The following is a 110826-nucleotide window of genomic DNA, read 5'->3' as shown; positions in this document are numbered from 1 at the left end:
TGAGCTGTACTGAAAGTCCAGCCCTGCTTATCTGACCTTTGTCACCACACGAACCCAGGGCCTCACAGTCACTAATGGATACTCCCCTCCCCACACCCCCTCCAGGCAGGGACATGCTATCCCCATCGCAGGGGGTGGGGAATGGAGGCCCAGGCTCAGGGAAATGAATTGCCCGAGGTCCCACAGGAAACCTGGGGCCCAGAGGGGAATTGAACCCAGCCTCCCGAGTCCCCACCCCGTGCCCTGCTTCCCGGGGCCATTCTTATAGGCCTGACACCTGAGTCCCCATCCTGTGCCCTGCCCCCCAGGCCATTCTTACAGTCCTGGTGCCCACCTCAGTTCTGAGCCTTGAAAGTTTGGCCGCACCTGTTCACTGTTGTAATTAGCCAAAGGCCGCTGGGCACAGAGCAGCACTGGAAGGGTGGTTGAAGGGAGGGGCCTGTTCTTCTCTCCCTGCACCCTGTGCTAGAGGAACAAGCCCTGAGTCTGAGCCTGTGGGTCCAGGACCACTCCGGTTTCCTTTTGTAGGACAAAAGGACACCCAGCTGCACCAAAATCCAGCCAAACTCTCACCGGGGGAGGCTGGAGTTGGCCTTTGGACCACAGACAACACCAGCTGGGCATCAGCTGTTCCAAGCAGGTGGGCTCAGCCATGCCCCCCAAGCAGCAGAGCCATGCACAGGACCTTGCCACGCTAGCCCGAGAGCATTAACTCATTCCTGGCTCCTGGAAATGGCTTAGCCTGGAATGTCGGTTACTAGAATCAGGGTGGGAAAGGAGGGACCCTCCCCCACTAACTCCTCTTCCAAATCCGCTCAGCCAGGAGTAGGAGCTTGGGGAGGGGACTGAGCCCGGGACCTGTGGAGTCCCTGCTCCCACCCCCTGAGCCTCCAACCCCCTGAGTGGTGGGGCTCTGATGGGCAATGGGGCAGGAACAGAGCCAGACAGTTATCCCAGCTGAGCAGGTACTGTGGTCTCCATGGTATTCGTGAGCACACTAGGTGGGGACAGGCGCTGAAGTGTCTCCTAGGAGGAGGCACTCAGGGTAATTTTAATGGAGAGCTAGAGGCAGATTTAAGCTGACACTTTCAGATCATAAATCCATGAAGGCCAGTAGGTTTGGATAGGTTTCAGAGTAGCAGCCGTGTTAGGCTGTACTCCTGCCTTCCCCCAGTGACAAGGAACAGAAAGCAGCAGGGCTGAGTCAGAGAGGGAAGGCACAGCAGTTAACCATAGCTCCAGGGCGGAACAGGAACACATGGGGTGCTGCTGACCTCACCTTTATCCAGTGGCAGCTAGTTCCCTGGCAGCACCACACATACACCCCCAAGAGTAGCAACATGGGGCTCCGGGGAAACAAAGCCCCATTCTAAATGCAGCTCCCTGCTGCATACCCTGCCTCTCCCAAGGAGGCTCCTGAAGGGGAATAAAAGTGTTTTCCAAAGTGCTCAGGGGTCTGACCTCCTGGCCCCCTTGCTCATTAACAGCATTCACAGCAGCATTCCAGGCAATACAGGGGTCACCCCTGCTCCAGCCTGCCCCAGGGAGGAGCTTCTCATGGGAGAGTCTGGGATACAGCTAAAGGGGTCACCTCCTTCCTCGCCCATTCACTAGCGGGAACATCCCCTTCAGGAAGGCAGAAGTTGCCTCAGTCTGCTCAGTGCTCTTCATTTATTCTGCAAGGATGGCAGAGTCACTTAGCAGCTCGGGCAGGGGCTGGCTGCAGTTGGGGCCTACAAGAAAAGATCCCCGAGTAAAGCAGGTGAAAGCTGGGGTAGCAGCTGCCGCACTCAACCCCACCAGCAGCACAGGATCTACGGCTGCTGGAAGAGGAAAGCCAAGGTTAGAACTTGTTGCCTGATTGTAGAGGTTAGTATAATATAGGCTCCCCCATCAATCTGACCAGAAGATAAGGTTCTTGTCCTGGAATCAGGCTACACAGATGTAGCAAGTTCAGTGTCTTGTACAGACCCTCAGGGTGTTTGGCAAGGACACTCGCATTGGAGAACAAAACAGCCTTAGAGACTTTTATTAAAGTTAATGAAAAGGCTACAAAAACTCCTGACCACACAGTATAGCATTGGGGGAGCCTGTGGTATCATTCCTTACCATGCTCCTAGATTAGCACACTCACACCCTTCCTGGGGTACCTGGTGGTAAGAGATAGAGGACCAGCCTCGCTTCTGGCATGCCAAGTGAGCCCAATGGTCCAGTTTCCTCAATGATGGTGAATAATAGAGCTTGAAGAGTCAAATGCTGAGTAGCTAAAGTTAGACAGCTATGAAATTTTAAAGCTAAAGGAAGAGGAAGAAACAACAGAATAAGAAAGACTAATTCCACAGGGTGGTTTGCCCTTTGTATAGGGCCTGAGCAATATAATGAATGTTCATGCTAATCTAACTTCCTCAGCCACATAATATTAGGGTGCACTTATTTTATAGGCTAAAATAGCTATACATCTTAACACCAATTAGCTCATTCTCAAACCTGCCACTCCATGCCTGAACTGGTTTATGGTGAGTATCCACGTTTCTGCAGTGTTCCCTGTGGTCACCCTCTACCATCAAGCTCTGTCTCCTACTTTTAGGTAAACATGTTTAGTTTCCCAAAATCTAAAAAAAAGGGTGACCGTTAGGGCATTTATCTATGCCAAAGGTCACTAGCCTACTTCATCACACTTATGCTAACTTGCTTAAGCTACTCATACAGGCCTTCTACAGCTTTATAATTCCAGCTGTTGATCATAGACCACAGCTCAGTGCATCAGCCTAGCCACCAAGGCTCTTCACAGCCTAGCTGTGATGGACTGGAGTAGGTATTCAGTGGAGAACCCTCCCCCATTGACTCTGGTTTTGCTACTTCCCTCTTCAACCCCCATTGTTATGAATAATTCCCTCCACCCTGCCCCAGGATGAGCGATGCAGGAAGAATTCCAGGACAGATTATGGTTCTGTGCTGAGGATAATGAACTAGGGCCCGGGGAAAGGGATCTATGTCATCTCAGACAGATTTCCTGTGGGACAAATCACTTAAACAAGGATTTGTCGTGCTGGCACCTCAGTTTCATCTTAACCTCCAGGATGCTCTATTCCCCCTTTGTGAAACAGGGAGAGGGAGCCTTCTCTACCTCACACAGCTGTCCTAGAGATAAATTCAGTTGTATTCTTGGAGGTGGAAATGAATCATCCTGCAGGGAAGGGAGTCAGTAACTGGGAGCTCTCAGTTGAGGAAGAAACAGGTGGAGGACCTAGATGTATATCAGGAAGCAAGGGGGAGGTTTGAAACTGTATGGGTAGGGTAGGCTGGATCTCTGCCACAGGGACTGATGAGGCAGATACAGCTAGTTTTGCTTTTCTGAGGTTTGTCTCTAAAACCCCCTGAAAGGAGGGGTTCAAGCCCTGCCTTGGGCCTCAGAACACCAGCTTTCTCTTGCCCTCACTGAGGCACTTCCCCTGTGACCCTCCACAGGGCCAGGTCAACTAATAGCCCATAAGGGGCATGACTTTGGCCATTGCTGTGAACTAAAGCAACCCCCACTCAGCTAAGCTGTTGAGAGACTCTTGTGCCCCTAGATGTAGCCTAGAGCAGTGCTTCTCAAGCTATCTGATGTGGGGGACTGGCAATTCCTTCCCCCCCCCCCCCCCATGTGTGCACAGTCCAGCAGCCGATGGCTTGTGGACCAGCACTGGTCTGCAGACTGCCACTTTGTGTAGCACTGGTCTAGAGGGCTTTGTAAAGCAACCCTGCCAAAGTCAGCCAGCCTTGAAAGCTATTTCATGCAGAGAACTGGTGGCTGGGAGAGGGAGAACACCCAAGTTGTAGGCACCTGAAGAACTCTGACTTGCACCTTGGAGGGAGGAAAGAAGGGGGATTGTTTGCGATGAAGGAAGGGGAGGTTATGGCCACTACACATGCCATTTTACAAGTCTTCCCCCCAAGTTTGCCAGATATAATCTAAATCTCATCCCATCTCATGTTCTACATGGGGACAGATCTACACCCCTCCCTGTTTTTCTAAAAAGTGATGGGGCTGCAGGAGGAGGCTCATTTAATATCTAAACAGAATTGTCCCTTGACAAAACAAATAAGGTGACAGGCCCCTGCACCCACTCAGAGGTAGTGAGCATCACCTTGGAGCCTCCTCATCTTTTCGTTTGTGTGCCCATTGTGCTGAAAGGCTGTCCGTTACCGCGTCAGTACAGACCAGCCTCAGATTCCAGTGGATTTTATTTGTCATTATACAGAAGGTAAAGCTCCCACAACAGCTCCCACAATGAAACTGCGGCCATTTGATATGGAGGAGGACGCCTATTAGTAGGTAAAAACCCTACACAGTCACCATGGTTAGCCTCAGCCAAGCCTTCTCTCCTGCCCCTGAGAGAGAGAGATACAGGTAGTTAAATTCCTTGTCCTGATTCTATCTACCTCCATTGCCTTGTCAAGTCCACCAAGATGACTTGGCCAATTCACAGAATGCAGCAGTTTGGAAGCATTCTGTGTGCTCCATTGAACTAACGCTGTTGTTATCCATACCCAACTGAAGTTTGGGCCTGCATGACAATGCAGGCACCTCTGTTGTAAATCCCTAAATCAACCTCCACTTCTTAGACCACCAGTGGGTGCTTCAACCGAGTACTGCAGTTATGGCAGACCAAGACAGCCAGCCGAAACACATACTTTAAGCTAGAAAATAAGATACCCTCTGATGCCATCTTCTGTCGGAGGCTGCCTTTCCCACTTCCACTGGATCTGCTAGAATATCCCTGGATCCTTTATAGGCATCCATGATGAATAGGGGTCCTACTACAACTTCAGCTTCTGCTTCCCTCCTAGAAAGGGAGCCTGTATGGGGGAAGAGGCATAAGCAAGAACCCATTAAGTTGTCAGTTAGTCTCACTTTGGGATGAGAGTACCCAAAGACCAGTCAGTTTGAGCAAGCTAGACATCTTTCCAGGTGGAGTGGCTGAAATAGAACTTACCGCGTCTGGAAACCACATCTCTTTGGAAGTTCTCTCCTGGCCATCTATTCAAATGCTTTGCTCTCCTGGACTGTCTTCCAAGCAATCCACAGTTCCCAGTCTCACAGCACCTGCAGATGTCTCTGGTGCCTTCCACTGGAGACCAGCTGGAACAGAACAGGAACAGTCATCTACAGTGAAGAGTTCTCTATTCTAGGCTGCCTTTCCCCAGTCACTCCCCTGATGGGGTTCTAGTCTACTCACATGTTGCCTGCTTTGTTGAAGGAACAAGCCTTGTTCAAGGGATCTGGGGCTTGCTCAGCTGCAGTGACTTTCAGATGGCAGGTGATGTAGATCTAGAAGGGAAGTGGGAAGAGGGATCAGGACCATCCCAGGGGACACTAACAGCTGCTTAGCCTGGGGAAAGAGACTTGGAGCAGAAATCAGGGAGCTCACCAAGTTCCTGGCATCTCCTGCAAACCTGAACACGTCCACCATGAACTGCAGCGTGTCCTGCCGGGGCCTGGGGGATATGAAGGCTGAGGTGGTGTCATCTGATCTCCCATCCACCAGGCACCTACACACAAGAACTCTGTTTAGTAATATCCCCACAGACTTGAGAGATTCTAGACTAGAAAGGGCTCCCAGCTCTTACCCATTGAAGTCAATGACAGCATAGCGGGGAGAGGAGTCCCTGTCTGGGGTCAGGGTGGCCACACAGTTGTCCACAAAGAGCCTCAGAGCCACATGGTTCCCAGTGCTGACATCAGCTTGGATATGCATGACCTCCCCCAGCTGGAATCCACTGGAGGATCTCTCAGCACTCCAGTCATCTGCAAGGCAAGTTCACAGTGAGCAGGACAGACAGGCAGGGCTCAGCTCCCCTGAAGGGACCTCCCACCTACCATTCATCAGGCGCAGGGAGAAATCCAGCTTCTCCTCAGCAGACAGGGTAGAGCTGAAGGGAACCCATGTTGGCTTGATGGCTTTACTGCTCACATTGTCCTTCCTGGGAGAGGAACAAACCTCAGTCACTGAGCTAGATCCCAGACCAGGGACTGAATGGGAGGGAGGGATCTGAGCATCTCAGACTCTCACCTGGGGTAGTGACACCCAATAGGAATCACGGCTGGATTGGTTCTCAGGATCACAGAGTTGCTGGCAGGGGTGGGGTTATAGTTCAGGCTTGTGCTGTAAACCAGGGAGTCTGGGGTCATCTGGGAAGAACCAGACATGGAAGGGTTAACACTAGCACACAAAGCATTTGTAAAGTCATTCAGATGAGCCTAAGAACAAGCCTCAGACAGATGGAAAACTTGTCTTTCTGACAAGCACGCAGTCAACTGGGAACTTCAGAGCTCAGTTTGCTAGAGCAGCTATCAGAATGCTAGATCCACAGTAGTGCCATTTTGTACAACTACTCACTAGTTTTCTCTGTGCACATTGTGAAAGAATCAGACAGTAATCTCCCCCCACCCCCACCCCAGATGTAACTTGTTAACTGCATTCAGGTGAGTTTTATCAATGTTTCAGGAAGACAGGTGTTTATCCCTCTCTCCCCCCTACAGCCTATGTAGAGCTCTGCCACATACTAATCAGTGCATTCAGTTCAGTGGTCTTGTCTGTAGAGCTTCCAGATAGTCTTTGGACAGGGGTGTCTAGAAGCAAAGTCTGTCTGAGCCACCAGAGCACCCTCTTCAGGCTCCACTTATGAGCCTGTTCCAGGAGCAGAGCAGGGCAGAATTCTAGTGCATGAAATTGGAGGCTAGGAAGAAGCACCCAGGAAAAACAGGGAGCTTGTCAATGACAGGAACAAAATTCCACCCACTGTTCCCTCCCACCCTGCATTTTTAACCCCATCAGACAAGACAGGGGCAGTGATGCTAGGAATCAATAGGGGCTCCTGGCTTGCATGAATCCTTACCTGTAAGGTGCTGCCACATTCATGGAGCCCAGCTACAAAGATCACTGTACTCTGTGCAGCATTAAGGGACGTGTACCGACAAGCAGCTGGGCCAAGGCTCAGGTCAGCAGCTTTGATCAGTCGCCCCGTCCTAAACAGATCCCTGTGCACAGTGATCACCATCTGAGCCTCTTGACACTGCAGCATGACAGGCTGCAGCGGGGACACAGCCCAGGGGTAGGGCAGGGCAAGAGAGGGCACATGGGCATTTCTGAGAGGGGGCTCAGCTCTGGGGGTGGGTCTCCAGATGGCCAAGTCACTCCTAGAGAAATCCCAAGGATTGTAACTGGTTACCCCACTAACCACCCAGCACAGAAGAGCAAAGCCTAAGCTGTCTCTATACCCCATCCTGCCTGCTTACAGCAAACCCAGTATGAAGGGATACTGTTGCTCTGGGGCTTTATACCCTGCACCTAAAGCTTGTTCAGAGCTGCCCCAGGTAGTTAACACCCTCTGCTAATTTTCAGGCAGCTGGGGCCCAATTACACCCACTGCCCACACCCTGGAGCAAGGAAATGGGAGGGCCAATGGGAATCAGCTCCACCTGTTGGTCTATTCATCATCTGCAGTTAGGAAATTCCTGCCCTGTTTCGTTCAATAGAAAGCTAAGGGTGGGCTCCACCACAAAGGGACCCAGCCCCTCAATCCCAGATTTAGGCCTGTAAATCCTGTATTTGGCTCCACTGTGATCCACAAATCACACAGCCAACTCTGTAGGCACCTAAATTCACTCAGCAGCATCTAAGTTATTACAGTGGTTTTGAGATGTGGTCCCCTCATCTCAAAAAAGATATACTGGCATTAGTAAAGGTTCAGAAAAGGGCAACTAAACTGATTAGGGGTTTGGAACTGGTCCCATATGAGAAGAGATTAAAGAGGCTAGGACTTTTCAGCTTGGAAAAGAGGAAACTAAGAGGGGATATGATAGAGATAGGGATATGATAGATAGATATAAAATCATGAGTGGTGTGGAGAAAGTGAATAAGGAAAAGTTATTTACTTGTTCCTATAATATAAGAACTAGGGGCCACTAAATGAAAGTAATGGGCAGTAGGTTTAAAACAAATAAAAGGAAGTTCTTCTTCACACAGCGCACAGTCAACCTGTGGAACTCCTTGCTTGAGGAGGTTGTGAAGGCTAGGACTATAACAGGGTTTAAAAGAGAACTGGATAAATTCATGGAGATTAAGTCCATTAATGGCTATTAGCCAGGCTGGGTAAGGAATGGTGTCCCTAGCCTCTGTTTGTCAGAGGGTGGAGATGGATGGCAGGAGAGAGATCACTTGATCATTACCTGTTAGGTTCATTCCCTCTGGGGCACCTGGCATTGGCTACTGTCAATAGACAGGATACTGGGCTGAATGGACCTTTGGTCTGACCCAGTATGGCCATTCTTATGTTCTTATGTTCTTAAGTATAAAGTTCCCAAGGTGCCCGTGTTTCAGACTCTGGGCACGTGCACAGCTGCCTCCCTCTAGGAGTCCAGACACCTATCTCTTACCTAAGCCTACTTGGTGCAGTTCACTTCTGTCCCTGAAGCCTGTCCCTGTAGTGGCGTGAGGGAGACCCTGGCACATGCATACCTTCAGTACGCCAGGCTGAAGGTCCTCTTCCGACTCCTCCAGAACCTCTTATTAAGGTTCTGGCTGCACTTTTCCCTACACTTTTTTATTTACATAAATCCGATCCGAGGCCCCATGAAGTCGTGGGACCACCTCGTCAGGCTCCCCCTGGCCATGACCAATGTGGCCATTCGTACCACCAGGGAGAGGAGGTTGGCGGATGAGGGCCCTGCGACTGTGGGGCTGTCTTTCGTTCTTTTATTCGTTCACATATCTGGGAAGAGTTCCTCTGGGCAGCATCTGCCAGCTCTCTCAATGCCTTTGAGGAGCAGTAGGCACTGTCCGGGCTCTCTGCTCAATGTCCCTTTCTGGTTCCCTAGTTTTGGCCCTTTGACCCCCATGCCTGTTCCCGTTATTGCCTTTGTTGTCCCCTGAACTTGGTTGGGTTCTCCGTTCAGTAGCTCCTCCCTAGGCTGAGGGAGGGGCTTTTAGCAGTGGATGAGCTAGCTCCTGCCCACATCCTTGCACTCAAAAGGACCTAAGCCCAGAGCTACCCATGAGCCAGGGTAAGTTAGGCATTTGGCTGCCTAAATCGCATGTTGGCCCCAATTTTCTGGGTGTGCTGCTTACTGGCTTGGTCCCCATTCACAATTCTACTGGAGAAGGACGTGGTGTCCATCTCAGAACTTTTAGCCCAGTTGTTAGAGCGTTCACCTGGAATGTGGGAGACCCAGGTTTCATTCCTCCTCTCTGCTGCGGGGGAGAGAAAGGATGTGAATAGGGGTCTCCCATCTCTCAGAAGAATGCTTGAACCACTGAGCAAGGGGACATTCTGATGATGGGCTTCCCCCTTCTCTCCCATTCAAGCTGTTCTGTTGTGGATAAATAATGAAAGAGGGCCCAGACCCCAGTGCTTCCACCTCCCACAGGGCTACAGCAGCATTCCTGGTCACTTGCTCACTCAGTCTGGCCCAATGTCTGTTCCACTGTGGATAAGTGCGAAACTGAATTCTGTTCAAGGGGAAATTTGTGTCCTCTCTAATATCCGCATAACTCGTCAGATGAGTTCCAAAACTGGTGTTCTCGTTCCAGAGTTGGGGTGGAGTTTGCAGGGTTGAGTTGTTTTCCCCAACATGTTCCCCACATGCGCCCCCATTTCTCCCCTCCCCCAGAACGGTTTGTTTCTTAAAGCCAAGAGAGGGCCTGGGCAAGCCATGCTCACCTTGCTTCCCAAGAAGGGGGACCTCCGCAACCTTCGGAATTGTTGTCCTGTCTCACTCCTCAGCATGAACTACAAGGTCATAGTGATGGCCATCTCACTGCGGCTGGGATCCGTGCTGGTGGATGTGGTCCACCGCGACCTGACCTACACCATCCCGGGCCACTCCATCTTCGACAACCTGTATTTGGTCCGGGATCTCCTTGAGCTTGGGTGTAGGGATGGTCTGTTGTTTGCCCTCCTGTCTCTAGATCAGGTAGAAGGTGTTTGACTGGATGGAGCACGGGTATCTCCTGGGTACTCTGCGAGCATTTGGTTTCGTGCCCTATGTCGCTGTTAGCAGGCTGGCTTGCAGCACAACTGAGACAGTTGCTGGTAAAAGCATTTTATTTCTGATTATACAGTCATATATACGATAGTTGTTTATCCTTTTTACAATTCATTATCCAATGTCCTTATCTCAGTGTTTCATTATTCTGCTGTGCTGGAAACTAGAAGTCGCTTCTCATGCTATTAGCTTTGTACTGTAGCCAAATTCCCAACCTGTATAATCTTGTTTACTTCGTTACTCATGACCCGTGGGGTAGCTTTATGCTCTGCCAAATTCTGATATCTTCCATTGACAAATTCTTCCTTAGAACATTTGATAGTCTCCATCTCCCACAGCCCTAGTTTGTGGGGTTTCTCTAGGTGCTGTATGCTTCCGCGGAGTGTCTGGTAAAGCTCAACTGGACCCTGACCGAGCTGATCAGCTTTGGGCGAGGGGTGCCTGCTGTCAGGCCAGCTGTATGCGCTGGTGATTGAGCCTTTCCTTTGTCTCCTCCGTCGGAAGTTGATGGGGTTCGTGCTGCGAGAGCCGGAGTTGCGGCTGGTCCTGTCAGTGGACACCAACAACGTGCTCCTCACTGTCCAAGACCCAGGCGACCTGGTGCAGGAGGAGGCTTGCCAGGCTGTCTACTCGGTAGCCTCCTCTGATCAGGTCAACTGGGTCAAGAGCTCTGGTCTTGTGGTCGGGGATGGGTGGCAGGCGAGCTCCCTCCCACCTGCGCTTCAGGCCATCCAGTGGAGAGCAGGTCCGCTGCTCTGTTTCGACATTTACCTTTCTGCCACACATCTGTCTCCACTGGAGAACTAGCAAGATTTAGAGGGTACGGTGTCAGAGTGGCTCTGGAGATGGGCAGGACTACTCTGGTGCCTCTCCCTCCGAGGGAGGACACTGGTACTGAACCAGCTAGTTCTGTCCATGCTCTGGCACTGGCTCAACACTCTAGACCCGGCCCTGAGTTTCCTGGCCAACCTCTGGAAGCTGGTTCTGGAGTTCTCCCTTAAAACCTTCAAGGAGCAGTGGGCGCTGTCCGGGGTTCTCAGCTCGGTGTCCCCGTCAGGTTCCCTTCGTTTAGCCCTGTGACCTCACACCTGTCCCTGTTATAGCTTTAGTTGTCCCCTGTAATTACTTGAGATCCTGGACCTTGTGGATCCTCCCCTTAGGCTGTCTCCAGTATGAGAGAGCCTTGCCTATGCCAGCTGGGTGTTAACTCCCCAATGCAACCAGCCCATCAGCCCCTCAAGCATTCTTCTCTGGGCTATCCAGCCCTGTCTTTTGCCTTGCAGGTTGACAATCAATGCACCCCAGACTTCAAGTCCCTTCAAAGCGGCCCCCTGTGGGGTCCAGCTCCAACCACTGGAAATCCACAGAAATCCGAAATCCTCTGTTTCCAGAGGAACAGAATGCCCCTATATACCAGTTTGGCCTTAGCTCACCACTCTTGAATCACAAACAACACTTCAGCTCAATTCTAAAGCAAAAGGAGATTTATTTAAGACAGAATAGAGAGTCAAATAAAACCAGTGTGAGAGCTGGAAATAAATGGCTAGCTATGAAACAAAATCATAACTCGCATTCTAGAGCCTACACTTAACTAACAAGTTATCCTCCAGTCTAGAAAAGTGTCCTTCACCCAAATTCCCTCCAGCGTTTTCAGCCAAGCCTGGCTGAGACCCCTTATTCACAACACCAACTCGCTGTCAGTTTACTTCCTGGGCACCTGATGTCGGGATGTCTTTTTGTCCCTCAAATATACCAGAATGCATCTCTAGCTAGGGTTCCCCCTCCAATGTTGACTTTTTCCTGTTCATTTCTTTTTGAAGTCTCTGCCAACTTCTCATTAGCAGTTGACTTAGACATTGTATGACATACAATACACAATGGTCCACCATGGAGATAAGCACGCCCACCCCCCCTGTCTGCAGGACTTTGCCTCAAGACCCACTACCTTTGAGAGGCCTGCTTTAGCTACAAGGCCTACAGAACCTAATTTTCAGTGCTCCTTGCCTACTTCCCATACCTACATCTCACAGTGGTTATGATGACCTGTGTGACCAGGGGTTGCATTAGAGACCTTACATGACATTCTTTTGCTGAACATAGGGGGTCCCTGTGCCCTTGTGTCTCCCAGTACTCTCTGTTAGTTGGTATCATGAGGTTCTTGGGGCACAGGTACTCCTGTGGGAATCTAGTGGCCTGCACTAAGGGCAAGCTCCAAAAGCTAGTCCATATGAAGTTATTCAGATTTATCTCTGGTTTGATGGAGCAAGCAATGGGACTTCTGCAAGCCCTACATGGAATGACAGCGTGCCCAGAGAGAGACAGACACTTGTTCTCAACACCATACCTGCGGGGAGCCCATGGGATGACATGAAACTGGTCCTTTCCACTGATGGCTCTTAATACCTACTTTTAGCTACATTGCTAATAACTGATTAAGGCTTCATAGCCCTATACTAGGGCAAGGCATCTCTCATGCTCCGGCATCTTAGAACTAAGCTAACTGAGAGGTTACATCATGTTCCTCCTGGGTAAGCTAGGAATAAAATCCAGGGCTCTCCAGATGATCCCAGTCACAGCCGTGCTGCTGTCTGAAATGAATGCATGGAGTGAATGTGGTCGGTTACCCTCCCTGTGCTAAGCACCAGACCACAGTGTCCTCCCACAGCTGGGTCGAGAACCCAGGAATCCTGATTCTCTGCCAAGCAGCTGTGAAGCCCACTGACAGAAAGGTTAGGTCAAGGGGCGGAGGACCGTGTCCAAAGCAGGTGAGTCTCAGGGGTGTAATTTTGGCTCCACGTGACGGAATTGCTCTTTTCCCAGTTTAGTGAAGGTTGTAGCGAAATTTCTATTTAAAAACCAAATTTTGCACCCCCTCTTCAAGGCACCCAAGAAAGCTAGAAAATTGGCAGGTCAGGGGTCTGACTGCTCTACCAGCTGCAGTACCTCCAGGCATTGAATCCACGCCCCTCATGCAGCACCACCAACGCTTAGTTTGGGAACTGGCCACTAATTTAGGTTTAGCGGCACTGAACCTCACAGTCTCCTCTATGAAATGAGGACAGGAATGATTCCTGCTGTTTATCTAGATACAGCCAACAACATTTGAGAGGGAGAGAAACAAGCTGAGTGCAGAGAAAGAAGGTGGATTCGAGGGATGTCAGGGTCTTGGAGCTTCCCAACTAGAGGACCCAGATTTTGGGGGAAGGACTGGACTTATGCCAGAGACGGGGGAAAACGTACCTACAGCATGGGGGCTGGATTTCGGCTAGTCAGAGGGGACAAGAACAAAGGGACTATGGGAATATGGGCTGAAAAGCATTGAGAGTAATGGTCTGATGGTTGAGACACCCCCTTAGCATGCAATAGACCAAGGATACGTTCCACACTGTGTCAAAGCCTTTCTGGCAATCTCACTTAATCTTCCTGTGTCTTAGTCTTTTCCTGCCTTGTGTGAAAGGTGGTCAGCACTCCCCTAGCACCCAGGGGTGCTGTTAGGGGCATTTTTATACCGTGTGCTAGGTGCTGACATTAGACAGTCCCCATCACTACCTTTGTAGCTTAGAGACCCTTCCAAGTCTAGGTTCACAGGAAGCCTACGAAGGCCATTGCTCTGAAAGTGCTACATTTGTTTGAGGAAAAAGGGGCTGCTACTTCCCCACTATCTTGCCTACCAGCTTCAGTGCCCCACTGCAGCCTCACAAGGCTGAATAACCACTCCTGCAGAGAGCGCTTGTTCTGGGAACATACACCATGCTGCTCCCTATACCCTCCCTGGGTTTGCTGACAGCACATCTTGTTTGTGCAGCCCTGGGCGAAATCTGCTCCCCACGCAGCGGTAGGAGAGAGGTTGTTTGAACAAATGACGCCCTGTCACAGAGCAGGGTTGGCTGTGTTCTCTACAGCGGTAGAGAGATCAAGATAGCAGAGCCCTTCAGACTGAGTCAAGCCTGCTCTAGGGGCATGATCACTGATCTGCAGGTCATGGCCCAGAGCATGAGCAGAAATTGGAAGATTTTCTTAGAGCGGGGTGGGCAAACAAAGGCCTGTGGGCTGCATCCGGCCCATCAGACCTTTTAATCCAGGCCTTGAGCTGCTGCTGGGGAGCAGGGTCAGGGGCTCGTCCTGCTCCGCCCAGCTCCCACCTCACAATTCCTTGATGAGCACCATTTTCCTACAAGCAGAGTCACATTGCAGAGGCGCGACTGGCATTACCACCCAGACTTCACTGGGCTGTTTCCAGGATCGGACCCTGCCCCTACATGGCCGTGCCCCCTATCCCCACAGCGCCAGCCTCCTCCCAAGCTAGCCAATGGTTAAGGCCAGCAGCATGTGAGCCTCCGGGCTCTCACAACCATCCCAGCTAGGGGGCCTGGTATGGTCACTACCAGCAGGGCCGCTAAGAGTTGCTGTTACTGCCCTGTAGAGCTCCCCCTCCCCCGTACCACACCCCATGAGTCCCCTTCCCCCCAGCTCAGGAATGCTCACAATTTCCATACCCAGCTGTGGCCCTCAGACCAAAAAGTTGGCCCACCCCTCTTAGGCTCCTTTTGCCTGGTGGCACAGGGCAATGAAGGGGGCTGGCCTGCACACTCACATCTAGCCCTAACCCCAACATCTCACACCATTGGTGATTTCAGTCCATGGTGAGAAGAACTTGGCAAGCCTGCTCACCTTGGACACAAGGATCGGGGGAAGCGTTCCTAGAACAGCAGTTCTCAAACTGGGGGTCATGACCCCATTTTAATAGGGTTCCTAGGGCTGTCTTAGACTGGCTGGGGCTAAAGCTACAGACTGAGCCCCACTGCCCAGGGTCAGAGCCCACGGGCTCCAGGGCTCACGCCCTTGAGGGTTGATGCCCTGGGCCATGACAGTAATTGTTGGCCGAAAGGGAGCGTGGTGAAATGAAGTTTGAGAACCCCTGTCCTAGAGCATCACCTGAAGCCACAGTCAGAGTCAGCGTCAGCAGGAACTCCCTCATTTCACTCAGAGGGCACAGTGGCTGGGGGATTTGTGTTCTCTCTGCTGCTAGAGCCCTGTAATGGTTACAGGTGCCCAATGGACAGTTCAGAAGGCGGGAAATTCCCCTGCCATTTGCCTATGGAGAGATACCAGCCATTTGACTCTGGGAACCTGAAGGCAGCCATCTCTCCTTTGAAGCCCATTGGAGAGTCCATGATGTGGTTTGTGCACAAGCCACACCATTTCCCCCCCTCCTTCCTTCTCCCTTGCCCATTAAGAACAAGTCCTAGACCAGACTCTAGTCATTGGATTTATTTACATTAGACAGAAGGTACAAGGCACGTGACTGCTCAGGCACTAGAACGGCTGCATCTTCTGCGTACAAGTATCCCCAGAGTAACGAAGGCCAGTGCAATGGCAGCTGCCACTGAGATCAGCCCAGCTGCAGAAGAGAATCCTACAAGAGGAAGAACACATGGTTAAAACTGCAGCTAGTTGCTTTTCCAGCAACCTCTCCAGAAATCCACCATGGACTTGCTGGGTACATGAGTGAAGGCCACACAGTTAATAAAATGGGGGATTTTACTTGAGCTCTATTGTAGGGCCGTCTTTTTTAGCGATGCCAGTTGGAGTTTGTCTACTAGAAGTGGCCAGAACAGGAGATCAGCACCCATTTATAGATCCCACTAGGCAATAGGTTGCAGGTCTCAGGCCACACGACTGGTGTCCCAGCAGATAAGCCCAGGCTACAGTGGCTGATGGTCCAACCAGAGCCAGTCAATGTTGGACTATCTCAGCGAGGAGCCCTCCTTGAGCCAAGGTTACTTGTTACCAACAACCCCTTTGGGTCTAAGGGATTCTTACAGCTGATCTTGCAAGACCCATTTCTTCCATCCATCCTTTAGATCAACTTTTCCAAGCCACCCTAATGTAGATTAATAAGTGACAGTAGAGGCACCATGAGACTTGTTCTGAGTAGTACTAGTTACCCTCTGATGCTGCCTTCTCTGCTTCCATTTGATCAACTGAGAGATCCCTTGATCCTTGATCAGCATCAAAGATGATTACAGGTCCTACCACAACATCAGCCTCAGCTTCCTTCACCAAGGGCTCACCTGTATTGAGGAGAGAAGCACTATTAGAGAACCAAAACATGTCAGGTTAGTCTCATCCATCCCATTTTGGGTGGAAGATCCCCCAGGAACAGTCTGTTGGAGTAAGCCAGACATCTTCCCAGGTGAAGTGGGCACAGATCCTACCATGCCCAGAGGCCACATCTCTCTGGAAGCGCCTCCCTGGCCATCTGTCCAGAGGGCTGCCTCTCCCAGACTGTCCTCCAAGCAATGCACAGTTCCCAGTCTCACAGCACCTGCAGATGTCTCTGGTGCCTTCCACCGGAGACCAGCTGGAACAGAACAGGAACAGTCATCTACAGTGAAGAGTTCTCTATTCTAGGCTGCCTTTCCCCAGTCACTCCCCTGATGGGGTTCTAGTCTACTCACATGTTGCCTGCTTTGTTGAAGGAACAAGCCTTGTTCAAGGGATCTGGGGCTTGCTCAGCTGCAGTGACTTTCAGATGGCAGGTGATGTAGATCTAGAAGGGAAGTGGGAAGAGGGATCAGGACCATCCCAGGGGACACTAACAGCTGCTTAGCCTGGGGAAAGAGACTTGGAGCAGAAATCAGGGAGCTCACCAAGTTCCTGGCATCTCCTGCAAACCTGAACACGTCCACCATGAACTGCAGCGTGTCCTGCCGGGGCCTGGGGGATATGAAGGCTGAGGTGGTGTCATCTGATCTCCCATCCACCAGGCACCTACACACAAGAACTCTGTTTAGTAATATCCCCACAGACTTGAGAGATTCTAGACTAGAAAGGGCTCCCAGCTCTTACCCATTGAAGTCAATGACAGCATAGCGGGGAGAGGAGTCCCTGTCTGGGCTCAGGGTGGCCACACAGCTGTCCACAAAGAGCCTCAGAGCCACATGGTTCCCAGTGCTGACATCAGCTTGGATATGCATGACCTCCCCCAGCTGGAATCCATTGGAGGGTCTCTCAGCACTCCAGTCATCTGCAAGGCAAGTTCACAGTGAGCAGGACAGACAGGGCAGGGCTCAGCTCCCCTGAAGGGACCTCCCACCTACCATTCATCAGGTGCAGGGAGAAATCCAGCCTCTCCTCAGCAGACAGGGTGGAGCTGAAGGGAACCCATGTTGGCTTGATGGCTTTACTGCTCACATTGTCCTTCCTGGGAAAGGAGCAAACCTCAGTCACTGAGCCAGATCCCAGACCAGGGACTGATGGGGAGGGAGGAGATCTGAGCAGCTCAGACTCACCTGGGGTAGTGACACTCAATGGGAATCACAGCTGGATTGGTTCTCAGGATCACTGGGTTGCTGGCAGGGGTGGGGTTATAGTTCAGGCTTGTGCTGTAAACTAAGGAGTCTGGGGTCATCTGGGAAGAACCAGACATGGAAGGGTTAACACTAGTACCCAGAGCATGTGTAAAGTCATTCAGATGAGCCTAGGAACAGGCCTCAGCCAGATGGAAACAAGAGCTCAAGTTTTCCAACAAGTGCCCAGTGAAGTGGCAACTGCCTTCGGAAGGCCTGGCCACTAGAAGCAGGGGATTTCAGAGCTCAGTCTGCTAGAGCAGCCATAGGAAGACTAGCGTCACAGTAGTGCCATTTTACACAACTCTACTCACTGGTTTCCTCTGTGCAGATTGTGAAGGATTCTCAGACAGTAAAACCCCCAGGGTTAACCCATTAGCTGCTTTCAGGTGAATTTTGACCAGGGATTAAGGAAGCCAATAGTCCGTCCCTTTCCCTCCTACAGGCTATGCAGAGCTCAGGCTAACACCAATCAGTGTATTCAGTTGAGGAGTCTGCAGAATGACTTTGGACAGGGGTGTCTAGAAGTAAAATCTGTCTGAACCCCCAGAGCACCCTCTTCAGGCTCCACTTGTGAGCCTGCTCCAGGAGCTCAGCAGGGTAGAGTTCTTTGCCTGGTGCATGAGATTAGAAGCTAGGCAGAAGCACCCAGGAAAAACCAGGGAGCTGGTCAATGACCTGGACAAAATCCCACCCCCTGTTCTCTCCCACTGCCCCATTTTTAACCCCATCAGACAAGGCAGGGGCAGTGATGCTAGGGATCAGTAGGGGCTCCTGGTTTGCATGAATCCTTACCTGCAAGGTGCTGCCACATTCATGGAGCCCAGCCAGAAAGATCACTGTGTTCTCTGCAGCATTAAGGGATGTGTACTGGCAGGCAGCTGGGCCAAGGCTCAGGTCAGCAGCTTTGATCAGTCTCCCCATCCCAAACAGATCCCTGTGCACAGTGATCACCATCTGAGCCTCCTCACACTGCACCATGACAGGCTGCAGCAGGGACACAGCCGTGACCTGCGAAGCATCAACCCGAGCCCAAGGGTAAGGCTGGGCAAGAGAAGGCACATGGGCTTGTCGTCGAGGGGGCTCAGCCCTGGGGGTGGGTCTCCAGATAGCTGAGTCAATCCTAGAGAAATCCCAGGGATTGTAGCAGGTCACCCCACTGACCACCCAGCACAGAAAAGCAAAGCCCAGGTTGTTTCTGTGCCCCATCCTGCCTGCTTCCAGCAACCCCAGCATGGAGGGAAACTGCTGCTCTGGGGCTTTATACCGTGACCCAGAGCCAGGTGACAGCTGTCGCAGGTAATTAACACTCTCCCCCAATCTGCAGGTAACCGGGGCCCAATCATACCCAGTGCCCACGCCCTGAACCTGGGAAATAGGAGGGTCAATGGGAATCAGCGCCACCTGTTGCTCAGTTCACCAGCTGCGGTTTGGGAAATTCCTGCCCTGTTTCGTTCAATGGAAGGCTAAGGGTGGGCTCCACCACAAAGGGACCCAGGGCCCTCAATCCCCAATTTAGGCCTGTAAATCCTGGGTTTGGCTCCACTGGGATCCACAGACCGCACAGCGGCATAGAGTCCTGTGGCACCTTATAGACTAACAGAGGTATTGGAGCATAAGCTTTCGTGGATGAATACCCACTTTGTCGGATTCTACCCCTCTGATACAAACCGTACAGCGAACTCTGTAGGTGCCCAAATTCACTCAGCAGCACCGAAGTTTTTACAGTATAAAGTTCCCTAGGTGCCCGTGTCTCAGCCTCCGGGCACGTGCCCAGCTGCTTCCCTCTCGGCATCTGAGCACCTATCTCCCACCTAAGCCCAGAGCCATCCATGAGCCAGGGGAAGTTAGGCATTTAGTTGCCTACGTCGTATGCGGAGCCCAAGTCACTAGCTGTGCTGCTTGCCCATGTTGACCCCATTCACAATTCCACTGGAGCAGGACGTGGTGTCCTCCTCAGATCTTTCATTCAGTGGTTGGAGCGTTCACCTGGAATGTGGGAGACCCAGGTTTCATTCCCCCTCTCTGCTGAGGGGAGAGAAAAGATGTGAACAGGGGTCTCCCATCTCTCAGAAGAATGCTTGAACCACTGAGCTAGGGGACATTCTGATGATGGGCTTCCCCCTTCTCTCCCATTCAAGCTGTTCTGTTGTGGATAAATGATGAAAGAGGGACCAGCCCCCAGTGCTTCCACCTCCCAGCGGGCTACAGCCGCATTTCTGGTCACTTGCTCTCTCAGTCTGGCCCACCAGCTGTTCCACTGTGGATAAGTGTGAAACTAAAATCTGTTCAAGGGGAAATTGGTGTCCTCTCCAATATCCGCATAACCCGTCCCCAGATGAGTTCCAAAACTGGTGTTCTCGTTCCAGGGTTGGGGTGGAGTTTGCGGGGTTGAGTTGTTTTCCCCAACGTGTTCCCCGCATCCGTCCCCATATCTCCCCTCCCCCAGAATGGTTTCTTTTTCAAAGCCAAGAGAGGGCCTGTCCTGGGGGGAGGATCCATGAGAAACTGAGTTTCCTGGGATAGAGACTGTGACACTTCTCAGGGCAGCCAGGGCTGTGCAGCACCCTAGTTGCCACCAGCCTCCAGTATGAAGGAGCCTTGCCTGTGCCAGCTGGGTGTTAGCTCCCCAATGCAACCAGCCCATCAGCGCCTCAAGCGTTCTTCTCTGGGATAGCCCAGCCCTGCCTTTTGCCTGGCAGGTTGACTATCAGTGCACCCCAGGCTTCAAGTCCCTTCAAAGTGGGATCCAGCCCTGATCACTGGAGATCCACAGAAATCCCAGACCTTCTGTTTCTAAAGGAACAGGGCGTCCCCCTTTACCAGTTTGGTGTTAGCTCACCGCTCTTGTATCACGCACAACGCTTCAGCTCAATTCTAAAGCAAAAGGAGATTTATTTAAGACAGAATGGAGAGTCATATAAAAATGGTATCATATAAACAAGAGCTGGAAACAAACGGCTAGCTGTGAAACAAAATCATAACTCGCGTTCTGGAGCCTACACATAACTAACAAGTTTATCCTCCAGTCCAGAAAAGTGTCTCTCATTGAAGTTCTCTCCAGCATTTTCAGCTAAGCCTGGCTGAGACTCCTTTTTCATGAGGCCAACTCGCTGTCAGTTTACTTCCTAGGCATCTGATGTCGGGGTGTCTTTTTGCTCCTCAAAAACACCAGACTGCATCTTTGATGTTTACCTCTAGCGAGGGTTCCCCCTCCAGTGTTGACTTCTTCTTGTTAGTTTCTTTCTGAAGTCTCTGCCAGCTCCTCATTAGCTGGCTGGAGGACTTTGTCTCAAGACCCACTACCTTTGAGAGGCCTGCTTTAGCTACAAGGCCTACAGAACCTAATTTTCAGTGCTCCTTGCCTACTCCCCATACCTACATCTCACAATGGTTATGATGACCTATGTGACCCAGGGTTGCATTAGAGACCTTACATGATATTCTTTTGGTGAACCCAGAGGGTCCCTGTGCCCTTGTGTCTCCCAGTACTCTCTGTTAGTTGGTATCATGAGGTTCTTGGGGCACAGGTACTCCTGTGGGAATCTAGTGGCCTGCACTAAGGGCAAGCTCCAAAAGCTAGTCCATATGAAGTTATTCAGATTTATCTCTGGTTTGATGGAGCAAGCAATGGGACTTCTGCGAGCCCTACATGGAATGACAGCGTGCCCAGAGAGAGACAGACACTTGTTCTCAACACCATACCTGCGGGGAGCCCATGGGATGACATGAAACTGGTCCTTTCCACTGATGGCTCTTAATACCTACTTTTAGCTACATCGCTAATAACTGATTAAGGCTTCATAGCCCTATACTAGGGCAAGGCATCTCTCATGCTCCGGCATCTTAGAACTAAGCTAACTGAGAGGTTACATCATGTTCCTCCTGGGTAAGCTAGGAATAAAATCCAGGGCTCTCCAGATGATCCCAGTCACAGCCGTGCTGCTGTCTGAAATGAATGCATGGAGTGAATGTGGTCGGTTACCCTCCCTGTGCTAAGCACCAGACCACAGTGTCCTCCCACAGCTGGGTCGAGAACCCAGGAATCCTGATTCTCTGCCAAGCAGCTGTGAAGCCCACTGACAGAAAGGTTAGGTCAAGGGGCGGAGGACCGTGTCCAAAGCAGGTGAGTCTCAGGGGTGTAATTTTGGCTCCACGTGACGGAATTGCTCTTTTCCCAGTTTAGTGAAGGTTGTAGCGAAATTTCTATTTAAAAACCAAATTTTGCATCCCCTCTTCAAGGCACCCGAGAAAGCTAGAAAATTGGCAGGTCAGGGGTCTGACTGCTCTACCAGCTGCAGTACCTCCAGGCATTGAATCCTCGCCCCTCATGCAGCACCACCAACGCTTAGTTTGGGAACTGGCCACTAATTTAGGTTTAGCGGCACTGAACCTCACAGTCTCCTCTATGAAATGAGGACAGGAATGATTCCTGCTGTTTGTCTAGATACAGCCAACAACATTTGAGAGGGAGAGAAACAAGCTGAGTGCAGAGAAAGAAGGTGGATTCGAGGGATGTCAGGGTCTTGGAGCTTCCCAACTAGAGGACCCAGATTTTGGGGGAAGGACTGGACTTATGCCAGAGACGGGGGAAAATGTACCTACAGCATGGGGGCTGGATTTCGGCTAGTCAGAGGGGACAAGAACAAAGGGACTATGGGAATATGGGCTGAAAAGCATTGAGAGTAATGGTCTGATGGTTGAGACACCCCCTTAGCATGCAATAGACCAAGGATACGTTCCACACTGTGTCAAAGCCTTTCTGGCAATCTCACTTAATCTTCCTGTGTCTTAGTCTTTTCCTGCCTTGTGTGAAAGGTGGTCAGCACTCCCCTAGCACCCAGGGATGCTGTTAGGGGCATTTTTATACCGTGTGCTAGGTGCTGACATTAGACAGTCCCCATCACTACCTTTGTAGCTTAGAGTCCCTTCCAAGTCTAGGTTCACAGGAAGCCTACAAAGGCCATTGCTCTGAAAGTGCTACATTTGTTTGAGGAAAAAGGGGCTGCTACTTCCCCACTATCTTGCCTACCAGCTTCAGTGCCCCACTGCAGCCTCACAAGGCTGAATAACCACTCCTGCAGAGAGCACTTGTTCTGGGAACATACACCATGCTGCTCCCTATACCCTCCCTGGGTTTGCTGACAGCACATCTTGTTTGTGCAGCCCTGGGCGAAATCTGCTCCCCACGCAGCGGTAGGAGAGAGGTTGTTTGAACAAATGACGCCCTGTCACAGAGCAGGGTTGGCTGTGTTCTCTACAGCGGTAGAGAGATCAAGATAGCAGAGCCCTTCAGACTGAGTCAAGCCTGCTCTAGGGGCACGATCACTGATCTGCAGGTCATGGCCCAGAGCATGAGCAGAAATTGGAAGATTTTCTTAGAGCGGGGTGGGCAAACAAAGGCCTGTGGGCTGCATCCGGCCCATCAGACCTTTTAATCCAGGCCTTGAGCTGCTGCTGGGGAGCAGGGTCAGGGGCTCGTCCTGCTCCGCCCAGCTCCCACCTCACAATTCCTTGATGAGCACCATTTTCCTACAAGCAGAGTCACATTGCAGAGGCGCGACTGGCATTACCACCCAGACTTCACTGGGCTGTTTCCAGGATCGGACCCTGCCCCTACATGGCCGTGCCCCCTATCCCCACAGCGCCAGCCTCCTCCCAAGCTAGCCAATGGTTAAGGCCAGCAGCATGTGAGCCTCCGGGCTCTCACAACCATCCCAGCTAGGGGGCCTGGTATGGTCACTACCAGCAGGGCCGCTAAGAGTTGCTGTTACTGCCCTGTAGAGCTCCCCCTCCCCCGTACCACACCCCATGAGTCCCCTTCCCCCCAGCTCAGGAATGCTCACAATTTCCATACCCAGCTGTGGCCCTCAGACCAAAAAGTTGGCCCACCCCTCTTAGGCTCCTTTTGCCTGGTGGCACAGGGCAATGAAGGGGGCTGGCCTGCACACTCACATCTAGCCCTAACCCCAACATCTCACACCATTGGTGATTTCAGTCCATGGTGAGAAGAACTTGGCAAGCCTGCTCACCTTGGACACAAGGATCGGGGGAAGCGTTCCTAGAACAGCAGTTCTCAAACTGGGGGTCATGACCCCATTTTAATAGGGTTCCTAGGGCTGTCTTAGACTGGCTGGGGCTAAAGCTACAGACTGAGCCCCACTGCCCAGGGTCAGAGCCCACGGGCTCCAGGGCTCACGCCCTTGAGGGTTGATGCCCTGGGCCATGACAGTAATTGTTGGCCGAAAGGGAGCGTGGTGAAATGAAGTTTGAGAACCCCTGTCCTAGAGCATCACCTGAAGCCACAGTCAGAGTCAGCGTCAGCAGGAACTCCCTCATTTCACTCAGAGGGCACAGTGGCTGGGGGATTTGTGTTCTCTCTGCTGCTAGAGCCCTGTAATGGTTACAGGTGCCCAATGGACAGTTCAGAAGGCGGGAAATTCCCCTGCCATTTGCCTATGGAGAGATACCAGCCATTTGACTCTGGGAACCTGAAGGCAGCCATCTCTCCTTCGAAGCCCATTGGAGAGTCCATGATGTGGTTTGTGCACAAGCCACACCATTTCCCCCCCTCCTTCCTTCTCCCTTGCCCATTAAGAACAAGTCCTAGACCAGACTCTAGTCATTGGATTTATTTACATTAGACAGAAGGTACAAGGCACGTGACTGCTCAGGCACTAGAACGGCTGCATCTTCTGCGTACAAGTATCCCCAGAGTAACGAAGGCCAGTGCAATGGCAGCTGCCACTGAGATCAGCCCAGCTGCAGAAGAGAATCCTACAAGAGGAAGAACACATGGTTAAAACTGCAGCTAGTTGCTTTTCCAGCAACCTCTCCAGAAATCCACCATGGACTTGCTGGGTACATGAGTGAAGGCCACACAGTTAATAAAATGGGGGATTTTACTTGAGCTCTATTGTAGGGCCGTCTTTTTTAGCGATGCCAGTTGGAGTTTGTCTACTAGAAGTGGCCAGAACAGGAGATCAGCACCCATTTATAGATCCCACTAGGCAATAGGTTGCAGGTCTCAGGCCACACGACTGGTGTCCCAGCAGATAAGCCCAGGCTACAGTGGCTGATGGTCCAACCAGAGCCAGTCAATGTTGGACTATCTCAGCGAGGAGCCCTCCTTGAGCCAAGGTTACTTGTTACCAACAACCCCTTTGGGTCTAAGGGATTCTTACAGCTGATCTTGCAAGACCCATTTCTTCCATCCATCCTTTAGATCAACTTTTCCAAGCCACCCTAATGTAGATTAATAAGTGACAGTAGAGGCACCATGAGACTTGTTCTGAGTAGTACTAGTTACCCTCTGATGCTGCCTTCTCTGCTTCCATTTGATCAACTGAGAGATCCCTTGATCCTTGATCAGCATCAAAGATGATTACAGGTCCTACCACAACATCAGCCTCAGCTTCCTTCACCAAGGGCTCACCTGTATTGAGGAGAGAAGCACTATTAGAGAACCAAAACATGTCAGGTTAGTCTCATCCATCCCATTTTGGGTGGAAGATCCCCCAGGAACAGTCTGTTGGAGTAAGCCAGACATCTTCCCAGGTGAAGTGGGCACAGATCCTACCATGCCCAGAGGCCACATCTCTCTGGAAGCGCCTCCCTGGCCATCTGTCCAGAGGGCTGCCTCTCCCAGACTGTCCTCCAAGCAATGCACAGTTCCCAGTCTCACAGCACCTGCAGATGTCTCTGGTGCCTTCCACCGGAGACCAGCTGGAACAGAACAGGAACAGTCATCTACAGTGAAGAGTTCTCTATTCTAGGCTGCCTTTCCCCAGTCACTCCCCTGATGGGGTTCTAGTCTACTCACATGTTGCCTGCTTTGTTGAAGGAACAAGCCTTGTTCAAGGGATCTGGGGCTTGCTCAGCTGCAGTGACTTTCAGATGGCAGGTGATGTAGATCTAGAAGGGAAGTGGGAAGAGGGATCAGGACCATCCCAGGGGACACTAACAGCTGCTTAGCCTGGGGAAAGAGACTTGGAGCAGAAATCAGGGAGCTCACCAAGTTCCTGGCATCTCCTGCAAACCTGAACACGTCCACCATGAACTGCAGCGTGTCCTGCCGGGGCCTGGGGGATATGAAGGCTGAGGTGGTGTCATCTGATCTCCCATCCACCAGGCACCTACACACAAGAACTCTGTTTAGTAATATCCCCACAGACTTGAGAGATTCTAGACTAGAAAGGGCTCCCAGCTCTTACCCATTGAAGTCAATGACAGCATAGCGGGGAGAGGAGTCCCTGTCTGGGCTCAGGGTGGCCACACAGCTGTCCACAAAGAGCCTCAGAGCCACATGGTTCCCAGTGCTGACATCAGCTTGGATATGCATGACCTCCCCCAGCTGGAATCCATTGGAGGGTCTCTCAGCACTCCAGTCATCTGCAAGGCAAGTTCACAGTGAGCAGGACAGACAGGGCAGGGCTCAGCTCCCCTGAAGGGACCTCCCACCTACCATTCATCAGGTGCAGGGAGAAATCCAGCCTCTCCTCAGCAGACAGGGTGGAGCTGAAGGGAACCCATGTTGGCTTGATGGCTTTACTGCTCACATTGTCCTTCCTGGGAAAGGAGCAAACCTCAGTCACTGAGCCAGATCCCAGACCAGGGACTGATGGGGAGGGAGGAGATCTGAGCAGCTCAGACTCACCTGGGGTAGTGACACTCAATGGGAATCACAGCTGGATTGGTTCTCAGGATCACTGGGTTGCTGGCAGGGGTGGGGTTATAGTTCAGGCTTGTGCTGTAAACTAAGGAGTCTGGGGTCATCTGGGAAGAACCAGACATGGAAGGGTTAACACTAGTACCCAGAGCATGTGTAAAGTCATTCAGATGAGCCTAGGAACAGGCCTCAGCCAGATGGAAACAAGAGCTCAAGTTTTCCAACAAGTGCCCAGTGAAGTGGCAACTGCCTTCGGAAGGCCTGGCCACTAGAAGCAGGGGATTTCAGAGCTCAGTCTGCTAGAGCAGCCATAGGAAGACTAGCGTCACAGTAGTGCCATTTTACACAACTCTACTCACTGGTTTCCTCTGTGCAGATTGTGAAGGATTCTCAGACAGTAAAACCCCCAGGGTTAACCCATTAGCTGCTTTCAGGTGAATTTTGACCAGGGATTAAGGAAGCCAATAGTCCGTCCCTTTCCCTCCTACAGGCTATGCAGAGCTCAGGCTAACACCAATCAGTTTATTCAGTTGAGGAGTCTGCAGAATGACTTTGGACAGGGGTGTCTAGAAGTAAAATCTGTCTGAACCCCCAGAGCACCCTCTTCAGGCTCCACTTGTGAGCCTGCTCCAGGAGCTCAGCAGGGTAGAGTTCTTTGCCTGGTGCATGAGATTAGAAGCTAGGCAGAAGCACCCAGGAAAAACCAGGGAGCTGGTCAATGACCTGGACAAAATCCCACCCCCTGTTCTCTCCCACTGCCCCATTTTTAACCCCATCAGACAAGGCAGGGGCAGTGATGCTAGGGATCAGTAGGGGCTCCTGGTTTGCATGAATCCTTACCTGCAAGGTGCTGCCACATTCATGGAGCCCAGCCAGAAAGATCACTGTGTTCTCTGCAGCATTAAGGGATGTGTACTGGCAGGCAGCTGGGCCAAGGCTCAGGTCAGCAGCTTTGATCAGTCTCCCCATCCCAAACAGATCCCTGTGCACAGTGATCACCATCTGAGCCTCCTCACACTGCACCATGACAGGCTGCAGCAGGGACACAGCCGTGACCTGCGAAGCATCAACCCGAGCCCAAGGGTAAGGCTGGGCAAGAGAAGGCACATGGGCTTGTCGTCGAGGGGGCTCAGCCCTGGGGGTGGGTCTCCAGATAGCTGAGTCAATCCTAGAGAAATCCCAGGGATTGTAGCAGGTCACCCCACTGACCACCCAGCACAGAAAAGCAAAGCCCAGGTTGTTTCTGTGCCCCATCCTGCCTGCTTCCAGCAACCCCAGCATGGAGGGAAACTGCTGCTCTGGGGCTTTATACCGTGACCCAGAGCCAGGTGACAGCTGTCGCAGGTAATTAACACTCTCCCCCAATCTGCAGGTAACCGGGGCCCAATCATACCCAGTGCCCACACCCTGAACCTGGGAAATAGGAGGGTCAATGGGAATCAGCGCCACCTGTTGCTCAGTTCACCAGCTGCGGTTTGGGAAATTCCTGCCCTGTTTCGTTCAATGGAAGGCTAAGGGTGGGCTCCACCACAAAGGGACCCAGGGCCCTCAATCCCCAATTTAGGCCTGTAAATCCTGGGTTTGGCTCCACTGGGATCCACAGACCGCACAGCGGCATAGAGTCCTGTGGCACCTTATAGACTAACAGAGGTATTGGAGCATAAGCTTTCGTGGATGAATACCCACTTTGTCGGATTCTACCCCTCTGATACAAACCGTACAGCGAACTCTGTAGGTGCCCAAATTCACTCAGCAGCACCGAAGTTTTTACAGTATAAAGTTCCCTAGGTGCCCGTGTCTCAGCCTCCGGGCACGTGCCCAGCTGCTTCCCTCTCGGCATCTGAGCACCTATCTCCCACCTAAGCCCAGAGCCATCCATGAGCCAGGGGAAGTTAGGCATTTAGTTGCCTACGTCGTATGCGGAGCCCAAGTCACTAGCTGTGCTGCTTGCCCATGTTGACCCCATTCACAATTCCACTGGAGCAGGACGTGGTGTCCTCCTCAGATCTTTCATTCAGTGGTTAGAGCGTTCACCTGGAATGTGGGAGACCCAGGTTTCATTCCCCCTCTCTGCTGAGGGGAGAGAAAAGATGTGAACAGGGGTCTCCCATCTCTCAGAAGAATGCTTGAACCACTGAGCTAGGGGACATTCTGATGATGGGCTTCCCCCTTCTCTCCCATTCAAGCTGTTCTGTTGTGGATAAATGATGAAAGAGGGACCAGCCCCCAGTGCTTCCACCTCCCAGCGGGCTACAGCCGCATTTCTGGTCACTTGCTCTCTCAGTCTGGCCCACCAGCTGTTCCACTGTGGATAAGTGTGAAACTAAAATCTGTTCAAGGGGAAATTGGTGTCCTCTCCAATATCCGCATAACCCGTCCCCAGATGAGTTCCAAAACTGGTGTTCTCGTTCCAGGGTTGGGGTGGAGTTTGCGGGGTTGAGTTGTTTTCCCCAACGTGTTCCCCGCATCCGTCCCCATATCTCCCCTCCCCCAGAATGGTTTCTTTTTCAAAGCCAAGAGAGGGCCTGTCCTGGGGGGAGGATCCATGAGAAACTGAGTTTCCTGGGATAGAGACTGTGACACTTCTCAGGGCAGCCAGGGCTGTGCAGCACCCTAGTTGCCACCAGCCTCCAGTATGAAGGAGCCTTGCCTGTGCCAGCTGGGTGTTAGCTCCCCAATGCAACCAGCCCATCAGCGCCTCAAGCGTTCTTCTCTGGGATAGCCCAGCCCTGCCTTTTGCCTGGCAGGTTGACTATCAGTGCACCCCAGGCTTCAAGTCCCTTCAAAGTGGGATCCAGCCCTGATCACTGGAGATCCACAGAAATCCCAGACCTTCTGTTTCTAAAGGAACAGGGCGTCCCCCTTTACCAGTTTGGTGTTAGCTCACCGCTCTTGTATCACGCACAACGCTTCAGCTCAATTCTAAAGCAAAAGGAGATTTATTTAAGACAGAATGGAGAGTCATATAAAAATGGTATCATATAAACAAGAGCTGGAAACAAACGGCTAGCTGTGAAACAAAATCATAACTCGCGTTCTGGAGCCTACACATAACTAACAAGTTTATCCTCCAGTCCAGAAAAGTGTCTCTCATTGAAGTTCTCTCCAGCATTTTCAGCTAAGCCTGGCTGAGACTCCTTTTTCATGAGGCCAACTCGCTGTCAGTTTACTTCCTAGGCATCTGATGTCGGGGTGTCTTTTTGCTCCTCAAAAACACCAGACTGCATCTTTGATGTTTACCTCTAGCGAGGGTTCCCCCTCCAGTGTTGACTTCTTCTTGTTAGTTTCTTTCTGAAGTCTCTGCCAGCTCCTCATTAGCTGGCTGGAGGACTTTGTCTCAAGACCCACTACCTTTGAGAGGCCTGCTTTAGCTACAAGGCCTACAGAACCTAATTTTCAGTGCTCCTTGCCTACTCCCCATACCTACATCTCACAATGGTTATGATGACCTATGTGACCCAGGGTTGCATTAGAGACCTTACATGATATTCTTTTGGTGAACCCAGAGGGTCCCTGTGCCCTTGTGTCTCCCAGTACTCTCTGTTAGTTGGTATCATGAGGTTCTTGGGGCACAGGTACTCCTGTGGGAATCTAGTGGCCTGCACTAAGGGCAAGCTCCAAAAGCTAGTCCATATGAAGTTATTCAGATTTATCTCTGGTTTGATGGAGCAAGCAATGGGACTTCTGCGAGCCCTACATGGAATGACAGCGTGCCCAGAGAGAGACAGACACTTGTTCTCAACACCATACCTGCGGGGAGCCCATGGGATGACATGAAACTGGTCCTTTCCACTGATGGCTCTTAATACCTACTTTTAGCTACATCGCTAATAACTGATTAAGGCTTCATAGCCCTATACTAGGGCAAGGCATCTCTCATGCTCCGGCATCTTAGAACTAAGCTAACTGAGAGGTTACATCATGTTCCTCCTGGGTAAGCTAGGAATAAAATCCAGGGCTCTCCAGATGATCCCAGTCACAGCCGTGCTGCTGTCTGAAATGAATGCATGGAGTGAATGTGGTCGGTTACCCTCCCTGTGCTAAGCACCAGACCACAGTGTCCTCCCACAGCTGGGTCGAGAACCCAGGAATCCTGATTCTCTGCCAAGCAGCTGTGAAGCCCACTGACAGAAAGGTTAGGTCAAGGGGCGGAGGACCGTGTCCAAAGCAGGTGAGTCTCAGGGGTGTAATTTTGGCTCCACGTGACGGAATTGCTCTTTTCCCAGTTTAGTGAAGGTTGTAGCGAAATTTCTATTTAAAAACCAAATTTTGCATCCCCTCTTCAAGGCACCCGAGAAAGCTAGAAAATTGGCAGGTCAGGGGTCTGACTGCTCTACCAGCTGCAGTACCTCCAGGCATTGAATCCTCGCCCCTCATGCAGCACCACCAACGCTTAGTTTGGGAACTGGCCACTAATTTAGGTTTAGCGGCACTGAACCTCACAGTCTCCTCTATGAAATGAGGACAGGAATGATTCCTGCTGTTTGTCTAGATACAGCCAACAACATTTGAGAGGGAGAGAAACAAGCTGAGTGCAGAGAAAGAAGGTGGATTCGAGGGATGTCAGGGTCTTGGAGCTTCCCAACTAGAGGACCCAGATTTTGGGGGAAGGACTGGACTTATGCCAGAGATGGGGGAAAATGTACCTACAGCATGGGGGCTGGATTTCGGCTAGTCAGAGGGGACAAGAACAAAGGGACTATGGGAATATGGGCTGAAAAGCATTGAGAGTAATGGTCTGATGGTTGAGACACCCCCTTAGCATGCAATAGACCAAGGATACGTTCCACACTGTGTCAAAGCCTTTCTGGCAATCTCACTTAATCTTCCTGTGTCTTAGTCTTTTCCTGCCTTGTGTGAAAGGTGGTCAGCACTCCCCTAGCACCCAGGGGTGCTGTTAGGGGCATTTTTATACCGTGTGCTAGGTGCTGACATTAGACAGTCCCCATCACTACCTTTGTAGCTTAGAGTCCCTTCCAAGTCTAGGTTCACAGGAAGCCTACGAAGGCCATTGCTCTGAAAGTGCTACATTTGTTTGAGGAAAAAGGGGCTGCTACTTCCCCACTATCTTGCCTACCAGCTTCAGTGCCCCACTGCAGCCTCACAAGGCTGAATAACCACTCCTGCAGAGAGCGCTTGTTCTGGGAACATACACCATGCTGCTCCCTATACCCTCCCTGGGTTTGCTGACAGCACATCTTGTTTGTGCAGCCCTGGGCGAAATCTGCTCCCCACGCAGCGGTAGGAGAGAGGTTGTTTGAACAAATGACGCCCTGTCACAGAGCAGGGTTGGCTGTGTTCTCTACAGCGGTAGAGAGATCAAGATAGCAGAGCCCTTCAGACTGAGTCAAGCCTGCTCTAGGGGCACGATCACTGATCTGCAGGTCATGGCCCAGAGCATGAGCAGAAATTGGAAGATTTTCTTAGAGCGGGGTGGGCAAACAAAGGCCTGTGGGCTGCATCCGGCCCATCAGACCTTTTAATCCAGGCCTTGAGCTGCTGCTGGGGAGCAGGGTCAGGGGCTCGTCCTGCTCCGCCCAGCTCCCACCTCACAATTCCTTGATGAGCACCATTTTCCTACAAGCAGAGTCACATTGCAGAGGCGCGACTGGCATTACCACCCAGACTTCACTGGGCTGTTTCCAGGATCGGACCCTGCCCCTACATGGCCGTGCCCCCTATCCCCACAGCGCCAGCCTCCTCCCAAGCTAGCCAATGGTTAAGGCCAGCAGCATGTGAGCCTCCGGGCTCTCACAACCATCCCAGCTAGGGGGCCTGGTATGGTCACTACCAGCAGGGCCGCTAAGAGTTGCTGTTACTGCCCTGTAGAGCTCCCCCTCCCCCGTACCACACCCCATGAGTCCCCTTCCCCCCAGCTCAGGAATGCTCACAATTTCCATACCCAGCTGTGGCCCTCAGACCAAAAAGTTGGCCCACCCCTCTTAGGCTCCTTTTGCCTGGTGGCACAGGGCAATGAAGGGGGCTGGCCTGCACACTCACATCTAGCCCTAACCCCAACATCTCACACCATTGGTGATTTCAGTCCATGGTGAGAAGAACTTGGCAAGCCTGCTCACCTTGGACACAAGGATCGGGGGAAGCGTTCCTAGAACAGCAGTTCTCAAACTGGGGGTCATGACCCCATTTTAATAGGGTTCCTAGGGCTGTCTTAGACTGGCTGGGGCTAAAGCTACAGACTGAGCCCCACTGCCCAGGGTCAGAGCCCACGGGCTCCAGGGCTCACGCCCTTGAGGGTTGATGCCCTGGGCCATGACAGTAATTGTTGGCCGAAAGGGAGCGTGGTGAAATGAAGTTTGAGAACCCCTGTCCTAGAGCATCACCTGAAGCCACAGTCAGAGTCAGCGTCAGCAGGAACTCCCTCATTTCACTCAGAGGGCACAGTGGCTGGGGGATTTGTGTTCTCTCTGCTGCTAGAGCCCTGTAATGGTTACAGGTGCCCAATGGACAGTTCAGAAGGCGGGAAATTCCCCTGCCATTTGCCTATGGAGAGATACCAGCCATTTGACTCTGGGAACCTGAAGGCAGCCATCTCTCCTTTGAAGCCCATTGGAGAGTCCATGATGTGGTTTGTGCACAAGCCACACCATTTCCCCCCCTCCTTCCTTCTCCCTTGCCCATTAAGAACAAGTCCTAGACCAGACTCTAGTCATTGGATTTATTTACATTAGACAGAAGGTACAAGGCACGTGACTGCTCAGGCACTAGAACGGCTGCATCTTCTGCGTACAAGTATCCCCAGAGTAACGAAGGCCAGTGCAATGGCAGCTGCCACTGAGATCAGCCCAGCTGCAGAAGAGAATCCTACAAGAGGAAGAACACATGGTTAAAACTGCAGCTAGTTGCTTTTCCAGCAACCTCTCCAGAAATCCACCATGGACTTGCTGGGTACATGAGTGAAGGCCACACAGTTAATAAAATGGGGGATTTTACTTGAGCTCTATTGTAGGGCCGTCTTTTTTAGCGATGCCAGTTGGAGTTTGTCTACTAGAAGTGGCCAGAACAGGAGATCAGCACCCATTTATAGATCCCACTAGGCAATAGGTTGCAGGTCTCAGGCCACACGACTGGTGTCCCAGCAGATAAGCCCAGGCTACAGTGGCTGATGGTCCAACCAGAGCCAGTCAATGTTGGACTATCTCAGCGAGGAGCCCTCCTTGAGCCAAGGTTACTTGTTACCAACAACCCCTTTGGGTCTAAGGGATTCTTACAGCTGATCTTGCAAGACCCATTTCTTCCATCCATCCTTTAGATCAACTTTTCCAAGCCACCCTAATGTAGATTAATAAGTGACAGTAGAGGCACCATGAGACTTGTTCTGAGTAGTACTAGTTACCCTCTGATGCTGCCTTCTCTGCTTCCATTTGATCAACTGAGAGATCCCTTGATCCTTGATCAGCATCAAAGATGATTACAGGTCCTACCACAACATCAGCCTCAGCTTCCTTCACCAAGGGCTCACCTGTATTGAGGAGAGAAGCACTATTAGAGAACCAAAACATGTCAGGTTAGTCTCATCCATCCCATTTTGGGTGGAAGATCCCCCAGGAACAGTCTGTTGGAGTAAGCCAGACATCTTCCCAGGTGAAGTGGGCACAGATCCTACCATGCCCAGAGGCCACATCTCTCTGGAAGCGCCTCCCTGGCCATCTGTCCAGAGGGCTGCCTCTCCCAGACTGTCCTCCAAGCAATGCACAGTTCCCAGTCTCACAGCACCTGCAGATGTCTCTGGTGCCTTCCACCGGAGACCAGCTGGAACAGAACAGGAACAGTCATCTACAGTGAAGAGTTCTCTATTCTAGGCTGCCTTTCCCCAGTCACTCCCCTGATGGGGTTCTAGTCTACTCACATGTTGCCTGCTTTGTTGAAGGAACAAGCCTTGTTCAAGGGATCTGGGGCTTGCTCAGCTGCAGTGACTTTCAGATGGCAGGTGATGTAGATCTAGAAGGGAAGTGGGAAGAGGGATCAGGACCATCCCAGGGGACACTAACAGCTGCTTAGCCTGGGGAAAGAGACTTGGAGCAGAAATCAGGGAGCTCACCAAGTTCCTGGCATCTCCTGCAAACCTGAACACGTCCACCATGAACTGCAGCGTGTCCTGCCGGGGCCTGGGGGATATGAAGGCTGAGGTGGTGTCATCTGATCTCCCATCCACCAGGCACCTACACACAAGAACTCTGTTTAGTAATATCCCCACAGACTTGAGAGATTCTAGACTAGAAAGGGCTCCCAGCTCTTACCCATTGAAGTCAATGACAGCATAGCGGGGAGAGGAGTCCCTGTCTGGGCTCAGGGTGGCCACACAGCTGTCCACAAAGAGCCTCAGAGCCACATGGTTCCCAGTGCTGACATCAGCTTGGATATGCATGACCTCCCCCAGCTGGAATCCATTGGAGGGTCTCTCAGCACTCCAGTCATCTGCAAGGCAAGTTCACAGTGAGCAGGACAGACAGGGCAGGGCTCAGCTCCCCTGAAGGGACCTCCCACCTACCATTCATCAGGTGCAGGGAGAAATCCAGCCTCTCCTCAGCAGACAGGGTGGAGCTGAAGGGAACCCATGTTGGCTTGATGGCTTTACTGCTCACATTGTCCTTCCTGGGAAAGGAGCAAACCTCAGTCACTGAGCCAGATCCCAGACCAGGGACTGATGGGGAGGGAGGAGATCTGAGCAGCTCAGACTCACCTGGGGTAGTGACACTCAATGGGAATCACAGCTGGATTGGTTCTCAGGATCACTGGGTTGCTGGCAGGGGTGGGGTTATAGTTCAGGCTTGTGCTGTAAACTAAGGAGTCTGGGGTCATCTGGGAAGAACCAGACATGGAAGGGTTAACACTAGTACACAGAGCATGTGTAAAGTCATTCAGATGAGCCTAGGAACAGGCCTCAGCCAGATGGAAACAAGAGCTCAAGTTTTCCAACAAGTGCCCAGTGAAGTGGCAACTGCCTTCGGAAGGCCTGGCCACTAGAAGCAGGGGATTTCAGAGCTCAGTCTGCTAGAGCAGCCATAGGAAGACTAGCGTCACAGTAGTGCCATTTTACACAACTCTACTCACTGGTTTCCTCTGTGCAGATTGTGAAGGATTCTCAGACAGTAATCACCATCTGAGCCTCCTCACACTGCACCATGATAGGCTGCAGCAGGGACACAGCCCCGATCTGGGAAGCATCAACCCAAGCCCAGGGGTAATGCTGGGCAAGAGAGGGCACATGGGCTGGTTGTCGAGGGGTCTCAGCCCTAGGGGCGGTCTCCTGATAGCTGAGTCACTCCTAGAGAAATCCCAGGGATTGTAGCAGGTCACCCCACTTACTACCCAGCACAGAAGAGCATAGCCTAGGCTACCTCTATACCCCATCTGGCTTGCTAGCAACAAACCCAGTATAGAGAGAATCTGCTGCTCTGGGCCTTTTATACCCTTCACCTAAAGCCAGCTCACAACTGTTCCAGGTAATGAACACCCTCCCCAAGACTGGAAGCAGCTGGGGCCCAATCACATCCACTACCCATCCCTGGAGCAGGGAAATGGGAGGACCAGTGGGAATCAGCTCCACCTGTTGGTCAGTTCATCAGTTGTATTCTGGGAGATTCCTTTGATGTTTCATTCAATTAAATCTGAAAGATGTTATCATGGATGTGAAATATCGGCTGTGCAGAGTCTGCAATGCTGATACTCAATTCCAAAGGGATTTTTATTATGGAGCAGTGATCGCTGCATCATAGTTAAGTTTGTAACCCACTCTTTGTTTAAATTCCTGGTCTCTGAATTTTGCCTCTTATCTGAACTTGGCGTAGATAGTCAGATCAGCTGCCAAACTGGCATTCTAGTACAGCGACTGAGGTGAATTTTGGGATGCAAACTTGAGTTCATTTGACCAAAGGGTTTTCCAGCCACAGCTCTCCCAAGTGACCTAGTTTTAAATTTTGAGTATCCTGTTTGAACAATCTTATCATGATATACTTGCACAGCTAAGAAATGATCAGGGAGGGATCCACGTGAAATGGAGATCATTGGGCTACCCCTGCTGAAGGCTAATGTCCAGTCCAAAGAACAAGTCCCAAAACTTAGCCTATCCAAAATCATTCTGTTTTATTTCTGGTCCTGGGGAAGGGCCCAGGGGTTTTCTGTGAGCCATGCATGCTGTGTCTGTACGCACAAATAAACACAGGATTCCTCTTTCAACTACGGGACAGGGCACTGGGTGAGGAACCATGACCCAGCTCCTCACAGGTAGTTAAGCTCAATGGAAGTTAGGAGCCTAAATACCTTGGAAGAACTGGTAAGTTCTAGGAAACTGTAAGTTCAAGATTTGTTGCTTCCAGCAATGGCTCTTCATATTTATGTGTATTTATACTTAACTGGCTTCCTCCGCATGCACTGGGGAGACAGGTCTGATTCTCCCCTGTTTTATAGGTAAGGTCACTAAGAGGCTGCACAATGGTCCTCTTGGGAAAGGTCACATTTATATCTAGGGCATTAATATGTCAGACCTGACTGTCATCCACTGAGCCAGGCTGTCTATTGAAGCGAACATCTGAAGCATGTGGTTGGTTGTCCTGTCTGTAGCCATGGTTCTAACCACTAGAGAACACTTCCATTCCTGACACAAGCAGCCTGAATCTGCTGCTGTCTAACAAACCATTGAGCTTAAACCACTTATAGAGTGGATTAGCTGAATGGGCAGAGGGCCATGGGCTAGTTCTAAAGGGCCTGTGTTAAATTGGATGCTGATCACGGTGGGGCATTTTATGGTTTCAGCTGATAGAATTTCTCTGTAGCCAGTTTAGTGAAGGCCGCAGCTAAATCTCTTTAAAACCAAATTTTGCATTTTTTTTTTCAAAATCACTTACATGGGAATTTAGGTAGGTGGCCACTAATTCTAGCCCTTTGTCACCATGCCTCAGTTCCCCTGTGTGAGAGGGGGATGATTATATGCCCCCCTCCCTAACTGCAGTTTTGGATAGGTAAATACAGTCATGTTTAGAAGGCAGAGTGGAGGGATGTTAGGGGCTGGGAGCTGTCTAGAGTGGAACATAGGGCTGGTTGAAAGCTTAAGGAATGGTGGGAAGGTTAAAGTAGTCCTAGGGGCAGCTGAGTAGTCAGCATCTCTGCAGCACCAGGTGTGGGAAGGTTGGGAGAACAGAGGGACAGTCAGGGGATAGAGCCAGCTCTGCTCTTTTGAGGGCAATATGTGCCCAGAACCTTGCTGATGACCTTGATGTGTGTTCTTGTGGTTGAAGCACGGGCTTTGGACTCACCAGCTCAGGGTTCAACTCCTGGTTCTGCCACCATATTCTTGGGTGACTATGTCACAGCCTCTCTATGCCTCAGTTTCCACAGGTGTAAAAATAGGGATAAAAGTTCCTCCCTGCATCTTGTGTCAGCACAGGTGCTGACTCCATGGGTGCCCTGGGGCTGGAGCACCCACTGGCAACCTAGTGCCTCCTGCCCGCCAGCACGCCCTGCCCATCAGCACCTCCTGCTCCCCTGTGCCTCCCACCACCATGAACAGTTCTTGCCTCTGTGCTCCCAGCCAGGAGGGCAGGTACCTGGGGCTTCTTGCAGAGAGATCCACAGCTGGAGTCTAGCTGGCTGCTGTGCTCCTGGCAGGGACTCTGGGGGGGGGGGGGTGGTAGCAGAGCTCCCAGTGGGGAGCTGAGGTAGCAGCCCAAGCCAGAATGGCAGCCAGGCTGGGGAACTGGCTTTCTTGTCAATTAGATGGCTCCAGTGGAGCCATGAAATTGACAAGAACAGCATCTACCCAGACACGCCATCATCCTAACTACACTGACAGAAGCGCTACACCAGTCACTGAGATGGTTTTATGATGTTGCCATTGCAGGGGTGTTACATTGGTGGGAGGAACATTTCAGCAAAACCTGATTTTGGCAGAAAAAGTGTTCAATGTAGACACAGCAGCACAGCCCTATGAAGAGGGCTATGAGGCACATGGGATTATTTCCTATTCCACCATCTTGTCAGATAGAAACATGCATCTTAGCTGCTGGCATCCTCCACCCTAGCACTACTAGTACCCTCAGTGCTCCTCCTCTCTATGCACCCCTCAAGGGCCTGCTCTGTCCCCTGCATTCACAGTTTTCCTTGCAAGGGAATTTTTACTGTACCAGGACTTTTCTAGAGCAAGGCAGCTTGAATGGAGGATGCCAGCTACAGAGGTCAGAGCACAGCTGCAGTATCCCTTCCCCACACTGTAAGGTGGGTCAAGCAGCAGAGTTTTCTGACCAAAAGAGAGGACAGGAGGTTGTTTAAGTGATATTGGCTGGGCCACTGTATAAACAAGCCAAGCCCTACTGAACTACCCTAGGGCCAGGACTATGACTAATGCCCAGCCACTGATATTATACCAGGGATGAGTTTGGTCCACTGGTAGCTTTTTCTCATTAGCAAAAAGCTCTATGCTACACTAGACTTGACAAGGTGTCAATTCCAGCTGGAGGAAGCTTATCTGCACTTGTCTGAGCTTGCCAACTTTAAAATAAAATTGAGTGGGGTATTGTGAGTGGCTAGTTGCCCTGACAGCGGTACCTTGGTACATAGTGAGGCAGGGAGCCCCTCCCACTCCACAGCCAAGCTATTTTTAGCCTGGGTGTCTCCCCTCAAGGTGGAATTTACACCTTTCTATCAGTTCTCAGCACTCTGGCTGCCTCTAGCTGTTGTCACCAGTGACTGTGCCTTCAGCACTGGCCCATTTGCAGGGGGAGTCATGACTAGGAGACTGCTTTTGTTTGGAGAAGTGCTACAGATAGCAGGTGTTAGATCCCAAGAAGCTCAGGACAGCACCTCCAACATTTCACACTGCTAACAGCTCAACTCTGGTGCCAGGAGAGGCTAACTCTGCCCTCACCCCCCCACCCCTGCCACTGTGTGAATAGTCAATCACTGCAGTGTCAGTTCATGAGGACCAGCTGGTTGAGTTACCCCCACAGCATAGAAAGCATCACTCCCACCCATTAAGAAGTCAGAACTGACCAAACTTAAGGTCCATTTATGGGTTTATTTTACATGACACAGAAGGTCCAAATCACATGACAGCACCAGCCATTGCATGGCTGCGGTTTTTGTATATGAACCAGATGGTCAGAGTCATGGAGGCCAAACCAATAGCAGCAGCCACCAAACTCAGCCCAAGCACCAGCCCAGGAGTCTCTTCTGCACCTGCAGGAAAGATCTGTGGTTAGAATGGGAACCAGGCACTTTTTCCAGCTTTAGTGAAATTGCTGGGTGTTTGCATCATACACAAGCAAGCCAGTCATTCCCTCTTTTGTAGGGAGGCATTTGATTTTTCCCTTCTTAAGTGTAGTGCTTAGCACTTCATGGACTTTCATCTTGAATTATCCAGTCAGTTTTGAATTCTTATCCTGTACTCCAGAGTGCAAGCCGAGAGGGGTTGCAAGGTATCAGCCACAAGTTTTAAATACACTCACCCCTCTTATCTAAGATGTCAACAAAAATATTGACTAGTACCAGACCCAGGGACTGACTGCCTAAGACATCCTTTCAGTGTCACAGCAGACCATTGATAGTTACTCTGAGTAACATCTTTCAACCAGGTTTCAGAGTAGCAGCTGTGTTAGTCTGTATTCGCAAAAAGAAAAAGGAGTACTTGTGGCACCTTAGAGACTAACAAATTTGAGCATAAGCTTTTGTGAGCTACAGCTTACTTCATCAGATGCATCTGATGAAGTGAGCTGTAGCTCATGAAAGCTTATGCTCTAATAAATTTGTTAGTCTCTAAGGTGCCACAAGTTCTCCTTTTCTTTCAACCAGTTGCATCTACATGCATTTCCTTAGTTTGCTGAAGAGACTCATTGGACTGGTCCAAGGCTTACTAAAAAAAGGACCCCCCCCCCCCCCCCCCACACACACCTGACATGTCTGCTTCCCCCATCTCCTGCACCACTAGGCCAGTAATTTCCTTTGACAGTTATTGGTTTGACATTTGTTCTTGATCAATTCATCTGTAAACATAAGGCACAATCAGTTTGTAATAAAATTAAGCCAACTGGTCTGATTTCCTAGGCCTTCTGTTCCCCTTTTTAAAGCTAGGTACTATGTTTGCACCTATCTAGTCCTCTGGGACCTCATCTCAGAGTGATCACTCATCCTCCATGCACTATCAGTTCAGAGATTGTTTCAGCTAGTTCCTTAGGAAAGGCATCAGGCCCTGCCAACTAGAATACAGCTAAACACTTTTTATCCTGTTCTTTACCTACTTTGGCTTGTGTTCCTTCCACCTTGTTAATAGTGGTGTTGAGTATCTGGTCATGGTTAACCTTTTTAAATGGTGACTGAAGCAAAATAGGCACTAGACACCTCAGCCTTCTTGAAGTCATCCATTATTAGATCTTCTCCCCACTAAGGAATGGGAATACAAGTTACTTTTGCTCCTAGTGTATTTTCAGAATGGCTTTTTGCCTTTATGTTTCTTGGTAGGTGTAACTCATTTTATGCCTTAGTCCAATTTTGGACCTACATGCTCATGCTATTCTTTTGTACTCCTTAGCATTTTAAGACATTAAAGAGCTCTTGATGGAGCCATATTGACCTTACTCCATCTTTCCTTTAAATTGGGATAGTTTGCAGTTGTGCTTGTAATATTTCTCCTTGAGAAATTGCTAGCTCTTCTGAATTCCTTTTGCCTTTAAATTTTCTTCCCTTGGGACCTTTCCCTACCTGTCTGTTAAAGTTGGCTTTTTTTGAAGTCCATTATCTTGATTCTACTGCTCTTGCCTTAGGCTTGTAAGATCATTGCATGATCTCTTCCACCCCAATTGCTTTCCACCTTCTGATTTGTTACCAATGCCTCCCTGTTGGTCAGGATCAAGTCTCAGATGGCTCTCCCCAGTTACTGCCGCTATTCTCCAAAACAGAAGAGTTGTCCACACTACATTCTAAGAACTTGTTGGAAGAATTAGTTTTTGCTGTATTGGACAACCCAGATGTCTTAGAAAAGCAATTCCCCCATTACCACCAGGTCTCCTGTTTTGATATGTCTATTAAGTCCTAGAAATGCCTCATCCACCTCTTCCTGATTTGGAGTCCACAATGGACCCCCCCCCCCCATGATATGCTCTTTAGGCAGAGATTTTAAACTGATCTAAGATCCAGGAGAGGACACAGAACACATGTACATCAAGAATAGACAAGGTTTCCTTTTTAAAATCCTGTCCTTCCTGAAGGAGCTATATCATCCAGTCATTAGATTTATCCCACCAAGTTGTGACAATTAAATCATGTTTTAGCTTATGTACTTCTATCACCAGTTTGCTTTTTCCCCATACTCCTTGAATTTGTGGATCAACATTCAAGACAAGGATCAGTTAACCACCTTGTTAATCCTATGACCCTATTGTAATTTTCTATGTTCCCTCCTAAGTCTAGCCCTCCATTAAGGTCACTGTATTGGTTATGTGGTATGTGTTTTGTCATAACTTCCTGGAGCAGGAGACAGGCACTTCCCATTAAACAAGCCACCAAGATTATAAATTAGTCTCAGCCACTTTAGTGCTTCAGCCCTGCTGGGGGTGGAGTCAAGAGCGGAGGGTGGAGAACTTGCCTGGATTCTAGTTTGCTTCTTTTGGGTCCTCCCCACTGGTCTGACAGCCCATAGGTTTGTCCTGGCAAAGCCATTTACTCAGTGTTCCCTTGGGTTGCAGGGCTGAGCCTTATGGTTGGAGGGAGTTTTCACTTTTCATAAAAAGTCCCAATGCCCTGAAGGTGCATGGACTATTACTATACAAGTCAAGTACCTGGTGATGCTGCCTTCCCTACTTCCATTTGTTCTTCCACAAGATTCCTGGATCCCCGATAAGCATCAGTGATGAATAGGGGTCCTACCACAACATCAGCCTCCCTCAGTGAGGAGTCACCTGTATTGAGGGAGGAGATTACATTGGTGTTGCTTCTTTCATTATCCACATTGTGATAAAGCCAAGCTGAAGGTCCATGAGTTGTCTAGCAGAACCCCCTTTTTTACTGAGACCCCTAAACACCACACAGCCACCTGTTAACTCTGATTATATAGGTCTTACCATGCCTGGAGGCCACATCTCTCTGGAAGCGCCTCCCTGGCCATCTGTCCAGAGGGTTCACTCTCCTGGACTGTCCAGCCAGCCCACAGTTCCCAGTCTCACAGCACTTGCAGATGTCTCTGGTGCCTTCCACTGGAGACCAGCTGGAACAGAACAGGAACAGTCATCTACAGTGAAGAGTTCTCTATTCTAGGCTGCCTTTCCCCAGTCACTCCCCTGATGGGGTTCTAGTCTACTCACATGTTGCCTGCTTTGTTGAAGGAACAAGCCTTGTTCAAGGGATCTGGGGCTTGCTCAGCTGCAGTGACTTTCAGATGGCAGGTGATGTAGATCTAGAAGGGAAGTGGGAAGAGGGATCAGGACCATCCCAGGGGACACTAACAGCTGCTTAGCCTGGGGAAAGAGACTTGGAGCAGAAATCAGGGAGCTCACCAAGTTCCTGGCATCTCCTGCAAACCTGAACACGTCCACCATGAACTGCAGCGTGTCCTGCCGGGGCCTGGGGGATATGAAGGCTGAGGTGGTGTCATCTGATCTCCCATCCACCAGGCACCTACACACAAGAACTCTGTTTAGTAATATCCCCACAGACTTGAGAGATTCTAGACTAGAAAGGGCTCCCAGCTCTTACCCATTGAAGTCAATGACAGCATAGCGGGGAGAGGAGTCCCTGTCTGGGCTCAGGGTGGCCACACAGCTGTCCACAAAGAGCCTCAGAGCCACATGGTTCCCAGTGCTGACATCAGCTTGGATATGCATGACCTCCCCCAGCTGGAATCCATTGGAGGGTCTCTCAGCACTCCAGTCATCTGCAAGGCAAGTTCACAGTGAGCAGGACAGACAGGGCAGGGCTCAGCTCCCCTGAAGGGACCTCCCACCTACCATTCATCAGGTGCAGGGAGAAATCCAGCCTCTCCTCAGCAGACAGGGTGGAGCTGAAGGGAACCCATGTTGGCTTGATGGCTTTACTGCTCACATTGTCCTTCCTGGGAAAGGAGCAAACCTCAGTCACTGAGCCAGATCCCAGACCAGGGACTGATGGGGAGGGAGGAGATCTGAGCAGCTCAGACTCACCTGGGGTAGTGACACTCAATGGGAATCACAGCTGGATTGGTTCTCAGGATCACTGGGTTGCTGGCAGGGGTGGGGTTATAGTTCAGGCTTGTGCTGTAAACTAAGGAGTCTGGGGTCATCTGGGAAGAACCAGACATGGAAGGGTTAACAGCACACCACTGACATACAAAACTACTAGGTTCAGCAAGATCTAGAGAAATGTTTCCTATTAATGGAAAGTCTTTCAACACGTGCACAACCGTAGTTGTAAGGTAATAGAAACACTCGTTTTAGAGCTTCTTCCATAGAATGCCAGCCAGGTAAATACTGGTGTGTACTGTAGGCTCTAGTTCTATATAGCTCTGGTCATTGCAGCATCTGCTTCTAGCACTCTTTCTGACAGGTAGTCATCTTATCCCCTATAGTGCAGATGAAGTCAGCAAGAATCTAGCTCCCATTGGGCACTCCTTTATGCTGTTGGCCATCTTTCCTTGGGCAGGATGAATTAACCCAGCTGCCCTGGCCTATTGTTATAGGGACTCTCCCATGGCAAGTCTCATATTGGGAAAATGAGACAGGGGGAAGTCCAACAGCTGGTTGCGACCATCTCTTAGCATTGCAAGCAGGGAAGCAGATCAGCATGGCGGTATCTCAAGATATGACCCAAAGAGTTCAGTTTCCTTGCTGATAATACACTGGCCTACAGCCTCCTGCAGCACTGGGCATCAAAGGCATGGCAGAAGGTTAAGTGGGACCCATGTGCTCCTGTCCACACCATGTAGTTCTCTAAAGTTAGAGCTAAAACTACAAATAAAAAGCTGTGTTTTTAACTCAGGTGAGCTAACTGGGGTTCAAATAGAGAAGATCTGGCACATCTTGTTTTAACTCAGGTTGAAGCTCAGATGCAACCCCAGGCTCCTCTACAAGTATTAGCCGAGCTGCTAATGCAAATTAAAAAGCCAAGTTGCTGTAAACTTCACTGCTGTTTGACCCCCAAGATAGCCAATGCCAAGTAAGAACAGCTTCTTTGAGTTTAGACACACACTAGATCAATCCCTCTACAAGGTCACTATTGTGAGGCAAGTGTTAGACAAGGAAACTTCAATCAAGTGACATATGACAGGTTCCTGCTCTCCAACTCCGATATGATATTGAGGGGTCATTCATTCACTTACCCCCATTCCTTACGGGACTCCAAGGAGGGAGAGGTCACAACCCATCAGTGCATTTACTTGGATTTTCTTGTGTCTTACAGGACAAGGCCTATTTTGGCCTAAGCAAAATTTTCAGCCTGTATCCAGAGGGGAATTCACATAGTGCTACCAAGCATCCCTCCCCACCATATCTTTGGGCACTGCTTTCACAAAAGCCTACTGAGCTGTGCTTTTAGACAGGTGACATTAGGGATTATGATGCAGCATCCACAAGGGAGGACCAGAGTTAATCTCACCCTTTGATGCCTTTAACCCAACATTGCCTTTACACCCCATTTAGCCCACCCAATAAAGCACAAATGGGACAGAATGTATGAGGCTCATCTTACTCACAGGTGTTCTAGCTTGTATGAAGTTGTCTTACCTGCAAGGTGCTGCCACATTCATGGAGCCCAGCTTCAAAAGTCACTACATTCTCTGCAGCATTAAGGGATGTGTACTGGCAGGCAGCCGGGCCAAGACTCAGGTCAGCAGCTTTGATCAGTCTCCCCATCCCAAACAGATCCCTGTGCACAGTGATCACCATCTGAGCCTCCTCACACTGCACCATGACAGGCTGCAGTGGGGACACAGCCCTGAGCTCAGAAGAATCAGCCCGAGCCCAGGGATAGGGCTCAACAAGAGAAGGTACATGGGGTTGTCTCTGAGGGGGCTCAGCCCTGAAGTTGGGTCTCCAGATGGCTGAGTCACTCCTAGAGAAATCCCAGGGATCGTAACAGTTTACTCCACTGACTGCCCAGCACAGAAGAGCAATGCACAGACCACCACTATACCCCATCCTTCCTGCTAGCAGCAAACCTACTATAGAAAGAAACTGCTGCTCTGGGACCCTTTATACCCTGCACCTAAAGCCAGCTCACAGCTGCCCCAGGTAATTAACACCCTCCCCTAGACTGCAGGCAGCTGGAGCCCAATCACACCCACTGCTCACACCCTGGAGCAAGGAAAAGGGAGAAACAATGGGAATCAGTCCCACCTGTTGGTCAGTTCATCAGCTGTATTTTGAGAGATTCCTACCATGTTTTATTCAATTAAAGTTTAAAAGATTTTGATACGATGGAATTGCCAGTTGTACAGTCTGCTTTGGGAATGATGGATTCCAGGGGGCTTTCCATCATGGGGCAGTGGTAGCTGCACCAGAGTTAAACTTGCAACATGGACTCTGTTTAAAGCTGAAGTTTGCATCCTCTCTGAAATCCACATACACAGGCAGATCAGTTTCTGGGTCAATGGCTGGGGTGGAGATTGTGATGCAAAGTTGAGTTCATTTGACCAAAGGCATCTTCTCCAGATACAGCTCTGCCAAAGGACCTGTTTTTAAATGTGAACATTCTTATCATTAGAGTCATAGATTCCAAGGCCAGAAGAGATTACTGAGAAAATCTTGTCTGACGTTCTGACCAGCACAGGCCAGAGAACTTCCCCCAAACAATTCCTAGAGCCGATCTCTCAGAAAAACATCCAACCTGGATATTAAAATTGCCAGTGATGGAGAATCCACCCCCCTCCCACCTTAGTAAGTTGATCCAATTGTTAATTACTCTCACTGTGAAAGATTTACTTCTTATTTCCAGTCTGAATTTGTCTAGCTTCAACCTCCAGCCATTGGATGGTGTTAGACCTTTGTCTGCTAGATTGAAGAGCCAATTATTAAATATTTGTTCCCCAGGTAGATATTTATACACTGTAATCAAGTCATCCCTTAACCTTCTCTTTGTTAAGACAAATAAATTGAGCTCTTTCAGACTATCCCTATAAGACATATTTTCTAATCTGTTACTCCTTCTCGTGGCTCTTCTCTGAACCCGCTCCAATTTATCAATATCCTCCTTGAATTGGATGCAGGATTCCAGCAGCAGTCATACCAATGCCAAATATAGAGGTAAAGTAAAATCTCTGCTCCAATTCGAGATTTCCCTGTTTATACATCTCAGGGTCATATTTGGCTGCAGCGTCACACTGGGAGCTCACCCCCAAATCTTTTACAGAGTCACTGCTGCCCAGAATAGAGTCCCCCCATTCTGTAAGTATGGCCTATACTCTTTGTTTCTAGATGTATATATTTACATTTAGACATATTAAAATGCATATTGTTTGCTTGTGCCCAGTTTACCAAGAGATCCATATTGCTCTGTATCAGTGGCCTGTCCTCTTCATTATTTTCCACTTCCCCAATTTCTGTATTATCTACAAAAGTTATCAGTGATGATTTGATATTTTCCTCCAGCTCATTGATGAAAGTGTTAAATAGCATCCGGGACCCCACTGGAAACATGTCTGCTCAAAGACGATTCCCCATTTACAGTTATATTTTGAAACCCCTCAGTTAGCCAGTTTTTAATACATTGAATGTGTGACATGCTCATTTTAGATCGTTCTAGTCTTTTAATCAAAATGTCATGTGGTACCAAGTCAAATGCCTTACAGAAGTCCAAGTCTACTATGTCAATACTGTTACCTTTCTCAACCAAACTTGCAATCTCATAAAAAAAGATATCAAGTTAGCTTGACAGGATCTATTTTCCATAAGGCTATGTTGATTGGCATTATTTACATTATTCTCCTTTAATTCTTTATTAATTGAGTCCCGTATCAGCTGCTCCATTAGCTTTCCCAGAATCACTGACAGGCCTATAATTAGCCTGGTCATCCCATTTACCCTTTATAAAAATTGGCACTAGTTTACTTCTAGTCTTCTGAACTTCCCAGTACTCCAACACTTACTGAAATTCAAAATTAATGGTACAGTGAACTCCCCAGCCAGCGCACTTATGTGCACAGAGATAGGTACTGCTCAGGGGGGGAGTCCACTTGAAGCCAAGATCATTGGGATACCCCTGCTAAGGGCTAGTGTCCATTCCCAAAGTGCAAGTCCCTAAACTTGTCCCATCCATTCAACTTTATTGCTGGCCCTGGGGAGCAGTCCAGGGCTTGCTGGGAGCTCTGCGTGCCAAGCCAGCATCCACAGATGAAGATAGACGGACTGTAGTTTGGGGAAGTTGCACTTGGCTGAGACCCAGAAGGACATAAATTCAAGAGTCCTCTTCTACTACTGCCTGTTAATATTGATGTGTATCACTCAGCTCTAATAATTGACTGGAGCTTCCTATCCTACATTGTGAGGGATACATCTTTCATTCTACCCCATTTTACAGATCAGGTAAATTTGAGGCTGCACAAGGCTCCTTCTGGGAGAGCTCAGAATAAAATCCAGGCCATTAATATGACAGACCTCAGGGTCATCCATTGATCCATACTGGCATTTGAAATGCTCATACCAAATGCCTATGGTCAGTTCTCCTGTCTGCAGCCACGGCTCTAACCTCTAGAGCACACTGGCAGACCAGATACAGGAGCAGAATCCAGGAGGCCTGCATCTGCTGCTGTCTAACAGCATTAGTTACAGAGCAAGTAACCTCCAGGGTAAGGGACCATGGGGTGATTTTGAAGGGTCAAATCCTTCAGCTGAGCTACACTGTGAGTTCTGTGGTTCCAAATGAAGGAATTTCTCTCTGGGGGTCTTGATGAAGGTTGCAGCAACATTTCTCTTAAAAAACAAATGTTGCACTTTCTTCAAAATCAGTCACACTAGAATTTTGTTAGGTGGCCGTTCATTTTGGCCCTTTAGTTTCCCTATGTGGAATGGGGATGATTGTATTCCCTTCAGCCACTGCAGTTTTGGGTAGATAAATTCAGGGGTGTTTGCAAAGAAGAGTGGAGAGATGTCAGGGGCTCAGAGCTTTCTCGGTCAGGACAGTCATGTGGGGAATGTTAGTCTGTGTTAGAGCGCTGGAGTTGTGCCAGGGGCGCGGTTAACATGGGAACCCCATTTACTGCATCGGGTGGAGGAGGGCTGGGAGAAGAGAGGGACCAAGGGGCTGTTGGGAATGTGGCCAGGGGACCCCAGGGACAAAGGAGGGTCAGACATTTTGCAGATTAGGCACTGGCTTCACATTCACCAGAGCAAGGTGCAGCTCTGGTTCTGCCCCGTCTTCTTCCGTGACCATGCCCAAGTCATTCTGCCTCAGTTTCCACACATGTGAAATAGAGAGAATAGTTCCTCATTCCCACAACACCATCAGGGTATCTTCACTAATATTAGCAAAGTGTTCATATAGTATGGTGATGAGGCTGTGTAAGCATCTCACTGGAGCCATCAGTGGCGGCCCTCAGGCGCCACCTCCAGTGTTAGACTCATGGAGAGTCCAGACAGCCCTTCTACCCCTTGAGAGGCTAGGTAAGTGGCACCAGTCTTAAACAGAAATAACGAAGAATCTTTATGGTACCTTAGAGACTAACGAATTTATCTGGGCCTAAACTTTCGTGGGCTAGAACCCACTTCATCAGATGCAAGTGGGTTCTAGCCCATGAAAGCTTATACCCAAATAAATTTGTTAGTCTCTAAGGTACCATAAGGATTCCTTGTTGTTTTTTCTGATACAGACTAACATGGCTACCCCTCTGAAACCTATCTTAAATAGCAAACATCGTGGTAGCTACCCTCAGGTCCAGGCCTAAGCAGTCAAAGGGTAGAAGTGTGAGTTTGAATTTAAGGACTCCGAGTGCTAGCAAATCCTCCAGTGCTCCTGCTAAACAGTACCGAGGGTTCATCATTCCCCCTTGTAAATATTGACATCTTCTGTTCAGTTTCAATTTGGTTACTTCAGCTCCCAGATCTCTTATGTCTTCATCTGTTAAGAAGGCCCCTGTGTCTGCAATCTCCTCCCCATGTAGGAGCTGCTGAACCAACTCACTCACTGCTGATCTTTCTTACTCTCCCCACTCTCTGGAAGAACTCTGGGCTCTGGAGAACACACACACAGTTGATGCTAGAGCAGCACACCTCATTTTTCTTTCTTTTTGCAAAGACCAGGCCAAAAATGGCCGAGGCCCACTGTTCCTAGTTTCAGAGCTGTACATCACAGCTAGTGACATTTCCCTCTCCTCCCCCATGCACTAGCTCTGCCAGTGCCGGCTCAGGTCGCTGAAGAACATGTTAATGGAAGCGGGTTGGCACTGTAACAGAAGAGTTTTCTAAAGAAGTAAAGATCAGCCCCTGTAGAGGGCAAGTTTTAGTCAGCACAGAGAGCAGAGTTCTTCTCTGGATGTATGAGCAGTGCCTAGTTAAGCAGCTTGCTGACTTGGGGACAGACCTCTTACACCAATGGCATTTTAACCCAATCAGGCTCCAGCGCCGAAGGTGGTTTAAGTAGGTTATGCTAGACCAACATGCAGACAAGCCAAGGCGTTTCAGTGAGCACAGGGCCACATTCATTACAAATGCCTGCCTACTGCAGTCATACTAGGGATGAGCCTGGGCCATTATTAACCTGATGGCATTGCTTCCGCAACTCAGAGTGCTGTGAATAGACAGAGTGTTGTCAGTACTCAGCCCTGTTTGAAAGGGGAGTAGTGGCTAGGAGGGGAGTCTGGGGAAGGAGCTCTAGGATCTTGCAGCAGGCAGGGAGCAGCTCGGAGAGAGAGGAGGGAGTCTCCTTTAATATTTGTCCATTACATGGCATGACCAGCAGTTCAGCTCTTCATATAGATGAAGATAATGCCACATACAGCCTCTGTGCCCCCAGGAGGGGGGGGGGGGGGAAAAGTCTCATTGAAATACTCCAGAGGGACAAAGTCAGGCAAGCCCTGAGTTAAAACCAGCAAGAAATATTAGTGACAAGAAGGGGTTCTACAACTATATCAGACAAAGGAAGACCAGAGGCCTGGGCCTGCTGCTCATTGGAGGTGGTGAGCTGATAATAGAAGATAGGAAGGCAGAACTGCTCAATGCTGCCTTTCTTCAGTCTTCACACACAAAAATAACGTGACCAGATAACTAGCAAAGTTCCACTTTATTGTCTAGGGTAAGAAATGCAGATTGGACTGAGTAAAGAACACACAGGAAATTGAATTCATTCAAATTAGTCAAGCAGGGTCTGAGGTTACTCACCCCAGAGCCACAGGGAGTATTTGTCCACTCAGGGATGACAGGAGAGGTCCTGGCCAACTGAAGGGCTAACAGTATTCCTCTTTTAAAAAGAGTTGCTGGGGAAACTCTACAGACCAGTCAGCCTGACCTTGATACCTGGGATGCTACTAGGCCAACGTATAAAACATGTAGTTAGAGGATGAAGGGGTAAGACTAGCAGCCAGCATGGATTTACCAAGAACAAAATCACATCAAACCAACTTGATTTCCTTATTTGACAAGGAAACTGGTTGGACAGATGGGGGAAAATGCAGTAGATAAAAATATACCTGGACTTTAGCCACAGTCCTATATGACACTCATAAGTAAGCTGGAGAAATATAGGCTCAGCAGAACTACCATTAGGTAGATACATAATGGCTAAACAGTAACTATTTATGGAAGGACATCTGAGTGTCAGGTCTTGCATGGGGTTCCTTAGGACGCTGTTCTGGGGCTAGTGTTTTTTTAACATTAGGGAGCTGAAAATAGGAGTAGGGCTATGGCTCACATTTGCAGATGAGACAAAGCTGGGGTTGTAAACAGAGCTGAATCTGTAATGAAAGATGACTTGTAATGAGCTCAAAGCTTTTTTTTTTTTTTGAACTTCCATAACCAAATGCAGCAATCCCAGAGATACTGGGGCTCTGAACTGCCAAGCCTAGAGGTGCCAGGGTTCAGTCCCCCCACAAATTAAGCACTGCTTGTAAACACTTTGGAGGATAAGAACTAAAATTTAGAGGGATCTTGATAAATTGGAGATGTAGGCAATAGACAAAAAACAAAATTCACTAAAGAAAAGTTTAAGATGCTATACTTAGGGAAGACAAACCAAATGTACAAGTACAGAGAGTAGGGGAATAACTGGCTTGGCAGCAGCACTGCTGAGAAGAATTAGGGAGTTGTGGTGGATCACAACCTCATCAGGAGTCACTCCAGGCAATACTGTCACCTCTTCCCTCCAAAGAGGGAAACAAAAAACACACCCACACACAATTTTAGGTTGCATTAACAGATAATATACAAGTACCACTCTACTTACAGCTGGCTATGCCCAAGCTGGAGTACTGTGTCCAATTTTGGACAGAGCTGCATAGAAAGGATGTGGAGAAACTGAAAAGGATCAAGAGGCAAGAAAAAAAAAGTCAAAGTGATAGAATACAAGCCATTGAGCAAAGGCTGAAGGAACTGGGTATGTTTTGTTTGGAAAAAAAAAAAAAAAAAGGAGATTAAGGGAGGGGTGGGAAAATATGACAGTCTTCAAATACTTGAAAGGCTGCCATAAAAAAGGCTGGATAAAAATTCTCTTGTGCCAGAGGGCAGGAGAAGAGGCAATGGGTTCAAATTACAGCAAAGTAGATTTAAATTAAATCTCAAAATTCCTAACTAAGAACAGAATGACAGTGGAACAGACTAGGGAGGTCGTGGAAATTCAGAGGTTTTCAAAAGAGGCTGGATAGCTATCCACAGACTCCAACTCTGGATGCTCCAGGGCTGGATCATCCATTGGAGGGAGAGCAAGTGAGCACCCACCAGCAGTCCCCTGATCAACTCCTGCCTCTCCCTCCAGCATCTCCTGCCTATCAATGGGCCCCGCTGATCAGCTCCTCCCCTTCCAGGGCCTCCCACCTGCTGTGGTCAGCTGTTCAGCAGCATGCAGGAGGTGCTGGGGAGCAGTGAGGGTGGGGCATGCTCAGGGACAGGGGAAGGGGTGGAGCAGAGCAGAGCAGGGGGGCAAGCACCCACCAGCAATTCAGAAAGCCAGCACCTCTGTAGCCATCTGTCTCGGATGGTTTAGACCAGTGGTTTTTTTTAGCCTTCTCATTTGCAGACCCTTACATTTTTAATGGAGGTGTGGATTCCTTTGGGAATCTGTCTGCAGACCCCCAGGAGTCCATGGGCCATAGTTTTCAAACTCCTGCACCTTGGTAGGAGGTTAGGCTAGATGACCCTTGCAGTCTAAACCCATGGTTCTAGGAGATGGGTAGTACATGGAGCAGCTTGTCTCCTTTCCCCCTTGCCCACAGAACAGAAGACCGCTCCCTCACCCATTAGGAAATCAGCACTGACCAGAGGAGACATTTTGTAGTTTTATTTTATGTTAGACAGAAGGCGCCAGTCACATAGTTCCAGCAATGGTACAGCTGTGGTTTTTGTATATGAACCAGACTGTGAGAATCATAGAGGCCAAAGCTATGGCAGCTGCCACCAAGGTCAGTCCCAGCTCCAGCCCAGAATTCTCCTCTGCACCTACAGGAAGAAGTCAGTGGTTAGAACTGGAATTGGAGCTTGTTGGTGGGGGTGTCTGCATTACAGATTAGGGAGTGCTGTGGCAGATGAAGTGGGAAGTTCTTGTTTGTGCTGTTCAGCTATTGCTCAGTTTTGTGGAGCTGATCCTTCATATTGATTCTGTGGACTAGTGTTTTAGTCAAGACCAGCTGGAGTAAACAGGAATCTGGATTCCAGAGTTGTGGGTTTTAGGACACCTTTTTGTGCAACTAGTCAGCTGAGCTGCAGGGGGGGCATTGCTGCTAGTCTAGAGATTTCTCTGCAGTGTTTAAGAGGGTATGCCCCTGGATTTAGTTTGCTCTTTTGCTTTCCAGCTGCTGCCCACAGGCTGGATAGAACTAAGACTTGTCCTTGAAAGGTCCATTATTCAGGATTCTCTTGAGGTGGCAAGCATCCCCCAAAAGATTCACAACATATGCTCGCAGGGTGCATGGCTGGTTCTTATAACAAAGGCGTTACCTGGTGCTGCCACCTTCCCGGTTTCCATTTGATCTTTTACAAGAAGATGCCTGGATTCTTGGTAGGCATCAAGGATGATTAGGGGTCCTACCACAACATCAGCCTCTCCTACCCTCACTGAGGAGTCACCTGTATTGCAGAGAGGAGTTACAAGAGAACCCATCAACATTACTGCCCTTATCCTCATTTTAGGAGGAAGACAACCAAAGAACAGTGGGTTTGGCTAAGGGAACCATTTATTTGGTCTCAGCCTCCTATTAGCTATGTACAATATACAGCCTACCATGTCTGGAGGCTACATCTCTCTGGAAGCGCCTCCCTGGCCATCTGTCCAGAGGGCTGCCTCTCCCAGACTGTCCTCCAAGCAATGCACAGTTCCCAGTCTCACAGCACCTGCAGATGTCTCTGGTGCCTTCCACTGGAGACCAGCTGGAACAGAACAGGAACAGTCATCTACAGTGAAGAGTTCTCTATTCTAGGCTGCCTTTCCCCAGTCACTCCCCTGATGGGGTTCTAGTCTACTCACATGTTGCCTGCTTTGTTGAAGGAACAAGCCTTGTTCAAGGGATCTGGGGCTTGCTCAGCTGCAGTGACTTTCAGATGACAGGTGATGTAGATCTAGAAGGGAAGTGGGAAGAGGGATCAGGACCATCCCAGGGGACACTAACAGCTGCTTAGCCTGGGGAAAGAGACTTGGAGCAGAAATCAGGGAGCTCACCAAGTTCCTGGCATCTCCTGCAAACCTGAACACGTCCACCATGAACTGCAGCGTGTCCTGCCGGGGCCTGGGGGATATGAAGGCTGAGGTGGCGTCATCTGATCTCCCATCCACCAGGCACCTACACACAAGAACTCTGTTTAGTAATATCCCCACAGACTTGAGAGATTCTAGACTAGAAAGGGCTCCCAGCTCTTACCCATTGAAGTCAATGACAGCATAGCGGGGAGAGGAGTCCCTGTCTGGGCTCAGGGTGGCCACACAGCTGTCCACAAAGAGCCTCAGAGCCACATGGTTCCCAGTGCTGACATCAGCTTGGATATGCATGACCTCCCCCAGCTGGAATCCATTGGAGGGTCTCTCAGCACTCCAGTCATCTGCAAGGCAAGTTCACAGTGAGCAGGACAGACAGGGCAGGGCTCAGCTCCCCTGAAGGGACCTCCCACCTACCATTCATCAGGTGCAGGGAGAAATCCAGCCTCTCCTCAGCAGACAGGGTGGAGCTGAAGGGAACCCATGTTGGCTTGATGGCTTTACTGCTCACATTGTCCTTCCTGGGAAAGGAGCAAACCTCAGTCACTGAGCCAGATCCCAGACCAGGGACTGATGGGGAGGGAGGAGATCTGAGCAGCTCAGACTCACCTGGGGTAGTGACACTCAATGGGAATCACAGCTGGATTGGTTCTCAGGATCACTGGGTTGCTGGCAGGGGTGGGGTTATAGTTCAGGCTTGTGCTGTAAACCAGGGAGTCTGGGGTCATCTGGGAAGAACCAGACATGGAAGGGTTAACAGCACACCACTGACATACAAAACTACAGTACTAGGTTCAGCAAGACCTAGAGAGAAGTTTCCTATTAACAGGACATCTTTCAGCACATGCACAACTCATGGAATAACCATTGCTGGAAGGTAATAGAACCATTAGAGCTTTTTGAGCTCACTCCCCCAGAATGACTGCCTGGGGACTACTGATAGGCACTCTAGGGCCTAATTCTGCACAGCTGTGGTCACCACAGCTACTGCTTCTAGCTGTGTTCAACCATCATGTAGGATATGCTGTTTTCCCTTATGGGAAGGAAGCATTCTGGAAGACGGTCACCGATGAAGTGAGCTGTAGCTCATGAAAGCTTATGCTCAAATAAATTTGTTAGTCTCTAAGGTGCCACAAGTACTCCTTTTCTTTTTGCGAATACAGACTAACACGGCTGCTACTCTGAAACCAGTCAACATCTAGTGCCCTTTAGCCACTCCAGTTCTGCTGTTTCTCCTCTCTCTCTAGGAGCAGGGCAGCTGTTGTGGCTTCTTGAAATAGGGACTCTTAGTGGAGGAGATTATTGCAGGGGCATAGCTCAGCTCACTGTTCTCTCAAGGGAGAGGATGTTACTCAAAGGGGAAGCTCTGACAGCTGGTAGCAGCTGCCTCTGAGCACTGCAACCAGGGGAAACTAGTAACTGAAGCTATGGACCCAGGTCATTAAGCATCCTAGATGTTAATATCAGATGGGCATAGAGTCACCTATCACCCACCCACAGCACCGTGCATTACAGAAAGTTAGCTAGGGCCTGCATGATGAGGGGGATCAGGATACTTATCTGACCCACTGGAGCTCCAGGTTTGTATGAAGCTGCCTTACCTGCAAGGTGCTGCCACATTCATGGAGCCCAGCTGTAAAAGTCACTGTGTTCTCTGCAGCATTAAGGGACGTGTACTGGCAGGCAGCTGGGCCAAGACTCAGGTCAGCAGCTTTGATCATTCTCCCTGTCCCAAACAGATCCCTTTGCACAGTGACCACCATCTGAGTCTCCTCACACTGCACCATGACAGGCTGCAGTGGAGACACAGCCCTGAGCTGGGAAGCATCAACCTGAGCCCAGGGGTAGTGCTGGGCAAGTGAGGACACATGGGCTTGTCGTCGAGGGGGCTCAGCCCTGGGGGTTGGTCTCCAGATGGCTGAGTCACTCCTAGAGAAATCCCAGGGATTGTAGCAGGTCACCCCACTGACCACCCAGCACAGGAGAACAAAGCCTAGGTTGCTTCTGTACCCCATCCTGCCTGCCTATAGCAAACCCAGCATGGAGAGAAACTGCTGCTCTGGGCCCTTTATACCTGACCTAAAGCCAGCTCATAGCTGCCTCAGGTAATTAATTCCCCAGACTCACCCAAAGCCCAGACCCTGGGGCAGGGAAATAATGAATGGGAATTAATGCCACCTGGGAGTTGTTATCATTTGTGTTTTAGGGAACTGCCTACATGGTTTCAGCCAATTAATGGCTAACAGATTTTGATGCTGATGGGAACTATCAGTTATGTAGTGTGTGATACTGATGATGGATTCCAGATGGAATTTTTGTATGTTATGGATCTTGTGCTGTGAGTGGGAAGCATTAAGTCCAACCGATTTGCTGACAAAATAGTTTAAATCACAGTCTTAAAGATTTATTAGCTTTAGTCTTCACCTTGTGCTCATAACGGACAGTGCAACTGAGCAAATATGACTCCGTGCTGTTTGGAAAGCTGTCTCAGGGTGAGAAATGCTCCTTACTGCATAGACACCACAAATGGCCCAGGACAGGAATAGCAAGGGAGTGATGCACATCAGATCTGCGGAGCCCTGGTGAAGCTGAGAAGGAGCCCCACAACTGAAACAAGAGCAGCTCAGGAATGAAGTGTTTTGGCTGATCCCTGAGGAATCCAGGACCGGAATCTCAAGGACGTCTTGCCGGGAACAGCCATTGTGTGTCGCCTGGGAAGCAATGGCAATCAAAATGCCTCTGAATGCACTGTGTGCTCATGTGAGCATTAGGAAATTAGGACTTGGATGGGCAGATGGATCAAGGAACATCAGCAAAAAACAAACAACCCAGACTGTTTAGCAGAGTGCTGTGTTCCTGGAAGCAGCCTCTCTCATAATGCTCCTTGGCCCACACATCCTCAGAGGAACCCTAAATCCCTTTGAGGATCTGGGCCTGAAATTTTCCAGAGGAAGTGAGATGCGTGAGGCATGGAACCCGGAGCTCAGTGCCTGCAAGCCAGGGCAGTCTAGCCCCAGCGCTCCACCCAGCTCCCTGCCTGCCAGACAATGGAGTTTCCTTTAACAGCAGGATTTCTCCTTTGTATCCGTCTCTCTCATACCCTCCCAAGCAAATAGGGTGTGCCTTGGGGCATGAGGCAGATAACGGAACCAAAACAGCCATTGTAGCGGGTCCAGTGTTGCAGCTGGGTGTGGAGAAGTGCTCCACCCATCACCCCTCCCTGTTGGGTGGTGAGATAGCCCGTGTTCTCCATTGGATGGGAAACAGTTTGACATCACTGTTGGTTGGTCTGACCCTAGTCCGTCATACCCCATACTTGGTCCATCCTCTCTGGGCTCAGGCATTATCCTGGTGCTCATTTCTTGGGGGCACAGCTGTGCCCCACCCTGAGGTCCTGATGTGTGGAATCAAACTCAGGGCTCTCATTCAGCAGTAAAGACAAGGGCCCGGACTCTTGAAGACACCTAACTCCCAGCTAGATGCCTAAATACCTTTGAGGATCTGGGCACACAGCAGGATCTGGGCCTGCTTCTCCTCTGCCTGGCACCTTGTCAGAACAGTAGCATTTTGCACCCACTTGGCACGGGCATAAGCAACTACACAAGGGGACAGTCAGGCCCTGATTCTTGTTGCCTGATTCTAATCCTGAGATTCCCCTGTGTGCAGCATAAAGAGTTTTTAAAGGGGAAGGCAATGACCCCCTGACAATACCTGCCATGGAGGGGGCATCCCTGGCTGCTACAGAGCTGGGGTAATGGCTGTACGCTAGCCCTGATCTTGGTCCTGACTACAGGGGCCATCCTGGTGGCAGGAAAGGGCGAGCCAAGGGTAGAGAGGGGGTATGGCTGAACTGTACCCTGCCGTGGCTATTTTTCTGCTTGCTGGGGTCCCAGGAAATACAGTGTAACTTAGCACAGGCTGCTCAGACTTTCACCAGGGCCAGGCCAGCCCCCAAATACAGCAGGCCAGCTGTGGTTGAAAGCCAACTTTGCCTTCCCCTCTGTTTCTGGCCCAAGTGGAGCTGCAAATCAGGCCCTTGGCCTCTTGTGTAGTAATGACAAGAGCCTGCTGCTCCTGCAGTAGTGATGTGCTGCCAAAGTACAGACAAGGGGCACCCATGAACCTTTTCTCCATTAGCCTGGACTTCCCCCAACCTTCTGCACTGGGGTAGGGGGGTGCACTGGCACTGAATAAAGGGAGGTATTGTGGAATCTATTAAGTCGTTTTCCCACTTTGCCAGAACCGTAACCACATTGCAAACAAACATCTACCCAGTGCCCACTGTCACTGGAAACATTTGCTCCTGAAAACTCTCCTGAGCAGGCTGATTGAACAACACGCTGCTCAGACCTGTGCCATTGGAAGCAGAGTGATGGGGGTAAGTGAAGGCTTTAGAGTGGGAAACCAGGGTGCACCAGTTCCCAAGAAATGTTCCAAGTATGCCTGAGAGTGGCTAGAACCTGGTGCATTCCAACAGCAGAACACTTGCTCTGCAGAAGTATTTTGATTAACCTTGTGGATTATGTTCCTGTCTGGCAAGGGTGATTTAAGAGACTCCAGAGGGGAATGACTCACCAGAGGCAGGGAACTCCCAGATCTCTCTTCACCTCAGTGGCAGAACTTCAGAATGGGTCTTCTGCAAGCTGCCTCTAGCATACAATTGTCCTACAAGCTCAAGGAGTCAGGAGCCAGACCCAGCAGCTGAGGCTAGGTCTCCTGTGTGATAATAAGGTGTGCTCCCAGCTCCGGCTGGCCAGAGATCATCAAATGCAGGCGTCTTGTGGCATACAGGAGAACACACATTCCCTGCCCCTGCTGAGCCATGGTGCAAGGGACCAGGGCTAGGAATGAAATCCAGGTCCCTCCTGGGGTATGTAAAGCTCAGTTAGTTTAATTAATAGCTCTCTATACATTATTTGCTTTTCACTAATAACCATGTTGATCAGCAAAAGAATCTGGGCTTCAGGAGCTGCTAGAGATGGGGTGCGTGACAGATGTATGGGTAGGTAAAAGCTTCCAGCGCAGCAATCTGAGACCTGGAGATGGGGGCTACCAATCACCAGGATTTGAAGCAAATCTCTAGTACTACTGCACTGACCCAGGGTTGGTCTGGCTGGGGAGAGTGAACTGCCATTTGCTGGTTGCCAATTGATGCAGAAAGGTTTTTCCAGGAGTTGTATTGTAGGAACAGCAGTGATCTGTATGCAACGTATACCTGTATGTTCAAATCCATTATTTGTAATAGTCCTCATGTCTTGTGTCATGGCAGGTGTGTTCACAGCAGTCTGAACTGGGGCCATAGTCTCTGATTCCATGGGAAGTTGTCTGCATAGTGCAGCTTCCTGTCGCAAGAGCTCCTCCTGGCGCATCCTAATTCTCTCCCTTTCCATTTGGATCCTTTGAAGTCTCAGCTTCTGTTGCTGCTGTTGCTGGGTAGTCAGTGCATTGGGCATGTTCAACAACCCACCTTGGGGGTTCTGGGTAGGATGGCTCTGCTGGGACATGGTTGTACTTGGTGTCATTTGTTGCTGGTGTTGGTGATTCATTACTATGTTCAAAAAGTCTGTTACATCTTCCCCTCCCCCAGTTTGTCTCCTCTCCCTCTTTGAATATCTGTGAAGTGGCTTTCCACCTCCCCCTCCCTCCTGGAATGCTTGTGGGATGAATGGGCTGTTTGTTGGGGTTTTCATGCGAGCCGGACAAAGCACATCAGCCAATATGGTTGGTAGCAAAGCCGTTTATCTGTTATTCTCTCATTGCTTTTATACACTCCTTTTACATAATATTTTCAACCCCCTCCAAAGTCCATCACCCGGTAGCGGAGACATCTCGTTGGTCGAGCAGCCTCAGCACGGGCCATGCACGTGCGTCCTTCCTCTTGATTGGAGCACAGCTGTCCACTATCTGTTGTCAACAAAGTCTGGTGTTGCCAGTTTGCCTGGATCACATTCCAGCCTGTAACTCTTTCTCAAAGCTCATTAAAGGTTCACCGCGGCCTTGACTAGCTCATAAATATTCTTAACTAGCTCACAGATACACCGTGTTCCCACATCTCCCCCCTTTTTACCACATGATACACGGACCACCGGTATCATGCATAGTTCCATCCAATTCTCCACAAACAGCCCATTCATCCCATCGCCCCCGTTAGGTCACCCCTGGAATCTCATTGATTCCAATTTCATATGCACATTGGGTAATTGCCCATGCAGAGGCCCATAACTAGCCCTCATACCAGCAGTCAACTCCATTCCCAGTCACTGTAAATGCAGGCAAGCGACTGCACATATATGTTTCATGCATGTTCACACCTAGCACAACTTTCGGTATTGGCAGAAGCTGTTTCCAATCAGCACAGAAAACTCTGGGTCATCATCCCTCCCTGAATGTGCTAACAGCTTTTATCCCTCCTGGTGTAATGCTGCTCCCAGTGCAGTCAACGGGTATATTGCCAGTGACTTCATAGGAGTAGCAGTTGGTTGTCATAGCTCTTCAGCTGTATCTGTATTTGTTATGGACTGGGGCACCGAGAGAAGCTCCTTGCTTTGCAGAGGCCCCGTTTGGCCTCCTGGTCTCTGCTTTTCAGCTGCAGGGTAGTGTCACTCACACAGCTCATGGTACTGGCTTTGAAGAGGGCTCTGATGTATGTTCAGAGAGGTTATTATTCTTTGGACAGGGCTACTACAGGTTAGACTCCAAGGGAAATGTGTTGGTGAGGCTGAGAGCAAAATCTGACCCAATGGGCACACTCCAGTACCTCGTGGAAGTGCACTGGTGCCAATCAATTTACCTGGGGGAAGAGTCCTTCCTAGTTTTATTCATATTCTTTTCAGAGTAGCAGCCGTGTTAGTCTGTATTCGCAAAAAGAAAAGGAGTACTTGTGGCACCTTAGAGACTAACAAATTTATTTGAGTATAAGCTTTCGTGAGCTACAGCTCACTTCATCGGATGCATTTGGTGGAAAATACAGAGGGGAGATTTATATACACACACAGAGAACATGAAACAATGGATTTTATCATACACACTGTAAGGAGAGTGATCACTTAAGATGAGCCATCACCAGCAGCAGGGGGGGAAAGGAGGAAAACCTTTCATGGTGACAAGCAAGGTAGGCTATTTCCAGCAGTTAACAAGAACAATTGAGGAACAGTGGGGGGTGGGGTGGGGGGGAGAAATAACATGGGGAAAGTTTTACTTTGTGTAATGACTCATCCATTCCCAGTCTCTATTCAAGCCTAAGTTAATTGTATCCAGTTTGCAAATTAATTCGAATTCAGCAGTCTCTCGTTGGAGTCTGTTTTTGAAGTTTTTTTGTTGAAGGATAGCCACCCTCAGGTCTGTAATCGAGTGACCGGAGAGATTGAAGTATTCTCTGACTGGTTTTTGAATGTTATAATTCTTGACGTCTGATTTGTGTCCATTTATTCTTTTACGTAGAGACTGTCCAGTTTGACCAATGTACATGGCAGAGGGGCATTGCTGGCATATATCACATTGGTGGATGCGCAGGCAGAATGAGCCTCTGATAGTGTGGCTGATGTGATTAGGCCCTATGATGGTGTCCTCTGAATAGATATGTGGACAGAGTTGGCAACGGGCTTTGTTGCAAGGATAGGTTCCTGGGTTAGTGGTTCTGTTGTGTGGTGTGTGGTTGCTGGTGAGTATTTGCTTCAGGTTGGGGAGCTGTCTGTAAGCAAGGACTGGCCTATCTCCCAAGATCTGTGAGAGTGATGGGTCGTCCTTCAGGATAGGTTGTAGTTCCTTGATGATGCGTTGGAGAGGTTTTAGTTGGGGGCTGAAGGTGATGGCTAGTGGCGTTCTGTTATTTTCTTTGTTGGGCCTGTCCAGTAGTAGGTGACTTCTGGGTACTCTTCTGGCTCTGTCAATCTGTTTCTTCACTTCAGCAGGTGGGTATTGTAGTTGTAGGAATGCATGATAGAGATCTTGTAGGTGTTTGTCTCTGTCTGAGGGGTTGGAGTAAAGCATATTCTTGTTATTAATACACGGGGCTCTGTAAGACTCAGAACAAGAGACAATTTCTGCTTTGAAGCCTCACAGAGAGAGGGGGCCAGATCCTCAGCTGGTGTCAATGGGCTGCTGACTTTAATAGAGCTATGTGCATTGACATGAACCCAGGGTCTGGTCCATTGTCATGGCCTGTCACCTGGCTTCGCTCTTCTCTCTCTTTTCCAATCTTCCCAACAAGTTGTATCCTGTTGGGGCTCATTCCAGTCTGTGATCCACTGCTCTCGCCTGTTCTGGATGAGTGGGGATGGCCCAGAGCTTGCAGCTTAAACTGCCTTTCAATCCATCTACAAAGTGTTTGTTTGGGTTCTCATGCTGTCATGCTGGGAAATCCACTGCAGAGCTTTACAGGAAGAGACTGGAATTGATGTGCTGATAACAAGGAGCACTGAACGGAGTCACAAAAGTCAAACTCCATCTGTAACACCCGTGAGAAAATAAAAACGTTACAGGGCCCAGATCCAGTGGCCACTGTAACCAATTAAAAGACACCCATTGACTTCTATGGGTCTGGTATCTGGCTCTTAGAGAGGGATCTGATACAGGAGTGAACTTCCCAAGACGTCTGTTGTATTAATTCAGATGGAATAAATTGGCCTAAGGTGTTAACACAACCCAGTCACTGTACAATCTGAAACAGCATTAAACAAGGTCTAGGGGTTGGTATCCAGAGACCTCTTAATCCCATGGCAAACACACCGTTAAAAATCCTTTTAACCTTTCATTAAAGATACAAAAAAGAAGGGAAAACAGTCAAAGCATCTGAAATGTACAGTGATGCTTTCATTTGTCCAACATCCCTTCTTCCCCTTCCCTGGAGAGAATTTTTAGAAGGAAAGCCAGCCTAACCCAATCAAGGATCTCCTAATTCCAAACCATCCCATCTCAGTTTCTTTTGGGCCAGACAGAGACTGACCCAGGTGCCAGGGGAGTTCTGGCATCTAGCAGTCTCAGGATAGCCTCTGCCGGGCCTTCCTGTAGGCAGCCTGTGGTCCTAGCCAGGCCTTCCTTTAAGAGGCAAGCACAAAAGAGCCACCCCTCAGCTGGGCTTTTTCCTCTTTTAATGTCTCCCCCCACCCCACTGGCCTGACACCTGTCAGGTATAAAGCGGCAGGGCTGACTGAGCCCATGAGCTCTCATTAACCCCTTCACAGCCAGGATAAGGTCTGGATCTCCCATCTCAAGAAAGAATAAAATATGGTATAGAAGGGTACAGCTTGCTTAGGAAGGACAGGCAGGAAAAAAAGGGAGGAGGTATTGCCTTATATATTAAAAATGTATACACTTGGACAGAAGTTGAGATGGAAACAGGAGACAAATCTGTTGAAAGTCTCTGGGTAAGGATAAAAGGGGAAAAAACAACTAACAAGCTCATCCGAAGCACAGGACTTGGTGGTGATGGGACTTCAGCTACCCAGATATTTGTTGGGGAAATAACACAGCAGGGCACAGATTATCCAACAAGTTCTAGGAATGTATTGGAGACAATTTTTTATTTCAGAAGGTGGAGAAAGCTACTAAGGGAGAGGCTGTTCTAGATTTGATTTTCACAAATAGTGAGGAACTGGTTGAGAATTTGAAAGTAGAAGGCAGCTTGGGTGAAAGTGATCATGAAATGGTAGAGTTCATGATTTTAAGGAATGATAGGAAAGCGAACGGCAAAATAAAGACAATGGATTTCAAGAAGGCAGACTAGCAAACTCAGGGAGTTGGTAGGTAAGATCCCATGGGAAGCAAGTCTAAGGAGAAAAGCAATTGAAGACAGTTGTCAGTTTTTCAACAAGACATTATTAAGGGCACAAGAGCCAACTATCCAACTGCATAAGAAAGAAGGAGCTGACTGAGGAGATATCTGAGCCATTAGTGATTATCTTTGAAAAGTCATGGAAGATGGGAGAGATTCCAGAAGACTGGAAAAGGGCAAATATAGTGCTAATCTATAAAAAGAGAAATAAGGACAACCTGAGGAATTACAGACCAGTCAGCTTAACTTCTGTACCCGGAAAGATAATGGAGCAAATAATTAAGCAATCAATTTGCAAACATTTAGAAGATAATACGGTGATAAGTAACAGTCAGCATGGATTTGTCAAAAACAAATTGTGTCAAACCAATCTGATAGCTTTCTTTGACAGGGTAACAAGCCTTGTGAATAGGGGGGAAGTGCTAGGCATGGTATATCTTGATTTTAGTAAAGCTTTTGATACTGTCTTGCATGACCGTTTCATAAACAAACTAGGGAAATGCAACCTAGATGGAGCTACTATAAGGTGGGTGCAAAACTGGTTGGAAAACTGTTCTCAGAGAGTAGTTTTCAGTGGTTCACAGTCATGCTGGAAGGGCATAACAAGTGAGGTCCCACAGGGATCAGTTTGGGGTCTGGTTCTGTTCAATGTCTTCATCAATGATTTAGATAATGGCATAGAGAGTACACTTATAAAGTTTGTGGACTATACCAACTGGGAGGGGTTGCCAGTGCTTTGGAGGATAGGATTAAAATTCAAAATGATCTGGACAAACTGGAGAAATGGTCTGAAGTAAATAGGATGAAATTCAATAAGGACAAATGCAAAGTACTCCACTTAGGAAGGAACAATCAGTTGCCCACATACAAAATGGGAAATGACTGCCTAGGAAGGAGTACTGCTATTGCAAAAAAAAGTGAACATGATTCTGGTATGTATTAGCAGCAGTGTTGTAAGCAAGACACGAGAAAAGAAAAGGAGTACTTGTGGCACCTTAGAGACTAACAAATTTATTAGAGCATAAGCTTTCGTGAGCTACAGCTCACCAGTGAGCTGTAGCTCACGAAAGCTTATGCTCTAATAAATTTGTTAGTCTCTAAGGTGCCACAAGTACTCCTTTTCTTTTTGCGAATACAGACTAACACGGCTGCTACTCTGAAACCTAAGACACGAGAAGTCATTCTTCCGCTCTACTTCATGCTGATTAGGCCTCAACTGGAGTATTGTGTCCAGTTCTGGGTGCCACATTTCAGGAAAGATGTGGACAAATTGGAGAAAGTCCAGTGAAGAACAAAAAAAATGCTTAAAGGTCTAGAAAACATGACCTATGAGGGAAGATTGAAAAAAATGGGTTTATTTAGTCTGGAAAAGAAGACTGAGAGGGGACATGATAACAGTTTTCAAGTACATAAAAAGTTGTTACTAGGAGAAGGGAGAAAAAATTTTCTTCTTAACCTCTTAGGATAGGACAAGATGCAATGGGCTTAAACTGCAGCAAGGGAGGTTTAGGTTGGACATTAGGAAAAACTTCCTAACTGTCAGGGTGGTTAAGCACTGGAATAAATTACCCAGGGAGGTTGTGGAATCTCTACCATTGGAGATTTTTGAGAGCAGGTTGGACAAATGCCTGTCAGGGATGGTTTAGATAATACTTAGTCCTGCCATAAGTGCAGGGGACTGGACTAGATGACCTCTCAAGGTCCCTTCCAGTCCTATAATTCTATGCTCCAGGTAGCAGCACGGGGCTTTGCAGATATTCCTGGGTCTACCTAGCTCTCCAATTAATTCCCTGTATTCAGGAATAAATAGGGGTAATTATAGGGGTGGATGGTGAGGACCTTTCTCCCAATGCTCAATTTGTAGTGCAAGAAGTACCAGGGCTCAACCTGTTAGGTTCTGGGGTGCAAGCAATATTTTTATTTTCATTTCTGACACAGCAGGCCCAGAGAAGCTGGGACTATGAACTGTCAAGCTTAGAGGTGCTGGGGCTCAGCCCTGCACAAATTAAGCACCACTTTCTCCCCCTCTGTCCACCACGCTTGGCCAGGAGGTATTATCATGGGAAGCACAGGGGGGGTATATGCGCCTGCTTAATTAGCAGCTCTCAGCCAAACTCTCCTCCCTGCACCAGCCACAGCTGATTGGCTCAGTGCGCCCGCCAGCCCCTAAAGGCCACTCCGTTCCGGACTGGGCTGGCAAGAGGGTGTAGCAGTGACTTGTCTGGATCCAGAGCAGCTTCCTCCCAAGGCCCTTCTCCCCAGCCCACATGGCCTCAGGTGCAGCCCTGAAGCAGTCTGGCCAGGCAGGGATGGGACCGCGGCGAGGGCACAGCAGGGGTGGATCTTGGGGGGCGTGGGTGGGGGGGACAGAAGCAGGAGGGGCAGGTTGTGGTGAGTGCAGAGCCTCAGGGTGGTGGGGAAAATGGGATGAGGGAGGAGTTTGTTCCCCACCCCATACGACCACTTTTGAGGCAATAAGCCTCCGGAAGGACATTCCCAACAGATGCCAGAAGAGGCTGGTCCCTGGGGGCAGGAAGAGCACCGGAGCAATTAGCTGGGCTACTGGGTAAACCCAAAGAGGACCGTGGGTGGCTCTCACACAGACAGGGCACTTCCCATTAGCCCCTGTGTGTGGGGCAGGATTTCCAATTAGGCACGTGCCTAGGGGCGCCAGCATTCTAGGGGAGCCTAAAAGTGGGTTAAAAGTTAATACATACGCCAGTGGGTCTCAACCCGCGGGTTGCACGAGTCCCAGTTGGCACAATGAGCTAAAAGAAATTCCATTTGCCGCTCTGGTCCAGCAGGGGCAGGGCTGGCTGATCGGCTCCTACCAGCAGGGAAGGCGAAGTGCGTGCAGCCGGAGAGTGGGCTCTGGGAGGTTTGGGAGGGGGCTCTGGGCAGTGAGGGGGTGTGGGCTGCTGGGCTATGGAGGGATGCAGGGCAGTGTGGGGTGTGTGGGCGGGAGGGGACTGAAGATGCTGTGCCTAGGGGTGCGTAAGGTATCAGTCCAGCCCTGCCTGTGTGTCAGAAGCACGTCCAGTGGGGCCTGCCTGCAGGGCTGGTGTAACCACTAGGCGGCCACCTAGGGTACCAAGTTTTGGAGGTGCCAAAAAGCGAGCCCGGCAGCAGCGGGGGGCACGGAGAGCATGTTCACCCCCCCCCACCCCAGAACAAAAGAGCCTTGCATGGCAACCCAGTGGAGGCAGAGGATGCCGGTGTGCTGGCAAAGGGAAGCGTTTCCCCACAGCTTGGGTGCCTGCTTGTCCGTGCTCCCCTCGTGCGTGGGCAGCTGCAGACGACAGCAGCCCGCAGAGCTGAGCTGCCCTGGTGCCCCTCTCCCTGCCCCAGCCTCTGTCAGCGGGGGAATGGTCGAAGCTGCCCTGGGCTGGGGCTTTCTGCAAACCAGGACCCAGGCGGGGGGAGAGGGACAAAGCCAGAGATACGCTGTACCCCAAAGAGAGATCAGGGCTAATGGGAAATGTAGAGCTGCACTAATGGCTTCAAATGCAAATAGTGATTGATTGGCTCCAACTACGCGGCATTAGAGAGGGAGAGGAGTGTAGGGCAAGCAGGGACCTGCAGTACTTCCTAGCTGAGTCTCTCCATCCATCCCAGGATGGTCCTGCCAAGACTGACAGTGCGAATACAGACACATTGAATTTGGTTGTTAATGATGCTGCAAAGTATTGCTTGGAGACAACAGCCTTCTTTGATTTAGTTCAACATGTTTATGTGTATTTCTCAAATTCTACACGTGGCTGGGAAATTCTAGCACACCACGTATCTAATCTCACAGGTAAGCCACGGAGTGAAACAAGATGGGAAAGTCTAATCGATGCCTTGAAACCTCTCTGCTATCAGCTTGGTGACATCTATGATGCTCTGATAGAGATCTATGATGACACTACTCTAACAGGATCATCTGGCAATATGTCACAAGTTGATGCAAAGGATCTTGTAAAAGCTATTTCTAGTTTCAGATTTCTTGTTTCTTTTGTTGTGTGGTATGACATATTGTTTGAGATCAACATGACTAGCAAACAACTTCAGGTGAAAGAAGTCGACATACATGACGCCATTTATCAACTTAGAGAAACCAAGAAGTTTCTTGTGGGCCGCATAAGTGATGCAGACTTTGAAAAAACATTGGTAGATGCAGGTGAACTTGCAGAGGAGTTGGATGTACTGGCACTTTTTGAACCAGATCCAATCCGTATTAGAAAAAAAGAGGAAGCAGTTCACATATGAAGCAAATGACAAACTTATTTATAATCCGAAAGAAAAATTCAAAGTGAACTTTTACTTTGCAGCCATCGACACAGGGAATACATTCGGTTGAAGAAAGATTCACATTGATGCAGCAAACTAGTTCAGTATTCGGCTTCCCATATGATGTTTACAGTTTGCTAAATACAACACCAAAGCAAATTATGGAACATTGCTTGAATCTGGAGCAAGCTTTGCAACATGGTGAATCCAGATATTGATGCCTTTGACTTGTGAATTGCAAGCTATTGCAAGACGAGTCCAAAAGAGTGCATCACTGCAAGATGTATTGAACTTCATATGGAAAAATAAGCTGACAGATAGTGTCCCCAACACAGTCATTGCTCTTCGCATCCTCTTGACTCTCCCAGTTTCTGTGGCCAGTGGTGAGCGAAGCTTCTCGAAGCTCAAGTTGATAAAAACATACATGCGAACATCAATGTTGCAACAAAGACTTGTTGAGCTATCTACTGTGTCAATAGAACATGATATTACTCACAAGCATTGACTTGGAGGAACTTGCTTCTAAATTTGCTAAACTGAAAGCGTGGAAAATAAATTCTAAAATATAACCTGTTACTCTGTGACCGTGTATTGTGTATAATATATGTGATTTATTTTAAGATCCATGCTATGTTGTGCAAAGTGAAAACAATAACAATGTCAACCCTGTAAGGTTATTCATTTATTTTCATTAAATATGAAGACTAAATAATGAAATTAATAAATTTTCAAGCTGAACATATATTAATTCTAATGAATAATGCCACATTATGCAGTATTCATTTTTGAAAGTTTATAATAAGCAATGCTCCGGGGGGAGAGGAGGCAGGGGGAGCACAAGGTGGAAGTTTCACCTAGGGTGCAAAATATCCTTCAACTGACCCTGCCTGCCTGCAGCTGGGACGGAGTCGATGGGTGGGAAGGGCCGGGGCATTCTCACAGGGTGCAGGAGGTGACACCTGGGTTACTATGCAGCACAGGGAAGGGAGAGATGACCAAGGGAGAAGGCGTCTTGGCACTGAGCCAAGCTTCCACTTTGGGAAAGTTTGTGGCCCGGGCGCCAGAGCAGTTTGGCAGCAGAATACCCTCCAGGTTTGCCTTGTGCTCTGAAGATACTGCTACCGCTCAGGAGGATGCGGCAAGAGCGAGGCTGGGTGCCCTTAGCCATAAGATCTGGCAAGGACAACAGAGGAAGGCACGTGCCAGTAACGTTACACAGCTATGCTAAGCCCTTCTGGCTGGAGAGAACTGTGGCTCCAGGAGGAGGGGTGGGCTCAGCTCTGAGGTCTGCCCCCTGGAATGACAGCCAGTCACTGAGGTAATAGGCGGCAATGCCAGGACACTTTAAAACAGAGAGACTGGCGGTAAATAAATCAAACGAATATGATGACTTTCCCTGAGGAACTACTGCCTCGGCTTCTGGTGATTGAGCATTGGGCCGGGTCCCTTACCCACCCTGAGCAAAGGCTGCTCATCTAGCTGGGCCCCAAACCCCCTCTCTCGTGACACCACTAACCCTGGAAGGGAGGACAGCATCCATGGCTGCCTGTTTCGTTTCCCCAAGTGCTGAGTGCCTCCATCCATGTTGATACAGCAGATCTCCTAAACCAGATGGGGGAGGCTGACTGGGACCTTTCAGGGGGATCCTGGAAGGAGCACTCGCAGGACATGCAGAAGGTAAAGGGTTATCATGCTGCAGGAGCAGATCACAGACTCGGAGGGGGGAGAGGGCTCTCGCCCTGCTGGAACAGCTGTAGTCCAGCGTAATTCCTTCAAAACCCAGCAAAAATCCTTACCAATCCCCAAGGTACAAAGTAATGACTATGTAAACCACAGTAGAATCCCTGACCCTTTGCTGGTGGGACTGAGCATTCTGGCTGGCAGTGGCGAGGCCAGGTGTCCTGTCTAGTGTAGGAAACAGAAAGCTGGTGCAGGAAGAGGATATTTCCATACTTAGATAGCTTTCCTCTGCTCTGTAGGTTTTATGACCTTGGCTACTGCACGACCTCAGCCCAGCAGCCTATGGGCCAGACCTACTTCTCCTCCTGCAGACCTTAGTTGGAATAGTGAGGATGATTCCGGAGGGAGGCAGGCTACCCTTGGCCAGCAGGTGCAGCAAGGGTAAACAGAGGTGAGTCCCAGTCTTTTATCCACCTGCTCTTAGTTCTTCTGTAGCAAGAGGTGTCTGCCCCGAGGTTGGGGTGGGGATCAGCTCTCGGCTCTGTTTCCTGCCCACTGCAAGGACACAGCTTGTTGTTGAGGGACAATTAGAGCTCAGAGGTGAATGCAAAGGAGTTGTCCAGACTCAGAGCCTGATGGGATTTTTCTCTCTTCTGTTCTCAGGGGAAACCCCAGGGCCTCCCAGCTCCAGGAGCTGCTGGGGAGCAAGTTATGCTCAGGTGGTTTCCTTATTCAGTGACTGCAGAGAAGCCAGAGGAGAAGGAAATCCAGTCTCCTCTGTTCCTGTTACACCTGCAAGTCCCTATGGGAGTTTCAAAACTAACTTGTTGGCACAAGGTTTGAGGATAGCATGGAGCATCCCAGTGATCTGTACATAGCAGAGCTGGGGGCAGGGCAGAGAGGCCAGGTGGGGTTTCCATGCCTTTACTAGAGAATTAACGGTTCAGAAATGGATTCACAACCACGTTGTGTTTTGCTTTACTGTGGTGGAAAAGCAGAAATCAGGCTCCAGAGATGGGGCTTAAAAAGAAGGCAGTTTCTAAAATGGGATTGTTGGACACATGCCTAGAGGGGAAGGAGAGAGAGCTGACGCAGGAAGATATTTCCACACTGAGATGTCTTTCCCCTGCTTTGAAAGGTTTTATAGCCTGGGCTGCTGGAGCACCTCAGGCCAGCAGGCAGCCCTGCCTCTCCTCCAGCAGATACTACTCAGGGTAGCGAAGAGGAGGCAGGCAGAGAAAAAGAGAGGTTTTTCTGCGAATCTCCAAGGGAAGTTGTAGAGACAGGTGCACAGAAGCAGCACAAGCCCTGGGAGCCAAGCATCCCCCAATTAGCTACACTCGAGGAAGTGTATGAGGCCTATTCAAGGGGGTCTCTGCCCCACTTGGAACCCCCCCCCCAGCCTCATGGGCTCAGGGCAGGTAAAACCAAGGACGCCCAGAGGCTGACCTAGAATTCTCTCTGAAGGTGTGTTAGGCCTACCAAGGTTACCCTGAGCATGTGTGCTTATCACACACCGATTCCCTTGGGCTTCTAGCACCCTACCCACCATTTCCTCTCTCTACTAAGCAGAGTGAGGCTAAGGAGCTTTGGTTGTGGTGCCAATCTGGCCCAGTACAGCCTGTTGGACAGAACCATTAAAGCAGGAGAGCCTGAGAAACCATGGGCCTGGGAGAGAGGATGACAACCTAAGCAAAGCCCCACAGCAGGCTTCACACATAGCACCAGGATCCCCCAGCTGCCTCCATGTGGCACTGGGCTCCCCCTGCAACCAGCTCCAATTCCCCCAGCCAGCCCCACTGGTAGCATCAGACTCTTCCCCCCCACCCCTAGCTGGCTCCATGTGCAGCAGCCAGCTATAGCTGGTGCCCTGCAGTCTCGCTTCCTGTCAGCGACAGCTCTCCCGTTTGGTCCCATTAGCTGTCTTTCCTTCTCAAACTGGGCACTCTTCCCTGCAGGACACCAGCAGCTGGAGGGGGCCTGCCAAGATGGCTCATGGGCCATCTCAGCACAGTTTATTAAAGAAAACAAACCCTTATTTGATGCCACCCACCTCCCCAGCACCAGACTGGCCCCAGCACCTGGCCAAGCCACCTTACTCCCCTGCCAGGTGGCCCCTCCTGCCCACCACTGGCTTGCCATGTCCCTCCTCACTCCCCCTCCCAAGAGGAGGGGAGACATGGTGAGCAGTGGGGATTTCTGGAGTGGGAGTGGTAGACTTACTGGCAGGTAGCAGCAGAGGCCTTGGGGAAGGGGCAGGGCCAACACAGCCCAGGTGTCATGGCCACAGATCAGCAGCAGCTGCACCAAGGAAGGCTTAGCCTTCTCTGGCTTGTTATACCCACTGCCCATGCTGGGGGGTGCTGAAGATGCTGTACCTTGTGGTGCATAAATCTGGCCCTGCCTGCATGTCAGAAGCACATCCAGTAGGGCCTGCCTGTGGCTGGGAAGGGCCGGGACACTCTCACAGGGTGTGGGAGGTGACACCTGGGTTACTATGCAGCAGAGGGAAGGAAGAGATGGAGGGAAGAGGCGTCTTGGCATTGAGACAACCTTCCCCTTTGGGAAGGTTTGTGGCCTTGGCGCCAGAGCAGTTTGGCAGCAGAATAGTCTCCAGGCTCACCTTGTACTCTGAAGATACTGCTACTGCTCAGAAGGATGAAGCAAGAACGAGGCTAGTTGCCCTTAGCCATAAGCTCTGGCAAAGACAACAGAAGTAGGCATTAACAGTAACATTATACAGCCATGCTAAGCCCTTCTGGATGGAGAGAGCTGTGGTGCCAGAAGGCAGAGTGGGCACACACTAATACCCTTGGGCTCCTAGCACCCTACCCACCATTCCCCCTCTCTATTAGGTACAGAGAGGCCAAGGCCAGCTAAGGAGCTTTGGTTGTGATGCTCATCTGGCCCAGTACAGCTTGTTGGACAGGAGAGCCTGAGAAAGCATGTGCCTGGTAGAGAATGATGATCTAAGCAAAGACAGGTGATAGATTTCTCTGTTCCAGGGAGCTCCCCATTTCACCAGCCCTGCAACATCCCAATATTTCCCCTCTGCAAACTGGATCTGCTCCAGAGACAGCAGGAATGGACTCAGATCCCCAGGCTAGAGTACTCCCTTGCAGACTACAGCCACCCAGCAGGCTTCATGCATGGCACCAGGCTCCCCCTTGCTGCTGTCAGCTCCCAGCTGCCTCCCTGTGTGGCATGGGGTGCCCCCTGCTGCCTGCCCTGAAAAGTGCCAGTTTCCCCCAGCCAGCCCCACTGGTGGCACTGACTTTCTACCCCCACCCCAATGCCCTGGCTGACTGCACTTGCAGCAGTCAGCTATAGCTGGTGCCCTCCAATCTTGCTCCCTGTACTACTGCAAGAATGTAGTTTCATGCTGATCTTAGGAGGAGTCATTGTACAACACCTGGATCTCTGGTTGTTCCAGGGGAAGCGTCAGCTCAAAGCAGTTAAGGGGACTGAATTGCATAGTCGTCTTGTTTGAGACCTCTCATTTCTAGACAGCCATCCTTAAACAAGGCCAGCTGAGCGTCACTAGCATTTCTTCTGCTTTACTGGGCAACAGGCAGAACCTAGCCAGCCATGGTTGTGATTCATCACCAGGTCTAGGAGGGTCCAGATTTCTTCTAGCTCTGAGGAAAGTTGGGTGTATTGTCCACCATCCCCTTCCTGCTGAAGGGACATCTTTAGAACTGCTTGGCTAGTTGTTTCCTCTGTGAAACTACAATAAGCCTTAGATGTGCCCCAGAAGGTTTAGGGAAACTGTCTGTTCAAGTGCCGACATCTTAAACTACTTGTCAGCAGGAATACTGGAGACTCCCAGCCCCACAAGTTTTCCCTGCAAAGGGCCATGGTCAGCTAAAGATTTGCCCAAAAGCAAATGCTTTGCAGAGCTGGATATTCTTGGCCAAAAGGAGGAATACAAGACTGCCTGGCTGCAAGGCTCCTTTCAGCCCCCTCTGCTGTAGTATGGGGTGGGTGTATTGCCATGGCAGGGAGCAGAGGATTCTGTGGAAGGAGACAGCACTGCTAATAAAGCCTCCTTTAGCTAAGGGCTGAATCTGGAAGACTGTTAGAGGGTCAGCTCTAGGCTACACTTGACCTGACCCCCCCGCCCCTCCCCAAGGCCTCTCTCAATAAGCACATGCCAACAGTATATTCTTAGACCATTTATTCAGAATCACACACAGTACACATTCTCTGAAATGATTGCCACAGCTGAGAAATGCATATAAAAAGGGGCACAAGTTAAGCCAGTTTGTGGGGGGGAGGGGACGTCTGCTCTGGCAGGAAAAGCTACGTCAGCAGCAGGCACTTTGAATAGGAGTTGTCAGCCTACTACATTCAGCCTCATACTGTTTGCTACTCTTCTCCCCCCCAAAAAAAACCCCATGAACAAACCTGATGGAGACTGAGGACTACAATAGAAGTCAGTTTCTAAGGAAAGCAGATTCTTCTGTATAATTATGTTTAGACCAGTAGTTTCTCAGAAGTGCAGACTTGCTGAGAGTTTGAAATGCAAGTAGTCCATGATGCAGAAGCAACTGCCCCATTACCCAGGTAATCCAGCTGTTTCTCTGAAGGGCACAAGAGGAGATTCCTTTAAGGACATGGTGCTTAAGAGTGGAAGCATCCCAAGTACTGGAATAGCACCCTTCTTAATCTAGGTCACCAATTTAGAGTAGATTCTCAGCTTCCTCAGAACATGCTATTTGGCTTCTGCCACCTCAGTTTGACAGGGGACATTTCCCAGAAAGATGGAAGTGCCTATCATTCAAGGACATGTCAGCTAAGGAGACATGGCCTTATAGTGACTCAAGCCTACAGGCTATTGCCACATCCCTGGGATGCTGCAACCAAATAAGCTAACTTTGGCAGGGGACCACCTGGCTGGTGAAAGCAAATCTGGGCTGGACCTTCTGTCTTTGCTCAGACCTACAAGATGTAAGAGTTCTCTTTTCTGGAAGAGTAGTCATGGATGCTCTTAAGGGAAGAGTGTCCTCTGGTTAAAAGGGGAGCCTGGAAGGGAACTGAGGAGGAAGGAATCCTCACTGGAGCATGCTAGCAGCTTCCAGAGGGCTTGCCTAAGCAGGAAATGACAGACCAAGGAGGGAGGTCTGAACCACAGCAAAGCTTCTAGGAAACGGAGATGGGAGACCTTATCTTAGCTCAGTTAAGGGCCTGTTTGAAAGGCAGTTGCCTAGAGATTGCATTAGTACTTCTACTAGAGAGTCTGGGAGTGAGATGGTCTGATGTCCTCCCTGCTCAAAAAGCTCAGCTAGTTTAAGCAGTCACAAGACTGCCCTTGGTTCAGAGTTACAGAAACCAGGTATCTTAAGCCTCCTAGTCAGAGCAACCATCAGAAGAGGACTTTTGGCATTGTAGCTACAGACACTCAGTAGCAAGCCAAGATACGAGTAGGAAACAGTTTAAAACAAAACTTAAAACAAATGCATGCTTACAATAAAACTTCCCTATCTCACAGGGGGATTTCTGCTTAAGTCAGGGAGAGCTGGGGGCATAATCACACTGAATACCTAATCAGAACTCTTGCTAGGTCAAGAGGCCCTTCATCCAGGAGTTATTTCAGGTTGATAGAAGTCTGCCTCCTTGTGTTCCCTTGGAAGGAGGAGATGGCTCTCTTGTTGAGGACCAAGCACAATTTAAGCATCACAAATCTTTGTTTTACTACAGCACCGATGCTCTTCAAGGAGCGAGGCGATGTCATTTCGTCCACCGAGAAGTTAGCCAGGATACACCTGGTGTTATCACCTCCCTCCAGAATGTGGAAAAATGACCCCAGTTGCGGCCACTATTATAGTTCTATCGTGTAGATAGAGTTTATTTAGGGTGCAGACATGGAATTATTTCATACAGCTGAGAAAGTTTGCTCCATCCAAGGGATTTTAGAATCATTCACATTTGGAAAGCATGAATACTGACACCCCTACCAGAGATAGTACTTTGAATCTTCCTGTTTCTACAGCAGCTTGGAGATTTAGGCCCACGAGCCAGGAGGAAGAACTTTTATATTGCATCTTCACTCTCTGGCAGAGAGTTTTGTAGGTGTGTACAAACGTCTGCCATCATCCTGCACTTCAAAAAAAAAAAAAAAAAAAAAAAAGAGTTTAAGTCACAACCCTAGAGATCTGCCTGTGTCCTAAACAGCCTCTTCTCCTGCCCACCAAGAGACTTTCTTTTGGGACTCTGTACTCAGTGACCTTTTGCTACAGAGGGGAAAGTCTACCTCATGAGGGAGAGTGCCATTATCCTAGAGAAAGGAATATATGGAGAGGTCTAACATTGCATTATGTGAAATGAATTAGCACACAATGCTAGCATATTCCTACTCCAGGCAAGGAGCAGCTTGCTATCTGGAGCATTGCATCTCCCCCTCTAGTGCTGGATCTCAGCTTGGAAGGAAGGATCAAATATCTTATATTGGAAAGGTATGGAGCTATGGGGATTTAGCAGTAGTCTCTTCAGTGGAGAAAGGAAGATTCAGATAATTGTACGAGTGAGGGAATTAATAGATCTGCAAAGCTGCACTCTGAAACATGGTAGGAAAGCCCATTAAGCAGCAACACTGGCATCCCTAGACCACCTCCCTTGTTTGTGCCACCTTAGTATTGCTACCAGACCCCAGAATACTAATCTGGGGTCACCTTAGGCATGGAATTTAAGTAAGGAAATATGCCCCCATCCCTGGACTGGGACTTGCCTCTTCAATGGTAGAGCGGAATCCTTGATTATCCAGTTCAAATGTCTGTGACCCTGCTTCATGGTCTCTCCCACCCTGAATTATAGCCTTGTCATGCCAGCCAAATAGTCCAGAATTCAGGTACTAGTTAGAAAAAAATTACACCATAAGTGAGAGAAGAGATGTGTGCTAACAGGCTAGTGAGAGGAACTACCAGTTTCTAGGAAATTGACAGCTGGAGCTCTGAACTGCGAACTGCATGCACCCTTGTGTAGGCTAGCCCACAGTGGATCAGTGGACCAGGCTACTGGACAAGCCTGTCTGAGCATATAACTTTTGTACAAGAGGCAAAAAGTTACCACCTGGAAATGGAGCAATTGGAGGTACATATTAACTCTGCTTTACTGCTAGGTGAGCTCCTACATCTGAAGCTAGCCTCAGCCCCTATTTGAAAGTTATCCAGGAGGAGACTAAAAGTTGACCAGTATACATTTTACTCAAGTGTTTCCACTTATGTTGCTCTTGAGCAAGTTACAGCCATCTGCTTGTGCCTCACTGTTATTCAAGATGTGGTATTACCATCCTGTGCCAGTTAGAAGATGGTCTCTCTAGAAATGCTCACCACTGTTCAAGCCAATTTGTCTGATCCCCATCCCTTTGCATGCCAAGGAGTTTTTGGGTTAATACCCAGTGTCTGTTGGTAGATCCCTGGTTACAAGAGCAGTCACCCCCAAGTGAATGGTGAGAGTACAAAAAAACTGTACAGAAAGTTCAGATATCATGCCTTCTGCCAGAGGCTATGCTTACTAAGTATTACTGCCACCTTACCAGCAGAGCCACAATGGGAATGGCAATTATAACAAGGCCACACATGACAGTAATTGCCATGGCATATCCAGGGAAACTTGGATACACAAAGGGAGGTTCCAGTTGGTCATCTAGAGTCAAGAGAGACAGTTAGTCCTACAGCTACTATGCAATGCCCTGTCAAAGAAAGTCAGATTCTTTTTAGTAGCACCCCCAATCTAGTGATCACAAAAGCTTTATTTTTAGCTAAGCTATTTGAATGTAGCCCTTATGGGAGTAGTTTCTACTCTGCTGGCTCAGCTTCACACCCTCCCCCCAGTCTCCTGCGTTCCATCAGGTGCTCAGTCTAGTATAATTTTTTCTTCTCTAATGAAGAAGAGTCTCAACTGGTACATTAGGCCAATAGTTCTTTGGAGCTAATCCCTGTGGGCGGTTTGAAGCAGTGGTGTGGCCAGCTGCCATAGCCTACAATTTAGAGTTACACCTTATGCAGGGCTCTTGAGCCTCCATTGGCATAGGAAGTGCAACTAGCTCTTAGTTTTGGGTGGCAGGGGAAGAGAAATAATTGATGCTTCCCCCCAGGTAAAGCAGCAGCAAACGTGGGGTTGTAGTTCTGCTCCTGAAGTTTAGTGCTTTTGAGCAGGGAGCTTCAGACTGGAGGTCTGTTCTACAGCTATGTTACAGCAGCTAGATAAGACTTCAGAACTTGACCAACACCATGCTGAAGATGTGTAGTATTCCAGCTAGATCCCCAAGCAGTCATACCTGCCACTGTGAAAGAATATGGGTCCACCTGAAAGCCTGACCCAGCCAACATGTGACCTGGGCCAACTGAAAGAACAAGAGTCTGCAGAACATCTGTACTGGCTGGGCCAGGGTGCTGGAATAAAACATCCCCATGACAGATCAGGGAGCCACTTCTGTGGAGAGAGCAATAGATTCCAGTGAGGCACAGTAGCAGTCACCCAGAGGGCCACAGGTGGTCTGGACTCGAGAGCCAGACCCATGGCTTTTAAAGCAGGGCTGCAGCCTGGAATCATTGTCTTAGACTCTCAATTGTCACAGGCTCTAGGCAGCATGGGAATTAAGATCCACTGCTTCTTATGGAGAATGGTTACCTTCCAGCCAGAGGCTCACTGAAGTTGGTGGGAAACTTAGTAGGTAGAAGAGGGAGGCATGCTTTTTCGATCCAGAAACACTATTGTCGTAGGGTGGGAGTCTCAATGGATTGAGAGAAACATGTGACAAATGCTTTGGTCAGGCACTTTCAGCTGACATCTTCCTAATCGCTACCTTAGTAGGGTATATCCTAGTACAGATACATTGATCCCTTGATGCCCAAGACGACTACCTTGTAGGAGGCAGACAAGAGGCCTTCCAGCCTACACAGAAGCAGAGTGTTTACTCACAGGAAGTCTCGAATTACCACTTGCAGGAGGCCTTGGTATTTCCTCAGGGCATGCATCAGCTGGAAGAATGGATCAGAGTTAGACTGATTTAGTTCCCCTCCCACAGGCATTTTGTCCCATTGTGAAGCCTCTGCCAACAAGGTACTCAGAATATGTCTCCAGCTCAACCCCATTCAGACCACTTTCCTCAGCAGGAGTCAGACCCAGGCTTAAGAGTTAGAACATGGCTACACTTGCCCATGTAGAGCGCTTGGAGTTAAACCAGCCTTTGTAGAGCACATTAGGGAAAGCGCTGCAGTCTGTCCACAGACTGCTTCAAGTGCACTGGCATGGCCACAATCGCATGCTGGGATAGCTGCCCATAATGCACCACACCCAATGCTGCTGCAAGTGACTGATGTGCTTTTCAAATGGGGATATGTTGGGGGGGGGAGAGTGGGTTTTTGGGGGGCTGAGCGCATGTCAACATGCGGTCTTGCAAGTTCAGACAGCAGCAGACCACTCCCCTCCTCCCTCACACACAGCATTCCACAGTAATGGTGGCTTTGTCCCAGAACAGATAAGCAGCTGGCTGTCAGAAACTGAGCTTTCAAAGGGCATTTCTGCATTCTTACAGCGATTCAAAAACAATGAGAAGAGTGGCCACTTGACTTACAGGGGATTATAGGATGTTTCCAGAGGCTGATCAGAGCACAGTAATGCAACACCTTGTCCACACTGGTGCTGTGGCACTCCAGCAGGGCACAGCAAAATGTTGTTATTCCACTTGCTGAGGTGGAGGAGTTCCAGCAGCACTGTAGCCAGAGTCAGAGTGCTCTACATGCCTTGCCAATGTGGATGGGTATTGAGCTAGTGTGCCTGGGGCTCCTTTATTGCCCTGCAACTTGCAAGTGTAGCCAAGCCCTTAGCTTCACCCACCAATTAGAGTTGTGGGAGCTCTAGCAAGGACATACTTGTCTGGAGTAACTCAGATGCCTTAAATCCATGTCAATATTCTAGGTTGAGCCTGGAATTCTACTAGAGCCTTACATATAGGACACCACATTAGGAAGCCAAGTGAGCTTTGAAGCTCAGACACTATGAAGTCTGAGTAAGCATAGCATGCTCCAGTAGCATAGTCTTAAGAAGCAGTTTAGTTGCAACTCCCCCTTCCCTACCACAACCCTCCAGCTGAAGCTTTTGCTGTGATGGAATTTTACAAAGTTACTTGATTTGTGAGATCATTTAAGTGAGCAAAAAGAGAGCAGACTGTCCTCTCCCCGCCCCCCCTCCCCCGCGAGTCTAGTTTTACTAGAGAGCCTTGGGGGGGGGGGGGAGAATTACTGGTGCTCCAAGCCTCTGGAGACACTAGTTATGATAGAGCACTGCAACTATTTTATTCCAAATTGAGAGTGCTCCTTCTCCTAGCAGATTGAGTAGTCCAAGGCCTAGATTTAGGATTAGTCTAAAGCCTTGAAGTAATGCTTTCTAGATTCTTCCTTTTTGCCCTTAGATCTCAAGAGGGATTCTATAGGGTCTCCTCTCCATCCCCAGAAGTCTCAGAGTACACTGGCATCACTGGCTGGAAACTGGGTATGCCTACCACATCAGCAAGGTCCCTGGTGAGGTTCTGGTGTTCCACAGAAGAGTGATCCAGCAGTTTCTCATTGACTGTCCTGTTGTTGATCAGGAAGGAAATGGGGAAGACCTGCAAGCTAAGCCTTGAATCTGGAATTGGAAGGAGAGATTTGAGCTAGATAAATGTTTAGTGCCCTCTACCAGCCAAGAGGAAGTGCTGGAGGGAAGGATACTGACCATCCACAGAGAGAGTTGTCAAGTCTACAGAGTAGTTAACAAGACCCCTCAGTGCTTGCAGAACCTGGCTGACATCAGCATGGGCATGTGTGTCAATGTAGGCTTTACCACTGATCTCCAGGTCACCTTTGATGTCCCTAAGGGAGAAGAGAGTTTTAGCAGAGCACAAAGATAAGAGCCAGCAGGGGTTTGGAGGCTTGCCAGCACACTTGCTGCCAAATTTCATTTGGTTACTTCAACAGTAGTGCAGCCACCCAGTAGAGTCACTCATTTCAGACTAGTCTCTGCAGAGACTACAAAGTCACAATAGAGCCCAGCAGCAGGACTGCAATCCCCCAGGACTTGCTGCCCTAATAGCAGCAACTCATAAAATGTACTTTTGCCACCCAATTCTGCCCATACCACAAAGACACTCCCTCCTCTCCCCCAACTGTGGTAATTTGCAGGAAGACACTAAATCTCTTGTCAGTTTACCAAGACTATCCTAAATTTTGTTTGAGTTAAGCATTTTACACCATTTAAGCAAGATTTGTTTTATTCTTTTAGTGATAAAAATGGTGTCTGAATTCCATGTGTATATTCTAATATATTAATGGACTTTTAGTAGTGTGGGGTGGAAATCTGCCCCTTGCAGGATCTAAGTTTTTTGCAGGTAGGAGTGAGATTTAAAAGAAAAACAACCTATGCATGAAATGACGTAGGAGGATTTATTAAAAGAGTCCCCTGTAGGGCTCTATTTCACAGCAGTTGCATTTAAGACTGGATGATTAATACCTGCCCCTACTCATCCTTTAAATTGGCTTTTGTATTCATGGAGCAGGGATTTTTATTGCAGTAGAGCCAGAGACTATTGACTAGGTTGGAGCCAGTGCTAGAATTAGAAGGAGTCCAGTGCCCAACATGCTGCTTCAGGCATTTGAGAGGTCTTTCGTCACAGGATGTTGTATTGACACACAAGATAGTTCTCATTAAAGGAATGGGATGTACTTCCCCCCCACCCCCATGTACTGTTAGCACCACAGTATGGAGACCTTGGATTTCTACCTCACAGGTCTACCTGTTCGTCTCAATCTGGACTTGCAGCGACTCCTTCTATCCTGAACGTTCAGCGTTCTATGTATGTAATGCAAGGAAATTATATGTAGTGTTGGATTCTTGCCTTCACTTTGGTGCTTCCATTCCTTCCACCCTCTCCTGCATCAAGGCGGCATTTAGCTTACAAACAGTGGCAACAGGAGCAAGTCATTGAGCTCCCAGGATTGCCTCTTCCTTACGGAAGGAGTATTTGGCAGAGTTAATACTAGATGAGTTTCAGAGTAGCAGCCGTGTTAGTCTGTATTCGCAAAAAGAAAAGGAGTACTTGTGGCACCTTAGAGACTAACAAATTTATTTGAGCATAAGCTTTCGTGAGCTACAGCTCACTTCATCGCATGCATTTGGTGTGAGCTGTGGCTCACGAAAGCTTATGCTCTAATAAATTTGTTAGCCTCTAAGGTGCCACAAGTATTCCTTTTCTTTTTACTAGATGAGTGACATCTTGTGGGTAGCTAGATTTACTGCAAGGTTTCTATACACCCTACAATTCAGGGAGTCTCAAGCCTGCTCTCCTATGGTCAATAGTAGTGGTTATTAAGTTCACCCCAGAAGAGGGTCTCTCCCCATCCTCCACCCCCACCTGTGCCCTAAAGCAGTCTAGCAAAGGCTATTTGGCTCCTTTGCACGCAGCCTAGCCCTACCCAGAGCTCCCCCATTGGCTCTCCCACACTGCTAAGTAGCTACTTCTGTGCGTTTCCTTTCAGGACTCTAGACTGTATTTGGAAGCTAATCACCACCACCGCTCGAGTTGTCCATACCTGAGTCTGACAAAGGAGAAGTTCTTCACTTTATACAGGGCCCCCAGAGACTGAACCACCTACAGAGAAGAAAGGGGACAATTTGTTTCCCAGCTTCTCCAGTCTCCCCAACCCCTCCTCTTCTGAAGTGACCATTCAGCAGGAACCTTATTCCTAATTTAGTTATTTAGGTTGTTTCCATTCCCTAAATATCTCCATGTCCCTTGCAGTCAGATATGCAGCTGAGCTGCTGTTTCCTTTCACCCCAGTGGAACTAGATTGGAGTTCTGGTGGTCCATTTACTATGTGCAGCCATATGGTTCTTATTTGTGTGGCACGGTCTTCACTAGCCTCTACTTGCAGGGCACTAAGACCTCTGCTAGAGTCAGTGAGTCACTCAGCCTTGCAAGATCATCAAGCATTATCCTCACTTTGCAGATATCAAGTGACATACCCAACAGAACAGAAGAGCCCACATTCCCATGCCTTAACCATGAGGTGATAAAGGGAGACACCGCTCCATTGTCATGTGATTCAGTATAAAAGAGTTACCATACCACATTGTTTAGCTGGTCCAGAGAGCCCTGGCTGCTCACCCCACCGAATGCTGCAATTGAGCCAAGTCTCAGAGCAGTGAATGAGATAGACAGCTTTTCTGGTTCTAGATTCTCAAGGCTGAAACCTAAACAGGGAGGCAGAAGGCAGTGACTGCCTGGACAGGACACCAGGCCATTACTCCACCACCCTCCCCCTTGTCTGTACTACTTGAACATCATTGGACACAGGCTTTAGGCCTCAAGCCTAAACTAGAAGACCCACTATTTTAAGTTGTAGCGAGGTAAAGTTTTGGCCAGAGGGGGAGAGCTCATGGGGTAACAACAAATCTAAGGTGGCAGGAGGCATGCTCCATCTCAGGGATGGAGGCACCCTAAGAAGGGTATGCTACTCTGATATTTTCCTTGAAGGAGAGTGCAGCACACTGTGAAAGCATCCCTATAACTAACTGTTACTGCAGCAAATGCAGTTTACCCATGACACTGGATGGTTATCAAGAAACATGGTACAGTAGTCTCCAAATATATGGCTTGCATCCAATTGAGAGCCAACACCCCTTCCCCTCCCCATCACCCAATTGTGATGAATCACTGAGTGTACATGGAGATTACGGAAGCCACCTCTGGGAGGCACACACCACCTGGCTTGGTTATTGAAGGGCAGGCTTGATTGTTCCTGTGGCCATCTAGGAATAGGGAGGAGTGGTAGTGGGAGCTCTGTCCTGCTGCTGGGCACTGTATTACGTTGCAGTGACTCAGATGCTTACCATTTGACTGGACAGACTTGACATCCACTCTCCAGTCAAAAAAGGTGTCCATTTTCCTTTCCACCTCTGTGATAACTGTGCGGATGAGGTCAGAGTTTGTGGGAACAGGGCCATCTCTCTGGAATAGAGCCTCACTCTCAACAATGATGGAACCGTTCCTGTGGGAGGCCAGGGAAACAGCTAGATTAGAAGCTTTTAGTAGCATGATAGGATTGTATCTGGTACTGTGCAAACACAAGTCACATAGCTTTAAACTGGTGATCCTTTGGAATAGCCTTTCTAAAGCGTGAATTTGGTAGGCCCCACTGCATTCGTCAGCCAATAGCCATCTACTGTCTGTTCTAGTAGGCAGACAGTTGCCATTGCTGTGTACCTAACCTGTTTCTGTTGTGTGACTTGGCAAGTTATCCCATCTGGATGGGAAGGGAAGCAAGACAACCTGAAATCCTTGACCTATAATGTTACTCCCCACCTGAGGCTCATCCTCTTCCCTATGTAGCTTACAGACATAAGCTAGTGATGGAATCTACGCATAGCACATTTAAAAAGCTTAAAGCATGAAGAGTACTTACGTTGTGTAAGATACTCACAAAAACTGGAGAACGTTTGCTTGGAGAAAGTTCTCATAGCTGGATAACATCTTGTTTAGCTAGAAATAAGAAGCTACTGGTTAAGGACACATTTTCACAACAGCTACTTCACTATGAATAGCAAGGGCTTACTGGAAGTGGGGTCAGACTTGTAAGAACCTGGACTTGTTTGCACAGAGCCAGGAATTGATGTCAAGAACTAGTTGTTCTTGGATTGGGAGGTGAAGCAGAGATTCAAAAGAGACTAATTGATAAACGGGGGGGGGGGGGAGGGGGAAGGATAGAGTCCACATGGGTCTGAAGGATTAAATAGGAAATACTAATCTCAGCGTTGCTATACATGGAACAAAGAATGGGTCTTACCACAGTCCATGGTAAGTCTATGCATATTTGGGAAAACAAAGCCCCTTGTTTATAGGCTGCTTGTCTGCATCTGGCTAGTGTTGATCATGGACTAAAACCAAACTTTTGGCTATTCAGTGGTAGAGGTTTGTGCACTAGATACTCATTAAAGATGCCAGTCTGATGTGGATGGGTATTAGTTCACCACCACCTCAGGAATCCTACTTAGGATCCTTATGGGCTAGGCAGACTTTTCCCCTCAAGGGAGGAGTCTTCATAGACAACATGAGCTGAAAATAAGCTACAAGTAGCTTGTCAGTTGCAGCCTGGCAACCAGAGGAGCAAAGTTCAGCTCTAGTAACTGGCCAACTTCTCTAAATTCCAACACTTTCAGGAGTTCTACTTACAGTTAACTTCACTTCCTTCTCCAGCTTCTTGTACCCATCAGAAGATTTGTTCTTCAGGAGTTCTGTGTAAGCGATTCCAATAAGACGGAACTGCAGAGATAGGATATGCACAGGCAACTGCAGTGAAGGTGATGTAGGTCTATTTGCAGACCCAGTCTTTCCCCTAGGGGAGAAGCTCAGTGTTGGAACCTCAGATTCAGGCAGGATCAGCTTTGAAATGAGACCAGTTTTGACTGTAGCCACCTGCTTGGCAGTCACTGCAGCTGTGGTTAAGTTCTTTCTTGCAGTCATCGTCCTAGTTAACAAACTAAGGTCTGTTTTAGCGGTTGAACTGTGTTGGGAGATTAGCAGCAAGTGGGTGGACAAGGTTGATGTAGGAGGTATAAGCAGTGTTGATACAGTGGTTTTGTTCCAAGGCATCAGCTTAGTTGTCTTTGGTACAGTAGGAAGCTGCAGGCCAGGTGTGGTTGAAGTTCTGGCACTAGTGAGTAGGGCAGTTGTCTTTGTTGTGGGTGGAATGCTGGGGGTACTATGAAGGGAAGTCACCACACTAGGTTTGGCTTCAGTGAGGGGCTGGAAAATGGGAGCATTAGTCCCAAAAGACTGTGTAAGGTTTATACTAGTAAGTAGTGTAGTTGTACTTAGCTCTGGAAGTGGAGCAGCTGTTGTATTTTTGACTGGTGTAGCCTTAGACACAGCCATGCTTGTGGAGGTCAACCCAACAGCAGGTGTCATAACGCTGACTGGAGACTCAGCAGAGGCCAACCCACTGAAGTTTGCTGCCTTTGTAGCCACACCTGGGACTTTGTGCTCTCCCAGAGTTGCTGATGTGGGCTTCCATTCTGATGCAGCTGTAGTGGAAGCTACTGGGACACCAGCTGCTGTTATAGGCACTGGAGTATGTTCCATTCCAGTAGGGGTTGAGCCAGCAAGCAATGCTAGCCCATTTCTGTTTAGGTACAGGAGAGTGGAATGAGTGATGTTTGTCTCAGTCTTCATTATGACACTTGTATTGCTACTTGTTTTAGAGGGTGACATAGGGAAGGTCTTATTCTGTGGAGAAGTGTGCACCCTTGGCCCTGGCTGGATGTCTGTCCCACTAGGCGGAGATGTGGTTGAGTGGGATAAGACTGAGTCAGCTGGGGTGGACAGCCTTCTTCTCATTCCTGGTCTACGGAGCGAATAATGCTTACGTGCTGGTTGAGCTTGTGGCTTTGCTGAACTTGCTCCAACTACAGAGCTGCTTTCCAGTGCATCACTTGAAGCTCCCAGCGGGAGCTCTGAGGAGCCGGGAGGCATTTTAGCCACTACTTCAGCAGCTGCCGGAGTCTGCTCTTTATCAAGGAACTTCACAGTTTTAGACAATTCCCTGTAGAGGGTGGCACTAGTAATGTTTGCAGCTGTACTGGCTCTTGAGACGTTAGGGGATATCTCAGGGCAGCAAGCAGAAGTACTGGACTGACTTCTAGGGCCCTTGCTAATAAGCAACATATGGGACAGAGAATTGGCTGCAGTGTCTTCATGCAGGAAGCCTACAACAGGCTTCACATTAGCCAGGACTGTGGAGTAGGTCAAAGCTTGACTGGTACCAGCAACTAGAGTGTCTGGCTTGGAGGAGACACCTCTCATTGATTCCTGAGAGGGAGAAACTATTGTTAGATTGGCAGGAGCATGTGTAATAGCAAGGCTAGGAGAACCCTTTTGTTCCACAGCTGTACTAAGGTCAGACACCCAAGTTGGGCAACTAGTGGAATCAGAACCAGCACATGCCATTTCAGTAGTGCGCTCTTCTAGTTTATGACCCAGCTGTTTCACTGGCAGGATTCTCTCTGTAGAGGAAGTGCTGGAAGTCTCTGCATCAAGTTTGAGAGGATCAAGGGGATGTGTGGCTGAGGAAAGGCCAACTCTAGCTGCAACTGAAGGGGGACCCTCTGTAACACCTCCAGTCAGCTGAGTCACATCACTGACTTCAACATCAGAGAGAGTGTTAGAGCTAGTTACTAGACTATGAGGGACTCCAGGGACAATGGTCTGTTCTGCAGAGGCCTCAGGAAAGGTCTCTTCCAGCACCAGAGAGCTTGGAGTGCTATGGTCAGCTGGAACATCTGATAAACTAGTAGTTAGAACTAGCAGCTGGCCCAGCCCAGCAGTGGCTGGCTTGGGAACTGAAGCTATGTGAGCCCTCGTTCTGCTGTGTCCTGACAGAGCAATAGGGAGATCTGTCCCTACACCACTCTGTGAAGGAAACCCAGACGACACTTCTACTGAACTTGCATGCACCACACCAGGAAGAGTTACCTTTAGTGGTGAGACTGGAGCACTAGATGGGGGAGAAGATTGTGCAGTAGTGCTGACATGTACAGGTAGCACTGGCCAATTAATTGACTCTCTAACAGTGGGTGAGGCAGCCATCAGTACAGCTGCAGTAAACTGCTCCTCAGTCTCTACCCCTTCAGTGGGGCCTGCTAAGGTGTCTGGAACAGTAAGGGGCCCAGGAGATGGGTGCTCTGTGAAGTGGCTCAGATCACCCACATGCAATGGTGCAGAAGCTGAGGTACTGGCCATTGGTTTGGCAGAGGGCAGTCTTGCTGTAGATACTGGGGCTGGGAGCAGGTTAGTGGATTGTGACATGCCAACAGGAAGAGCACTCAATACGAATTTGATCGCAGATAGTTCAGAGGTACTGTGTTCCTGGTTGGGCATGGTTACACTGGGGGATGTATCCAAGAAACTTTCTCCTGAAGGAAGAGATGGTGTCAGAAACCCTGGATGCATCCCAGGGACAGTACCAAGCCACACTGGTACCACAGGTTCATGAGAAGCCACACCAGTTGATATGGGGGAAGAACCTGGCCACCTACTGGTGATCAGTTCTGTAGGGCCAATGTTAGTTGCTTCCAGAGATGTGGACTCCGGGAAGTTGGTACTCATGGTTAAGTTATCCTGGGTGGGAACAGCTGGGCTGGCTGCCATGGTAGGACTTGTGGTCAGAGACATTAAATAGGAAAGTTCTTTGCTAGCCCTATATGTTGGAGGTGCAGAGGCCAGGAATTTAGGCAAGACACTAGTGGGACTACTTCTAGTGGCTTTCTGATCTACGCTAGTTCTGGGAGCCATTAGTGTGGCAAAGTGGGTCATTTTATACAGACCCCATGCATCACTAGTGAGACTATCTACAGCAGCTTGTTGCTTCGAGCCAGAGTTTGTACTTGACTGAGCAACAGAGGCAGCATCTGGAGAAACTTTTAGGGGCTGTGCAGATGCCTTTGGAGCAGAGTGCAATGAGTCATACTGCAAGAAGTCCACATCTATCAGAAGGGATTGTGCTTGGGACAGAGTACCAGGTACCATTGCAGGGTAATTAGAGTCCATTGTGCCAACTTCCACTGCTTTAGATGCATGTGGGGAGAACATCAGGTCCTCCTTAGAGGATGCCTGTAGTCCCTTAGGGGAAAGCTTAGAAGAGAAGCCTGTCATTTTGGCTAGTGCATCAAGAGCCAGAGAAGTGTCAAGTCTCAGAGTCTTAGAGTCAATGCCATTCTTATCTTTCTTGGCAGCTCCCAATTTATAATGCAGACTCCTTTTTCCATCAAGCTTGAATGGAAGTGCAGAGATCTGGCTTAAGTCACTCCATTTTGCTTCTGGGAGGCTTAGTTGGTCTGTGGTGCCTACAGAGTCTGCCTGTAAGCTTCTAGCATGTTGCTTTTCCCCAGCAGCATGCAAGCCAGTTTGCCCTTTTACAATGTGGTTCAGTAAGTACTTGTTGGGTTTCATCAAGATGCCACCAGTAGTGTTCTGGGATAGCAATATGTCAGGCTGCAAGGGTAAAGTTGTAGGCACAGTGCCAAGAGGGTTCTGACAAAGAGTATCTGAAGACCCTTCATTACACGCAATGGTACAAGCAAGAAAGCAGGTCACTGTAGCCAATATGATTTGGCATCTATGCCTTTTGGCAACAGTCACTAAGGTAGTGGCAGGGCATAGGGTTACTCTCATGGTGCTTTTTCTCCTTCTTGGGGAAGCCATTGTAGTGTCTTGCCCTGAAGACTTATCCATATGTGGCGGTCCTGCTCCATGATTTATCATGGGCAATCTCATCATGGCAGCTCAGCTGTGAAGAATTAAGAGATACAGTAGTTGCTTTAGTCTACAGTCCTCCCTAATTAAGGTAGCAGCTACTTTGATAGCTCATGTCCCCATGGGATCCACTAGCCCAACTACAAATGGAAGACTAAACTAATACCTTGAATAACCTGTACAAGGCTGACACTCCAGAGGCTGAGCCAATTTAGTCCTTGCTGTTTATTAACTCAAGCTATGAAACATTTTCTATAGCTACGTGCTCCCTTAAAAAAACAAAACAAAACAAACCAACCACATACAGCCTTTTTCAACTAGGACTTTGAAACCAGCATAGGAAGGTCCTGGTTTAAACCAAGCAGTTCTTCAAATTAATCTGAGCTACAGCCAATTTAACAAGGAGATGTGGGGGGAGAGAAGAAGATTGGATAGATACTATTCTAGCCAAGTGCTTATTTTCTTTTAACTAGTCAGTTCTGACAGCAATCAAGAAAAAGCCAGAGCCTCAGTCTCCCACCACACCCTTATTGAAGCATCAATTGTCTTTTATTGATTATTAACATACCAGCTCTTAAATAGGTGTTACTGTTTTAAATGGGTTCCCTCAACTACTTAAAGCCATATTTAGATGGGACCTCAGAAGATGCAGCAGTGCAGACTGCAAGTACTGGGCTAGATTAGAAACCTCAAGAAGTGGAGAGATGCCTTCTATTTCCAGTCCTCCATTACTCCAAATCACCTATTACACAGAGGTCTGCTCTGGAGGGGATGAAAGAGGAAGGATGTGTCCCAAAAAAAAAAAACCCCACCCCCAAAAAAAGACTACATGCATTCCTCCCCACAGTTACAGAAACTGGGAGGAATGGACACCTTGTTCTTATGGAGAGGGATGTGGGACAGTTTGCCAAGTATATCACTGCACCCCAGCTGGCAGATCAGAACTTGTCAGCCACAGTTAATATGTAGGCTTGATAGGGAAGTCAAACCTAGGAGCCATGAAGAGTCTATGCCAAGTAGCCACTTTAAGAGCTTTAGCAGCTTCTACCCACCTTCCAGTGGTGGAACCATCACAAGGTAAACACTCTGCAGAGTCACTAGAGGGGCTGAGGAAGGGTGAGTGGGTGCCTATTCCAAATCCTGAGGCAGAGCCCAGATTAGAGACCCCTTTAGGCTACATCTACACAACAGCCTCCCAGTTCACATACACAAACTTGTACTTGCTACCCACCCACAGGGGTCAGGCCAGTTACTACTCAACATGGCTAAGCTGTGGTGCCACTGCTCATTCTACCACAGCTACACATACTTATGCACAACAGTGGTGTATGCAAACTGGGATACATGCCCCTAGTTTGTTGTAGGCACAATCACTTTAGTATGCCATGCACCTACTAGCTCCTAGGTCTACAGCAGGTATATAAGTGCAGCTCCCATAATAACCTCAGGCTCAGCATTTTTGTCTTGGAGGTTTGTGAAGAGTCTAATGCAGAAGTGAAAGTATGTCTTGTAGGCACACAGCAAGGCTAGAGTGGAAGCAGCATCTACAGCTAGTGGAAGACATTCTAGGCAAGTTAAAGCTACACTTGCTGTGAGGCTAACTGTGATGAAGCTTTATTAAAAAGTTAGGTGGCGAGCACTGGTGAGAGTCATAACCATCCCTAGCTACAGCCATAGGCAACTCATGATCACACAGTAGGAGATCACTCTAGACATGGACACTAGGCATTCTAGGTTAGAGTTAGCTAGTGGATCAGTATGAGGAAGCCTACACTTAGACTGAGCATGGCAAGCTAAGCAAGATAAGGCTACCCCCTCCAAAGCCAGGGTGGGGTAGTACATGCAAGGGCCAGGGCCACCAGAAGCAGCATGTACAGAAGGGACTCCAATACCTAGCTACTTCTTCTCAGCAACTCAGAGCTGTTTTCTACAGCAGTTGCAGGACTCTCATTTGTTTTTCCAGGAGAGTTTTTAATGGCTTCTTCCCCTACCACCACTTTCAGATGCATGCTCAGTGCACTAGTAGCAAGTGGATCATGAATGCAGGCCTGGGGGTGGGGGCAGCAGGGGGAAGAGAAATCAAGATCAGAGGTTTGCCAACTAACTTTCACTTCTCAAAAGCAAGCCTTGACACCCTAAACTTCTTATCCCAGGTCTCCTCAACAAGCTTTCTACATACAGCTAATTAATTAGGCTAGCTACTTAAGACAATGCTAGTATGACAAATATTTACTAGATACCTTGCAGAGAAAGTGAGGGGAACCACTAGCAATTATACCCATTTAGCATAGGAATCATACTGTGAAATGAGCACCCCAGAACCCTGTAGACCAGTCAATCCTTGCAAGTCACTCCAGGCTGACATTAAAGCAACCCCTCTTAAGGGACTAGTTTCACTTTTAAGGAAGTACATATAGCCAGACACCCACAGCAGAACCAGAAGAACTTCTTTGCAAGAAGGCAATGATACATTCAGAGTGAGAGCCATAGTCTAAGCAACCATTAACCCACTCCCCTTAACCAAGGGCACTGATTTTTCAACCTAGTCTTACCTTAGAGCTACTAACCAGTCACCCACACAAAGGAGAAGGGTACAAAGCAACAGACCATAGGCCTGCTCTTTTATTTCATTGGCCTGGGGGCTGGGAATGCAAGGCAGGAAGTACCGGCTGAGTTCCAGATGGCCAGGTTCCTCGTTAACCCACTTTGCAGCTCTCCATGTGAAACCTCTCCCCACCAGAATGAGAGGGGGCAGGAATGCAAGTTTCCCTGTGATGCTTTGGCTACAGGAATTGGAAAGTGCGTGATCAGCCTTTGCTGGTTCTGAATGTGTGTGTGTGTGTTACGTTCCTCCAGCCCATTGACCCTAAACACAACACATGATCCTCAAAATGCCATGTTTGTCTGGACAGGCCCTCTATATGTTACTGCCCTGGAGTATGGGTAGGAGGGAAACACCAGCTGGCCTCTCTAACTACAAAAGGGAGGAGTTACTGCCTGGAGCTTGAAGGCAGCAACATACTGCTGTTTCCTCACTATTTATTGCTTGAAGAGCTGGAAAGTAAAGATAGAATTGAGGACACAATTCAGTACTGCTGGGAACAGGGAAATAAGTCTAGTGTGGGATTAAAAGACCTAGGCTAACGGAAGCTGATTGTATGGCTCAGGGGATTGGTACTAACTCTTACAGTTTTGCATTAGTAGGTAACAAGTGTGTGCCCAGAGTAGGTCAGTTATGAGACCAAGATGTATACCTGTCAGTGTTTGAAAAATTAGCAGGATGTTGTAAGAATAAAAGAAAATTGAAGTAACAGGGTAAAAATGTCATTAAAACATCAGATTAAACTCAGGATGGTTAACAGCTGTTCAGACGCTCATGTGAAATGGGTCTGGCTCCAACTGGACAGGTGACCAAGTTAACAACACACAACTGCCATTCTAACTGACTCCATTCTTGGCAATTTTTGGAGGAAAACCCAGGACCGAATGGCCAGTGAGTTACCCACTCAACCCTAGAGGTGGTTACTCCAAAGATTACAGTAGATTGGTGGGGGAAGTTTGTGCGAGAGGTGCCCTCTTGGCCAACATACCAGGGATTGAACCTGGGACCTGCAGAGCTAAAAAAATAAAAAGCACAAGCTACTACAGCCAACTCCCCCCATCCCCCAGCTGTAGCAGACTCACATCCTCTGTGGAGCACTAAAGAGGAGGACTTGTAATGCACGCTCCCCAGTGGATTACATTTGCACTGCTCCCATCTACAATACCTATCTGCTGAAGTGAAAAAATAGATTGACAGAGCCAGAAGAGTACCCAGAAATCACGTACTACAGGATAGACCCAACAAAGAGAATAACAGAACGCTACTAGCCGTCACCTTCTGCCCCCAATTAAAACCCCTCCAGCACATCATCAAAGATCTACAACCTATCCTGAAAGATGATCCCTCATTCTCACAGATCTTGGGAGACAGACCAGTCCTCGCTTACAGGCAGCCCCCCAACCTGAAGCAAATACTCACCAGCAACCACACACCATATAACAAAAACACTAACCCAGGAACCTATCCTTGCAACAAAGCCCGATGCCAACTCTGTCCATGTATCTATTCAGGGGACACCATCACAGGACCTAATCACATCAGCCACGCCATCAGGGGCTTGTTCACCTGCACATCTTCCAATGTGATATATGCCATCATGTGCCAGCAATGCCTCTCTGCCATGTACATTGGCCAAACTGGACAGTCTCTACGCAAAAGAATAAACGGACAACAAATCTGACATCAGGAATCATAACATTCAAAAACCAATAGGAGAACACTTCAGTGGTTGCTGGTGAGTATTTGCTTCAGATTGGGGGGCTGTCTGTAAGCAAGGACTGGTCTGTCTCCCAAGATCTGTGAGAGTGATGGGTCGTCCTTCAGGATAGGTTGTAGATCCTTGATGATGCGTTGGAGAGGTTTTAGTTGGGGGCTGAAGGTGATGGCTAATGGCGTTCTGTTGTTTTCTTTGTTGGGCCTGTCCTGTAGTAGGTGACTTCTGGGTACTCTTCTGGCTCTGTCAATCTGTTTCTTCACTTCAGCAGGTGGGTATTGTTGTAGGAATGCATGATAGAGATCTTGTAGGTGTTTGTCTCTGTCTGAGGGGTTGGAGCAAATGCAGTTATATCGTAGCGCTTGGCTGTAGACAATGGATCGAGTGGTATGATCTGGATGAAAGCTAGAGGCATGTAGGTAGGAATAGCGGTCAGTAGGTTTCCGATGCATCCGATGAAGTGAGCTGTAGCTCACGAAAGCTTATGCTCTAATAAATTTGTTAGTCTCTAAGGTGCCACAAGTACTCCTTTTCTTTTTGCGAATACAGACTAACACGGCTGCTACTCTGAAATCTAATCATTCAGTGACAGACTTAAAGGTGGCAATTTTGCAACAGAAAAAGATTCAAAAACAGACTCCAATGAGAAGCTGCTGAACTTGAATTAATATGCAAACTAGATTCCATTAACTTAGGTTTGAACAGAGACTGGGAATTGCTCGGTCATTACACTAATTTAATCTATTTCCCCATGTTAAGTATCCTCACACCTTCGTGTCAACTGTCCGAAATGGGCCATCTTTATTATCACTTCAAAAGTTTTTTTTCCCCTGCTGATAATAGCTCCTCTTAATTAATTAGCCTCTTACAGTTGGTAGGGGTACTTCCACTTTTTCATGTTCTCTGTATGTATAAATATCTTCTTACTATAGGTTCCATTCTATGCGTCCGATGAAGTGGGCTGTAGCCAACGAAAGCTTATGCTCTAATAAATTTGTTAGTCTCTAAGGTGCCACAAGAACTCCTGTTCTTTTTGCTGATACAGACTAACACGGCTGCTACTCTGAAATATATTTTCAGTACTTTACAGCAAATCACAGGTCAGTTTCCTAAATGGCTGAGTATACAAGCTGCTAGCTAAAGCATAAACCAGCGCTATCAGCATCCTGCTCCTGGCTGACCCAAAATTTTTGGTACCACCCTGAATAAGTCACTCAATCTGTACCAGGGAGAATAACAATGGAGGGGTTTTGTGAGGCCTAATTCATTAACGTTTGCCAAACACATTTGAGATCGATGGCACTATAGCAATGCAAGGCGTTATTATAAGCCCCACTTCATTCTAGGTGTCTATGTTGCATGAAATTTGAAATGAAAGTGGATTTGTTTCTTTCCTGACTGGTGGGTGTCACAGGGCCTTAGAGGGACGCTGCTGCATACTCACAATTTCAGAGCCCAATGTCTGAAACTGTAACTTGGATTATATAGCTTTGTCAAACAGAAACATTAATTTGCTAGTTAACCGTTAATGTGATCTTTATATATTACATGGTAATGCTGTTCTAATGATTATGTCATTATTAAAGCAGGTGTGGAGGGTTGGGGACTCTAAATAGCCCTACATTCTGGTTATGAGGCATGAGAGCCTCAGTGGGCCAACAGACTTGCTCCTCTTAGCTTCTTTTAAATCTTCTAGCCAGCTCTGTATCACTATTAAGCCTATTGATGGTCCTGCCTCAGATGGGGTACAGGAGGCATGAGGCGATATGGTTTGCTCTGCAGCTAACTCTGAGAGGATAAACAGCCAGAATAAAAATCACTGCTTTTCAATTTATTGGACTTTCCTGGGTTCTTACCATGACTCCACCAGCTACAAAGAATGCAACAGTCAAAACTTTGGGACTGACTTCCACAGGGTGAAGAGAGAGAACTCCTTAGTGCAGAGCTTGCACTGAAACTGCCAATGCTATGAGGAATTAAAATTATATCACTCAAATAAAGGTTGTGTTGGGTATTAGGAAATCTCTTCTGACCAATTACTCCATTAATATAGTGGATTCATGGTTAAAATCACACAGATTGATTTGGATAGAGTCAGCTCCATACCCTGGACCTAGGCCCATCTCCCTCTTTCTCTGCCATCTCAGGTTTTAATGGCTGTTTCCCGCTGTCATAAAGAAATGCTGGTTGAAATATTTCACTCAGCATAACTAGCTGACAGTCCTTTTGCTGAGGAAAGGAGCAGTGGATGGGACAGGTTAAAAGTGTTTCTTGAGCGAGAGAAGCAGACTCAGGCAAGCAGCCATTTTACATCCAGCCCCCACCCCTTGTGCTGGCCCCTGCTGCTGTTGTTAACAGCCTCTCCCCCTACTGGGGGACACCATCAGCCCCGCAACTGGTGTTTCACACTCAGATTACAGGAGCCCAGGGTTCCTACCCAGATTTGAGAGGCTTTAGTCAACAACAACAAACTGCTGCTTTAATCTCAGCACTCTCACAGCGTTAAAGGTGGCCCTTTCAAAAGGAATTTGGCATCTAAATTCCCAGGGGTTAGGTGCCTAACTTATAGATTCATAGATACTAAGGTCAGAAGGGACCATTCTGATCATCTAGTCTGACCTCCTGCACAGTGCAGGCCACAGAATCTCACCCACCCACTCCTATGAAAAACCTCACCCATGTCTGAGCTATTGAAGTCCTTAAATCATGGTTTAAAGACTTCAAGGAGCAGAGAAGCCTCCCTCAAGTCAACCATGCCCCATGCTACAGAGGAAGGCGAAAAACCTCCAGGACCTCTCCAATCTGCCCTGGAGGAAAATTCCTTCCCGACCCCAAATATGGCAATCAGCTAAACCCTGAGCATATGGGCAAGATTCACCAGCCACATACTACAGAAAATTCTTTCCTGGGTAACTCAGATCCCATCCATCTAATATCCCATCTCAGGTGATTTGGCCTATTTACCCTGAATATTTAAAGATCAATTACTTACCAAAATCCCATTATCGCATCATACCATCTCCTCCATAAACTTATCAAGTAGAATCTTAAAACCAGATAGATCTTTTGCCCCCACTGCCTCCCTTGGAAGGCTATTCCAAAACTTCACTCCTCTGATGGTTAAAAACCTTTGTCTGATTTCAAGTCTAAACTTCCTGGTGGCCAGTTTATACCCATTTGTTCTTGTGTCCACATTGGTGCTGAGCTGAAATAATTCCTCTCCCTCTCCTGTATTTATCCCTCTGATATATTTATAGAGAGCAATCATATCTCCCCTCAACCTTCTTTTAGTTAGGCTAAACAAGCCAAGCTCCTTAAGTCTCCTTTCATAAGACAAGTTTTCCATTCCTCGGATCATCCTAGTAGCCCTTCTCTGTATCTGCTCCAGCTTGAATTCATCCTTTTTAAACATGGGAGACCAGAACTGCACACAGTATTCTAGGTGAGGTCTCACCAGTGCCTTGTATAACGTTACTAAAACCTCCTTATCCCTACTGGAAATGCCTCTCCTGATGCATCCCAAAACCGCATTAGCTTTTTTCACAGCCATATCACATTGGCAGCTCATAGTCATCTTGTTAGGTGCTGCTGCAAATCCAACCCTAATAGTCAAAATTGTCTGGCTGGTTGTTAAGCTAAGCTTCCTGTCACACCTCGCAAAAATGCCCTTTCTCACCACCTCGCCTGGGTCTCCATTTTGCCCTCTGTCCCCCCATTTTACCCTCCTATCCTGTCCCTTAGTTTGCTTTTTATTTCTACAATCCTGCTCCCCACTATACCTTTGTCCTATCTCCCCTCCCCCTGCTAATCCACCATCGCCCTTAACTATAATTGCACCTTATTCGTCTCTGCCTGGGCTCCAGCAGGGAAGCATAGAGAGCAGAGGGGGAAAGGCAGCCAACATAACCCTCGTAGCAACACTTGAGGGCCCAGAGAAAACAGTTGCACCCGATCCTCTGCTAGATGGCCCGTAAAACAGCTGGGAAGCAAGCTGATGTGATGGAGCTGCCCAACTGTGAGCGCCACGTGAAACACCAAGCACTTGGCAGCTCTGCTTTAACTCCAACAGCAGGGGCTTGAAAGTGGAAGGTCCTGAGGGTGTTCTCCATGCTATGGTTTAGCTGGGGTGCATATGTGTAACAGCTAGGGCTTTATTACAGTGCTTCTACACACAGCTGTGTTGGTTTCACCTGGAGGGGGGGGAAGCATCCTCAGGGTGGAGGGACAGAGAAATAACCAAAGTCCAAAGTCCAGGTTCTGGGTCAGGCAGAGTGGATTCATGCACACCTGTATGCTTCTGGCTTGAAGACTGTGCCTGTCTAAGTCAGGGGAATGTGTTCTGGGCATATTCCTTCCTAAACTCTTTCAACGCTCAAAGTATTTTTTGTGTCTCTCTCTTTGTGGCAAACCTTCAACCTCAAAAGACCCATCTGCTAGGAAACAATGACGCTTTTAATTGAAGTCAGGTGCGAGATGTGTGCACATGTATGGGATCACAGGCAGAAAATGTTGTCATAATGATTGTGATTGGTAGTCTCCATTTAAGACAGGCCCAGGACTGGACTAGCAGGGAGCGCTGCAGGTCAAGGCTGAGGTGCAGCAGAAAAGATGTGTAGGAGGTCAGATCTGAAACAGCACGGGGATGCCATTCATCAATAAGCAGAAGTGTACATGGGACTCATGCCTGCAACAACAAAGGTAATGGAAGAAATGCTTATGTGTCAGCCACTTTCTTGGCCAACACAGTGTGCGTGAATACTGCTAACAGCTACAGTCAAGGCTCCAGAGCCAGGAGCTGCAACAACTCATATCCTCTGCAGACTGGCCAAGAGATGGACTTTTACCACACGCTGACCGGGGAGTTATATTGCATGTTTCTGCTGCTCCAAGGAAGCATGTCCCAAGCATTTGACTCCCACAGCAGTCTGAATCCCAGCTGAGCCCCCATTTACAGCCACCTTGGCCAACATGCCAGGGCTCGAACAAGGCACTTCCAGAGCTAAAAGGCACATGTCACTCAAGCTTGAGCTAAAGTTGTGTGTGTGACAGCTTTAATAATTCATGTCCTCTGTGGATCAGCATGGGGAGACCTGTATCACACACTCCCCACTGAGTTACACTTGCTCAGAAAGGTCTAGAGGAGATGGTAGTTAAAATGCCAGTGTCTACGTTAAGGCTCCCACCAATGCTACCACTGGAGGGACTGCAACAGTGGGAAATTTGAAACAAAACTGCTAGTGGGGGATAAAGCTTTATAGACTCCGCTTGCCCAGGCCCTTGCTCCTGCCAGAAAAATGTGATTGCTTTCTGGCCCTCAAATTGTTCTTTCTCCGTGAAGATTGGAGGACTTACGAAAGCTTATGCTCAAATAAATTTGTTAGTCTCTAAGGTGCCACAAGTACTCCTTTTCTTTTTGCGAATACAGACTAACACGGCTGCTACTCTGAAACCTGTCATTTACAGAAGGGTTTTCCAGTGCCTGCCTGGGGTTTGGTAGGCTGACATTAGACTCTTTAATTGACCCCAGGATATTCGAGGTACTGCTTCTCTCTGCCACACTGGCTACTGGGGAGCTGAAGAAGGATTTTCTTTGGTCTAGGGATGAGACTGGCCCAGGCTGCTACTTCCTCCACAAATCTTGGGATTTCCTGCCATATTGGCCAGGTTTTCCTCTCATGAATGACCGTGTCGCTGGGGCAGACTCTCATGGCTAAGGAAGGTGAATTCTTCCATTAGTTATCAGAAGGCTGCATAGAAGCACGGTCTTAAAACCTACTATATGTTAGGAAGGGCAGGTCAGAAATCTTGAAACATAGAGTTAAGGGGCATGGTGGGCTAATCTGGGTTAGGGCCCAATAGGGAAATAGCTAGGGGATAACTTAGCTACAAAACAAGGTATCATGGCAGAGGTAGATGTGGCTCCAATTCATCATGTAGGAGGGGGTCAGGGCTGAATTGTAAAAGTGGAAATACTTGGGGCCCCAGGCTTGAATAACAGTGAGCATTGTTATCATGGCTGAGGAGGGGGTGTTGCTCTTCAACTATCTACAGGAACATCAGCCAGAATAAAAATAACTGATTCTCAGCTCATGTGGCCCTCCTGGATTCCTTTTTCTAGCCCTGCTGTAACACCAGAGCTTCAGACAAGACAAGACAAGACAAGACAAAGACTTTGGTCCTGATCATAACAGAATGCTGAGGTTCCCCTCAAGTACACACAAAATAGCAGCTCCCATGAAGGGGCTAAAACTGCCAGCAGAAAAAAATATGAATGTCAGACTGGATAGTCCCTGTTGCTCAGCAGTAGCACTAATATTATTGATTCATGACTATTTCCTCACAGACAGCGCTGGATCAAGTTACCCTAATTTCCCCTGGGCCTAGTCCCCTCTCCCAGCACCTTGTTTTTTTTAAAGCTGTTTCCAGCTGTTACAAAGAACTTTTGTTGAAATATTTCATCAGGGTATTTGGCTGGCAGTATTTTAAAGAACTGGGCCATTAGCTGTTGAACGATGCAGTGGATGGGATGGATTAAATTGGTCAATGGAGAAAGAAGTGGCATCAGACAGACATTTTGCATCAAGCCTCCTGCTGGCCATGCTCTGTATGTTGTAAGATAAAACCTCAGCAGGATACCTTGGGACTTTACTTCTGCTCCTACACAGGTGGTGGTTAGTATGCATGCCCATCTGTCTGAACATCATCAAGAAAAAGACATTAAACTCAGTTGGGGTTGCTGTAGCTTCCAGTGAGGAGTCAACGTGAAAATGCCACGGTGGGATACCATCCTTTTCCACTTAGCATTGGCTTTGATGCCTTTTATGGCAGCAACATATACTGGTCCAGTGTTGGTGCTAGCAGGCTGGCTCACAGAACAACTGAAACAGTTGCTGGTAAAAAGCACTTTATTTCCCTTCCCACAGCCATATATATACAGCACTTGTTTATTCCTTTTCTGTTGTTTATCACTCAATGTTCTCATCGTTCTTATCTTTGGGTTCCATTATCTTGTGGTGGTGAAGACTCTCAGGTGCTGCTTATATCATTAGTCCTTAGTTCAGCCAAAGTTTAGTCCTCAGTTCAGCCAAAGTTTTCTGGCCTTGTCCTTCAACTTGTTACCCGCGGCCCCGCCTCTTGTTCTGTTCTTTTCCATTACTTGGTACACATTTCTAAGACATCTGATACTCAGCATTTCCCACATCTCCCCCTTTTTGTTTAAAAGCAACTTGAATCATCCGTGACATTCCCCAACGCATACATTGAACTATACATGGACCACACAAACAAATTATACAAATACAGATACCAATTAATAAAAGGGTGTGCAATAACGATGTTATCCAAACAGGCCATCCAAATCCCGACAACCAATCCCAAATAGGGTTGGTTTCCTTTGTCAGCTTATGAATGTTTTGTTCTAATTTTGCAAGTAATTCATGAACAGAGTGAGAATGATCTGACAAATTAAAACAACACATACCCTCAAAATCTTCACATCCGTGTCCATGTGCTAATAACAAAAAATCAATTGCAGCACAATTTTGTAAAACTGCATGGCAAATGCTATCTACATCGGTTAATAACGCAGTTAATATTTCAAAAATTAGATTACACTGTTTAATACTCCAACACGCTAATTTCTCTAAATTAAAAGCATTTTCCATAATAGCAACATTAAAAGCAAAAAACGCCTCTCAATGGTTCACCAAAAGTTCATTAAAAGTTCACCGCGCTCCCAACTATCCCACAAACACTCTCAACTAGCTCACAAATACACCATGTTCTCACATCTCCCCCCTTATTATTACATGACACACGAACCACCGGCTACTTGCATAGTTCCATCCAATTTTCATTCATCAGCAGGGGCGACCCAACGGGAGCGGAGCGATGCATTTCACGGAACATATTGAACAAGGAGGGGAGACATTGCAAACAGCAACATAGGCAAATAAGACCAATACATATAAAAACTATCATTCCAAATAACTGCCGAAGCCACCCCAAAGAAGGCAACCACCCTGTAAGCCAATCCCAAAATCCCGCAAACCCGGTATCCTGACGGATGTGCTCAGTGAGGGAAGTTAACTCATCCAGACGCTCTTCAATGGATCGGCTATTATCCGTAAGATTAAAACAACACATATGTTTAAAAGATTCACATCCCATATGATGCTTAAGCAATAAAAAATCAATCGCAGCTTGATTATCTAAAATGGCATCTCTTAATTCCTGTTGTTCCATACTTAAAAGAGCAATTGCCTGTGATGTAGCATTAAGCGCTTTAACAGCAAAACAAGCTAATGCATTCAAGGTTTGTACCGTGTAATAAGTTGAAAAGCCAGGAATGCTGCAACGGCATTCAGCAAAGCCAAATATTCCGAGTGACTATATAAAGTAACATCGGCGGAACACGTGTTTTGCAGGGCCGTGCTTCGCCGACTTCGCTGCTGATTCTTTCCAGGCAACAAAAGGGTCATTCGGCTAAAGCAGCATAAGGTATTATGACTTAAATTAGCAGGAATATAACTAAAAGTTCGTGCGCCGCAGGTAAAAAACCAACCAGACGGCAAAATAATATGTCCATAATTAAAAGAAACATTAACCGCATTAGTACAATTCAAAAAGGGGGCACTTACGGTTTGGCAGCCCATGGGTACTTTTGCGTGTGTGCAATTAACCACTTGCGCACACGTTACATTATCTGCCCCGGCTGGGTACGGGGTATGTAAAGATAGGGCCCCAGGGGGCAAGGAATAATTGGCGGGGCCCCAATTTGCCATATTCGAATACTGTGAAGACAAATTGGCATAAGCTGCAAGCATGGTATGATTGCCAATTTCCTCAGGATGATGACATATGGGCACAAGACAAGTGCCCAGTAGTTCCCCGGCTGCCACAGAATCAGACAAACAAAAGTGTTTGACATTGGCTATCAATGCTAGGCGTTCCCATAGGTTATACGTCATTCGCACGCGTAGGGGTACAAGGAGCCCCCCCTGTAACCCAAGCAATAACACTATAACAATATCGATAACCCACATCCTCATTCTGGAAATAAACAGGATATGGCCGCAAGCACAACCTCCTCTGATGCTCCCTCTCCAAGCGCGGGATCTTGTTCTCCAGGTGCCGGGTTCAAGGGCGAGCGAGGTTGCTGTAGCCACGGCCGCACCCACTTAGCAGGTATCCACCGAGGACCTTCATCAAGGGAGACACAAGCATAACCCCGTCCCCAGGTTAGCAATTGTGCTGGCCCCTTCCATTGTTGAGAGGCATAATCAAACCATTTCACCTTAGGTTTCTTCTGCTCATGTTCTATCCTAATACTTCCTAGATGTCTTTGCATTGGAACATGATTATTATCCGCACTACTAGGTTGTAACCAATTAAGGACATATACCGCCTTAGCTAAACGCCCAGCTGGTGTCTGAACTACTGCATCCTGTCCAGTTTGTGCCTGCTTATCCAACATTCCTTTCAAAGTACCATGAGATCGTTCAATAATGGCCTGGCCTGTCGAATTGCCTGGCACTCCTGTTTTGTGTGTTATCCCCCACATTTGCAAAAAGGTTGCGGTGCGCCTGGTCATATACCCAGCTCCATTGTCTGTTTTTATCGATCGGGGCACCCCTAATGCAGCAAAACATGCCTGCCAATGTTTTATCACTTCCTTACTGCCCGTGGACACGTGGGGTGTAGCCCAGATAACTCCAGAGAAGGTGTCTACTGACACATGGATGTATTTTTGCTTTCCGAATTGGTTATATTGGGTGACATCTGACTGCCATAATGTTAGAGCCTCTAGACCTCGGGGATTAACCCCGGCGGGAAAGGTGGGTGTCAACCTATTACATTCTGAGCAAGAGGCTACAATACTTCGGGTCTGGGATATAGGTAGAGAGAATTGTCGTGTTAGGGCTTTCGCAGATTGATGGAAAAATCCATGAGACAGGCGAGCTTGCTCAAACCGATTGGGTACTACCACGGATCCCACCAGTGCATCCGCCTGATCGTTGCCCGTGCTTAAGTATCCAGGCAGGCCAGTGTGGCTCCTTATATGGCCTACAAAATATGGATACCTTCTTCCATTGAGTCGATGCCAGAGGCGCAAGAGTATCTGTTGCAATGCTGGATTATGAACCTTTCCCAGCATAGCTCTCTCCAACCTGTTTACTAACCCCACGGCATATTTAGAATCGCTCATCACGTTGAGCGATTCTTGGTTCCAGTGATCAAATGCCAAAAGTATACCTAGGAGTTCTAATATCTGTACCGACCCCTCACTAATAACCTTCTTATGGGCCCAAGTATGTCCATCCCACCAGACTACCCCTGCTCTCCCTGTTCGCCCAGCCACATCAGTAAATACTGTTATTCCTGTCACTGGATTCTCCTGTCTCATAAGGTGTTTTTCCAACTGCAACGGGGAAGAAAACAGGCGGTGGGGAGGGTAATGACAACTCAATTGTCCCTGATAATTTGCTAGGGCAACAGCAAACACAGTGTTATACAGCAACAGATGTGTAATCATCGTTTTTGAAAATGGCAACGAGATCTGATGCAGATCAATTCCTGTCATTACAGTTACTCTTTTCCGAGCTTGCACTATTAGCATGGCTATTGCTTCGATTCTGGAAGTTACCGTACGCACATTTTTACATGGTGGAAATATCCATTCCAAACCGACTAGGGGGTCTTTATCCCTTGTATCCCACTGAAATAATAGCGCTTCCAATACTGCATCTAGGCTAAAGACCGCTACCACGAAGGGTAAGTTTTCCCGATATCTCCCGGAATAACCCTCCCCCACCTTCTGTCCTATTCGTTGTAATGCTTGCTTCTGTAGTACCGACAGTTGTCGTTTATCTCCAGGGGCTCTCCCCCCTTCTAATAAGGGAAGAAGAGGAGTTATATCCTGATTTGTGATGCCACAAAGGGGGCGAAGCCATTGCAGTTCACCTAGCAGTTTCTCAGCGTCATACAGTGTGCGAACATGGGGAGAGATTTTCAACTGCTGGGAGTGTACGGTGCCGTCAGTGACCCGAAGTCCCAAATACAAAAAAGGGGCTTTAGTCCGAACCTTTTCTGGGGCCACAAACAGACCAGCTTCTGCTAACGTGGAGGTGATCTGTGTTATAACCATGGGTTCAAAGGCTACGGGCGCCGCAAATAAAAGATCATCCATGTAATGATATATTTTCCATTGGGGATATTTCACTCGGATTGGGTGTATTGCCCATGCAACGAAGAGCTGGCAGATGGTAGGGGAATTTTTCATTGCTTGGGGCAAAACCTTCCACTGATACCGTACGGAAGGTGCTTCACGATTTACCATCGGAATAGAGAAAGCAAAGCGCTCTCTGTCTCTCGGGTGTAATGGAATAGTAAAATAACAATCCTTCAGGTCAATGATTAGTAATGGCCACCCTGATGGGAGCATGGATGGGGCAGGTAAACCGGGCTGTAAAGCACCCATGTCGACCATAATAGCATTAATGGCACGCAGATCTTGGAGCAAACACCATTTTCCTGATTTCTTTAGGATAGTGAATACAGGTGTATTCCATGGACTAACTGAGGGTTCTAGATGGTCAAGACATACTTGCTCCTCTACTAGTTTTGTTAATGCGGCAAGTTTTTCTGTTGGCAGCGGCCACTGAGCAACCCAAATCGGCTCATCGGATTTCCATTCCAATGCCAGGGTTGGCCGCTCCTCAGTGGCCGCTACTAGAAAGGGGGGGAGCTGATCACCACCCCCCCATTGACTCAAGCAATCCCTCCCCAACAGCCAAATAGTTGTATCGACAAGGTAAGGGCGGACTGACCCCTTCAATGCATTATCGGCAGCATCAATAATGTCAATAAAAAATTCACTTAGCATGGGCTCACGCTGTCCGCCAATGCCCTGAAGAGATGTGGTTACCGGTCGAAGTGGCCATGTCACCGGCCAACCCTGCAGGGGCAACACCGTCACATCTGCCCCAGTATCGATAAGGACCTGATGCTCGAAAGAATCACCATCTGGGCCCTTAAATTGAACTAATCTAGTGGGACGATCTTGTCCCACTGACAAAACAAATGCCGTTGTTAGTGGTGTGGGGTCTACCTGACTGGACGACTCAAAGCCTCCAGTTCCTCTTATCTGAGATGACTTCATAGGAACATTCGCACGAAAGGGTATTAATTGTGCAATTTTGGTTCCGGCCATTATTGTAATAGGTGGGCATATAGCTCCTACCATAATCCCAATGTTCCCTCTATAATCAGCATCAATTAGCCCTGAAAGCACAAAAAGCCCCTGCAAGGAGGCGGATGATCTACCTATTAACAATGCGCTTAACCCATACCCCAGCGGTCCAGATGCCACCGATGGAACGAGCGTCACCTTATCATTCTCTAAGGAGACGTCGGCGGCGGTGGCCAAATCAACTCCAGCACTGCCGGAAGTTGCCCTGCGGAGGCTGTCCAAGCAGCCGGCGTATTGTTTATCCTCACGCCCTGACGGCTGGTGCTCCGCGGGGCGTTTCCCGACCCCGACAAAGGGGTTCCATCTTTTTTAAACCGGGAGTGACACTCAGTAGCTTTATGACCGAATTTTTCACATCGATTACACATCCCAGGAAATGGGGAGGGAAGTGCATTGTTTTGTGGCTGACCTCTTTTCTTGGGGCAATCCCGTTTTAAATGACCCATCTTTCCACACTGATAACACGCTCCCTCCCTTCCTCTACGCCAATTTGACTTGGAGGTATTCAAGGCTACCGCCAAGGCACGTGCATGAATCTTTGCCTTCTCCTCCTCCTCCACCAAGGGAGCACGAGTGCAGGCTTCAATCATGTCGACTAGGGAGGCCGATTTTGGTAAAGTCACCAAAATCTTCTTACACGTGGGGTTAGCATTTTGAAGGGCTAAATCTACCCCCAATGCTGATCTGGCTTCTGGTGTTAAATTAGGGGCCCTATCCAATGCCGTCCTTAGGCGGTCCAAAAAGAGGGGAAAAGATTCGCCCGCTCCCTGCGTGACCTTTAAATAAGGGGGTGAAGGCGTGCCCAAATCAGGGAGCTCTTTGAATGCCTCCAATGCTAGAAGCTGAGACTGTTGTAATATCTGGGGTATCAACCGCGCCTGTATCTGAGGCTCTTCAAATCGCCCCTGTCCCAACAACATGTCTATATTTACTGCATGGAGAGGGTCATCCTGGGGTCTATCTAAATTAAGCACTGCCGCGTGCTCAGCCTTTTTTCTCCATGAATCCTTCCATAATAATCTCTATGTCGGTGTTAACAACATATCTGCAAATTTCTGGGCGTCAAAGGGACACATCGCTTGCCCCGAGAATATTTGTTCTAATAACGCTTGTACATACGGATTTTTCAAGCCGTACGCCACAATAGCTTTCTGAGCCTCCCTCATCAATTTCCAGTCTAACGGCACCCAAGATTTAACCCCCTCCCTTGATACCGATACCGGGAAAGTAGCCGGCATGGCATCCAAAAATTCCCCTTCAATTATAGCATCCATTATCAATCCATGCCAGCACTTAATTGGGTCAGGAGATCCCGCTCCTCCCCCCCCATCCCTCCAAATCACCCCCGTCCCCTGTTCTTCTTGCTCTCGTCCAATTGAAGAATACGTAGGTGGCGGAGGTTTCACTTTTGGTCGAACCGGTTGCGTAGCGGGGGCACAAATTTTGCGATATTCTTCCTCTGCTATCGGTCGCAACTCTCCCTCGTAATAGGATGAAATTTAATAGTGAGAAGTGTAAGGTTATGCATTTAGGGATTAATAACAAGAATTTTAGCTATAAGTTGGGGACGCATCAATTAGAAGTAACGGAAGAGGAGAAGGACCTTGGAGTATTGGTTGATCATAGGATGACTATGAGCAGCCAATGTGATATGGCTGTGAAAAAAGCTAATGCGGTTTTGGGATGCATCAGGAGAGGCATTTCCAGTAGGGATAAGGAGGTTTTAGTACCGTTATACAAGGCACTGGTGAGACCTCACCTAGAATACTGTGTGCAGTTCTGGTCTCCCATGTTTAAAAAGGATGAATTCAAACTGGAGCAGGTACAGAGAAGGGCAACTAGGATGATCTGAGGAATGGAAAACTTGTCTTATGAAAGGAGACTTAAGGAGCTTGGCTTGTTTAGCCTAACTAAAAGAAGGTTGAGGGGAGATATGATTGCTCTCTATAAATATATCAGAGGGATAAATACAGGAGAGGGAGAGGAATTATTTCAGCTCAGCACCAATGTGGACACAAGAACAAATGGGTATAAACTGGCCACCAGGAAGTTTAGACTTGAAATCAGACAAAGGTTTTTAACCATCAGAGGAGTGAAGTTTTGGAATAGCCTTCCAAGGGAAGCAGTGGGGGCAAAAGATCTATCTGGTTTTAAGATTCTACTAGATAAGTTTATGGAGGAGATGGTATGATGGGATAATGGGATTTTGGTAAGTAATTGATCTTTAAATATTCAGGGTAAATAGGCCAAATCCCCTGAGACGGGATATTAGATGGATGGGATCTGAGTTACTATAGAAAATTCTTTCCTGGGTATCTGGCTGGTGAATCTTGCCCATATGCTCAGGGTTTAGCTGATTGCCATATTTGGGGTCGGGAAGGAATTTTCCTCCAGGGCAGATTGGAGAGGCCCTGGAGGTTTTTCGCCTTCCTCTGTAGCATGGGGCATGGTTGACTTGAGGGAGGCTTCTCTGCTCCTTGAAGTCTTTGAACCATGATTTAAGGACTTCAATAGCTCAGACATGGGTGAGGTTTTTCATAGGAGTGGGTGGGTGAGATTCTGTGGCCTGCGCTGTGCAGGAGGTCGGACTAGATGATCAGAATGGTCCCTTCTGACCTTAGTATCTATGAATCTATGAATCTATGAATCTTTGAACCCATGGTTATAACACAGATCACCTCCACGTTAGCAGAAGCTGGTCTGTTTGTGGCCCCAGAAAAGGTTCGGACTAAAGCCCCTTTTTTGTATTTGGGACTTCGGGTCACTGACGGCACCGTACACTCCCAGCAGTTGAAAATCTCTCCCCATGTTCGCACACTGTATGACGCTGAGAAACTGCTAGGTGAACTGCAATGGCTTCGCCCCCTTTGTGGCATCACAAATCAGGATATAACTCCTCTTCTTCCCTTATTAGAAGGGGGGAGAGCCCCTGGAGATAAACGACAACTGTCGGTACTACAGAAGCAAGCATTACAACGAATAGGACAGAAGGTGGGGGAGGGTTATTCCGGGAGATATCGGGAAAACTTACCCTTCGTGGTAGCGGTCTTTAGCCTAGATGCAGTATTGGAAGCGCTATTATTTCAGTGGGATACAAGGGATAAAGACCCCCTAGTCGGTTTGGAATGGATATTTCCACCATGTAAAAATGTGCGTACGGTAACTTCCAGAATCGAAGCAATAGCCATGCTAATAGTGCAAGCTCGGAAAAGAGTAACTGTAATGACAGGAATTGATCTGCATCAGATCTCGTTGCCATTTTCAAAAACGATGATTACACATCTGTTGCTGTATAACACTGTGTTTGCTGTTGCCCTAGCAAATTATCAGGGACAATTGAGTTGTCATTACCCTCCCCACCGCCTGTTTTCTTCCCCGTTGCAGTTGGAAAAACACCTTATGAGACAGGAGAATCCAGTGACAGGAATAACAGTATTTACTGATGTGGCTGGGCGAACAGGGAGAGCAGGGGTAGTCTGGTGGGATGGACATACTTGGGCCCATAAGAAGGTTATTAGTGAGGGGTCGGTACAGATATTAGAACTCCTAGGTATACTTTTGGCATTTGATCACTGGAACCAAGAATCGCTCAACGTGATGAGCGATTCTAAATATGCCGTGGGGTTAGTAAACAGGTTGGAGAGAGCTATGCTGGGAAAGGTTCATAATCCAGCATTGCAACAGATACTCTTGCGCCTCTGGCATCGACTCAATGGAAGAAGGTATCCATATTTTGTAGGCCATATAAGGAGCCATACTGGCCTGCCTGGATACTTAAGCACGGGCAACGATCAGGCGGATGCACTGGTGGGATCCATGGTAGTACCCAATCGGTTTGAGCAAGCTCGCCTGTCTCATGGATTTTTCCATCAATCTGCGAAAGCCCTAACACGACAATTCTCTCTACCTATATCCCAGACCCGAAGTATTGTAGCCTCTTGCTCAGAATGTAATAGGTTGAAACCCACCTTTCCCGCCGAGGTTAATCCCCGAGGTCTAGAGGCTCTAACATTATGGCAGTCAGATGTCACCCAATATAACCAATTCGGAAAGCAAAAATACATCCATGTGTCAGTAGACACCTTCTCTGGAGTTATCTGGGCTACACCCCACGTGTCCACGGGCAGTAAGGAAGTGATAAAACATTGGCAGGCATGTTTTGCTGCATTAGGGGTGCCCCGATCGATAAAAACAGACAATGGAGCTGGGTATATGACCAGGCGCACTGCAACCTTTTTGCAAATGTGGGGGATAACACACAAAACAGGAGTGCCAGGCAATTCGACAGGCCAGGCCATTATTGAACGATCTCATGGTACTTTGAAAGGAATGTTGGATAAGCAGGCACAAACTGGACAGGATGCAGTAGTTCAGACACCAGCTGGGCGTTTAGCTAAGGCGGTATATGTCCTTAATTGGTTACAACCTAGTAGTGCGGATAATAATCATGTTCCAATGCAAAGACATCTAGGAAGTATTAGGATAGAACATGAGCAGAAGAAACCTAAGGTGAAATGGTTTGATTATGCCTCTCAACAATGGAAGGGGCCAGCACAATTGCTAACCTGGGGACGGGGTTATGCTTGTGTCTCCCTTGATGAAGGTCCTCGGTGGATACCTGCTAAGTGGGTGCGGCCGTGGCTACAGCAACCTCGCTCGCCCTTGAACCCGGCACCTGGAGAACAAGATCCCGCGCTTGGAGAGGGAGCATCAGAGGAGGTTGTGCTTGCGGCCATATCCTGTTTATTTCCAGAATGAGGATGTGGGTTATCGATATTGTTATAGTGTTATTGCTTGGGTTACAGGGGGGGCTCCTTGTACCCCTACGCGTGCGAATGACGTATAACCTATGGGAACGCCTAGCATTGATAGCCAATGTCACACACTTTTGTTTGTCTGATTCTGTGGCAGCCGGGGAACTACTGGGCACTTGTCTTGTGCCCATATGTCATCATCCTGAGGAAATTGGCAATCATACCATGCTTGCAGCTTATGCCAATTTGTCTTCACAGTATTCGAATATGGCAAATTGGGGCCCCGCCAATTATTCCTTGCCCCCTGGGGCCCTATCTTTACATACCCCGTACCCAGCCGGGGCAGATAATGTAACGTGTGCGCAAGTGGTTAATTGCACACGCGCAAAAGTACCCATGGGCTGCCAAACCGTAAGTGCCCCCTTTTTGAATTGTACTAATGCGGTTAATGTTTCTTTTAATTATGGACATATTATTTTGCCGTCTGGTTGGTTTTTTACCTGCGGCGCACGAACTTTTAGTTATATTCCTGCTAATTTAAGTCATAATACCTTATGCTGCTTTAGCCGAATGACCCTTTTGTTGCCTGGAAAGAATCAGCAGCGAAGTCGGCGAAGCACGGCCCTGCAAAACACGTGTTCCGCCGATG

At 48.6% G+C, this 110826-nt stretch overlaps 6 protein-coding genes across 9 annotated transcripts; all 6 read right to left on the bottom strand.

The window, feature by feature from the left end:
• Positions 1 to 4209: 4209 nt before the first annotated feature.
• Positions 4210 to 7408, bottom strand: LOC119862118 (zona pellucida sperm-binding protein 3-like). Its single transcript, XM_038418147.2, has 9 exons — positions 6883 to 7408; positions 6057 to 6175; positions 5864 to 5967; positions 5614 to 5791; positions 5415 to 5535; positions 5223 to 5314; positions 4980 to 5125; positions 4700 to 4842; positions 4210 to 4374 (listed from the first exon to the last, which is right to left on the bottom strand). Exons 1-9 carry the CDS (start codon positions 7267 to 7269, stop codon positions 4351 to 4353), a joined length of 1314 nt encoding a protein of 437 aa, XP_038274075.1. The 5' UTR covers positions 7270 to 7408; the 3' UTR covers positions 4210 to 4350.
• Positions 7409 to 15286: 7878 nt separating this feature from the next.
• LOC119862117 (zona pellucida sperm-binding protein 3-like) lies at positions 15287 to 18727 on the bottom strand. The gene is made up of 9 exons (XM_038418146.2): positions 18178 to 18727; positions 17326 to 17444; positions 17134 to 17237; positions 16883 to 17060; positions 16684 to 16804; positions 16492 to 16583; positions 16249 to 16394; positions 15979 to 16104; positions 15287 to 15446 (listed from the first exon to the last, which is right to left on the bottom strand). Exons 1-9 carry the CDS (start codon positions 18616 to 18618, stop codon positions 15340 to 15342), a joined length of 1434 nt encoding a protein of 477 aa, XP_038274074.1. The 5' UTR covers positions 18619 to 18727; the 3' UTR covers positions 15287 to 15339.
• A 5272-nt stretch (positions 18728 to 23999) lies between these two features.
• Positions 24000 to 27439, bottom strand: LOC119862116 (zona pellucida sperm-binding protein 3-like). Its single transcript, XM_038418145.1, has 9 exons — positions 26891 to 27439; positions 26039 to 26157; positions 25847 to 25950; positions 25596 to 25773; positions 25397 to 25517; positions 25205 to 25296; positions 24962 to 25107; positions 24692 to 24817; positions 24000 to 24159 (listed from the first exon to the last, which is right to left on the bottom strand). The coding sequence occupies exons 1-9, from the start codon at positions 27329 to 27331 to the stop codon at positions 24053 to 24055; spliced, it is 1434 nt and encodes a 477-aa protein (XP_038274073.1). The 5' UTR covers positions 27332 to 27439; the 3' UTR covers positions 24000 to 24052.
• A 5273-nt stretch (positions 27440 to 32712) lies between these two features.
• LOC119862114 (zona pellucida sperm-binding protein 3-like) lies at positions 32713 to 45234 on the bottom strand. Of its 3 annotated transcripts, XM_038418142.2 has the most exons (10): positions 44749 to 45187; positions 43192 to 43310; positions 43000 to 43103; positions 42749 to 42926; positions 42550 to 42670; positions 42358 to 42449; positions 42118 to 42260; positions 41836 to 41955; positions 39953 to 40044; positions 39067 to 39241 (listed from the first exon to the last, which is right to left on the bottom strand). In XM_038418142.2, exons 1-9 carry the CDS (start codon positions 45160 to 45162, stop codon positions 39986 to 39988), a joined length of 1350 nt encoding a protein of 449 aa, XP_038274070.1. In that variant the 5' UTR covers positions 45163 to 45187; the 3' UTR covers positions 39067 to 39241; positions 39953 to 39985. The 3 variants fall into 3 exon arrangements, with proteins under 3 accessions (XP_043349905.1, XP_038274070.1, XP_038274069.1); XM_043493970.1 differs by lacking the exons at positions 39067 to 39241; positions 39953 to 40044; positions 41836 to 41955 and adding exons at positions 32713 to 32872; positions 33405 to 33530 and having other exon boundaries at positions 44749 to 45182; XM_038418141.2 differs by lacking the exon at positions 39953 to 40044 and having other exon boundaries at positions 44749 to 45234.
• Positions 45235 to 52429: 7195 nt separating this feature from the next.
• LOC119862113 (zona pellucida sperm-binding protein 3-like) lies at positions 52430 to 55936 on the bottom strand. Its single transcript, XM_038418140.2, has 9 exons — positions 55453 to 55936; positions 54461 to 54579; positions 54269 to 54372; positions 54018 to 54195; positions 53819 to 53939; positions 53627 to 53718; positions 53384 to 53529; positions 53101 to 53229; positions 52430 to 52602 (listed from the first exon to the last, which is right to left on the bottom strand). The coding sequence occupies exons 1-9, from the start codon at positions 55864 to 55866 to the stop codon at positions 52472 to 52474; spliced, it is 1434 nt and encodes a 477-aa protein (XP_038274068.1). The 5' UTR covers positions 55867 to 55936; the 3' UTR covers positions 52430 to 52471.
• Positions 55937 to 73734: 17798 nt separating this feature from the next.
• LOC119862112 (mucin-17-like) lies at positions 73735 to 91644 on the bottom strand. Of its 2 annotated transcripts, none has more exons than XM_038418139.2 (13): positions 91410 to 91517; positions 84781 to 88891; positions 84032 to 84090; positions 83442 to 83599; positions 82678 to 82802; positions 82142 to 82200; positions 80289 to 80425; positions 80077 to 80201; positions 78495 to 78553; positions 77851 to 78005; positions 77107 to 77216; positions 76300 to 76422; positions 73735 to 75669 (listed from the first exon to the last, which is right to left on the bottom strand). In XM_038418139.2, exons 2-13 carry the CDS (start codon positions 88879 to 88881, stop codon positions 75619 to 75621), a joined length of 5262 nt encoding a protein of 1753 aa, XP_038274067.1. In that variant the 5' UTR covers positions 88882 to 88891; positions 91410 to 91517; the 3' UTR covers positions 73735 to 75618. The 2 variants fall into 2 exon arrangements, with proteins under 2 accessions (XP_038274067.1, XP_038274066.1); XM_038418138.2 differs by having other exon boundaries at positions 74060 to 75674; positions 91410 to 91644.
• Between the last annotated feature and the right edge of the window lie 19182 nt (positions 91645 to 110826).

This window comes from Dermochelys coriacea, chromosome 10, assembly GCF_009764565.3.
Source record: "Dermochelys coriacea isolate rDerCor1 chromosome 10, rDerCor1.pri.v4, whole genome shotgun sequence".
NCBI classification, from domain to species: Eukaryota; Metazoa; Chordata; order Testudines; family Dermochelyidae; genus Dermochelys; species Dermochelys coriacea.
The sequence above is the reverse complement of the archived record's forward strand: the minus strand, read 5'-3'. Positions and strand labels throughout refer to the sequence as shown.

What these genes read in the sequence shown, in the direction of transcription:
- LOC119862118 (XM_038418147.2), bottom strand. Translation starts at nt 7,269, where the DNA reads ATGGGGTATAGAGACAGCTTAGGCTTTGCTCTTCTGTGCTGGGTGGTT. An exon ending in AATGTGGCAGCACCTTACAG is followed by an intron (nt 6,176 to 6,882) that starts GTAAGGATTCAT and finishes GGTTCTTCCCAG; the next exon opens with ATGACCCCAGACTCCCTGGT. An exon ending in CAGGAGATGCCAGGAACTTG is followed by an intron (nt 5,315 to 5,414) that starts GTGAGCTCCCTG and finishes CTTCCCTTCTAG; the next exon opens with ATCTACATCACCTGCCATCT.
- LOC119862117 (XM_038418146.2), bottom strand. Translation starts at nt 18,618, where the DNA reads ATGCTGGGGTTGCTGGAAGCAGGCAGGATGGGGCACAGAAACAACCTG. An exon ending in TTCAACAAAGCAGGCAACAT is followed by an intron (nt 16,395 to 16,491) that starts GTGAGTAGACTA and finishes GTTCTGTTCCAG; the next exon opens with CTGGTCTCCGGTGGAAGGCA. An exon ending in AGAGAAGGCAGCATCAGAGG is followed by an intron (nt 15,447 to 15,978) that starts GTAACTAGTACT and finishes TTCCTCTTGTAG; the next exon opens with GATTCTCTTCTGCAGCTGGG.
- LOC119862116 (XM_038418145.1), bottom strand. Translation starts at nt 27,331, where the DNA reads ATGCTGGGGTTGCTGGAAGCAGGCAGGATGGGGCACAGAAACAACCTG. An exon ending in CTCCCTGCACCTGATGAATG is followed by an intron (nt 25,774 to 25,846) that starts GTAGGTGGGAGG and finishes CTTGCCTTGCAG; the next exon opens with ATGACTGGAGTGCTGAGAGA. An exon ending in GCTGTCATTGACTTCAATGG is followed by an intron (nt 25,518 to 25,595) that starts GTAAGAGCTGGG and finishes TCTTGTGTGTAG; the next exon opens with GTGCCTGGTGGATGGGAGAT.
- LOC119862114 (XM_038418141.2), bottom strand. Translation starts at nt 45,162, where the DNA reads ATGGGGTATAGTGGTGGTCTGTGCATTGCTCTTCTGTGCTGGGCAGTC. An exon ending in GCTGTCATTGACTTCAATGG is followed by an intron (nt 42,671 to 42,748) that starts GTAAGAGCTGGG and finishes TCTTGTGTGTAG; the next exon opens with GTGCCTGGTGGATGGGAGAT. An exon ending in CAGGAGATGCCAGGAACTTG is followed by an intron (nt 42,450 to 42,549) that starts GTGAGCTCCCTG and finishes CTTCCCTTCTAG; the next exon opens with ATCTACATCACCTGCCATCT.
- LOC119862113 (XM_038418140.2), bottom strand. Translation starts at nt 55,866, where the DNA reads ATGGGGTACAGAAGCAACCTAGGCTTTGTTCTCCTGTGCTGGGTGGTC. An exon ending in AGATGTAGCCTCCAGACATG is followed by an intron (nt 53,230 to 53,383) that starts GTAGGCTGTATA and finishes TCTGCAATACAG; the next exon opens with GTGACTCCTCAGTGAGGGTA. An exon ending in CGGGAAGGTGGCAGCACCAG is followed by an intron (nt 52,603 to 53,100) that starts GTAACGCCTTTG and finishes TTCTTCCTGTAG; the next exon opens with GTGCAGAGGAGAATTCTGGG.
- LOC119862112 (XM_038418138.2), bottom strand. Translation starts at nt 88,881, where the DNA reads ATGATGAGATTGCCCATGATAAATCATGGAGCAGGACCGCCACATATG. An exon ending in CCAGGGACCTTGCTGATGTG is followed by an intron (nt 78,554 to 80,076) that starts GTAGGCATACCC and finishes CCATTCTTCCAG; the next exon opens with CTGATGCATGCCCTGAGGAA. An exon ending in TTCCCATTGTGGCTCTGCTG is followed by an intron (nt 76,423 to 77,106) that starts GTAAGGTGGCAG and finishes TTTTCTAACTAG; the next exon opens with TACCTGAATTCTGGACTATT.